Source organism: Eriocheir sinensis, chromosome 50, assembly GCF_024679095.1.
Source record: "Eriocheir sinensis breed Jianghai 21 chromosome 50, ASM2467909v1, whole genome shotgun sequence".
Taxonomy (NCBI): Eukaryota; Metazoa; Arthropoda; class Malacostraca; order Decapoda; family Varunidae; genus Eriocheir; species Eriocheir sinensis.
Genome location: NC_066558.1, coordinates 9,282,915 through 9,427,093, shown reverse-complemented (window position 1 = coordinate 9,427,093; position 144,179 = coordinate 9,282,915).

Here is a 144,179-nt window from a genome sequence, read left to right as displayed (position 1 = left end):
ATATTTTTATAAGAAATGCGCTATTTAATGGGAATTTTGCATCTTTATTTTCATACAAATCTACATTATTTTATTAATATTCGGTGTATTTATTTTGATACGATTTCACATTATTCTATTTGTTTTTTGTATATATTTTTTTTATACATATTTACATTATTTAATGTGTATATTGCATATATATTTCATACAAATTTATTATCTATTATTTATTTTCATACAAATACACAATCTTTTCATGATATTTTGTTTATTTATTTTGACACGAATTTACCTAGATATGTATTTTGTATATATATTTTTATACGTATTTACATAATTTCATGTGTATTTTGTATATATATATTTCTATAGAAATCTACGTTATTTTATGTGTATTCGTATATATATTTTGAAACAAATTTACTTTGTTTTATATGTATTTTTGAATATCTCTTTCAATACATATTTACCTTACTGTATATGCATTTTGTATATTTATTTCAATACAAATTCAAATATTTTATGTGTATTTTGGTATATATATTTTTATAAAAAATGCGCTTTTTTATGGGAATTTTGCATCTTTCTTTTCATAGAAATTTACATTATTATATTGATATTCTGTGTATTTATATTGATAGGATTTTACATTATTCTATTTTTTTTTGTATATATTTTTTTTATACACATTTACATTATTTAATGTGTATCTTGCATATATATTTATACAAAGTTACGTTATTTTAAGTGTATTTTATATATTTTCATTCAAATTTACATTATTTTATGTGTATTTTGTATATGTATTTCAATACAAATTTACCTAATTTTATGAGTATTTTGTATATTTCTTTTCATACAAATTTTAAGTATTTTTTATTTTATGTACGCATTTACATTATTTATGGTGTGGTTTGAATATATATATTGTTATGCACATTTACTTTATTTTATTTGCTTTTTGTACATATCTTTGTTAGAAATTTGCGTTATTTTATGTGTATTTGTATATGTTTTCTCATACAAATTTACATTATTTTATTGCTATTTTGTTTATTTATTTTCATACTAATGAAAATAGATATACAAAATATACATAAAATAAACTAAATTTGTATTGAAATATATATACAAAATACATAAAATAATGTAAATTTGTATGAAAATATTTTAACAGATGCGCATAAAATAACGTAAATTTGTTTTAAAACATACAAAATACACATTAAATAATGTAAATATGAATAAAAAAATATATACAAAACACAAATAGAATAATGTAAAATCGTATCAAAATAAATACACAGAATATTAATAAAACAATGTAAATTTGTATGAAAATAAAGATGCAATATACCCATTAAATAACGCATTTTTTATAAAAATATATATACCAAAATACACATTAAAAAATTATTTTTGTATTAAAATAAATATACAAAATACACATACAATAATTTAAATCTGTATTGAAATAGATATGCAAAATACATATAAAACAATGTAAATTTGTTTCAAAATATATATACGAATACACTTAAAATAACGTAGATTTGTATAAAAATATATATACAAAATACACATAAAATGAAGTAAATACGTATAAGAAAATGTATACAAAATACACATAAAATAATGTAAATTCGTATCAAAATAAATAAACAAAATACCAATAAAAGAATGTGTATTTGTATAAATATAAATACACAAAATACACATAAAATAACGTAAATTTGTATAAAACTATATACAAAAATACACAGAAGTAATTAAATTCGTATGAAAATAGATATACAAAATATAGATAAAATAAGCTAAATTTGAATTGAAATGTATATACAAAATACATAAAATAATGTAAATTTGTATCAAAATATTTATAAAAATACATATAATAACGTAAAATTGTAAATCAAATAAATAAACAAAATATATACAATAAAATAATGTAAATTTGTATAAAAAAATATACAAAAATACACAAAAATAATTTAAATTTGTATGAAAAGAAATATACAAAATACACATAAAATTAGGTTAATTTGTATTGAAATACATATACAAAATACACATGAAATAATGTAAATTTGAAAGAAAATATATAAACAAATACACATATAATAACGTAAATTTGTATGAAATATATATTCAAAATACACATTAAATAATGTAAATATGTATAAAAAAATATATACAAAACAAATAGAATAATGTAAAATCGTATCAAAATATATACACAGAATATTAATAAAATAATGTAAATTTGTATGAAAATTAAGATGCAAAATACCTATAAAATAACGCATTTTTTATAAAATTATTTCATAGGTATATACAAAAATACACAAAAATAATTTAAATTTGTTTGAAAATAGATATGCAAAATACACATAAAGTTAGGCAAATTTGTATTGAAATACATATACAAAACTCACATAAAATAATGTAAATTTGTATGAAAATTAAGATGCAAAATACCTATAAAAGTATATATAAACAAATACATATAAAATCACGTAAATTTGGATATAATATATATATATATATATATATATATATATATATATATATATATATATATATATATATATATATATATATATATATATATATATATATATATATATATATATATATATATATATATATATAATATATATATACAAAATATACATTAAATATTTTAAATATGTATAAAAATATATTATATTATATATATTTTTATTGATATTTGCGTTATTTATGTGTATTTTTAAATGTTTCCTCATATAAATTTACATTATTTTATTGGTATTTTGTCTATTTATTTTGATACGAATTACATGATTATTTCTGTATTTTTTTACATTTTTTTATAAGTATTTACATTATTTAATGTGTATTTTGTTTATATATTTTTATACAAATTTACGTTATTATGTGTATTTGTATAGGTATTTTGATACAAATTTACATTATTATATGTATTTTGTATATATATTTCAATTCAAATTTAGCTTATTTTATGTGTATTTTGTATATCTATTTATTTTAATACAAAATCAAATATTTTATGTTTTTTCGTATATATATTTAAAAAAAAAACGTTATTTTATGGGTATTTTGCATCTTAATTTTCATACAAATTTACATTATTTTATTAATATTTTCTGTATTTATTTTGATACGATTTTATATTATTTTATTTGTGTTTTGTATATATTTTTTTATACATATTTACATTATTTAATGTATTTGATATATTTGATACAAATTTACGTTATTTTAAGTCTATATGTTTATATTTTCATTCAAATTTACATTATTTTATGTGTATTTTGTATATGTATTTCAATACAAATTTACCTATTTTTATATGTTTTTAGTATATTTATTTTCATACAAGTTTAAATTATTTTTGTGTATTTTTGTATATAGTTTTATACAAATTTAGGTTATTTTATGTGTATTTTGTATATCTATTTTCATACAAATACCCATTCTTTTCATGATATTTTGTTTATTTATTTTGACACGAATTAACATTATTTAATGTGTATTTTGTATATATATTTTTATACGTATTTACATTATTTCAAGTGTATTTTGTATACATATTTCTATAGAAATCTGCTTTATTTTATGTGTATTCGTATATATATTTTGAAACAAATTTACATTGTTTTATGTGTATTTTGCATATTTTTTCAATACAAATCTACCTTATTGTATGTGCATTTTGTATATTAATTTTAATACAAATTTGATTAATCTATGTGTATTTTTGTATATGTATTTTTATAAAAATATGCTTTATTTTATGGGTATTTATCATCTTTATTTTCATACAAATTTACATTATTTTATTGATATTCTGTGTATTTATTTTGATATGATTTTACATTATTCTATGTGTATTTTGTATATATATTTTATATAAAATGTATTTGTTTTCATTTCATACAAATCTACATTATTTTATGTGTTTTTTGTACATGTATTTAAATACAAATTTAACTATTTATATGTGTATTTTGTATATCTATTTTGTATGTATATTTTCATAGAAATTTACTCTATTTTATGAGTATTCGTATATATTTTGATACAAATTTACATTATTGATGTGTATTTTGCATATCTATTTCAATACAAATTTACTTTATTGTACGTGCATTTTGTATATTTATTTTAATACATATTTAACTATTTTATATGTATTTTTGTATATATATTTTTATGCAAATATGCGTTATTATATGGATATTTTGCATCTTTATTTTCATACAAATTTACATTATTTTATTGATATTCTCTTTATTTATTTTGATACGATTTAACATTATTCTATGTGTATTTTGTATATTTTTTTTATACATATTTACATTATTTAATATTCATTTTGTATATATATTTTATCCAAATTTACATTATTTTATGTGTATTTGTTTATATATTTTCATACAAATTTACATTATTTTATGTGTTTTTTGTACATATATTTTTCTACGTATTTAAATTATTTTATGTGTATTTTGTATATACATTTTCATAAAAAAATTACGTTATTTTATTGAGTGTATAAGTATATATTTTGATACAAATTGTATACAAATTCATGTTATTTAATGTGTATTTGTATATAAATTTTCATACAAATTTATATTATTTTATGTGTATTTTTTCATATATTTCATTACAATTTACCTTATTTTATGTTTATTTTGTATATTTATTTCATTCAATTTTAAATTATTTTGTGTATATTTGTATTTGTATTTAGGTTATTTTTTGTGTATTTTGTATATATATTTTCATCCAAAATTACATTATTTTATTGATATTTTCTTAATTTAATTCGATACGAATTTAGATTATTTCATAGGTATTTTGTATACATATTTTTATACTCATTTACATTATCTAAAGTGTGTTTTGTATATATATTTTTATGCAAATTTATTTTTTCATTTTTGTACATATATTTTTATAGAAATTTGCGTTATTTTATGTGCATTTTGTATATTTATATTTATACAAATACACATTCTTTTATTGGTATATTGTTTATTTACATTAAACGAATTTACATTATTTTATGTGTATTTTGTATACATTTTTTTATACGTATTTACTTAATATTATGTGTATTTTGTATATGTATTTTTTTAGAAATCTACGTTATTTTATGTGTATTCGTATATATATTTTGAAACAAATTTACATTATTTTATATGTATATTGCATATATATTTCAATACAAATTTACATTATTGTATGTGCATTTTGTATATTTATTTTAATACAAATTCAAATATTTTATGTGTATTTTGTAATATAAAAAATGCGTTATTTTATAGTTATTTTGCATCTTAGTTTTCATACAAATGTATATTATTTTATTAATATTTTATATTATACAATTTGTGTTTTGTATATATTTTTTTATACATATTTTCATTATTTAATGTGTATTTTTTATATATATTTTATACAAATTAACGTTATTTTAAGTGTATTTGTTTATATAATTTCATTCAAATTTACATTATTTTAAGTGTATTTTCTATATGTATTTCAATACAAATTTACCTAATTTTATGTGTATTTTGTATATTTATTTTCATACAAATTTAAATTATTTTTGTGTTTTTTTGTATATACATATAGAGTAAATTTCTATGAAAATATATATTCAAAATACATATAAAATTATGTAAATAAGTATAAAAATATATATATTAAATACACCTAAAAAAATGAAAATTCGTATCAAAATAAATAAACAAAATTCCGATAAAAGAACGTATATTTGTAGGAAAATAAATATACAAAATACACATAAAATTACGAAAATTTGAATAAAAATATCTACAAAAAACAAAAATATAAATTTCAATTTGTATGAAAAAAGATATACAAAATACACATATAATTAGTTAAATTTGTATTTAAATACATGTACAAAATACCCATAAAATAATGTAAATTTGTATGAAATGAAAACAAATTTACATAAAATAACGTACATTTGTATAAAATAGATATACAAAATATACATAGAATAATGTAAAATCGTATCAAAATAAATACACAGAATATCAATAAAATAATGTAATTTTGTATGAATATAAAGATGAAAATACCCATAAAATAAAGCATATTTTTTTTAAAAATACATATACAAAAATACACATAGAATAATTAAATTTGTATTAATATTAATATACAAAATGCACGTACAATAAGGTAGATTTGTATTGAAAAAATATACAAAATGCACATAAAAGTGTAAATTTGTTTAAAAATCTATATACGAATACACATAAAATAACGTAGATTTCTATAGAAATATATATACAAAATACACATGAAATGACGTAAATACGTATAAAAATATATATATATATATATATATATATATATATATATATATATATATATATATATATATATATATATATATATATATATATATATATATATATATATATATACAAAATACACATTAAATAATTTAAATTCTCGTCAAAATAAATAAACAAAATATCAATAAAAGAATGTGTATTTGTATGAAAATAGATATACAAAATACTCATAAAATAACCTAATTTTGTATAAAACTATATAAAAAATTCACAAAAATAATTTAAATTTGTATGAAAATAAATATACAAAATACACATAAAATTAGGTAAATTTGTATTGAAATACATATACAAAATACACATAAAATAATGGAAATTTGAATGAAAATATATAAACATAAACACTTAAAATAACGTAAATTTGTATCAAATATATATACAAAATACACATTAAATAATGTAAATATGTATAAAAAAATATATACAAAACACAAATAGAATAATGTAAAATCGTATCAAAAATAAATACACAGAATATTAATAAAATAATGTAAATTTGTAAGAAAATAAAGATGCAAAATAGCCATAAAATAACGCATTTTTTATAAAAATATATACAACAAAATACACATAAAATATTAAAATATAAAAATATAAAAAATCCACATACTATAAGGTAGATTTGTATTGAAATAGATATGCAAAATACATATAAAACAATGTAAATTTGTTTCAAAATATATATACGAATACACATAAGATAACGTAGATTTCTATAAAAATATATACAAAATACACATAAAATGAAGTAAATACGTATAAAAAAATGAATACAAAATACACATAAAAATCGTATCAAAATAAATAAACAAAATACCAGTAAAAGAATGTGTATTTGTATAAATATAAATATACAAAATACATATAATATATCGTAAATTTGTATAAAACTATATACAAAAATACACAGAAATAATTAAATTTGTATGAAAATATATATACAAAATACAGCTAGAATAAGCTAAATTTGAATTGAAATGTACATACAAAATATATAAAATAATGTAAATCTGTATCAAAATATTTATACAAATACATATAATAACGTAGATTTGTTTAAAAATATATAAACAAAATACACATTAAGTAATGTAAATACGTATAAAAAATATGTACAAAATACACATATAATCATGTAATTCGTATCAAAATAAATAAACAAAATAGCAATAAAATAATGTAAATTTGTATGAGAAAACATATACAAATAACGCAAATTTCTATAAAAATGTGTACAAAAATGCACATAAAATAAAGTAAATTTGCATAAAAATATATATACAAAACACACACTAAATAATGTAAATGCGTACATAAAATAACCTAAATTTGTATAAAACTATATAAAATATTAAAATAATTTAAATTTGTTTGAAAAGAAATATACAAAATACACATAAAATTAGGTAAATTTGTATTGAAATACATATATAAAATACACATCAAATAATGTAAATTTGAATGAAAATATATAAACAAATACACTTAAAATAACGTAACTATTTGGGTTTTGTATATATTTTTTTTATACATATTTACATTACTTAATGTGTATTTTGTATATATATTTTATACAAATTTACGTTATTTTAATTGTATTTGTTTATGTATTTTCATTCAAATTTACATTATTTTATGTGTATTTTGTAAATGATTTCAATACAAATTTACCTAATTTTATGTGTATTTTGTATACTTATTTTCAAACAAATTTAAATTATTTTTGTTTATTTTTGTATATAGTTTTATACAAATTTACGTTATTTTATGTGCATTTTGTATATCTATTTTCATACAAATACACATTCTTTTATTGATATTTTGTTTATTTATTTTGACACGAATTTACATTATTTAATATCTATTTTGTATATATATTTTTTTACGTATTTACAGCATCTCAAGTGTATTTTGTATATATATTTCTATAGAAATCTGCGTTATTTTATGTGTATTCGTATACATATTTTGAAACAAATTTACATTGTTTTATGTGTATTTTGCATATTTTTTTAATAAAAATCTACCATATTCTATGTGCATTTTGTATATTAATTTTACTACAAATTTAATTATTGAATGTGTATTTCTGTATATGTATTTTTATAAAAATATGCTTTATTTTATTGATATTTTGCATCTTTATTTTCATACAAATTTACATTATTTTATTGATATTTTGTGTATTTATTTTGATACGATTTTACATTATTTTCTATGTGTATTTTGTATATATATTTAATACAAATGTACGTTGTTTTATGTGTATTTGTTTTCCTTTCATACAAATTTTCATTATTTTATGTGTATTTTGTACATGTACAAATTTGTACAAATTTAACTAATTATATGTGTATTTTATATATCAATTTTCATAAAAATTGAAATTATTTTTGTTTTTTTTGTATATATTTTTATACAAATTTTTTTTACATATATTTTTATAGAAATTTATTTATTTTATGTGTATTTTGTATATGTTTTCTCATAAAAATTTACATTATTTTATTGGTATTTTGTTTATTTATTTTGATACGAATTACATGATTATATGTGTATTTTGTATATATTTTTTATACGTAATTACATTATTTAATGTGTATTTTGTTTATATATTTTTATATAAAATTTACGTAATTATATGTGTATTTGTAAAAAATATTTTGATACAGATTTACTTTATTTTATGTATTTTGTACATATATTTCAATTCAAATTAAGCTTACTTTGTGTGTATTTTGTATATCTATTTTCATACAAATTTCATTACTTTTGTGTATCTTTGTATATTGTTTTATATAAATTTACCTTATTTTATGTGCATTTTGTATATTTATATTTATACAAATATGCAAAATATATATAAAACAATGTAAATTTCTTTCAAAATATATATACGAATACCCATAAAATAACGTAGATTTCTATAAAAATATATATACAAAATACATATAAAATGAAGTAAATACGTATAAGAAAATGTATACAAAATACACATAAAATAATGTAAATTCGTATCAAAATAAATAAACAAAATGCCAATAAAAGAATGTGTACTTGTATAAATATAAATATAGAAAATACACATAAAATAGCGTAAAATTGTATAAAACTATATACAAAAATAAACAAAAATAATTAAATTTGTATGAAAATAGACACATAAAAAAGACACATAAAATAAGCTAAATTAGAATTGAAATAAATATAGAAAATACATAAAATAATGCAAATTTGTATCAAAATATATATTCAAATACACATATAATAACGTAAATTTGTATAAAAATATATAAACAAAATACACATTAAATAATGTAAATACGTATAACAGATATATATATATATATATATATATATATATATATATATATATATATATATATATATATATATATATATATATATATATATATATATATATATATATATATATATATATATATATATATATATATATATATATATATATATATGTGTGTGTGTGTGTGTATTTTGTATACATATTTTTAGACATATTTACATTATTTAATGTATATTTTGTACATATATTTCATGGAAATTTACGTTATCTTATGTGTATTTGTTTATATAGTTTCATACAAAATTATATTATTTAATGTATATTTTGTATATGTATTTCAATAAAAATTTGCCTAATTTCATGTGTATTTTGCATATCTATTTTCAAACAAATTAAAAAAAATTTGTGTATTTTTGTATATATTTTTATACAAATTTTTGTTATTTTATTTGTATTTTGTATATATATTTTCCTACAAATATACATTCTTTTAGAGGAAATTTTGTTTTTTTATTTTGATACGAATTTACATTATTTTATGTGTATTTTGTATATATATTTTTCTATGTATTTACATTATTTAATGTGTATTTTGTATATATATTTTCATAAACATTTTCGTTATTTTATTGTGTGTATTCGTATATATTCTGATACAAATTTACTTTATTTTATGTGTTTTTTGCATATCTATTTCAATAAAAATCTACCTAATTGTATGTGTATTTTGTATATTTATTTTAATACAAATTTAATTATTTTATGTGTATTTTTGTATATATTTTTTTTTAAATATGAGTTATTTTATGGGTATATTGCATCTTTAATTTTAAAAAAATTTACATTACGTACATATCTTTTATACGTATTTACATTATTTAATGTGTATTTTGTTTATATATTTTTATACAAATTTTCGTTATTATATGTGTATTTGAATATATATTTTGATACAAATTTACATTATTTTATGTATTTTCATTATTTATCTCAATTCAAATTTAGTTTATTTTATGTGTCTTTTGTATATCTATTTTCACACAAATTTATTTTTTTTGTTTATTTTTGTATATAGTTTTATACAATTTTACGTTATTTTATGTGTATTTTGTATATTTATATTTATACAAGTGCACATTCTTTTATTGGCATTTAGTTTATTTATTTTGATACGAATTTACATTATTTTATGTGTATACAAAATACACATAAAATAAATAAACAAAATACCAATAAAAGAATGTGTATTTGGATAAATATAAATATACAAAATACACATACAACATAAATATAAAATAATACACATAAAATAATGTAAATTTATATGAAAATATATATACAAATACACAAAAAATACCATGAATTTGTATAAAAATATATATTCAAAATAAATATAAAATAATGTAAAAGCGTATAAAAATATATATACAAAGTACATAAAAAATAATGTAAATTCGTATGAATATAAATCAACAAAACACCAATAAAATAATATATATTTGAATGAAAATAAATTTACAAAATACACATAACATAACTAAAATTTGTATTAAAATATATACAAAAATACATAGAAATAATTTGAGTTTGTATGAAAATAGATATACAAAATACATATAAAACTAGGTAAATTTCTTTTGAAATGTATATACAAAATAGCCATAAAATATTGTAAATTTGTGTCAAAATACATAAACAAATACACATAAAATAACGTAAATTTGTATGAAAAAAATATACAAAATACACATAGAATAATGTCAATTCGTATCAAAATGAATGAGCAGAATATCAATAAAATAATGTAAATTTGCATGAAAATAAAGATGCAAAATACCCAAAAAATAAAGCATATGTTTATAAAAATACAGATACAAAAATACACATCGAATAATTAAATTTGTATTAAAATTAATATACAAAATGCGTATATAATAATGTAAATTTGTATTGAAAAAATATGCAACATACACGTTTACTCATACAAATTTATATTATTTTATTGGTATTTTGTTTATTTATTTTGATACGAATTACATGATTATATGTGTATTTTGTACATATTTTTTTATACGTGTTTACATTATTTAATGTGTATTTTGTTTATATATTTTCATACAAATTTACGTTAATATATTTGTATTTGTATAAATATTTTTATACAAATTTACTTTATTTCATGTATTTTGTATATATATTTCAATTCAAATTTAGCTTATTTTGTGTGTATTTTGTATATATTTTCATACAAATTTAATTACTTCTGTGTATTTTTGTATATAGTTTTATATAAATTTACGTTATTTTATGTGTATTTTGTATATTTATATTTATACAAATACACATTCTTTTATTGGTATTTTGTTTATTAATTTTGAAACGAATTTACATTATTTTATGTGTATTTTGTATACATTTTTTTATACGTATTTACTTCATTTTATGTGTATTTTGTATATATATTTTTATAGAAATCTACGTTATTTTATGTGTATTCGTATATATATTTTGAAAGAAATTTACATTGTTTTATATGTATTTTGCATATCTATTTCAATACAAATTTACCTTATTGTATGTTCATTTTGTATATCTATTGTAATACAAATTTAAATTTTTTGATGTGTATTTTGGTATGTATATTTTCATAAAAAAATGCGTTGTTTTATGGGTATTTTGCATCTTTATTTTCATACAAATTTACATTATTTTTTTAATATTCTGTGTATTTATTTTGATACTATTTTACATTATTCTATTTGTCTTTTGTATATATTTTTTCATACATATTTACATTATTTAATGTGTATTTTATATATATATTTCATACAAATTTACGTTTTTTTAAGTTTATTTGTTTATATATTTTCATTCAAATTTACATTATTTTATGTGTATTTTGTATATGTATTTCAATACAAATTTACCTAATTTTATGTGTATTTTGTATATTAATTTTCATACAAATTTAAATTATTTTTTGTGAATTTTTGTATAGAGTTTTATACAAATTTACAATATTTAATGTGTATTTTGTATATCTATTTTCATACAAATACACATTCTTTTATTGATATTTTGTTTATTTATTTTGACATGAATTTACATTATTTAATGTGTATTGTGTATATATATTTTTATACGTATTTACGTCATTTCATCTATTTTTTGTATATATATATTTCTATAGAAATCTACGTTATTTTATGTGTATTCGTATATATATTTTGAAACAAATATACATTGTTTTATGTGTATTTTGCATATTCTTTCAATACAAATTTAACTTATTGTATGTATATATATATATATATACATACATATATATATATATATATATATATATATATATATATATATATATATATATATATATATATATATATATATATATATATATATATATATATATATATATATATATAGAGATATATATATATATATATATATATATATATAGATATATATTCCTTCAAATATACATTTTTTTATTGGAATTTTGTTTATTTATTTTGATACGAATTTACATTATTTTATGTGTATTTTGTATATGTATATTTCTACGTATTTACATTATTTTATGTGTATTTTGTATACATTTTCATAAAATTTACGTTATTTTATTGTGTGTATTTGTATCTATTTTGATACAAATTTACATTATTTTATGTGTATTTTGCATTACTATTTCAATACAAATTTACCTTATAGTATGTGTATTTTGTATATTTATTTTAAAACAAATTTAATTATTTTATGTGTATTTTTGTATATATTTTTTTTAAATATGAGTTATTTTATGTGTATTTTGTATATCTATTTTCATACAAATTTAATTACTTTTGTGTATTTTTGTATATACTTTTATATCAATTTACGTTATTTTATGTGTATTTTGTGTATTTATATTTATACAAATACACTTTCTTTTATTAGTATTTTCTTTATTTATTTCGATACGGGTTTACATTATTTTATGTGTATTTTGTACACATTTTTTTTATACGTATTTACTTCATTTTATGTGTATTTTGTTTATATATCTTTATAGAAATCTGCGTTATTTTATGTGTTTTCGTATATATATTTTGAAACAAATTTACATTGTTTTATATGTATTTTGCAAATCTATTTCAATACAAATTTACCTTATTGTGTGTGCATTTCGTATATTTATTTTAATACAAATTCAAATATTTTATGTGTGGTTTGGTATATATATTTTTTAAAAAAATGCGTTATTTTATGGGTATTTTGCATCTTTATTTTCATGCAAATTTATATTATTTTATTAATATTCTGTGTATTTATTTTGATACGATTTTACATTATTCTATTAGTGTTTTGTATATATTTTTTTATACATATTTATATTATTTAATGTGTATTTTATATATATATTTCATACAATTTTACGTTATTTTAAGTGTATTTGTTTTATATTTTCTTTCAAACTTACATTATTTTATGTGTATTTTGTATATGTATTTCAATACAAATTTGCCTAATTTTATGTGTATTCTGCATATCTATTTTCAAACAAATTTAAATAATTTTTGTGTGTTTTTGTATATATTTTTATCCAAATTTTAGTTATTTTATTTGTATTTTCTATATATATTTCCCTACAAATATACATTCTTTTATTGGAATTTTATCTATTTATTCTGATACGAATTTACTTTATTTTATGTGTATTTTGTATATATATTTTTCTACGTATTTACATTATTTTATGTGTATTTTGTATATATATTTTCATAAAAATTTACTTTATTTTATTGTGTGTATTCGTATATAATTTTATACAAATTTTATACAAATTCATGTTATTTTATGTGTATTTGTATATATATTTTCAGACAAATCTACATTATTTTATGTGCATTTTTACATATATTTCATTACAAATTTACCTTATTTTATGTTTATTTTGAATATTTATTTCCTTCAATTTTAAATTATTTTATGTGTATATATGTATTTGTATTTAGGTTATTTTATGTGTATTTTCTATATATATTTTCATCAAAAATTACATTATTTTATTGGTATTTTGTTAGTTTAACTCGATACGAATTTAGATTATTTCATAGGTATTTTGTATACATATTTTTATACGCATTTACATTATTTAATGTGTGTTTTGTATATTTATTTTTATGCAAATTTGCTTTATTTTATGTGTATTTGTATAAATATAAATATACATAATACACATAAAATAAGGTAAATTTATGTAAAACAATATATAAAGATACATAAAAGTAATTAAATTTGTATGAAAATAGATATAAAAAATACACACAAAATAAGATTAATTTGAATTGAGATATATGTACAAAATACATAAAATAAAGTAAATTTGTATCAAAATATTTTTACAAATACACATATAATTACGTAAATTTTATATAAAAATATATTAAGAAAATACACATTAAATAATGTAATTACGTATAAAAAAATATATACAAAATACACATATAATCATGTAATTCGTATCAAAATAAATAAACAAAATACCAATAAAATAATGTAAATTTTTATGAGAAAACATATACAAAATACACATAAAATAAATAAATTTCTATAAAAATATATGTACAAAAATGGACATAAAATAAATTTGCATTAAAAAATATATAAAAAACACACATTACATAATGTAAATGAGTATAAACATATGTAAACAAAATACCTATGAAAAAATCTAAATTCGTATCGAGTTAAATAAAGAAAATACCAATAAAATAATGTAATTTTTGATGAAAATATATATAGAAAATACACATAAAATTACGTAAATACAAATACAAATATACACATAAAATAATTTAAAATTGAATGAAATAAATATACAAAATAATCATAAAATAAGGTAAATTTGTAATGAAAAATATGTAAAAATACCCGTAAAATAATATAAATTTGTATGAAAATATATATACAAATACACATAAAATAACATGAATTTGTACAAAATTTTTATCAAAATAAATAGGAATACACACAATAAAATAATGTAAATTTTTATTAAAATATATATACAAAATACACATAAAATAATGTAAATACGTAGAAAAATATCTATACAAAATACACATAAAATAATGTAAACTCGTATCAAAATAAATAAACAAAATTATAATAAAAGATTGTATATTTGTAGGAAAATATATATATACAAAATACAAATAAAATAACTAAAATTTGTATAAAAATAAATACAAATATACACAAAAATAATTTAAATTTGTTTGAAAATAGATATGCAAAATACACATAAAGTTAGGCAAATTTGTATTGAAATACATATACAAAATACACATAAAATAATGTAAATTTGTATGAAAATATATAAACAAATACACATAAAATACCGTAAATTTGGATAAAATATATATACAAAATATACATTAAATAATGTAAATATGTATAAAAATAGTTATACAAAATACACATAGAATAATGTTAAATCGTATCAAAATAAATAAACAGAATATCAATAAAATAATTTAAATTTGTATGAAAATAAAGATGCAAAATATATATACAAAAATACACATGAAATAATTAAATTTGTATTGAAATAAATATTCAAAATGCATATACAATAAAGTAAATTTGTATTGAAATACATATGCAAAATACACATGAATAATGTAAATTTGTATCAAAATATATATACGAATACACATAAAATAGAGTAAATTTCTATGAAAATATACATACAAAATACATATAAAATGATGTAAATAGTATAAAAATATATATACCAAATACACCTAAAATAATGTAAATTCGTATCAAAATAAACAAACAAAATTCCGTTAAAGAACGTATATTTGTAGGAAAATAAATATACAAAATACACATAAAATAACGAAAATTTGTATAAAAATATATACAAAAAAAAAATCAATTTTTATGAAAATTGATATACAAAACACACATATAATTAGTTAAATATGTACAAATTTGTACATGTACAAAATACACATAAAATAATAAAAATTTGTATGAAATGAAAACAAATACACATAAAATAACGTACATTTGTATTAAATATATATACAAAATACACATAGAAAATAATGTAAAATCGTATCAAAATAAATACACAAAAATCTTTATTTTCATACAAATTTACATTATTTTATTGATATTCTGCTCATTCATTTTGATACGAATTGACATTATTCTATGTGTATTTTGTATATATTTTTCATACAAATTTACGTTATTTTATGTGTATTTGTTTATATATTTTGACACAAATTTACAATATTTTATGGCTATTTTGTATATACATTTCAAAAGAAATTTACCTAGTTTTATGTGTATTTTGTATATCTGTTTTCATACAAACTCAAATTATTTCTATGTATTTTTGTATATATTTTAATACAAATTTTAGTTATGTGTATTTTGTAAATTTATTTTCATTCAAATATATATTATTTTATTGGTGTTTTGTTGATTTATATTGATACGAATTTACATTATTTTATATGTACTTTGTATATATATTTTTATACGCTTTTACATTATTTAATATTTATTTTGAATATATTTTTATACAAATTCATGGTATTTTATGTGTATTTGTATATATATTTTCATATAAATTTACATTATTTTATGTGTATTTTGTACATATATTTTATTACAAATCTACCTTATCTTATGTTTATTTTGTATATGTATTTTGTATATTTATATTTATCCAAATACACATTCTTTTATTGGTATTTTGTTTATTTATTTTAAATCGAATTTACATTATTTTATGTGTATTTTGAATACATTTTTTTATACGTATTTACTTAATTTTATGTGTATTTTGTATATATATTTTTATAGAAATCTACGTTTTTTATTTGTATTCGTATATATATTTTGAAACAAATTTACATTGTTTTATATGTATTTTTGCATATCTCTTTCAATACAAATTTACCTTATTGTATGTGCATTTTGTATATTTATTTCAATACAAATTTAAATATTTTATGTGTATTTTCGTATATATATTTTTATAAGAAATGCGCTATATTATGGGAATTTTGCATCTTTATTTTCATACAAATTTACATTATTTTATTAATATTCGGTGTATTTATTTTGATACGATTTTACATTATTCTATTTGTTTTTTGTATATACTTTTTTATACATATTTACATTATTTAATGTGTATCTTGCATATATATTTTATACAAATTTATTATCTATTATCTATTTTCATACAAATACACATTCTTTTCATGATATTTTGTTTATTTATTTTGACACGAATTTACATTATTTGATATGTATTTTGTATATATATTTTATACGTATTTACATAATTTCATATGTATTTTGTATATATATTTCTATAGAAATCTACTTTATTTTATGTGTATTCGTATATATATTTTGAAACAAATTTACATTGTTTTATATGTATTTTTGAATATCTCTTTTAATACAAATTTACCTTACTGTATATGCATTTTGTATATTTATTTCAATACAAATTTAAATATTTTATGTGTATTTTGGTATATATATTTTTATAAAAAATGCGATAATTTTTGGGAATTTTGCATCTTTATTTTCATACAAATTTACATTATTTTATTGATATTCTGTGTATTTATTTTGATACGATTTTACATTTTTCTATTTGTTTTTTGTATATATTTTTTTATACACATTTACATTATTTAATGTGTATCTTGCATATATATTTTATACAAATTTACGTTATTTTAAGTGTATTTGTTTATATGTTTTCATTCAAATTTACATTTATTTTAATTCGAAATTACATTATTTTATGTGTATTCTGTATATTTTTGTATATATTTTAATACAAATTTTAGTTATGTTATGTGTATTTTGTAAATTTATTTTCATTGAAGTATATATTATTTTATTGGTGTTTTCTTGATTTATATTGATACGAATTTACATTATTTTATATATACTTTGTATATATATTTTTATACGCTTTTACATTATTTAATATTTATTTTGAATATATATTTTTATACAAATTCATGGTATTTTATGTGTATTTGTATATAAATTTTTATATAAATTTACATAAATTTACATTATTTTATGTGTATTTGTACATATATTTTTTTACAAATCTACCTTATTTTATGTTTATTTTGTATGTGTATTTTGTATATTTATATTTATCCAAATACACATTCTTTTATTGGTATTTTGTTTATTTATTTTAATTCGAATTTACATTATTTTATGTGTATTTTGTATACATTTTTTTATACGTATTTACTTAATTTTATGTGTATTTTGTATATATATTTTTATAGAAATCTACGTTTTTTTATTTGTATTCGTATATATATTTTGAAACAAATTTACATTGTTTTATATGTATTTTTGCATATCTCTCTCAATACAAATTTACCTTATTGTATGTGCATTTTGTATATTTATTTCAATGCAAATTTAAATATTTTATGTGTATTTTGGTATATATATTTTTATAAGATTACGAAAATTTGAATAAAAATATATACAAAAAAACAAAAAAATAATTTTCACTTTGTATGAAAATAGATATACAAAATACACATATAATTAGTTAAATTTGTATTTAAATACATGTACAAAATACACATAAAATAATGTAAATTTGTATGAAATGAAAACAAATTCACATAAAAATCAAGTCAAAATAAATAAACAAAATATCAATAAAAGAATGTGTATTTGTATGAAAATAGATATAAAAAATACACATAAAATAACCAAAATTTGTATCAAACTATATACAAAAATACACAAAAATATTTAAAATTTGTATGAAAATAAATATACAAAATACACATAAAATTAGGTAAATTTGTATCGAAATAGATACACAAAATACACATGAAATAATGTAAATTTGAATGAAAATACATAAACAAATACACTTAAAATAACGTAAATTTGTATAAAAAAAATATGTACAAAACACAAATAGAATAATGTAAAATCATATCAAAATAAATACACAGAATATTAATAAAATAATGTAAATTTGTATGAAAATAAAGAAGCAAAATACCCATAAAATAACGCATTTTTTTTATTTATAAAAATATATACCAAAATACATAAAAAATTAAATTTGTATTAAAATAAATATACAAAAACACATACAATAAGGTAAATTTGTATTGAAATAGATATGCAAAATACATATAAAACAATGTAAATTTGTTTCAAAATATATATACGAATACACATAAAATAACGTAGATTTCTATAAAAATATATATACAAAATACACATAAAATGAAATAAATACGTATAAAAAAATGTATACAAAATACACATAAAATAATGTAAATTCGTATCAAAATAAATAAACAAAATACCAATAAAAGAATGTGTATTTGTATAAATATAAATATACAAAATACACATAAAATAACGTAAATTTATATAAAACTATATACAAAAATACACAGAAGTAATTAAATTTGTATGAAAATATATACAAAATACACACAAAATAAGCTAAATTTGAATTGAAATATATATACAAAATACATGAAATAAAGTAAATTTGTATCAAAATATTTATACAAATACAAATATAATAACTTAAATTTGTATGAAAATATATAAACAAAATACACATTAAATAATGTAAATACGTATAAAAAAATATGTACAAAATACACATATAATCATGTAATTCGTATCAAAATAAATAAACAAAATACCAATAAAATAATATAAATTTGTATAAGTAAACGTGTATGTTGCATATTTTTTCAATACAAATTTACATTATTATATACGCATTTTGTACATTAATTTTAATACAAATTTAATTATTCGATGTGTATTTTTGTATCTGTATTTTTATAAACATATGCTTTATTTTTTGGGTATTTTGCATCTCTATTTTCATACAAATTTACTTTATTTTATTGATGTTCTGCTCATTCATTTTGATACGAATTGACATTATTCTATGTGTATTTTGTATATATTTTTCGTACAAATTTACGTTATTTTATGTGTATTTGTTTATATATTTTGACACAAATTTACAATATTTTATGGCTATTTTGTATATACATTTCAAAAGAAATTTACCTAGTTTTATGTGTATTTTGTATATCTATTTTCATACAAACTCAAATTATTTCTATGTATTTTTGTATATATTTTAATACAAATTTTAGTTATGTTATGTGTATTTTGTAAATTTATTTTCATTCAAATATATATTATTTTATTGGTGTTTTGTTGATTTATATTGATACGAATTTACATTATTTTATATGTACTTTGTATATATATATTTTTATACGCTTTTATACGCTTTTATAAATATAAATATACAAAATACACAAAAATATCGTAAATTTGTATAAAACTATATACAAAAATACACAGAAGTAATTAAATTTGTATGAAAATATATATACAAAATACAGCTAAAATAAGTTAAATTTGAATTGAAATGTACATACAAAATACATAAAATAATGTAAATCTGTATCAAAATATTTATACAAATACATATAATAACGTAGATTTGTTTAAAAATATATAAACAAAATACACATTAAGTAATGTAAATACGTATAAAAAAATATACAAAATACACAAATAATCATGTAATTCGTATCAAAATAAATAGACAAAATACCAATAAAATAATGTAAATTTCTATGAGAAAACATACAAAATACACATAAATAACGCAAATATCAATAAAAATATATATAATATAATATATTTTTATACATATTTAAAATATTTAATGTATATTTTGTATATATATTTTATCCAAATTTACGTTATTTTATATGTATTTGTTTATATATTTTCATACAAATTTACATTATTTTATGTGAGTTTTGTATATGTATTTCAATACAAATTTGCCTAACTTTATGTGTAGTTTGCATATCTATTTTCAAAAAATTTTAAATTATTTTTGTGTATTTTTGTATATATTTTTATACAAATTTTAGTTATTTTATTTGTTTTTTGTATATATATTTTCCTACAAATATACATTCTTTTATTGGAATTTTGTGTATTTAATTTTTTACGAGTTTACATTATTTTATGTGTATTTTGTATATATATTTTTCTACGTACTTAAATTATTTTATGTGTATTTTATATATACATTTTCATAAAAATTTACGTTATTTTATTGTGTGTATTCGTATATATTTTGAAACAAATTTTATACAAATTCATGTTATTTTATGTGTATTTGTATATATATTTTCATACAAATTTATATTATTTTATGTGTATTCTTACATATATTTTATTACAAATTTACCTTATTTTATGTTTATTTTGTATATTCATTTCATTCAATTTTAAATTATTTAATGTGTATTTTTGTATTTGTATTTAGGTTATTTTTGTGTGTTTTCTATATATATTTTCATCCAAAATTTGCATATAGTTTTATATAAATTTACGTTATTTTATTTGTATTTTTTATATTTATATTTATACAATACACATTCTTTTATTAGTATTTTGTTTATTTATTTTGATACGAGTTTACATTATTTTATGTGTATTTTGTATACATTTTTTTATACGTATTTACTTCATTTTATGTGTATTTTGTATATATATTTTTATAGAAATCTACGTTATTTTATGTGTATTCGTATATATATTTTGAAACAAATTTACATTGTTTTATATGTATTTTGCATATCTATTTCAATACAAATTTACCTTATTGTATGTGTTTTTTATATATTTATTTTAATACAATTTTTTTTTTATGTGTATTTTGGTATATATGGTAAGGTAAATTTGTATTGAAAGAGATATTCAAAAATACATATAAAACAATGTAAATTTGATTCAAAATATATATACGAATACACATAAAATAACGTAGATTTCTATAAAAATATATACAAAATACACATAAAATGAAGTAAATACGTATAAAAAAATGAATACAAAATAGACATAAAAATCGTATCAAAATAAATAAACAAAATACTAGTAAAAGAATGTGTATTTGTATAATTATAAATATACAAAATACACAAAAAATATCGTAAATTTGTATAAAACTATATACAAAAATACACAGAAGTAATTAAATTTGTATGAAAATATATATACAAAATACAGCTAAAATAAGCTAAATTTCAATTGAAATGTACATACAAAATACATAAAATAATGTAAATCTGTATCAAAATATTTATACAAATACATATTATAACGTAGATTTGTTTAAAAATATATAAACAAAATACACATTAAGTAATGTAAATACGTATAAAAAATATGTACAAAATACACATATAATCATGTAATTCGTATCAAAATAAATAAACAAAATAGCAATAAAATAATGTAAATTTGTATGAGAAAACATATACAAATAACGCAAATTTCTATAAAACTATATGTACAAAAATGCACATAAAATAAAGTAAATTTGCATAAAAATATATATACAAAACACACACTAAATAATGTAAATCCGTACATAAAATAACCTAAATTTGTATAAAACTATATACAAAAATACACAAAAATAATTTAAATTTGTTTGAAAAGAAATATACAAAATACACATAAAATTAGGTAAATTTGTATTGAAATACATATACAAAATACACATCAAATAATGTAAATTTGAATGAAAATATATAAACAAATACACTTAAAATAAAGTAAATTTGTATAAAATATATATGCAAGATACACATTAAATAATGTAAATGTGTATAAAAAAATACATACAAAAAACAAATAGAATAATGTAAAATCGTATCAAAATAAATACACAGAATATCAATAAAATAAAGTAAATTTGTTTGAAAATAAAGATGCAAAATTCCCAAAAATTATCGCATTTTTTATAAAAATATATTTACGAAAATACACATAAAATATTTAAATTTGTATTGAAATAAATATACAAAAAAATATACAGTAAGGTAAATTTGTATTGAAAGAGATATTCAAAAATACATATAAAACAATGTAAATTTGTTTCAAAATATATATACGAATACACATTAAATAAAGTAGATTTCTATAGAAATATATATACAAAATACATATGAAATTATGTAAATACGTATAAAAATATATATACAAAATACATATCAAATAATGTAGATTCGTGTCAAAATAAATAAACAAAATATCATGAAAAGAATGTGTATTTGTATGAAAATAGATAATAGATAATAAATTTGTATAAAATATATATGCAAGATACTCATTAAATAATGTAAATATGTATAAAAAAGTATATACAAAAAACAAATAAAATAATGTAACATCGTATCAAAATAAATACACCGAATATTAATAAAATAATGTAAATTTGTATGAAAATAAAGATGCAAAATTCCCATAATATAGCACATTTCTTATAAAAATATATATACCAAAATACACATAAAATATTTAAATTTGCATTGAAATAAATATACAAAATGCACATACAATAAGGTAAATTTGTATTGAAAGAGATATGCAAAAATACATATAAAACAATGTAAATTTGTTTCAAAATATATATACGAATACAAATAAAAAAACGTAGATTTCTATAAAAATATATATACAAAATACACATAAAATTAAGTAAATACGTATAAAAAAATGTATACAAAATACACATAAAATAAAGTAAATTCGAATTAAAATAAATAAACAAAATACCAATAAAAGAATGTGTATTTGGATAAATATAAATATACAAAATACACATACAAAATAAACATAAAATAAGGTAGATTTGTAATAAAATATATGTACAAAATACACATAAAATAATGTAAATTTATATGAAAATATATATACAAATACACATAAAATACCATGAATTTGTATGAAAATATATATTCAAAATAAATATTAAATAATGTAAAAGCGTATAAAAATATATATATACAAAGTACATATAAAATAATGTAAATTCGTATCAATATAAATCAACAAAACACCAATAAAATAATATATATTTGAATGAAAATAAATTTACAAAATACACATAACATAACTAATAAAATTTGTATAAAATATATACAAAATACATATAAATAATTTGAGTTTGTATGAAAATAGATATACAAAATACACTAGGTAAATTTCTTTTGAAATGTATATACAAAATAGCATAAAATATTGTAAATTTGTGTCAAAATATATAAACAAATACATAAAATAACGTAAATTTGTACGAAAAATATATACAAAATACACATAGAATAATGTCAATTCGTAAAAAAAATGAATGGCAGAACATCAATAAATAAAAAATATTTGTATGTAGAAAATGGATGCAAAATACCCAAAAATAAAGCATATGTTTATAAAATACAGATACAAAAATACACATCGAATAATTAAATTTGTATTAAATTAATGTACAAAATGCGTATATAATAATGTAAATTTGTATTGAAAAAAATATATACATACGTTTACTTATACAAATTTATATTATTTTATTGGTATTTTGTTTATTTATTTTGATACGAATTACATGATTATATGTGTATTTTGTACATATTTTTATACGTATTTACATTATTTAATGTGTATTTTGTTTATATATTTTCATACAAATTTACGTTATTATATGTGAATTTTTATAAATATTTTGATACAAATTTATTTATTTTCATGTATTTTGTCTATATTTCAATTCAAATTTAGCTTATTTTGTGTGTATTTTGTATATATTTTCATACAAATTTAATTACTTGTGTATTTTTGTATATAGTTTTATATAAATTTACGTTATTTTATGTGTATTTTGTATATTTATATTTATACAAATACACATTCTTTTATTGGTATTTTGTTTATTTATTTTGATACGAATTTACATTATTTTATGTGTATTTTGTATACATTTTTTTATACGTATTTACTTCATTTTATGTGTATTTTGTATATATATTTTTATAGAAATCTACGTTATTTTATGTGTATTCGTATATATATTTTGAAACAAATTTACATTGTTTTATATGTATTTTGCATATCTATTTCAATACAAATTTACCTTATTGTATGTGTTTTTTGTATATTTATTTTAATACAAATTTAATTTTTTGATGTGTATTTTGGTATATATTTTTATAAATAAAAAAAATGCGTTATTTTATGGGTATTTTGCTTCTTTATTTTCATACAAATTTACATTATTTTATTAATATTCTGTGTATTTATTTTGATACGATTTTACATTATTCTATGTGTGTTTTGTACATATTTTTTTTTTAACAAATTTACGTTATTTTAAGTGTATTTGTTTATGTATTTTCATTCAAATTTACATTATTTTATATGTATTTTGTGTATGTATTTCAATACAAATTTACCTAATTTTATGTGTATTTTGTATATTTATTTCCATACAAATTTAAAATATTTTTGTGTATTTTTGTATATAGTCTGATACAAATTTAGGTTATTTTATGTGTATTTTGTATCTATTTTCATACAAATACACATTCTTTTATTGATATTTTGTTTATTTATTTTGACACGAATTTACATTATTTAATGTGTATTTTGTATATATATTTTTATACGTATTTACATCATTTCAAGTGTATTTTGTATAGTTTTAAACAAATTTATATTATTTAATGTGTATTTTGTATATATATATTTATACAAATACACATTCTTTTATTGGTATTTTGTTTATTTATTTTGATACTAGTTTACATTATTTTATGTGTATTTTGTATACATTTTTTATACGTATTTACTTAATTTTATGTGTATTTTGTATATATATATTGTTATAGAAATCTACCTTATTTCATGTGTATTCGTATATATATTTTGAAACAAATTTACATTCTTTATATGTATTTTGCATATCTATTTTTGTGTATTCTGTATTTATTTTTGTTATACATAGAATAATGTAAAATCAATAAAATAATTTAAATTTGTATGAAAATAAAGATGCAAAATACCCATAAAATAAAGCATATTTTTTTTAAAAATACATATACAAAAATACACATAGAATAATTAAATTTGTATTAAAATTAATATACAAAATGCACATACAATAAGGTAAGTTTGTATTGAAAAAAAAACGCAAAATACACATAAAACAGTGTAAATTTGTTTCAAAATATATATACGAATACACATAAAATAACGTTGATTTCTATAGGAATATATATACAAAATACACATGAAATGATGTAAATACGTATAAAAATATATATACAAAATACACATTAAATACTGTAAATTCGCGTCAAAATAAATAAACAAAATATCAATAAAAGAATGTGTATTTGTATGAAAATAGATATACAAAATACACATAAAATAACCTAAATTTATATCAAACTATATACAAAAATACACAAAAATATTTTAAATTTGTATGAAAATAAATATACAAAATACACATAAAATTAGGTAAATTTGTATTGAAATACATATACAAAATACACATAAAATAATGTAAATTTGAATGAAAAGACAAACAAATATACTTAAAATAACGTAAATTTGTACAAAAAAATATATACAAAACAAATAGAATAATGTAAAATCGTATCAAAATAAATACACAGAATATTAATAAAATAATGTAAATTTGTATGAAAATAAAGAGGCAAAATACCCGTAAAATAACGCTTTTTTTTTTATTTATAAAAATATATATACCAAAATACACATAAAAAAATTAAATTTGAATTAAAATAAATATATAAAAAACACATACAATAAGGTAAATTTGTATTGAAATAGACGTGCAAAATACATATAAAACAATGTAAATTTGTTTCAAAATATATATACGAATACACATAAAATAACGTAGATTTCTATAAAAATATATATACAAAATACATATCAAATGAAGTAAATACGTATAAAAAAAATGTATACAAAATATACACAAAATAATGTAAATTCGTATCAAAATAAATATACAAAATACCAATAAAAGAATGTGTATTTGTATAAAAATTAAATACACATAAAATAGCGTAAATTTATATAACCCTATATACAAAAATACACAGAAGTATTTTAATTTGTATGAAAATAGATATACAAAATAAGGAAAATTCGTTTCAAATTCAATAAACAAAATTCAGTTAAAAGAACGTATATTTGTAGAAAATATAAATATACAAAATACTCATAAAATAACGAAAATTTGTATGAAAATATATAAAAAAATAAACAAAAATAATTTCAATTTGTATGAAAATATATATACAAAATACACATGTATTTTGTATATCTATTTTCACAAATTTAATTACTTTTGTATTTTGCATATAGTTTTATATAAATTTACGTTATTTTATTTGTATTTTGTATATTTATATTTATACAATACACATTCTTTTATTAGTATTTTGTTTATTTATTTTGATACGAGTTTACATTATTTTATGTGTATTTTGTATACCTTTTTTTATACGTATTTACTTCATTTGATGTGTATTTTGTATATTTATTTTCATAGAAATCTACGTTATTTTATGAGTATTCGTATATATATTTTGAAAAAAATTTACATGGTTTTATATGTATTTTGCATATCTATTTCAATACAAATTTACTTTATTGTATGTGTTTTTTATATATTTATTTTAATTCAAACTACATTTTTTTATGTGTATTTTGGTATATATATTTTTATAAATAAAAAAAAATGCGTTAATTTATGGGTATTCTGTCTCTTTATTTTCATTGTGCATTTTGTATATTTATTTTAATACAAATTCAAATATTTTATGTGTCTTGGTATAAATTTTTTTTTATAAAATGCGTTATTTTATGGGTATTTTGCATCTTAATTTTCATACAAATTTACATTATTTTATTAATATTCTGTGTATTTATTTTGATACGATTTTATATTATTCTATTTGTGTTTTGTATATATTTTTTTTATACATATTTACATTATTTAATGTGTATTTTTTATATATATTTTATACAAATTTGCGTTATTTTAAGTGTATTTGTTTATATATTTTCATTCAAATTTACATTATTTTATGTGTATTTTGTAAATACATATCAATACAAATTTAACTAATTCTATGTGTATTTTGTATATTTATTTTCATACAAATTAAAATTATTTTTGTGTATTTTTGTATATAGTTTTATACAAATTTAGGTGATTTTATGTGTATATTTTATATCTATTTTCATACAAATACACATTCTTTTATTGATATTTTGTTTATTTATTTTGACGCGAATTTACATTATTTAATGTGTATTTTATATATATATTTTTATACGTGTTTACATCATTTGATGTGTATTTTGTATATATATTTCTATAGAAATCTACGTTGATTTATGAGTATTCGTATATAGATTTTGAAATAAATTTACACTGTTTTATGTGTATTTTGCTTATTTTTTCAATACAAATTTACCTTATTGTATATGCATTTTGTATATTAATTTTAATACAAATTTAATTATGCTATGTGTATTTTTGTATATGTATTTTTATAAAAAATATGCTTTATTTTAGGGGTATTTTGCATTTTTATTTTCATACAAATTTACATTATTTTATTTATATTCTGTTTATTTTTTTTTTGAACAATTTTACATTATTCTATGTGTATTTTGTATATCTATTTTTTATACGTATTTACTTAATTTTATGTGTATTTTGTATATATATTTTTATAGAAATCTACGTTATTTTATGTGTATTCGTATATATATATATTTTGAAACAAATTTACATTGCTTTATATGTATTTTTGCATATCTCTTTCGATACAAGTTTACCTTATTGTATGTGCATTTTGTATATTTATTTCAATACAAATTTAAATATTTTATGTGTATTTTGGTATATATATTTTTATAAGAAATGCGCTATTTGATGGGAATTTTGCATCTTTATTTTCATACAAATTTACATTATTTTATTAATATTCGGTGTATTTATTTTGATACGATTTCACATTATTCTATTTGTTTTTTGTATATATTTTTTTTATACATATTTACATTATTTAATGTGTATCTTGCATATATATTTCATACAAATTTATTATCTATTATTTATTTTCATACAAATACACATTCTTTTCATGATATTTTGTTTCTTTATTTTGACACGAATTTACATTATTTGATATGTATTTTGTATATATATTTTTATACGTATTCACATAATTTCATATGTATTTTGTATATATATTTCTAAAGAAATCTACTTTATTTTATGTGCATTTACATTGTTTTATATGTATTTTTGAATATCTCTTTCAATACAAATTTACCTTACTGTATATGCATTTTGTATATTTATTTCAATACAAATTTAAATATTTTATGTGTATTTTGGTATATATATTTTTATAAAAAATGCGATAATTTCTGGTAATTTTGCATCTTTATTTTCATACAAATTTCCATTATTTTATTGATATTCTGTGTATTTATTTTGATACGATTTTACATTATTCTATTTGTTTTTTGTATATATATTTTTTTATACACATTTACATTATTTAATGTGTATCTTGCATATATATTTTATACAAATTTACGTTATTTTAAGTGTATTTGTTTATATATTTTCATTCAAATTTACATTATTTGATGAGTATTTTGTATATGTATTTCAATACAAATTTACCTAATTTTATGTGTATTTTGTATATTTCTTTTCAAACAAATTTAAATTATTTTTCTGTATTTTTGTATATAGTTTTATACAAATTTAGGTTATTTTATGTACGCATTTAAATTATTTAGTGTGTGTTTTGTATATATATTTTTATGCAGATTTACTTTATTTTATGTGCATTTTTGTACATATATTTTTATAGAAATTTGCGTTATTTGTATGTTTTCTCATACAAATTTACATTATTTTATTGCTATTTTGTTTATTTATTTTGATACGAATTACATGATTATATGTGTATTTTGTACATATTTTTTATACGTATTTACATTACTTAATGTGTATTTTGTTTATATATTTTTTAAACAAATCTACGTTATTATATGTATTTGTATAAATATTTTGATACAGATTTACATTATTTTATGTATTTTGTATGTACATTTCAATTCAAATTTAGCTTATTTTAGCTGTATTTTGTATATATATTTTCATACAAATTTAATTACTTTTGTGTATTTTTGTATATAGTTTTATACAAATTTACGATATTTTATGTGTATTTTGTATATTTATATTGATACAAATACACATTCTTTTACTGGTATTTAGTTTACTTATTTTGATACGATTTTTGTGTATTTTGTATTCATTTTTTTATACGTATTTACTTCATTTTATGTGTATTTTGTATATATTTTTATAGAAATCTACGTTATTTTATGTGTTAAATGCGTACATAAAATAACCTAAATTTGTATAAAACTATATACAAAAATACACAAAAATATATATACAAAAAACAAATAGAATAATGTAAAATTGTATCAAAATAAATACAGCGAATATTAATAAAATAATGTAAATTTGTATGAAAATAAAGATGCAAAATTCCCATCAAATAGCGCATTTCTTATAAAAATATATATACCAAAATACACATAAAATATTTAAATTTGTATTGAAATAAATATACAAAATGCACATACAATAAGGTAAACTTCTATTGAAAGAGATATGCAAAAATACATATAAGACAATGTAAATTTGTTTCAAAATATATATACGAATACACATAAAATAACGTAGATTTCTATAAAAATATATTTACAAAATACACATAAAATTAAGTAAATACGTATAAAAAAATGTAAACAAAATACACATAAAATAATGTAAATTCGAAACAAAATAAATAAACAAAATACCAATAAAAAAATGTGTATTTGTATAAATATAAATGTACAAAATACACATACAAATAAACATAAAATAAGGTAAATTTGTAATGAAATATATGTACAAAATACACATAAAATAATGTAAATTTATATGAAAATATATATACAAATACACATAAAATACCATGAATTTGTATAAAATTATATATTCAAAATAAATATTAAATAATGTAAATGCGTATAAAAATATATATACAAAGTACATATAAAATAATGTAAATTCGAATCAATATAAATCAACAAAATACCAATAAAATATTTGAATGAAAATAGATTTACAAAATACACATAACATAACTAAAATTTGTATTGAAATATATAAAAAAATACATAAAAATAATTTGAGTTTGTATGAAAATAGATATTCAAAATACACATAAAACTAGGTAAATTTCTTTTGAAATATATATACAAAATACCCATGAAATATTGTAAATTTGTGTCAAAATATATAAACAAATACACATAAAATAACTTAAAATATCAAATATGTATACAAAAAACTCATTAAATAATGTAAATATGTATAAAAAAATATTTTATAAACATATGCTTTATTTTTTGGGTATTTTGCATCTTTATTTTCATACAAATTAAATTATTTTATTGATATTCTGCTCATTCATTTTGATACGAATTGACATTATTCTATGTGTATTTTGTATATATTTTTCATATAAATTTACGTTATTTTATGTGTATTTGTTTATATATTTTGACACAAATTTACAATATTTTATGGCTATTTTGTATATACATTTCAAAAGAAATTTACCTAGTTTTATGTGTATTTTGTATATCTATTTTCATACAAACTCAAATTATTTCTATGTATTTTTGTATATATTTTAATACAAATTTTAGTTATGTGATGTGTATTTTGTAAATTTATTTTCATTCAAATATATATTATTTTATTGGTGTTTTGTTGATTTATATTGATACGAATTTACATTATTTTATATGTACTTTGTATATATATTTTTATACGCTTTTACATTATTTAATATTTATTTTGAATATATATTTTTATACAAATTCATGGTATTTTATGTGTATTTGTATATATATTTTCATATAAATTTACATTATTTTATGTGTATTTTGTACATATATTTTATTACAAATCTACCTTATTTTATGTTTATTTTGTATGTGTATTTTGTATATTTATATTTATCCAAATACACATTCTTTTAATGGTATTTTGTTTATTTATTTTAATTCGAATTTACATTATTTTATGTGTATTTTGTATACACATAAAATAATGTAAATTCGTATCAAAATAAATAAACTAAATGCCAATAAAAGAATGTGCACTTGTATAAATATAAATATACAAAATACACATAAAATAACGTAAAATTGTATAAAACTATATTCAAAAATAAACAAAAAAAAATAAATTTGTGTGAAAATAGATATACAAAAGACATAAAATAAGCTAAATTTGAATTGAGATAAATAATGAAAATACATAAAATAGTGTAAATTTGTATCAAAATATATATTCAAATACACATATAATAACGAAAATTTGTATAAAAATATATAAACAAAATACACATTAAATAATGTAAATACGTATAAAAGATATGTACGTAATGTAAAAATTTATAAAATTAAAGATGCAATATACCCATAAAATAACATATTTAAAAATCAATATATACAAAAATACACATAAAATAATTAAATTTGTATTAAAATAAATATACAAAATACACATACAATAAGGTAGATTTTTATTGAAATAGATATGCAAAAAACACATAAAATAAAGTAAATTTGTATCAAAATATATACGAATACACACAATAAAATAACGAAAATTTTTATGAAAATATATATACAAAATACACATTAAATAATGTAAATACATAGAAAAATATATATACAAAATACACATAAAATAATGTAAATTCGTATCAAAATAAATAAACAAAATTTCCTCTAAAAGAATGTATATTTGTAGGAAAATATATATACAAAATACAAATAAAATAACAAAAATTTGTATAAAAATATATACAAAAATACACAAATTTTTTTTAATTTGTTTGAAAATAGATATGCAAAATACACATGAAATTAGGCAAATTTTTATTGAAATACATATACAAAATACACATAAAATAATATAAATTTGTATGAAACTATATAAACAAATACACATAAGATAACGTAAATTTCCATAAAATATATGTACAAAATATACATTAAATAATGTAAATATGTCTAAAAATATATATATATATATATATATATATATATATATATATATATATATATATATATATATATATATATATATATATATATATATATATATATATATATATATATTTTATACGTATTTACATTATTTAATGTGTATTCTGTTTATATATTTTTATACAAATTTACGTTATTATATGTGTATTTGAATATATATTTTGATATAAATTTGCATTATTTTATGTATTTTCTATATATATTTCAATTCTAATTTAGCTTATTTTATGTGTCTCTTGTATATCTATTTTCATACATATTTAATTATTTTTGTTTATTTTTGTATATAGTTTTATACAATTTTACGTTATTTTATGTATATTTTGTATATTTATATTTATACGAGTACACATTCTTTTATTGGCATTTTGGTTAGTTATTTTGATTCGCATTTACATTATTTTATGTGTATTTTGTATACATTTTCTTATACGTATTTACTTCATTTTATGTGTATTTTGTATATATATTTTTATAGAAATCTACGTTATTTTATGTGTATTCGTATATATATTTTGAAAGAAATTTACATTGTTTTATATGTATTTTGCATATTTGTATAAATATAAATATACAAAATGCACATAAAATAAGGTAAATTTATATAAAACAATATACAAAGATACACTAAAGTAATTAAATTTGTATGAAAATAGATATACAAAATACACACAAAGTAAGCTTAATTTGAATTGAAATATATGTACAAATTACATAAAATAAAGTAAATTTGTATCAAAATATTTTTTACAAATACACATATAATTACGTAAATTTTATATAAAAATATATAAACAAAATACACATTAAATAATGTAATTACGTATAAAAAATATATACAAAATACACATATAATCATGTAATTCGTATCAAAATAAATAAACAAAATATCAATAAAATAATTGAAATTTTTATGAGAAAACATATACAAAATACACATAAAATAAATAAATTTCTATAAAAATATATGTAAAAAAAATTTGTTTAAAAATATATACAAAAAAAACAAAAATAATTTCAATTTTTGTGAAAATTGATATATAAAATACACATATAATTAGTTAAACTTGTACAAATTTGTACATGTACAAAATACACATAAAATAATGAAAATTTGTATGAAAGGAAAACAAATACACATAAAATAACGTACATTTGTATTAAATATATATACAAAATACACATAGAAAATAATGTAAAATCGTATCAAAATAAATACACAAAATATCAATAAAATAATGTAAATTTGTATGAAAATAAAGATGCAAAATATCAATAAAATAAAGCATATTTTTATAAAAATACATATACATAAATACACATTCAATAATTAAATTTGTAGTAAAATAAATATACAAAATGCACATAGAATATGGTAAATTTTTATTAAAAAAATGCAAAATACACATAAAACAATGTAAATTTGTTTCAAAATATGTATACGAATACACATAAAATAACGCAGATTTCTATAGAAATATATATACAAAATACACTTGAGGTGCTGTAAATACGTAAAAAAAATATATATACAAAATAGATATTAAATAATGTAAATTCGTGTCAAAATAAATAAACAAAATATCAATAAAAGAATGTGTATTTGTATGAAAATAGATATACAAAATGCACATAAAATAACGTAAATTTGAATAAAACTATATACAAAAATAAACAAAAATAATTTAAATTTGTTTGAAAATAAGTATACAAAATACACATAAAATTAGGTAAATTTGTATTGAAATACATTTACAAAATAGACATAAGATAATGTAAATTTGAATGAAAATACATAAACAAATACACTTAAAATAACGTAAATTTGTATAAAATATATATACAAAATACACATTAAGTAATGTAAATATGTATAAAAAAAATATATACAAAACCCAAATAGTTACGTTATTTTAAGTGTATTTGTTTATATATTTTCATTCAAATTTACATTATTTGATGTGTATTTTGTATATGTATTTCAATACAATTTTACCTAATTTTATGTGTATTTTGTATATTTCTTTTCAAACAAATTTAAATTATTTTTGTGTATTTTTGTATATAGTTTTATACAAATTTAGGTTATTTTATGTACGCATTTACATTATTTAGTGTGTGTTTTGTATATATATTTTTATGCAAATTTACTTTATTTTATATGCATTTTTGTACATATATATTTATAGAAATTTGCGTTATTTGTATATGTTTTCTCATACAAATTTACATTATTTTATTGCTATTTTCTTTATTTATTTTGATACGAATTACATGATTATATGTGTATTTTGTACATATTTTTTATACGTATTTACATTACTTAATGTGTATTTTGTTTATATATTTTTAAACAAATCTACGTTATTATATGTATTTGTATAAATATTTTGATACAGATTTACATTATTTTATGTATTTTGTATGTACATTTCAATTCAAATTTAGCTTATTTTAGCTGTATTTTGTATATATATTTTCATACAAATTTAATTACTTCTGTGTATTTTTGTATATAGTTTTATACAAATTTACGATATATTATGTGTATTTCGTATATTTATATTTATACAAATACACATTCTTTTACTGGTATTTTGTTTATTTATTTTGATACGATTTTTATGTGTATTTTGTATTCATTTTTTTATACGTATTTTATGTGAATTTATTATATATTTTTATAGAAATCTACGTTATTTTATGTGTATTCGTATATATATTTTGAAACAAATTTACATTGTTTTATATATATTTTGCATATCTATTTCAATACAAATCTACCTTATAGTATGTGCATTTTTTATATTTATTTTAATACAAATTTTAATATTTTATGTGTATTTTGGTATATATATTTTTTATAAAAAATGAGTTATTTTATGGCTATTTTGCATCTTTATTTTCATACAAATTTACATTACTTTATTAATATTCTGTGTATTTATTTTTGATACGATTTTACATTATTCTATTTGTGTTTTGTATATATTTTTTTTATACATATTTACATTATTTAATGTGTATTTTGTATATGTATTTCAATACAAATTTACCTAATTTTATGTGTATTTTGTATATTTATTTTCATACAAATTTAAATTATTTTTGTGTATTTTCGTATATAGTTTTATACAAACTAAGGTTATTTTATGAGTATTTTGTATATCTATTTTCATACAAATACACATTCTTTTATTGATATTTTGTTTATTTATTTTGACGAGAATTTAAATTATTTAATGTGTATTTTGTATATATATATTTTTATACGTATTTACGTCATTTCATGTGTATTTTGTATATATATTTCTATAGAAATCTACGTTATTTTATGTGTATTCGTATATAGATTTTTAAACAAATTTACACTTTTATGTGCATTTTGTATATTTTTTCAATACAAATCTACCTTATTGTACGTGCATTTTGTATATTAATATTAATACAAATTTAATTATTCTATGTGTATTTTTGTATATGTATTTTTTAAAAAATATGCTTTATTTTATGGGTATTTTGCATCTTTATTTTCATACAAAATTACATTATTTTATTGATATTTTGTGTATTTATTTTGATACGATTTTACATTATTCTTTGTATATTTTGTATATCTATTTTATACAAATGTACGTTATTTTATGTGAATTTGTTTTCATTTCATACAAATTTACATTATTTTATGTGTATTTTGTACATGTATTTAAATACAAATTTAACTAATTATATGTGTATTTTGTATATCTATTTTCATACAAATTGAAATTTATTTTTTTGTTTTTTGTATATATTTTTATTCAAATTTTCGTAATTTTATGTGTATTTTGTATATTTATTTTCCTACAAATATACGTTCTTTTATCGGAATTTTGTTTATTTATTTTGATACGAATTTTCATTTTTTTAGGTGTATTTGATATATATTTTTATACTTATTTACATAATTTTATATGTATTTTGAATATATATTTTCATAGAAATTTACTCTATATGTATATACAAAAAAACACATATATAATTAAAATTTGTATGAAAATAAATATACAAAATACACATAAAATTAGGTAAAATTGTATTGAAATACATATAGAAAATACACTTAAAATAATGTAAATTTGAATGAAATTATATAAACAAATACTCTTAAAATAACATTAAAATATATATAAAAAAAAACACATTAAATAATGAAAATATGTATAAAAAAATATATACAAAACACAAATAGTATAATATAAAATCGTATCAAAATATATACACAGAATATTAATAAAATAATGTACATTTGTATGAAAACTAAGATGCAAAATACCTATAAAATAACGCATTTTTTATAAAATTATATATACCAAAATACACATAAAATATTTGAATTTGTATTAAAATAAATATACAAAATGCACATACAATAAGGTAAATTTGTATTGAAATAGATATGCAAAATACATATAAAATAATGTAAATTTGTTTCAAAATATATATACGAATACACATAAAATAACGTAGATTTTTAAAAAAATACATATACAAAATACACATAATATTAAGTAAATACGTATAAAAAATGTATACAAAATACACATAAAATAATGTAAATTCGTATAAATGTAAATAAACAATATACCAATAAAAGAATTTGTATTTGTATAAATATAAATATACAAAATACACATAAAATAACGGAAATTTATATAAAACTATATACATAAAATAACGCAAATTTCTATAAAACTATATGTACAAAAATGAACATTAAATAAATTTGCATAAAAATATATATACAAAACACACATTAGCTAATGTAAATGAGTATAAAAATATGTATACAAAATACCTATGAAATAATCTAAATTCGTATCGAATCAAATTAAGAAATACCAATAAAATAATGTAATTTTGGATGAAAACATATATACAAAATACACATAAAATAACCTAAATACAAATTCATATATACACATAAAATAATTTAAAACTGAATGAAATAAATATACAAAATAAACATAAAATAAGGTAAATTTGTAATGAAATATATGAAAAAATACACATAAAATAATATAAATTTGTATGAAAATATATATAGAAATACATATTAAATAACATGAATTTGTATAAAATTTGTATCAAAATATATACTTATACACACAATAAAATAACGTAATTTTTTTTATGAAAATGTATATACAAAATACACATAAAATAATTTAAATACGTAGAAAAATATATATATAGAAAAAACACATAAAATAATGTAAATATGTATGAAAATATATAAACAAATACACATAAAATAATGTAAATTTGGATAAAATATATATACAAAATGAACATTAAATAATGTAAATAAGTATAAAAAATATATATAAAATTGTTTAAAAAAAATAAACAGAATATAAATAAAATAATGTAAATTTGTATGAAAATAAAAATGCAAAATACCCATTATATAAAGCATATTTTTATACAAATACATATACAAAAATACACATAGCATTATTAAATTTGTATTAAAATTAATATACAAAATGCATATACAATAAGGTAAATTTGTATTGAAAAAATATGCAAAATACACATAAAACAGTGTAAATTTATTTCAAAATCTATATACGAATACTCATAAATCAACATAGATTTCTATAGAAATATATATACAAAATACACATCAAATGATCTAAACACGTATAAAAAAATATATATATAAAATACACATTAAATAATGAAAATTCGCGTCAAAAAAAAAATCAATAAAAGAATGTGTATTTGTATGAAAATAGATATACAATATACACATAAAATCACCTAAATTTGTATAAAACTATATACAAAAATATACAAAAACAATTTTAATTTGTATGAAAATAAATATACAAAATACACATAAAATTAGGTAAATTTGTATTGAAATACATTTACAAAATACACATAAAATAATGTAAATTTGAATGAAAATATATAAACAAATACACTTAAAATAACGTAAATTTGTATAAAATATATATAAAAAAATACTCATTAAATAATGTAAATATGTATAAAAAATATATACAAAACACAAACAGAATAATATAAAATCGTATCAAAAAAAAATACACAGAATATTAATAAAATAATGTAAATTTGTATGAAAATTAAGATGCAAAATACCCATAAAATAACGCATCTTTTTTTAAAATATATATACCAAAACACACATAAATATTTGAATTTGGATTAAAATAAATATACAAAATGCACATACAATAAGGTGAATTTGTATTGAAATAGATATGCAAAATACATATAGAACAATGTAAATTTCTTTCAAAATATATATACGAATACACATAAAATAACGTAGATTTCTATGAAAATAAATATACAAAATACACATCAAATGAAGTAAATACGTATAAAAAAAGGTATACAAAATACACATAAAATAATGTAAACTCGTATCAAAATAAATAAACAAAATATTAATAAAAGAATGTGTATTGTATAAATATAAATATACAAAATACAAATAAAATAACGTAAATTTATTTAATACTATATGCAAAAATACACAAAAGTAATTAAATTTGTGTGAAAATAGATATACAAAATACATGTGTATTTTGTATATTTATTCATAAATTGAAATTATTTTATATATTTTCATACAAATTTTCGTTATTTTATGTGTATTTTGTATATTTATTTTTTCTACAAATATACGTTCTTTTATCTGAATTTTGTTTATTGAATTTGAAACGAATTTACCTTATTTTGTATATCTATTTTCATACAAATTAAAATACTTCTTTGTATTTTTGTATATAGTTTTATATAAATTTACGTTATTTTATGTGTATTTTGTATATTTATATTTATACAAATACACATTCTTTTATTGATATTTTGTATATTTATTTTGATACGAATTTACATTATTTTATGTGTATTTTGTATACATTTTTTTATACGTATCTAATTCATTCTATGTGTATTTTGTATATATATTTTTATAGAAATCTACGTTATTTTATGTGTATTCGTGTATATATTTTGAAACAAATTTACATTGTTTTATATGTATTTTGCATATCTATTTCAATACAAATTTACCTTATTGTATGTGTTTTTTATATATTTATTTTAATTCAAATTTAATTTTTTTATGTGTATTTTGGTATATATATTGTTATTAATAAAAAAAAAATGCGTTGTTTTATGGGTATTTTGCCTCTTTATTTTCATACAAATTTACATTATTTTATTAATATTCTGTGTATTTATTTTGATACGATTTTACATTATTCTATTTGTGTTTTGTATATATTTTTTTATTCAAATTTACGTTATTTTAAGTGTATTTGTTTATCTCTTTTCATTCAAATTTACATTATTATATGTGTATTTTGTATATGTATTTCAATACAAATTTACCTAATTTTATGTGTATTTTGTATATTTATTTTCATACAAATTTAAAATATTTTTATGTATTTTTGTATATAGTTTGATACAAATTTAGGTTTTTTATGTGTATTTTGTATATCTATTTTCATACAAATACACATTCTTTTATTGATATTTTGTTTATTTATTTTGACGCGAATTTACATTATTTAATGTTTATTTTGTATATATATTTTTATACGTATTTACATCATTTCATGTGTATTTTGTATAGTTTTAAGCAAATTTATATTATTTAATGTGTATTTTGCATATATATATATATATATATATATATATATATATATATATATATATATATATATATATATATATATATATATATATATATATATATATATATATATATATATATATATATATATATTTATACAAATACACATTCTTTTATTGGTATTTTGTTTATTTATATTGATACTAATTTACATTCTTTTATGTGTATTTTGTAAACATTTTTTATACGTATTTACTTAATTTTATGTGTATTTTGTATATATATTTTTTATAGAAATCTACCTTATTTCATGTGTATTCGTATATATATTTTGAAACAAATTTACATTGTTTATATGTATAATTAAATTTGTATTAAAATTAATATACAAAATGCGTATATAATAAGGTAAATTTGTATTGAAAAAATATGCAACATACACGTTTACTCATACAAATTTATATTATTTTATTGGTATTTTGTTTATTTATTTTGATACGAATTACATGATTATATGTGTATTTTGTACATATTTTTTTATACGTATTTACATTATTTAATGTGTATTTTGTTTATATATTTTCATACAAATTTACGTTATTATATGTGTATTTGTATAAATATTTTCATACAAATTTACTTTATTTCATGTATTTTGTATATATATTTCAATTCAAATTTAGCTTATTTTGTGTGTATTTTGTATATATTTTCATACAAATTTAATTACTTCTGTGTAATTTTGTATATAGTTTTATATAAATTTACGCTATTTTATGTGTATTTTGTATATTTATATTTATACAAATACACATTCTTTTATTGGTATTTTGTTTATTTATTTTTATACGAATTTACATTATTTTATGTGTATTTTGTATACATTTTTTTATACGTATATACTTCATTTTATGTGTATTTTTTATATATATTTTTATAGAAATCTACGTTATTTTATGTGTATTCGTATATATATTTTGAAACAAATTTACATTGTTTTATATGTATTTTGCATATATATTTCAATACAAATTTACCTTATTTTATGTGTTTTTTGTATATTTATTTTAATACAAATTTAATTTTTTGATGTGTATTTTGGTATATATATTTTTATAAAAAAAATGCGTTATTTTATGGGTATTTTGCTTCTTTATTTTCATACAAATTTACATTTTTTTATTAATATTCTGTGTATTTATTTTGATACGATTTTACATTATTCTATTTGTGTTTTGTACATATTTTTTTATTCAAATTTACGTTATTTTAAGTGTATTTGTTTATGTATTTTCATTCAAATTTACATTATTTTATGTGTATTTTGTGTATGTATTTCAATACAAATTTACCTAATTTTATGTGTATTTTGTATATTTATTTTCATACAAATTTAAAATATTTTTGTGTATTTTTGTATATAGTTTGATACAAATTTAGGTTATTTTATGTGTATTTTGTATATATATTTTCATACAAGTACACATTCTTTTATTGATATTTTGTTTATTTATTTTGACGCGAATTTACATTATTTAATGTGTATTTTGTATATATATTTTTATACGTATTTACATCATTTCATGTGTATTTTGTATAGTTTTAAACAAATTTATATTATTTAATGTGTATTTTGTATATATATATTTATACAAATACACATTCTTTATTATTTTGTTTATTTATTTTGATACTAATTTACATTATTTTATGTGTATTTTGTATACATTTTTTATACGTATTTACTTAATTTTATGTGTATTTTGTATATATATTTTTATAGAAATCTACCTTATTTCATGTGTATTCGTACATATATTTTGAAACAAATTTACATTGTTTGTGTATTCTGTATTTATTTTTGTTATACATAGAATAATGTAAAATCGTATCAAAATAAGTACACAGAATATCAATAAAATAATGTAAATTTGTATGAAAATAAAGATGCAAAATTCCCAAAAATTATCGCATTTTTTATAAAAATATATTTACCAAAATACACATAAAATATTTAAATTTGTATTGAAATAAATATACAAAATGCATATACAGTAAGGTAAATTTGTTTCAAAATATATATACGAATACACATAAAATAAAGTAGATTTCTATAGAAATATATATACAAAATACATATGAAATTATGTAAATACGTATAAAAATATATATACAAAATACATATCAAATAATGTAAATTCGTGTCAAAATAAATAAACAAAATATCATGAAAAGAATGTGTATTTGTATGAAAATAGATAATAGATAATAAATTTGTATAAAATATATATGCAAGATACACATTAAATAATGTAAATATGTATAAAAAAAGTATATACAAAAAACAAATTGAAAAATGTAACATCGTATCAAAATAAATACACCGAATATTAATAAAATAATGTAAATTTGTATGAAAATAAAGATGCAAACTTCCAATAAAATAGCGCATTTCTTATAAAAATATATATAACAAAATACACATAAATATTTAAATTTGCATTGAAATAAATATACAAAATGCACATACAATAAGGTAAATTTGTATTGAAAGAGATATGCAAAAATACATATAAAACAATGTAAATTTGTTTCAAAATATATATACGAATACAAATAAAAAAAAGTAGATTTCTATAAAAATATATATACAAAATACACATAAAATTAAGTAAATACGTAAAAAAAATGTATACAAAATACACATAAAATAATGTAAATTCGAATTAAAATAAATAAACAAAATACCAATAAAAGAAGGTGGATTTGGATAAATATAAATATACAAAATACACATACAAAATAAACATAAAATAAGGTAGATTTGTAATAAAATATATGTACAAAATACACATAAAATAATGTAAATTTATATGAAAATATATATACAAATACACATAAAATACCATGAATTTGTATAAAAATATATATTCAAAATAAATATTAAATAATGTAAAAGCGTATAAAAATATATATACAAAGTACATATAAAATAATGTAAATTCGTATCAATATAAATCAACAAAACACCAATAAAATAATACATATTTGAATGAAAATAAATTTACAAAATACACATAACATAACTAAAATTTGTATTAAAATATATACAAAAATACATAGAAATAATTTGAGTTTGTATGAAAATAGATATACAAAATACACATAAAACTAGGTAAATTTCTTTTGAAATGTATATACAAAATACCCATAAAATATTGTAAATTTGTGTCAAAATATATAAACAAATACACATAAAATAACGTAAATTTGTATGAAAAATATATACAAAATACACATAGAATAATGTCAATTCGTATCAAAATGAATGAGCAGAATATCAATAAAATAATGTAAATTTGTATGAAAATAAAGATGCAAAATGCCCAAAAAATTAAGCATATGTTTATAAAAATACAGATACAAAAATACACATCGAATAATTAAATTTGTATTAAAATTAATATACAAAATGCTTATATAATAAGGTAAATTTGTATTGAAAAAATATGCAACATACACGTTTACTCATACAAATTTATATTATATTATTGGTATTTTGTTTATTTATTTTGATACGAATTACATGATTATATGTGTATTTAGTACATATTTTTTTATAAGTATTTACATTATTTAATGTGTATTTTGTTTATATATTTTCATACAAATTTACGTTATTATATGTGTATTTGTATAAATATTTTGATACAAATTTACTTTATTTCATGTATTTTGTATATATATTTCAATTCAAATTTAGCTTATTTTGTGTGTATTTTGTATATATTTTCATACAAATTTAATTACTTCTGTGTATTTTTGTATATAGTTTTATATAAATTTACGTTATTTTATGTGTATTTTGTATATTTATATTTATACAAATACACATTCTTTTATTGGTATTTTGTTTATTTATTTTGATATGAATTTACATTATTTTATGTGTATTTTGTATACATTTTTTTATACGTATTTACTTCATTTTATGTGTATTTTGTATATATTTTTATAGAAATCTACGTTATTTTATGTGTATTCGTATATATATTTTGAAACAAATTTACATTGTTTTATATGTATTTTGCATATCTATTTCAATACAAATTTACCTTATTGTATGTGTTTTTTGTATATTTATTTTAATAAAATTTAATTTTTTGATGTGTATTTTGGTATATATATTTTTATAAATAAAAAAATGCGTTATTTTATGGGTATTTTGCTTCTTTATTTTCATACAAATTTACATTATTTTATTAATATTCTGTGTATTTATTTTGATACGATTTTACATTATTCTATTTGTGTTTTGTACATATTTTTTATTTAAATTTACGTTATTTTAAGTGTATTTGTTTATGTATTTCATTCAAATTTACATTATTTTATGTGTATTTTGTGTATGTATTTCAATACAAATTTACCTAATTTTATGTGTATTTTGTATATTTATTTTCATACAAATTTAAAATATTTTTGTGTATTTTGTATATAGTTTGATACAAATTTAGGTTATTTTTTGTGTATTTTGCATCTATATTTTCATAAATACACATTCTTTTATTGATATTTTGTTTATTTATTTTGACGCGAATTTACATTATTTAATGTGTATTTTTATATATATTTTATACGTATTTACATCATTTCATGTATTTTGTATAGTTTTAAACAAATTTATATTATTTAATGTGTATTTTGTATATATATATTTATACAAATACACATTCTTTTATTATTTTGTTTATTTATTTTGATACTAATTTACATTATTTTATGTGTATTTTGTATACATTTTTATACGTATTTACTTAATTTTATGTATTTTGTATATATATTTTATAGAAATCTACCTTATTTCATGTGTATTCGTATATATATTTTGAAACAAATTTACATTGTTTATATGTATTTTGCATATCTATTTTGTGTATTCTGTATTTATTTTGTTATACATAGAATAATGTAAAATCGTATCAAAATAAGTACACAGAATATCAATAAAATAATTTAAATTTGTATGAAAATAACAGATAAAATTCCCAAAGCATATTTTTATAAAAATACATATACAAAAATACACATAGAATAATTAAATTTGTATTAAAATTAATATACTAAATACACATACAATACGGTAAATTTGTTTCAAAATATATATACGAATACACATAAAATAACGTATATTTTTATAGAAATATATATACAAAATACACATGAAATGATGTAAATACGTATAAAAATATATATATATATATATATATATATATATATATATATATATATATATATATATATATATATATATATATATATATATATATATATATATATATAAAATACATATTAAGTAATGTAAATTCGTTTCAAAATAAATAAACAAAATATCATGAAAAGAATGTGTATTTGTATGAAAATAAATAATAGAGAATAAATTTGTATGAAATATATATGCAAGATACACATTAAATAATGTAAATATGTATAAAAAATATATATATACAAAAAACAAATAGAATAATGTAAAATCGTATCAAAATAAATACACCGAATATTAATAAAATAATGTAAATTTGTATGAAAATAAAGATGCAAAATTCCCATCAAATAGCGCATTTCTTATAAAAATATATATACCAAAATACACATAAAATATTTAAATTTGTATCAAAATAAATAAACAAAATACCAATAAAATAATATAAATTTGTATGAGTAAACGTGTATAAATATAAATGTACAAAATACACATACAAAATAAACATAAAATAAGGTAAATTTGTAATGAAATATATGTAGAAAATACACAAAAAATAATGTAAATTTATATGAAAATATATATACAAATACACATAAAATACCATGAATTTGTATAAAATTATATATTCAAAATAAATATTAAATAATGTAAATGCGTATAAAAATATATATAAAAAGTACATATAAAATAATGTAAATTCGTATCAATATAAATCAACAAAATACCAATAAAATAATATATATTTGAATGAAAATAGATTTACAAAATACACATAACCTAACTAAAGTTTGTATTGAAATATATACAAAAATACATATAAATAATTTGAGTTTGTATGAAAATAGATATTCAAAATGCACATAAAACTAGGTAAATTTCTTTTGAAATATATATACAAAATACCCATAAAATATTGTAAATTTGTGTCAAAATATATAAACAAATACACATAAAATAACGTAAATTTGTATGAAAAATATATACAAAATACACATAGAAAAATGTCAAATCGTATCAATATGAATGAGAAGAATATCAATAAAATAACGTAAATTTGTATGAAAATAAAGATGCAAAATACCCATAAAATAAAGCATATTTTTATAAAAATACATATAGAAAAATACACATAGAATAATTAAATTTGTATTAAAATTAATATACAAAATGCATATACAATAAATTTAAATTTGATTATATTAAATGAAATAAATATACAAAATAAACATAAAATAAAGTAAATTTGTAATAAAATATATGTAAGAATACACATAGAATAATATCAATTTGTATGAAAATATATATACAAATACACATAAAATAACATGAATTTGTATAAAATTTGTTTTAAAATATATACGAATACACATAATAAAATAACGTAAATTTTGATGAAAATGTATATATAAAATACACATAAAATAATTTAAATACGTAGCAAAATATATATACAAAATACACATAAAATAAGTAAATTCGTAAAAAATTAAATACACAAAATTCCAATAAAAGAATGTATATTTGTAGGAAAATATATATACAAAAAAACAAATAAAATAACTAAAATTTGTATAAAAATATATACAAAAATACACAAAAATAATTTAAATTTGTTTGAAAATAGATATGCAAAATACACATAAAGTTAAGCAAATTTGTATTGAAATACATATACAAAACTCACATAAAATAATGTAAATTTGTATGAAAATATATAAACAAATACATATAAAATAACGTAAATTTGGATACAATATATATACAAAATATACATTAAATATTTTAAATATGTATAAAAATATATTATATTATATATATTTTTATTGATATTTGCGTTATTTATGTGTATTTTGTATATGTTTTCTCATAGAAATTTACATTATTTTATTGGTATTTTGTCTATTTATTTTGATACGAATTACATGATTATTTTGTGTATTTTGTACATTTATTTTATACGTATTTACATTATCTAATGTGCAGTTTGTTTATATATTTTTATACAAATTTACGTTATTATATGTGTATTTGTATAAGTATTTTGATACAAATTTACATTAATTTATGTATTTTGTATATATATTTCAATTCAAATTTAGCTTATTTTATGTGTATTTTGTATATCTATTTATTTTAATACAAAATCAAATATTTTATGTTTTTTCGTATATATATTTTTATAAAAAATGCGTTATTTTATGGGTATTTTGCATCTTAATTTTCATACAAATTTACGTTATTTTATTAATATTTTCTGTATTTATTTTGATACGATTTTACATTATTTTATTTGTGTTTTGTATATATTTTTTTTATACATATTTACATTATTTAATGTGTTTTTTGTATATATATTTGATACAAATATACATTAGTTTAAGTCTATATGTTTATATATTTTCATTCAAATTTACATTATTTTATGTGTATTTTGTATATGTATTTCAATAAAAATTTACCTAATTTTATATGTTATTTGTAAATTTATTTTCATACAAGTTTAAATTATTTTTGTGTATTTTTATTTATAGTTTTATACAAATTCAGGTTATTTTATGTGTATTTTGTATATCTATTTTCATACAAATACACATTCTTTTCATGATATTTTATTTATTTATTTTGACACGAATTAACATTATTTAATGTGTATTTTGTATATATATTTTTATACGTATTTAGATTATTTCAAGTGTATTTTGTATATATATTTCTATAGAAATCTGCGTTATTTTATGTGTATTCGTATATATATTTTGAAACAAATTTACATTGTTTTATGTGTATTTTGCATATTTTTTCAATACAAATTTACCTTATTGTATGTGCATTTTGTATATTAATTTTAATACAAATTTGATTAATATATGTGTATTTTTGTATATGTATTTTTATAAAAATATGCATTATTTTATGGGTATTTTGCATCTTTATTTTCATACAAATTTACATTATTTTATTGATATTCTGTGTATTTATTTTGATATGATTTTACATTATTCTATGTGTATTTTGTATATATATTTTATATAAAATGTATTTGTTTTCATTTCATACAAATCTACATTATTTTATGTGTTTTTTGTACATGTATTTAAATACAAATTTAACTAGTTATATGTGTATTTTGTATATCTATTTTGTATGTATATTTTCATAGAAACTTACACTATTTTATGAGTATTCGTATATATATTTTGATACAAATTTACATTATTAATGTGTATTTTGCATATCTATTTCAATACAATTTTACTTTATTGTACGTGCATTTTGTATATTTATTTTAATACAAATTTAATTATTTTATATGTATTTTTGTATATATATTTTTATGCAAATATTCGTTATTATATGGATATTTTGCATCTTTATTTTCATACAAATTTACATTATTTTATTGATATTCTCTTTATTTATTTTTATCCGATTTAACATTACTCTATGTGTTTTTTGTATATATTTTTTTTTATACATATTTACATTATTTAATGTTCATTTTGTATATATATTTTATCCAAATTTACATTATTTTATGTGTATTTGTTTATATATTTTCATACATATTTACATTATTTTATGTGTTTTTTTATTATATATTTTTCTACGTATTTAAATTATTTTATGTGTATTTTGTATATACATTTTCAAAAAAAAACTTCGTTATTTTATTGTGTGTATAAGTATATATTTTGATACAAATTTTATACAAATTCATGTTATTTAATGTGTATTTGAATATATATTTTCATACAAATTTATATTATTTTATGTGTATTTTTTCATATATTTCATTACAAATTTACCTTATTTTATGTTTATTTTGTATATTTATTTCATTCAATTTTAAATTATTTTATGTGTATATTTGTATTTGTATTTAGGTTATTTTATGTGTATTTTGTATATATATTTTCATCCAAAATTACATTATTTTATTGGTATTTCTTAATTTAATTCGATACGAATTTAGATTATTTCATAGGTATTTTGTATACATATTTTTATACTCATTTACATTATCTAATGTGTGTTTTGTATATATATTTTTATGCAAATTTATTTAATGTTCATTTTTGTACATATATTTTTATAGAAATTTGCGTTATTTTATTTATCCAAATACATATTCTCTTATTGGTATTTTGTTTATTTATTTTAAATCGAATTTACATTATTTTATGTGTATTTTGTATACATTTTTTTATACGTATTTACTTAATTTTATGTGTATTTTGTATATATATTTTTATAGAAATCAACGTTATTTTATGTGTATTCGTATATATATTTTGAAACAAATTTACATTGTTTTATATGCATTTTGCATATCTATTTCAATACAAATTTACCTTACAGTATGTGCATTTTTTTATATTTATTTTAATACAAATTTTAATATTTTATGTGTATTTTGGTATATATATTTTTATAAAAAATGCGTTATTTTATGGCTATTTTGCATCTTTATTTTCATACAAATTTACTACATTTTATTAATATTCTGTGTATTTATTTTGATATGATTTTACATTATTCTATTTGTGTTTTGTATATATTTTTTTTTATATATATTTACATTATTTAATTAGTATTTTGTATATATATTTGATACAAATTTACGTTATTTTAAGTGTATATGTTTATATATTTTCATTCAAACTTCCATTATTTTATGTGTATTTTGTATATGTATTTCAATACAAATTTACCTAATTTTATGTGTATTTTGTATATTTATTTTCATACAAATTTAATTTTTTTTGTGTATTTTTGTATATAGTTTTATACAAACTTAGGTTATTTTATGAGTATTTTGTGTATCTATTTTCATATCAATACACATTCTTTTATTGATATTTTGTTTATTTATTTTGACGAGAATTTAAATTATTTAATGTGTATTTTGTATATATATTTACATGTATTTACATCATTTCATGTGTATTTTGTATATATATTTATAGAGAAATCAACGTTATATTATGTGTATTCGTATATAGATTTTTAAACAAATTTACACTTTTATGTGTATTTTGCATATTTTTTCAATACAAATTTACATTATTGTATATGCATTTTGTATATTAATTTTAATACAAATTTAATTATTCTATGTGTATTTTTATATATGTATTTTTATAAAAATATGCTTTATTTTATGGGTATTTTGCATCTTTATTTTCATACAAATTTACGTTATTTTATTGATATTCTGCTCATTCATTTTCATACGATTTGACATTATTCTATGTGTATTTTGTATATATTTTTCATACAAATTTACGTTATTTTATGTGTATTTGTTTATATATTTTGACACAAATTTACAATATTTTATGGGTATTTTGTATATATATTTCAAAAGAAATTTACCTAGTTTTATGTGTATTTTGAATATCTATTTTCATACAAACTCAAATTATTTTTATGTATTTTTGTATATTTTTCAATACAAATTTTAGTTATGTTATGTGTATTTTGTAAATCTATTTTCATTCAAATATATATTATTTTATTGGTATTTTGTTGATTTATATTGATACGAATTTACATTATTTTATATGTACTTTTTATATATATTTTTATACGCATTTACATTATTTAATATTTATTTTGAATATATAATTTTATACAAATTCATGGTATTTTATGTGTATTTGTATATATATTTTCATATAAATTTACATTATTTTATGTGTATTTTGTACATATATTTCATTACAAATTTACCTTATTTTATGTTTATTTTGTATGTGTATTTAGTACATTTATATTTATACAAATACACATTCTTTTATTGATATTTTGTTTATTTATTTTGTTTCGAATTTATATTATTTTATGTGTATTTTGTTTACATCTTTTTATACGTATTTACCTAATTTTATGTGTATTTTGTATATATATTTTTATAGAAATCTACGTTATTTTATGTGTATTCGTATATATATTTTGAAACAAATTTACATTGTTTTATATGTATTTTTGCATATCTCTTTCAATAGAAGTTTACCTTATTGTATGTGCATTTTGTATATTTATTTCAATACAAATTTAAATATTTTATGTGTATTTTGGTATATATATTTTTATAAGAAATGCGCTATTTGATGGGAATTTTGCATCTTTATTTTCATACAAATTTACATTATTTTATTAATATTCGTTGTATTTATTTTGATACGATTTTACATTATTCTATTTGTTTTTTGTATATATTTTTTTAATACATATTTACATTACTTAATGTGTATCTTGCATATATATTTCATACAAATTTATTATCTATTATTTATTTTCATACAAATACACATTCTTTTCATGATATTTTGTTTATTTATTTTGACACGAATTTACATTACTTAATATGTATTTTATATATATATATATATTTTTATACGTATTTACATAATTTCATGTGTATTTTGTATATATATTTCTATAGAAATCTACGTTATTTTATGTGTATTCGTATATATATTTTGAAACAAATTTACACTGTTTTATTTGTATTTTGCGTTTTTTTTTCAATACAAATTTACCTTATTGTATGTGTGCATTTTGTATATTAATTTTAATACAAATTTAATTATTCTATGTGTATTTTTGTATATGTATTTAAAAAAAATATGCTTTATCTTATGGGTATTTTGCATCTTTATTTTCATACAAATTTAAATTATTTTATTGATATTCTGTGTACTTATTTTGATACGATTTTACATTATTCTATGTATAACAAAAATAAATACAGAATACACAAAAATAGATATGCAAAATACATATAAACAATGTAAATTTGTTTCAAAATATATATACGAATACACATGAAATAAGGTAGATTTCTATAAAAATATATATAGAAAATACACATAAAATTAAGAAAATACGTATAAAAAATGTATACAAAATACACATAAAATAATGTAAATTAGTATCAAAATAAATAAAAAAAAATACCAATAAAAGAATGTGTATTTGAATAAATATATATATACAAAATACACATTAAATAATAAAAATTTGTTTAAAACTATACAAAATACACATGAAATGATGTAAATACGTATAAAAATATATATAAAAAATACACAATAAATAATGTAAATTCGCGTCAGAATAAATAAACAAAATATCAATAAAAGAATGTGTGTTTGTATGAAAATAGATATACAAAATACACATAAAATAACCTAAATTTGTAACAAACTATATACAAAAATACACATAAATATTTTAAATTTGTATGAAAATAAATATACAAAATACACATAAAATTAGGTAAATTTGTATTGAAATACATACACAAAATACACATAAAATAATGTAAATTTGAATGAAAATACATAAACAAATACACTTAAAATAACGTAAATTTGTATAAAAAAATATGTACAAAACACAAATAGAATAATGTAAAATCGTATCAAAATAAATACACAGAATATTAATAAAATAATGTAAATTTGTATGAAAATAAAGAAGCAAAATACCCATAAAATAACGCATTTTTTTTTATAAAAATATATATACCAAAATACATCAAAAAATAAAATTTGTATTAAAATAAATATACAAAAAACACATACAATAAGGTAAATTTGTATTGAAATAGATATGCAAAATACATATAAAACAATGTAAATTTGTTTCAAAATATATATACGAATACACATAAAATAACGTATTTTGTTTATTTATTTTGATACGATTTTTATGTGTATTTTGTATTCATTTTTTAATACATATTTACTTCATTTTATGTGTATTTTGTATATATTTTTTTAGAAATCTACGTTATTTTATGTGTATTCGTATATATATTTTGAAACAAATTTACATTGTTTTATATGTATTTTGCATATCTATTTCAATACAAATTTACCTTATAGTATGTGCATTTTTTATATTTATTTTAATACAAATTTTAATATTATGTGTATTTTGGTATATATATTTTTATAAAAAATGCGTTATTTTATGGCCATTTTGCATCTTTATTTTCATACAAATTTACATTATTTTATTAATATTCTGTGTATTTATTTTTGATACGATTTTACATTATTCTATTTGTGTTTTGTATATATTTTTTATACATATTTACATTATTTAATGTGTATTTTGTATATATATTTGATACAAATTTACGTTATTTTAAGTGTATATGTTTATATATTTTCATTCAAATTTCCATTATTTTATGTGTATTTTGTATATGTATTTCAATACAAATTTACCTAATTTTATGTGTATTTTGTATATTTATTTTCATACAAATTTAAACTATTTTTGTGTATTTTTGTATATAGTTTTATACAAACTTAGGTTATTTTATGAGTATTTTGTATATCTATTTTCATACAAATACACATTCTTTTATTGATATTTTGTTTATTTATTTTGACGAGAATTTAAATTATTTAATGTGTATTTTGTATATATATATTTTTATACGTATTTACATAATTTCATTTGTATTTTGTATATATATTTCTATAGAAATATACGTTATTTTATGTGTATTCGTATATAGATTTTTAAACAAATTTACACTTTTATGTGCATTTTGTATATTTTTTAAATACAAATTTACCTTATTGTACGTGCATTTTGTATATTAATTTTAATACAAATTTAATTATTCTATGTGTATTTTTGTATATGTATTTTTAAAAAAATATGTTTTATTTTTGGGTATTTTGCATCTTTATTTTCATACAAAATTACATTATTTTATTGATATTCTGTGTATTTATTTTGATACGATTTTACATTATTCTATGTATATTTTGTATATCTATTTTATACAAATGTACGTTATTTTATGTGAATTTGTTTTCATTTCATACAAATTTACATTATTTTATGTGTATTTTGTACATGTATTTAAATACAAATTTAACTAATTATATGTGTATTTTGTATATCTATTTTCATACAAATTAAAATTTATTTTTTTGTTTTTTTTTTGTATATATTTTTATTCAAATTTTCGTAATTTTATGTGTATTTTGTATATTTATTTTCCTACAAATATACGTTCTTTTATCGGAGTTTTGTTTATTTATTTTGATACGAATTTTCATTTTTTTGGGTGTATTTGATATATATGTATTTTTATACTTATTTACATAATTTTATATGTATTTTGAATATATATTTTCATAGAAATTTACTCTATATGTTTATACAAAAAAACACAAAAATAATTTAAATTTGAATGAAAATAAATATACAAAATACACATAAAATTAGGTAAATTTGTATTAAAATACATATACAAAATACACTTAAAATAATGTAAATTTGAATGAAAATATATAAACAAATACACTTAAAATAACGTTAATTTGTATAAAATATCTATAAAAAATACACATTAAATAATGAAAATATGTATAAAAAAATATATACAAAACACAAATAGTATAATATAAAATCGTATCAAAATATATACACAGAATATTAATAAAATAATGTACATTTGTATGAAAACTAAGATGCAAAATACCTATAAAATAACGCATTTTTTTAAAATTATATATACCAAAATACACATAAAATATTTGAATTTGTATTAAAATAAATATACAAAATGCACATACAATAAGGTAAATTTGTATTGAAATGGATATGCAAAATACATATAAAACAATGTAAATTTGTTTCAAAATATATATACGAATACACATAAAATAACGTAGATTTCTATAAATATATATATACAAAATACAAATAAAATTAAGTAAATACGAATCAAAAATGTATACAAAATACACATAAAATAATGTAAATTCGTATAAATATAAGTAAAAAAAATATCAATAAGAGATACGAATACACATAAAATAACGTATATTTCTATAGAAATATATATACAAAATACACATGAAATGACGTAAATACCTATAAAAATATATATACACAGTACACATTAAATAATGTAAATTCGCATCAAAATAAATAAACAAAATATCAATAAAAGAATGTGTATTTGTATGAAAATAGATATACAAAATACACATAAAATATTGTAAATTTGTATAAAACTCTATTCAAAAAATACACAAAAATAATTTAAATTTGTATAAAAATATATATACAAAATACACATAAAACTAGTTAAATTTCTATTGAAATACATATACAAAATACACATAAAATAATGTAAATTTGAATGAAAATATATAAACAAATACACTTAAAATAACTTAAATTTGTATGAAATATATATAGAAAATCCACATTAAATAATGTAAATATGTGTAAAAAAATATATACAAAACACAAATAGAATAATGTAAAATAGTATCAAAATAAATAAACAGAATATTAATAAAATAATGTAAATTTGTATGAAAATAAAGATGCAAAATACCCATAAAACAACGCATTTCTTATGAAAATGTATAAAATATTTAAATTTGTATTACAATAAATATACAAAATGCACATACAATAAGGTAAATTTGTATTGAAATAGATATGCAAAATACACATAAAACAATGTAAATTTGTTTCAAAATATATATACGAATACACATAAAATAACGTAGATTTCTATAAAAATATATATACAAAATACACATAAAATGAAGTAAATACATATAAGAAAATGTATACAAAATACACATAAAATAATGTAAATTCGTATCAAAATAAATAAACTAAATGCCAATAAAAGAATGTTTACTTGTATAAATATAAATATACAAAATACACATAAAATAACGTAAAATTGTATAAAACTATATACAAAAATAAACAAAAATAATTAAATTTGTATGAAAATAGATATACAAAAGACACATAAAATAAGCTAAATTTGAATTGAAATAGATATAGAAAATACATAAAATAATGTAAATTTGTATCAAAATATATATTCAAATACACATATAATAACGTAAATTTGTATAAAAATATATAAACAAAATACACATTAAATAATGTAAATACGTATAAAAGATATGTACGTAATGTAAATATTTATAAAATTAAAGATGCAAAATACCCATAAAATAACTCATATTTAAAAAAAAATATATACAAAAATACACATTAAATAATTGAATTTGTGTTAAAATAAATATACAAAATAGACATACAATAAGGCAGATTTTTATTGAAATAGATATGCAAAAACATAAAATAATGAAATTTTTTATCAAAATATATACGAATACACACAATAAAATTACGTACATTTTTATGAAAATATATATACAAAATACACATAAAATAATGTAAATACATAGAAAAATATATATACAAAATACACATAAAATAATGTAAATTCGTATCAAAATAAATAAACAAAATTTCCTCTAAAAGAATGTATATTTGAAGGAAAATATATATACAAAATACAAATAAAATAACAAAAATTTGTATAAAGATATATACAAAAATACACAAAAATAGTTTAAATTTGTTTGAAAATAGATATGCAAAATACACATAAAATTAACCAAATTTTTATTGAAATACATATACAAAATACACATAAAATAATGTAAATTTGTATGAAAATATATAAACAAATACACATAAGATAACGTAAATTTCCATAAAATATATGTACAAAATATACATTAAATAATGTAAATATGTCTAAAAATATATATACAAAATACACAGAATAACGTAAAATCGTATCAAAATAAATAAACAGACTATCAATAAAATAATGTAAATTTGTATGAAAATAAAGATGCAAAATACCCATATAAACATATTTGTTTAAAAATATATATACAAAAATACACATAAAATAATTAAATTTGTATCAAAATAAATATACAAAAGGCACATACAATAAAGAAAATTTGTATTGAAATAGATATGCGAAATACACATAAATAATGTAAATTTTTATCAAAATATATATACGAATACACATAAAATAGAGTAAATTTCTATGAAAATATATATTCAAAATACATATAAAATTATGTAAATAAGTATAAAAATATATATATCACATACACCTAAAATAATGAAAATTCGTATCAAAATAAATAAACAAAATTCCGATAAAAGAACGTATATTTGTAAGAAAATAAATATACAAAATACACATAAAATTACGAAAATTTGAATAAAAATATATACTAAAATACACAAAATTAATTTCGATTTGTATGAAAATAGATATACATAATACACATATAATTAGTTAAATTTGCATTTAAATACATGTACAAAATACACATGAAATAATGTAAATTTGTATGAAATGAAAACAAATTCACATAAAATAACGTTCATTTGTATGAAATATATATACAAAATATACATAGAATAATGTAAAATCGTATCAAAATAAATACACAGAATATCAATAAAATAATGTAAATTTGTATGAAAATAAAGATGCAAAATACTCATAAAATAAAGCAAATATATATACAAAATACACATTAAATAATGTAAATTCGCGTCAAAATAAATAAACAAAATATCAATAAAAGAATGTGTATTTGTATGAAAATAGATATACAAAATACACATAAAATAACCTAAATTTGTATCAAACTATATACAAAAATACACAAAAATATTTTAAATTTGTATGAAAATAAATATACAAAATACACATAAAATTAGTTAAATTTGTATTGAAATACATATACAAAATACACATAAAATAATGTAAATTTGAATGAAAAGACATAAACAAATACACTTAAAATAACGTAAATTTGTATAAAAAATATATACAAAACACAAATAGAATAATGTAAAATCGTATCAAAATAAATACACAGAATATTAATAAAATAATGTAAATTTGTATGAAAATAAAGAGGCAAAATACCCATAAAATAACGCTTTTTTTATATAAAAATATATATACCAAAATACATATAAAAAATTAAATTTGTATTAAAATAAATATATAAAAAACACATACAATAAGGTAAATTTGTATTGAAATAGATATGCAAAATACATAAAAAACAATGAAAATTTGTTTCAAAACATATATACGAATACACATAAAATAACGTAGATTTCTATAAAAATATATATACAAAATACACATAAAATGAAATAAATACGTATAAAAAATGTATACAAAATACACATAAAATAATGTAAATTCGTGTCAAAATAAATAAAAAAGTACCAATAAAAGAATGTGTATTTGTATCAATATAAATATACAAAAAACACATAAAATAACGTAAATTTATATAAAACTATACACAAAAATACACAGAAGTATTTTAATTTGTATGAAAATAGATATACAAAATAAGGCAGACTCGTTTCAAATGCAATAAAAAAATTTCAGATAAAAGAACGTATATTTGTAGAAAAAATAAATATACAAAATACACATAAGATAACGAAAATTTGTATGAAAATATATAAAAAAATAAAGAAAAAGAGTTTCAATTTGTATGAAAATAAATAAACAAAATACACATGTATTTTGTATATCTATTTTCACACAAATTTAATTACTTTTGTGTATTTTTGCATATAGTTTTATATAAATTTACGTTATTTTATTTGTATTTTGTATATTTATATTTATATTTTATTAGTATTTTCTTTATTTATTTTCATACGAGTTTACATTATTTTATGTGTATTTTGTATACCTTTTTTTATACGTATTTACTTCATTTTATGTGTATTTTGTATATATATTTATATAGAAATGTACGTTATTTTATGTGTATTCGTATATATATTTTGAAAGAAATTTACATAGTTCTATATGTATTTTGCATATCTATTTCAATACAAATTCACCTTATTGTATGTACATTTTGTATATTTATTTTAATCCAAATTCAAATATTTATGTGTGTTTTGGTATATATATTTAAAAAAAAGATGCGTTATTTTATGGGTATTTTGCATCTTAATTTTCATACAAATTTACATTATTTTATTAATATTCTGTGTATTTATTTTGATACGATTTTTTATCATTCTATTTGTGTTTAGAATATATTTTTTATACATTTTTACATTATTTAATGTGTATTTTGTATATATATTTTATACAAATTTACGTTATTTTAAGTGTATTTGTTTATATATTTTCATTCAAATTTACATTATTTTATGAGAATTTTGTAAATGTATTTCAATACAAATTTACCTAATTTTATGTGTATTTTGTATATTTATTTTTACAAATTTAAATTATTTTGTGTATTTTGTATATACTTTTATACAAATTTAGGTGATTTTATGTGTATATTGTATATCTATTTTCATACAAATATACATTCTTTTATTGATATTTTGTTTATTTATTTTGACGCGAATTTACATTATTTAATGTGTATTTTATATATATTTTATATATATATATATTATATATATTTTGTATATATATATATATATATATATATATTTATATATATTTTATATATATATTTTCATATAAATATACATATTTTATATATTTTGTATATTTATTTTATACAAATTTACATTATTTTATATGTATTTTTATATATATTTTTCTTTATATTTACATTATTTATGTGTATTTTGTATATATATTTTCATAGAAATTTACATTATTTTATGTGTATTTTGTATATATACTTTTGTACGTATTTACATTATTTTCTATGTATTTTGTATATATATTTTCAATACAAATTTACCTTATTGTATGTGTATTTTGTATATTTATTTTAATACAAATTTAATTATGTTATATGTATTTTTGTATATATATATATTTTTTAATATGAGTTATTTTATATTTATATTGCATCTTTATTTTTACAAATTTTTACATTATGTATATATCTTTTATATTTACATTATTTTATGTGTATTTTGTATATATATTTTATACAAATTTACGCTATTATATGTATTTGTATATATATTTTGATACAAATTTACATTATTTTATGTATTTTCGGTATTTATTTCAATACAAATTTCACATTATTTTATGTGTATTTTGTATATATATTTTTATACAAATTTATTCAATTTTGGTATATATTTTTATATAATTTTACACAATTTTATTATCTATTATTTATTTTCATACAAATACACATTCTTTTCATGATATTTTGTTTATTTATTTTGACGCGAATTTACCTAGATATGTATTTTGTATATATATTTTTATACGTATTTACATAATTTCATGTGTATTTTGTATATATATTTCCATAGAAATCTACGTTATTTTATGTGTATTCGTATATATATTTTGAAACAAATTTACTTTGTTTTATATGTATTTTTGAATATCTCTTTCAATACATATTTACCTTACTGTATATGCATTTTGTATATTTATTTCAATACAAATTTAAATATTTTATGTGTATTTTGTATATATATTTTTATAAAAAATGCGCTATTTTATGGGAATTTTGCATCTTTCTTTTCATACAAATTTACATTATTTTAATGATATTCTGTGTATTTATATTGATACGATTTTACATTATTCTATTTCTTTTTTGTATATATTTTTTTATACACATTTACATTATTTAATGTGTATCTTGCATATATATTTTATACAAATTTACGTTATTTTAAGTGTATTTGTTTATATATTTTCATTCAAATTTACATTATTTTGTGTATTTTGTATATGTATTTCAATACAAATTTACCTAATTTTATGAGTATTTTGTATATTTCTTTTCATTCAAATTTTAAATTTTTGTGTACTTTTGTATATAGTTTTATACAAATTTAGGTTATTTAATGTACGCATTTACATTATTTAATGTGTGTTTTGTATATATATTTTTATGCAAATTTACTTTATTTTATGTGCATTTTTGTACATATATTTTTTTAGAAATTTGCGTTATTTTATGTGTATTTGTATATATTTTCTCATACAAATTTACATTATTTTATTGCTATTTTGTTTATTTATTTTGATACGAATGAAAATAGATATACAAAATATACATAAAAAAAACTAAATTTGTATTGAAATATATATACAAAATACATAAAATAATGTAAATTTTTATCAAAATATTTTAACAGATGCGTATAAAATAACGTAAATTTGTTTTAAAATATACAAAATACACATTAAATAATGTAAATATGTATAAAAAATATATACAAAACACTAATAGAATAATGTAAAATCGTATCAAAATATATACACAGAATATTAATAAAACAATGTAAATTTGTATGAAAATAAATAAGCAACATACCCATTAAATAACGCATTTTTTATAAAAGTATATTTACCTAAATACACATGAAAAAAGTAATTTGAATTAAAATAAATATACAATATACACATACAATAAGGTAAATATGTATTGAAATAGATATGCAAAATACACATAAAACAATGTATATTTGTTTCAAAATATATATACGAATAGCCTACACATAAAATAACGCAGATTTGTATAAAAATATATATACAAAATACACATAAAATGAAGTAAATACGTATAAGAAAATGTATACAAAATACACATAAAATAATGTAAATTCGTATCAAAATAAATAAACAAAATACCAATAAAAGAATGTGTATTTGCATAAATATAAATATACAAAATACACATAAAATAACGTAAATTTGTATAAAACTATATACAAAAATACAAAGAAGTAATTAAATTCGTATGAAAATAGATATACAAAATACAGATAAAACAAGCTAAATTTGAATTGAAATGTATATACAAAATACATAAAATAATGTAAATTTGTATCGAAATATTTATAAAAATACATATAATAACGTAAATTTGTTTAAAAATATATAAACAAAATACAGATTATGTAATGTAAATACGTATTAAAAATATGTAAAAAATACACATGTAATCATGTAATTCGTATCAAACTAAATAAACAAAATTTCAATAAAATAATGTAAATTTGTATGAGAAAACATATACAAATACATATAAAATAACGCTAATTTCTATAAAAATTTGTCCAAAAATGAACGTAAAATAAAGTAACTTAGGATAAAAATATATATACAAAACACACATTAAATAATGTAAATGCGTACATAAGATAACCTAAATTTGTATAAAACTATATACAAAAATACATAAAAATAATTTAAATTTGTATGAAAAGAAATATATAAAATACACATAAAATTATGTTAATTTGTATTGAAATACATATATAAAATTCACATAAAATAATGTAAATTTGAAAGAAAATATATAAACAAATATACATATAATACCGTAAATTTGTATGAAATATATATTCAAAATACACATTAAATAATGTAAATATGTATAAAAAAATATATACAAAACACCAATAGAATAATGTAAAATCGTATCAAAATATATATACAGAATGTTAATAAAATAATGTAAATTTGTATGAAAATTAAGATGCAAAATACCTATAGAATAACGCATTTTTTATAAAATTATTGATACCTAAATGCACATAAAATATTTGAATTTGTATTAAAATAAATACACAAAATGCACATACAATAAGGTAAATTTGTATTGAAATAGATATGCAAAATACATATAAAATAATGTAACTTTGTTTCAAAATATATATACGAATACACATAAAATAACGTAGATTTCTATAAAAATACATATACAAAATACACATAATAGTAAGTAAATACGAATAAAAAAATGTATACAAAATACACATAAAATAATGTAAATTCGTATAAATGTAAATAAAAAATATACCAATAAAAGAATGTGTATTTGTATAAATATAAATATACAAAATGCACATAAAATAACGTAAATTTATATAAAACTATATACATAAAATAACGCAAATTTCTATAAAAATATATGTACAAAAATGAACATAAAATAAATTTGCATAAAAATATATACAAAACACACTTTAGATAATGTAAATGAGTATAAAAATATGTATACAAAATACCTATGAAATAATCTAAATTCGTATCGAATTAAATTAAGAAAATACCAATAAAATAATGTAATTTTGGATGAAAACATATACAAAATACACATAAAATAACCTAAATACAAATACAAATATACACATAAAATAATTTAAAATTAAATGAAATAAATATACAAAATAAACATAAAATAAGGTAACCTAAAGATAACCTAAGATAACCTAAATACAAATACAAAAATACACATTAAATAATTTAAAATTGAATGAAATAAATATACAAAATAAAAATAAAATAAGGTAAATTTGTAATAAAATATATGTAAGAATACACATAAAATAATATAAATTTGTATGAAAATATATATGCAAATACACAAAAAATAACATGAATTTGTATAAAATTTGTTTCAAAATATATACGAATACACACAATAAAATAACGTAAATTTTTATGAAAATGTATATATAAAATACACATAAAATAATTTAAATACGTAGAAAAATATATATACAAAATACACATAAAATAATGTAAATTCGTAAAAAATTAAATACACAAAATTCCAATAAAAGAATGTATATTTGTAGGAAAATATATATACAAAAAACAAATAAAATAACTAAAATTTGTATAAAAATATATACAAAAATACACATAAGAATTTAAATTTGTTTGAAAATAGATATGCAAAATACACATAAAGTTAGGCAAATTTGTATTGAAATACATATACAAAACTCACAAAAAATAATGTAAATTTGTATGAAAATATATAAACAAATACATATAAAATAACGTAAATTTGGATAAATATATATACAAAATATACATTAAATATTTTAAATATGTATAAAAATATATTATATTATATATATTTTTATTGATATTTGCGTTATTTATGTGTATTTTGTATATGTTTTCTCATAGAAATTTACATTATTTTATTGGTATTTTGTCTATTTATTTTGATAGGAATTACATGATTATTTGTGTATTTTGAACAATTTTTTTATACGTATTTATATTATTTAATGTGTATTTTGTTTACATATTTTTATACAAATTTACGTTATTATATGTGTATTTGTATAACTATTTTGATACAAATTTACATTATTTTATGTATTTTGTATTTATATTTCAATTCAAATTTAGCTTATTTTATGTGTATTTTGTATATCTATTTATTTTAATACAAAATCATATATTTTATGTTTTTTCGTATATATATTTTTATAAAAAATGCGTTATTTTATGGGTATTTTGCATCTTAATTTTCATACAAATTTACATTATTTTATTAATATTTTCTGTATTTATTTTGATATGATTTTACATTATTTTATTTGTGTTTTGTATATATTTTTTTATACATATTAACATTATTTAATGTGTTTTTTGTATATATATTTGATACATATTTACGTTATTTTAAGTTATTTTATGTGTATTTGTTTATATATTTTGACACAAATTTACATTATTTCATGGGTATTTTGTATATATATTTCAAAAGAAATTTACCTAGTTTTATGTGTATTTTGAATATCTATTTTCATACAAACTCAAATTATTTTTATGCATTTTTGTATATATTTCAATACAAATTTTAGTTATGCTATGTGTATTTTGTTAATCTATTTTCATTCAAATATTTTATTGGTATTTTGTTGATTTATATTGATACGAATTTACATTATTTTATATGTACTTTGTATATATATTTTTATACGCATTTACATTATTTAATATTTATTTTGAATATATAATTTTATACAAATTCATGGTATTTTATGTGTATTTGTATATATATTTTCATATAAATTTACAATTTTTTATGTGTATTTTGTACATATATTTCATTACAAATGTACCTTATTTAATGTTTATTTGTATGTGTATTTTGTACATTTATATTTATACAAATACACATTCTTTTATTGGTATTTTGTTTATTTATTTTGTTTCGAATTTACATTATTTAATGTGTATTTTGTTTACATTTTTTTATTCGTATTTACTTAATTTTATGTGTATTTTGTATATATATTTTTATAGAAATCTACGTTATTTTATGTGTATTCGTATATATATTTTGAAACAAATTTACATTGTTTTATATGTATTTTTGCATATCTCTTTCAATAGAGGTTTACCTTATTGTATGTGCATTTTGTATATTTATTTCAATACAAATTTAAATATTTTATGTGTATTTTGGTACATATATTTGTATGAGAAATGCGCTATTTGATGGGAATTTTGCATCTTTATTTTCATACAAATTCACATTATTTTATTAATATTCGGTGTATTTATTTTGATACAATTTTACATTATTTTATTTGTTTTTTGTATATATATTTTTGTGTATTTTTGTATATAGTTTTATACAAATTTAGATTATTTTATGTACGCATTAAACACATAAAATAACGTAGATTTCTATAAAAATATATAAAAAATACACATAAAATGAAGTAAATACGTATAAAAAAATGAATACAAAATACACATAAAAATCGTATTAGAATAAGTAAACTAAATACCAGTAAAAGAATGTGTATTTGTATCAATATAGATATACAAAATAGACATAAAATATCGTAAATTTGTATAAAACTATATAAAAAAACCCACAGAAGTAATTAAATTTGTATGAAAATATATATACAAAATACAGCTAAAATAAGCTAAATTTGAATTGAAATGTACATACAAAATACATAAAATAATGTAAATCTGTATCAAAATATTTATACAAATACATATAATAACGAAGATTTGTTTAAAAAATATATAAACAAAATACACATTAAGTAATGTAAATACGTATAAAAATATGTACAAAATACATATAATCATGTAACTCGTATCAAAATAAATAAACAAAATAGCAAAAAAATAATGTAAATTTGTATGAGAAAACATATACAAATAACGCAAATTTCTATTAAAATATATGTACAAAAATGCACATAAAATAAAGTAAATTTGCATAAAAATATATATACAAAAAACACACAAAATAATGAAAATCCGTACATAAAATAACCTAAATTTGTATAAAACTATATACAAAAATACACAAAAATAATTTAAATTTGTTTGAAAAGAAATATACAAAATACACATAAAATTAGGTAAATTTGTATTGAAATACATATACAAAATACACATCAAATAATGTAAATTTGAATGAAAATATATAAACAAATACACTTAAAATAACGTAAATTTGTATAAAATATATATGCAAGATACACATTAAATAATGTAAATGTGTATAAAAAATATATACAAAATCAAATAGAATAATGTAAAATCGTATCAAAATAAATACACAGAATATCAATAAAATAATGTAAATTTGTATGAAAATAAAGATGCAAAATTCCCAAAAATTATCGCATTTTTTTAAAATATATATACCAAAATACACATAAAATATTTAAATTTGTATTGAAATAAATATACAAAATGCATATACAGTAAGGTAAATTTGTATTAAAAGAGATATTCAAAAATACATATAAAACAATGTAAATTTGTTTCAAAATATATATACGAATACACATAAAATAAAATAGATTTCTGTAGAAATATATATACAAAATACATATGAAATTATGTAAATACGTATAAAAATATATATACAAAATACATATCAAATAATGTAAATTCGTGTCAAAATAAATAAACAAAATATCATGAAAAGAATGTGTATTTGTATGAAAATAGATAATAGATAATAAATTTGTATAAAATATATATGCAAGATACACATTAAATAATGTAAATATGTATAAAAAAGTATATACAAAAAACAAATAGAATAATGTAAAATCGTATCAAAATAAATACACCGAATATTAATAAAATAATGTAAATTTGTATAAAAATAAAGATGCAAAATTCCCATAAAATAGCGCATTTCTTATAAAAATATATGTACCAAAATACACATAAAATATTTAAATTTGTATTGAAATAAATATACAAAATGCACATACAATAAGGTAAATTTGTATTGAAAGAGATATGCAACAATACATATAAAACAACGTAAATTTGTTTCAAAATATATATACGAATTCAAATAAAAAAACGTAGATTTCTATAAAAATATATATACAAAATACACATAAAATTAAGTAAATACGTATAAAAAAGTGTAAACAAAATACACATAAAATAATGTAAATTCGATTTAAAATAAATAAACAAAATACCAATAAAAGAATGTGTATTTGGATAAATATAAATATACAAAATACATATACAAAATAAACATAAAATAAGGTAGATTTGTAATAAAATATATGTACAAAATACACATAAAATAATTTAAATTTATATAAAAATATATATACAAATACCCATAAAATACCATGAATTTGTATAAAAATATATACTCAAAATAAATATTAAATAATGTAAAAGCGTATAAAAATATATATACAAAGTACATATAAAATAATGTAAATTCGTATCAATATAATTCAACAAAACACCAATAAAATAATATATATCTGAATGAAAATAAATTTACAAAATACACATAACATAACTAAAATTTGTATTAAAATATATACAAAAATACATAGAAATAATTTGAGTTTGTATGAAAATAGATATACAAAATACACATAAAACTAGGTAAATTTCTTTTGAAATGTATATACAAAATAGCCATAAAATATTGTAAATTTGTGTCAAAATATATAAACAAATACACATAAAATAACGTAAATTCGTATGAAAAATATATACAAAATACACATAGAATAATGTCAATTCGTATTAAAATGAATAAGCAGAATATCAATAAAATAAAGTAAATTTGTATGAAAAAAAAGATGCAAAATACGCAAAAAATAAAGCATATGTTTATAAAAATACAGATACAAAAATACACATCGAAAAATTAAATTTGTATTAAAATTAATATACAAAATGCGTATATAATAAGATAAATTTGTATTGAAAAAATATGCAATATACACGTTTATTCATACAAATTTATATTATTTTATTGGTATTTTGTTTATTTATTTTGATACGAATTACATGATTATATGTGTATTTTGTACACATTTTTTTATACGTACTTACATTGTTTAATGTGTATTTTGTTTATATATTTTCATACGTTATTATATGTGTATTTGTATAAATATTTTGATACAAATTTACTATATTTCATGTATTTTGTATATATATTTCAATTCAAATTTAGCTTATTTTGTGTGTATTTTGAATATATTTTCATACAAATTTAATTACTTCTGTGTATATTTGTATGTAGTTTTATATAAATTTACGTTATTTTATGTGTATTTTTTATATTTATACAAATACACATTCTTTTAATTGTATTTTGTTTATTTATTTTGATACGAATTTACATTATTTTATGTGTATTTTGTATACATTTTTTTATACGTATTTACTTCATTTTATGTGTATTTTGTATATATATATATATATATATATATATATATATATATATATATATATATATATATATATATATATATATATATATTGAAATCTACGTTATTTTATGTGTATTCGTATACATATTTTTAAACAAATTTGCATTGCTTTATATGTATTTTGCATATCTATTTTAATACAAATTTACCTTATTGTATGTGTTTTTTATATATTTATTTTAATACAAATCTAATTTTTTTATGTGCATTTTGGTATATATATTTTTATAAATAAAAAAAATGCGTCATTTTATGGGTATTTTGCCTCTTTATTTTCATACAAATTTACATTATTATATTAATATTCTGTGTATTTATTTTGATACGATTTTGCATTATTCTATTTGTGTTTTGAATATATTTTTTTATACAAATTTACGTTATTTTAAGTGTATTTGTTTATGTATTTTCATTCAAATTTACATTATTTTATGTGTATTTTGTATATGTATTTCCATACAAATTTACCTAATTTTATGTGTATTTTGTATATTTATTTTCATACAAATTTAAAATATTTTTGTGTTTTTTTGTATATAGTTTGATACAAATTTAGGTTATTTTATGTGTATTTTGTATATCTATTTTCATACAAATAGACATTCTTTTATTGATATTTTGTTCATTTATTTTGACGCGAATTTTATGTGAATTTGTTTTCATTTCATGCAAATTTACATTATTTCATGTGTATTTTGTACATGTATTTAAATACAAATTTAACTAATTATATGTGTATTTTGTATATCTATTTTCATACAAATTGAAATTTATTTTTTTGTTTTTTTGTATATATTTTTATTCAAATTTTCGTAATCTTATAAAAATATATATACCAAAATACCCATGAAATATTTAAATTTGCATTGAAATAAATATACAAAATGCACATACAATAAGGTAAATTTGTATTGAGAGAGATATTTAAAAATACATACAAAACAATGTAAATTTGTTTCAAAATATATATACGAATACAAATAAAAAAAACGTAGATTTCTATAAAAATATATATACAAAATACACATAAAATTAAGTAAATACGTATAAAAAAATGTATACAAAATACACATAAAATAATGTAAATTCGAATTAAAATAATAAACAAAATACCAATAAAAGAATGTGTATTTGGATAAATATAAATATACAAAATACACACACAAAATAAACATAAAATAAGGTAGATTTGTAAAAAAATATATGTACAAAATACACATAAAATAATGTAAATTTATATAAAAATATATATACAAATACTCATAAAATACCATGAATTTGTATAAAAATATATATTCAAAATAAATATTAAATAATGTAAAAGCGTATAAAAATATATATACAAAGTACATATAAAATAATGTAAATTCGTATCAATATAAATCAACAAAACACCAATAAAATAATATATATTTAAAAGAAAATAAATTTACAAAATACACATAACATAACTAAAATTTGTATTAAAATATATACAAAAATATACAAAATACACATAAAATAAAGTAATTTTGAATTAAAATAAATGTAAATTTGAATGAAAATATATAAACAAATACTCTTAAAATAACGTAAATTTGTATAAAATATATATGCAAGATACACATTAAATAATATAAATGTGTATAAAAAAAATATACAAAAAACAAATAGAATAATGTAAAATCGTATCAAAATAAATACACAGAATATCAATAAAATAATGTAAATTTGTATGAAAATAAAGATGCAAAATTCCCAAAAATTATCGCATTTTTTATAAAAATATATATCCCAAAATACACATAAAATATTTAAATTTGTATTGAAATAAATATACAAAATGCATATACAGTAAGGTAAATTTGTATTAAAAGAGATATTCAAAAATACATATAAAACAATGTAAATTTGTTTCAAAATATATATACGAATACACATAAAATAAAGTAGATTTCTATAGAAATATATATACAAAATACATATGAAATTATGTAAATACGTATAAAAATATATATACAAAATACATATCAAATAATGTAAATTCGTGTCAAAATAAATAAACAAAATATCATGAAAAGAATGTGTATTTGTTTGAAAATAGATAATAGATAATAAATTTGTATAAAATATATATGCAAGATACACTTTAAATAATGTAAATATGTATAAAAAAGTATATACAAAAAACAAATAGAATAATGTAAAATCGTATCAAAATAAATACACCGAATATTAATAAAATAATGTAAATTTGTATGAAAATAAAGATGCAAAATTCCCATAAAATAGCGCATTTCTTATAAAAATATATATACCAAAATACACATAAAATATTTAAACTTGTATTGAAATAAATATACAAAATGGACATACAATAAGGTAAATTTGTATTGAAAGAGATATGCAAAAATACATATAAAACAATGTAAATTTGTTTCAAAATATATATACGAATACAAATAAAAAAACGTAGATTTCTATAAAAATATATATACAAAATACACATAAAATTAAGTAAATACGTATAAAAAAATGTATACAAAATACACATAAAATAATGTAAATTCGATTTAAAATAAATAAACAAAATACCAATAAAAGAATGTGTATTTGGATAAATATAAATATACAAAATACATATACAAAATAAACATAAAATAAGGTAGATTTGTAATAAAATATATGTACAAAATACACACAAAATATTTTAAATTTATATAAAAATATATATACAAATACACATAAAATACCATGAATTTGTATAAAAATATATACTCAAAATAAATATTAAATAATGTAAAAGCGTATAAAAATATATATACAAAGTACATATAAAATAATGTAAATTCGTATCAATATAATTCAACAAAACACCAATAAAATAATATATATTTGAATGAAAATAAATTTACAAAATACACATAACATAACTAAAATTTGTATTAAAATATATACAAAAATACATAGAAATAATTTGAGTTTGTATGAAAATAGATATACAAAATACACATAAAACTAGGTAAATTTCTTTTGAAATGTATATACAAAATAGCCATAAAATATTGTAAATTTGTGTCAAAATATATAAACAAATACACATAAAATAACGTAAATTCGTAAGAAAAATATATACAAAATACACATAGAATAATATCAATTCTTATTAAAATGAATGAGCAGAATATCAATAAAATAATGTAAATTTGTATGAAAATGAAGATGCAAAATACCCAAAAAATAAAGCATATGTTTATAAAAATACAGATACAAAAATACACATCGAATAACTAAATATGTATTATTTGTATTAACAAAATGCATATATAATAAGATAAATTTGTATTGAAAAAATATGCAACATACACGTTTACTCATACAAATTTATATTATTTTATTGGTATTTTGTTTATTTATTTTGATACGAATTACATGATTATATGTGTATTTTGTACACATTTTTTTTTTACGTATATACATTGTTTAATGTGTATTTTGTTTATATATTTTCATACAAATTTACGGTATTATATGTGTATTTGTATAAATATTTTGATACAAATTTACTTTATTTCATGTATTTTGTATATATATTTCAATTCAAATTTAGCTTATTTTGTGTGTATTTTGAATATATTTTCATACAAATTTAATTACTTCTGTGTATATTTGTATGTAGTTTTATATAAATTTACGTTATTTTATGTGTATTTTTTATATTTATATTTATACAAATACACATTCTTTTAATGGTATTTTGTTTATTTATTTTGATACGAATTTACATTATTTTATGTGTATTTTGTATACATTTTTTTATACGTATTTACTTCATTTTATGTGTATTTTGTATATATATATTTATTAAAATCTACGTTATTTTATGTGTATTCGTATACATATTTTTAAACAAATTTGCATTGCTTTATATGTATTTTGCATATCTATTTCAATACAAATTTACCTTATTGTATGTATTTTTTATATATTTATTTTAATACAAATCTAATTTTTTTTTATGTGTAATTTGGTAAATATATTTTTATAAATAAAAAAATGCGTCATTTTATGGGTATTTTGTCTCTTTATTTTCATACAAATTTACATTATTATATTAATATTCTGTGTATTTATTTTGATACGATTTTGCATTATTCTATTTGTGTTTTGTATATATTTTTTATACAAATTTACGTTATTTTAAGTGTATTTGTTTATGTATTTTCATTCAAATTTACATTATTTTATGTGTATTTTGTATATGTATTTCCATACAAATTTACCTAATTTTATGTGTATTTTTTCTATTTTTTACAAATTTAAAATATTTTTGTGTGTTTTTGTATATAGTTTGATACAAATTTAGGTTATTTTATGTGTATTTTGTATATCTATTTTCATACAAATAGACATTCTTTTATTGATATTTTGTTTATTTATTTTGACGCGAATTTTATGTGAATTTGTTTTCATTTCATGCAAATTTACATTATTTTATGTGTATTTTGTACATGTATTTAAATGCAAATTTAACTAATTATATGTGTATTTTGTATATCTATTTTCATACAAATTGAAATTTATTTTTTTGTTTTTTTGTATATATTTTTATTCAAATTTTCGTATAAAAATATATATACCAAAATACACATAAAATATTTAAATTTGCATTGAAATAAATATACAATATGCACATACAATAAGGTAAATTTGTATTGAGAGAGATATGCAAAAATACATACAAAACAATGTAAATTTGTTTCAAAATATATATACGAATACAAATTAAAAAAAACGTAGATTTCTATAAAAATATATATACAAAATACACATAAAATTAAGTAAATACGTATAAAAAAATGTATACAAAATAAACATAAAATAATGTAAATTCGAATTAAAATAAATAAACAAAATACCAATAAAAGAATGTGTATTTGGATAAATATAAATATACAAAATACACATACAAAATAAACATAAAATAAAGTAGATTTGTAAAAAAATATACGTACAAAATACACATAAAATAATGTAAATTTATATAAAAATATATATACAAATACACATAAAATACCATGAATTTGTTTAAAAATATATATTCAAAATAAATATCAAATAATGTAAAAGCGTATAAAAATATATATACAAAGTACATATAAAATAATGTAAATTCGTATCAATATAAATCAACAAAACACCAATAAAATAATATATATTTGAAAGAAAATAAATTTACAAAATACACATAACATAACTAAAATTTGTATTAAAATATATACAAAAATATACAAAATACACATAAAATAAAGTAATTTTGAATTAAAATAAATGTAAATTTGAATGAAAATATATAAACAAATACTCTTAAAATAACGTAAATTTGTATAAAATATATATGCAAAATACACATTAAATAATATATACATATAAAAATATATACAAAAAACAAATAGAATAATGTAAAATCGTATCAAAATAAATACACAGAATATCAATAAAATAATGTAAATTTGTATGAAAATAAAGATGCAAATTTCCCAAAAATTATCGCATTTTTTATAAAAATATATATATACCAAAATACACATAAAATATTTAAATTTGTATTGAAATAAATATACAAAATGCATATACAGTAAGGTAAATTTGTATTAAAAGAGATATTCAAAAATACATATAAAACAATGTAAATTTGTTTCAAAATATATATACGAATACACATAAAATAAAGTAGATTTCTATAGAAATATATATACAAAATACATATGAAATTATGTAAATACGTATGAAAATATATATACAAAATACATATCAAATAATGTAAATTCGTGTCAAAATAAATAAACAAAATATCATGAAAAGAATGTGTATTTGTATAAAAATAGATAATAGATAATAAATTTGTATAATATATATATGCAAAATACACATTAAATAATGTAAATATGTATAAAAAAAATATATACAAAAAACAAATAGAATAATGACAATCGTATCAAAATAAATACACCGAATATTAATAAAATAATGTAAATTTTTATGAAAATAAAGATGCAAAAATCCCATCAAATAGCGCATTTCTTATAAAAATATATATACCAAAATACACATAAAATATTTAAATTTGTATTGAAATAAATATACAAAATGCACATACAATAATGTAAACTTATATTGAAAGAGATATGCAAAAATACATATAAAACAATGTAAATTTGTTTCAAAATATATATACGAAAACACATAAAATAACATAGATTTCTATAATAATATATATACAAAATACACATAAAATTAGGTAAATACGTATAAAAAAATGTAAACAATATACACATGAAATAATATAAATTCGAAACAAAATAAATGAACAAAATACCAATAAAAGAATGTGTATTTGTTATGTGTATTTTTGTATATAGTTTTATACAAATTTACGATATTTTATGTGTAATTTGTATATTTATATTTATACAAGTACACATTCTTTTACTGGTATTTTGTTTATTTATTTTGATACGATTTTTATGTGTATTTTGTATTCATTTTTTTATGCGTATTTACTTCATTTTATGTGTATTTTGTATATATTTTATAGAAATCAACGTTATTTTATGTGTATTCGTATATATATTTTGAAACAAATTTACATTGTTTTATATGTATTTTGCATATCTATTTCATTACAAATTTACCTTACAGTATGTGCATTTTTATATTTATTTTAACACAAATTTTAATATTTTATGTGTATTTTGGTATATATAATTTTTATAAAAGATGCGTTATTTTATGGCTATTTTGCATCTTTACTTTCATACAAATTTACATTATTTAATTAATATTCTGTGTATTTATTTTGATACGATTTTACATTATTCTATTTGTGTTTTGTATATATTTTTTATACATATTTACGTTATTTAATTAGTATTTTGTAGATATATTTGATACAAATTTACGTTATTTTAGGTGTATATGTTTATATATTTTCATTCAAATTTCCATTATTTTATGTGTATTTTTTATATGTATTTCAATACAAATTTACCTAATTTTATGTGTATTTTGTATATTTATTTTCATACAAATTTAAATTATTTTTGTGTATTTTTGTATATAGTTTTATACAAACAGGTTATTTTATGAGTATTTTGTATATCTATTTTCATACAAATACACATTCTTTTATTGATATTTTGTTTATTTATTTTGACGAGAATTGAAATTATTTAATGTGTATTTTGTATATATATTTTTATACGTATTTACATCATTTCATGTGTATTTTGTATATATATTTCTATAGAAATCTACGTTATATTATGTGTATTCGTATATAGATTTTTAAACAAATTTACATTTTTATGTGTATTTTGCATATTTTTTTAATAAAAATTTACCTTATTGTATATGCATTTTGTATATTAATTTTAATACAAATTTAATTATTCTTTGTGTATTTTTGTATATGTATTTTTAAAAAAAATATGCTTTATTTTATGGGTATTTTGCATCTTTATTTTCATACAAATTTACGTTATTTTATTGATATTCTGCTCATTCATTTTGATACGATTTGACATTATTCTATGTGTATTTTGTATATATTTTTCATTCAAATTTACATTATTTTATGTGTATTTGTTTATATATTTTGACACAAATTTACAATATTTTATGGGTTTTTTGTATATATATTTCAAAAGAAATTTACCTAGTTTTATGTGTATTTTGAATATCTATTTTCATACAAACTCAAAATATTTATATGTATTTTTGTATATATTTCAATACAAATTTTAGTTATGTTATGTGTATTTTGTAAATGTTTTTTCATTTAAATATATATTATTTTATTGGTATTTTGTTGATTTATATTGATACGAATTTACATTATTTTATATGTACTTTTTATATATATTTTTATACGCATTTACATTATTTAATATTTATTTTGAATATATAATTTTATTCAAATTCATGGTATTTTATGTGTATTTGTATATATATTTTCATATAAATTTACATTATTTTTTGTGTATTTTGTACATATATTTCATTACAAATTTACCTTATTTTATGTTTATTTTGTATGTGTATTTTGTACATTTATATTTATACACGTTTACTCATACAAATTTATATTATTTTATTCGTATTTTGTTTATTTATTTTGATACGAATTACATGATTATATGTGTATTTTGTACACATTTTTTATACGTATTTACATTATTTAATGTGTATTTTGTTTATATATTTTCATACAAATTTACATTATTATATGTGTATTTGTACAAATATTTTGATACAAATTTACTTTATTTCATGTATTTTGTATATATATTTCAATTCAAATTTAGCTTATTTTGTGTGTATTTTGTATGTATTTTCATACAAATTTAATTACTTCTGTGTATTTTTGTATATAGTTTTATATAAATTTACGTTATTTTATGTGTATTTTGTATATTTATATTTATACAAATACACATTCTTTTATTGGTATTTTGTTTATTTATTTTGATACGAATTTACATTATTTTATGTGTATTTTGTATACATTTTTTTATACGTATTTACTTCATTTTATGTGTATTTTGTATATATATTTTTATAGAAATCTACGTTATTTTATGTGTATTCGTATATATATTTTGAAACAAATTTACATTGTTTTATATGTATTTTGCAAATCTATTTCAATACAAATTTACCTTATTGTATGTGTTTTTTGTATATTTATTTTAATGCAAATTTAATTTTTTGATGTGTATTTTGGTATATATATATATATATACACATTCTTTTATTGATATTTTGTTTATTTATTTTGACGCGAATTTACAGTATTTAATGTGTATTTTGTATATATATTTTTATACGTATTTACATCATTCGCGTCAAAATAAATAAACAAAATATCAATAAAAGAATGTGTATTTGTATGAAAATAGATATACAAAATACACATAAAATAACCTAAATTTGTATCAAACTATATACAAAAATACACAAAAATATTTTAGATTTGTATGGAAATAAATATACAAAATACACATAAAATTAGGTAAATTTGTATTGAGATACATACACAAAATATACATAAAATAATGTAAATTTGAATGAAAATACATAAACAAATACACTTAAAATAACGTAAATTTGTATAAAAAAATATGTACAAAACACAAATAGAAAAATGTAAAATCGTATCAAAATAAATACACAGAATATTAATAAAATAATGTAAATTTGTATGAAAATAAAGAGGCAAAATACCCATAAAATAACGCATTTTTTTTTATTTATAAAAATATATATACCAAAACCACATAAAAAAATTAAATTTGAATTAAAATAAATATATAAAAAACACATACAATAAGGTAAATTTGTATTGAAATAGATATGCAAAATACATATAGAGCAATGTAAATTTGTTTCAAAATATATATACGAATACACACAAAATAACGTAGATTTCTATAGAAATATATATACAAAATAAACATGAAATGATGTAAATACGTATAAAAATATATATACAAAATACATATTAAATAATGTAAATTCGTGTCAAAGTAAATAAGGAAAATATCAATAAAAGAATGTGTATTTGTATGAAGATACATATACAAAATACACATAAAATAACGTAAATTTGTATAAAACTATATATATAAATACACAAAAATAAATTAAATTTGCATGAAAATAAATATACAAAATACACATAAAATTACGTAAATTTGTATAGAAATACATATATAAAATACACATAAAATAATGTAGATTTGAATGAAAATATATAAACAAATACACTTAAATTAACGTAAATTTGTATAAAATATATATACAAAATACTCATTAAATAATGTAAATATGTATAAAAAATATATATACAAAACACAAATAGAATAATGTAAAATCGTATCATAATAAATACACAGAATGTAAATAAAATTATGTCAATTTGCATGAAAATAAAGATGAAAAATACCCATAAAATAACGCATTTTTTATTAATATACAAAATACACATGAAAGGATGTACATACGTATAAATATATATATACAAAATACAAATTAAATAATGTAAACTCGCGTCAAAATAAATAAACAAAATATCAATAAAAAAATGTGTATTTGTATGAAAATAAATACACAAAATACACTTAAGATAACATAAATTTGTATAAAACTATATACAAAAATACACAAAAATAATTTAAATTTGTATGAAAATAAATATACAAAATACACATAAAATTAGGTAAATTTGTATTGAAATACATATACAAAATACACATAAAATAATGTGAATTTGAATGAAAATACATATACAAATACACGTAAAATAACGTAAATGTGTATAAAAAAATATATACAAAACACAAATAGAATAATGTAAAATCGTATCAAAATAAATACACAGAATATTAATAAAATAATGTAAATTTGTATGAAAATGAAGAAGCAAAATACCCATAAAATAACGCATTTTTTTATAAAAATATATATACCAAAATACACATAAATAAAAAATTTGTATTAAAATAAATATACAAAATATAGATACAATAAGGTAAATCTGTATTGAAATAGATATGCAAAATATATATAAAACAATGTAAATTTGTTTCAAAATATATATACACATAAAATATTTGAATTTGTATTAAAATAAATATTCAAAATGCACATACAATAAGGTAAATTTGTATTGAAATAGATATGGAAAATACATATAAAACCATGTAAGTTTTTTTCAAAATATATATACGAATACACATAAAATAACGTATATTTCTATGAAAATAGATATACAAAATACACATAAAATGAAGTCAATACGTATAAAAAAAGGTATACAAAATACACATAAAATAAAGTAAACTCGTATCAAAATAAATAAACAAAATACTAATAAAAGAATGTGTATTGTATAAATATAAATATACAAAATACAAATAAAATAACGTAAATTTATATAAAACTATATGCAAAAATACACAAAAGTAAATAAATTTGTGTGAAAATAGATATTCAAATTACATGTGTATTTTGTATATTTATTTTCATACAAATTGAAATTATTTTTGTTTATTTTTTTATATATTTTCATACAAATTTTCGTTATTTTATGTGTATTTTGTATATTTTTTTTTTCTTCAGATATACGTTCTTTTATCTGAATTTTGTGTATTGAATTTGAAACGAATTTACCTTATTTTGTATATCTATTTTCATACAAATTGAAATTATTTTTGTTTATTTTTTTATATATTTTCATACAAATTTACGTTATTTTATGTGTATTTTGTATATTTATATATATACAAATACACATTCTTTTATTGGTATTTTGTATATTCATTTTGATACGAATTTACATTATTTTATGTGTAATTTGTATACATTTTTTATACGTATTTACTTCATTTTATGTGTATTTTGTATATATATTTTTATAGAAATCTACGTTATTTTATGTGTATTCGTATATATATTTTGAAACAAATTTACATTGTTTTATATGTATTTTGCATATCTATTTCAATACAATTTTACCTTATTGTATGTGTTTTTTATATATTTATTTTAATACAAATTAATTTTTTTTATGTGTATTTGGTATATATATTTTTATAAATAAAAAAATGCGTTATTTTATGGGTATTTTGCCACTTTATTTTCATACAAATTTACATTATTTTATTAATATTCTGTGTATTTATTTTGATCCAATTTATATTATTCTATTTGTTTTGTATATATTTTTTTTATACAAATATACGTTATTTAAAGTGTATTTGTTTATGTCTTTTCATTCAAATTTACATTATTTTATGTGTATTTTGTATATGTATTTCAATACAAATTTACCTAATTTTATGTGTATTTTGTGTATTTATTTTCATACAGATTTAAAATATTTTTGTGTATTTTTGTCTATAGTTTGAGACAAATTTAGGTTATTTTATGTGTATTTTGTATATCTATTTTCATACAAATACACATTCTTTTATTGATATTTTGTTTATTTATTTTGACACGAATTTACAGTATTTAATGTGTATTTTGTATATATATTTTTATACGTATTTACATCATTTCATGTGTATTTTGTATATATATTCCTATATAAATCAACCTTATTTTATGTGTATTCGTATACATATTTTGAAACAAATTTACACTGTTTTATGTGTATTTTGCGTTTTTTTTGCAATACAAATTTACCTTATTGTATGTGCATTTTGTACAAATTTACGTTATTTTCTGTGTATTTTGTATATTTATATTTATACAAATACACATTCTTTTATTGGTATTTTGTTTATTTATTTTGATACGAATTTACATTATTTTATGTGTATTTTGTATATTTTCTTATACGTATTTACTTCATTTTATGTGTATTTTGTATATATATTTTTATACAAATCTACGTTATTTTATGTGTATTCGTATATATATTTTGAAACAAATTTACATTGTTTTATATGTATTTCGCATATCTATTTTAATACAGATTTACCTTATTGTAAGTGTATTTTGTATATTTATTTTAATACAAAATAATTTTTTCATGTGTATTTTGGTATATATATTTTTATAAAAAATGCGTTATTTAATGGGTATTTTGCATCTTTATTTTCATACAAATTTACATTGTTTTATTAATATTCTGTGTATTTATTTTGATACGATTTTACATTATTCTATTTGTGTTTTGTATATATTTTTTTATACATATTTACATTATTTAATGTGTATTTTGTATATTTTAAAACAAATTTACGTTATTTTATACGCATCTGTTAAAATATTTTGATACAAATTTACATTATTTTTTGTATTTTGTATATATATTTCAATACAAATTTAGTTCATTTTATGTATATTTTGTATATCTATTTTCATTCGTATCAAAATAAATAAACAAAATAGCAATAAAATAATGTAAATTTGTATGAGAAAACATATACAAATACACATAAAATAACGCAAATTTCTAAAAAAATATATGTACAAAAATGCACATAAAATAAAGTAGATTTGCATAAAAATATATATACAAAACACTCATTAAATAATGTAAATGCGTACATAAAATAACCTAAATTTGTATAAAACTATATACTATATAAAAAACTATATACCCACAAAAAATATTTAAAATTTGTATGAAAAGAAATATACAAAATACACATAAAATTAGGTAAATTTGTATTGAAATACATATACAAAATACACATAGAATAATGAAAATTTGAATGAAAATATATAAACAAATACACTTAAAATAACGTAAATTTGTATAAAATATATATGCAAGATACACATTAAATAATGTAAATGTGTATAAAAAAATATATACAAAAAAGAAATAGAATAATGTAAAATCCTATCAATATAAATACTCAGAATATCAATAAAATAATAATACACATAAACATATATATACCAAAATACACATAAAATATTTAAATTTGTATTGAAATAAATATACAAAATGCATATACAGTAAAGTAAATATGTATTGAAAGAGATATTCAAAAATACATATAAAACAAAGTAAATTTATTTCAAAATATATATACGAATACACATAAAATAACGTAGATTTCTTTAGAAATATATATACAAAATACACATGAAATTATGTAAATACGTATAAAAATATATATACAAAATACATATCTTGGTAAATTCGTGTCAAAATAAATAAACAAAATATCATGAAAAGAATGTGTATTTGTATGAAAATAAATAATAGATAATAAATTTGTATGAAATATATATGCAAGATACACATTAAATAATGTAAATATGTTTAAAAAATATATATACAAAAAACAAATATAATAATGTGAAATCGTATCAAAATAAATACACCGAATATTAATAAAATAATGTAAATTTGTATGAAAATAAAGATGCAAAATTCCCATCAAATAGCGCATTTCTTATAAATATATATATACCAAAATACACATAAAATATTTAAATTTGTATTGAAATAAATATACAAAATGCACATACAATAAGGTAAACTTGTATTGAAAGAGATATGCAAAAATACATATAAAACAATGTAAATTTGTTTCAAAATATATATAACAATACACATAAAATAACGTAGATTTCTATAAAAATATATTTACAAAATACACATAGAATAATGTAAAATTGTTTAAAAAAAATAGACAAAATATAAATAAAAAAAAAGTAAATTTGTATGAAAATAAAAATGCAAAATACCCATAAAATAAAACATATTTTTATAAAAATACATATACAAAAATACACATAGCGTAATTAAATTTGTATTAAAATTAATATACAAAATGCATATACAATAAGGTAAATTTGTATTGAAAAAATATGCAAAATACACATCAAACAGTGTAAATTTATTTCAAAATCTATATACGAATACTCATAAATCAACGTAGATTTCTATAGAAATATATATATACAAAACACACATCAAATCATGAAAACACGTATAAAAATATATATATAAAATACACATTAAATAATGTAAATTCGCGTCAAAATAAATAAACAAAATATCAATAAATGAATGTGTATTTGTATGAAAATAGATATACAATATACACATAAAATCACCTAAATTTGTATAAAACTATATACAAAAATACACAAAAATAATTTTAATTTGTATGAAAATAAATATACAAAATACACATAAAATTAGGTAAATTTGTATTGAAATACATTTACAAAATACACATGAAAAAATGTAAATTTGAATGAAAATATATAAATAAATACACTTAAAATAACGTAAATTTGTATAAAATATATATAAAAAATACACATTAAATAATGTAAATATGTATAAAAAAATATATACAAAACACAAATAGAATAATATAAAATCGTATCAAAATAAATACACAGAATATTAATAAAATAATGTAAATTTGTATGAAAATTAAGATGCAAAACACCCATAAAATAACGCATTTTTTATAAAAATATTTATACCAAGACACATAAAATATTTGAATTTGTATTAAAAAAAATATACAAAATGAACATACAATAAGGTAAATTTGTATTGAAATAGATATGCAAAATACATATAAAACCATGTAATTTTTTTTCAAAATATATATACGAATACAAATAAAATAACGTAGATTTCTATGAAAATAAATATACAAAATACACATAAAATGAAGTAAATACGTATAAAAAAAAGGTATACAAAATACACATAAAATAATGTAAACTCGTATCAAAATAAATAAACAAAATACTAATAAAAGAATGTGTATTGTATAAATATAAATATACAAAATATAAATAAAATAACGTAAATTTATATAAAACTATATGCAAAAATACACAAAAGTAATTAAATTTGTGTGAAAATAGATATTTATTTTCATACAAATTGAAATTATTTTTGTTTATTTTTTTATATATTTTCATACAAATTTTCGTTATTTTATGTGTATTTTGTATATTTATTTTTTCTACAAATATACGTTCTTTTATCTGAATTTTGTTTATTGAATTTGAAATGAATTTACCTTATTTTGAATATCTATTTTCATACAAATTAAAATACTTCTGTGTATTTTTGTATATAGTTTTATATAGATTTACGTTATTTTATGTGTATTTTGTATATTTATATTTATACAAATACACATTTTTTATTGGTATTTTGTATATTTATTTTGATACGAATTTACATTATTTTATGTGTATTTTGTATACATTTTTTTATACGTATTTACTTCATTTTATGTGTATTTTGTATATATATTTATATAGAAATCTACGTTATTTTATGTGTATTCGTATATATATTTTGAAACAAATTTACATTGTTTTATATGTATTTTGCATATCTATTTCAATACAAATTTACCTTATTGTATGTGTTTTTTATATATTTATTTTAATTAAAATTTAATTTTTTTATGTGTATTTTGGTATATATATTTTTATAAATAAAAAAAAATGCGTTATTTTATGGGTATTTTGCCTCTTTATTTTCATACAAATTTACATTATTTTATTAATATTCAGTATATTTATTTTGATACTATTTTACATTATTCTATTTGTGTTTTGTATATATTTTTTTTATACAAATTTACGTTATTTAAAGTGTATTTGTTTATGTCTTTTCATTCAAATTTACATTATTTTATGTGTATTTTGTATATGTATTTCAATACAAATTTACCTAATTTTATGTGTATTTTGTATATTTATTTTCATACAAATTTAAAATATTTTTGTGTATTTTTGGATATAGTTTGATACAAATTTAGTTTTTTTTATGTGTATTTTCTATATCTATTTTCATACAAATACACATTCTTTTATTGATTTTTCGTTTATTTATTTTGTATTTAATGTATATTTTGTATATATTTTTATACGTATTTACATCATTTCATGTGTATTTTGTATATATATTCCTATAGAAATCAACGTTATGTTATGTGTATTCGTATATATATTTTGAAACAAATTTTTTTCAATACAAATTTACTTTAATACAAATTTAATTATTCTATGTGTAATTTTGTATATGTATTTAAAAAAAAAATATGCTTTATTTTATGGATATTTTGCATCTTTATTTTCATACAAATTTAAATTATTTTATTGATATTCTGTGTACTTATTTTGATACGATTTTACATTATTCTATGTATAAAAAATAAATACAGAATAAATACATATAAACAATGTAAATTTGTTTCAAAATATATAAATAATTTTGTTTATTGATTTTGATACGAATTTTCATTAATATATATATATATATATATATATATATATATATATATATATATATATATATATATATATATATATATATATATATATATATATATATATATATATATATATATATATATATATATATATATATTATATGTATTTTTAATATATATTTTTATAGAAATTTACATTATTTTATGTGTATTCGTATATATATTTTGATTCAATACAAATTTTACTTATTGTATATGCCTTTTGTATATTCATTTTGATACAAGTTTAATTATTTTATGTGTATTTTTGTATACATATGTTTAGACATATTTACATTATTTAATGTATATTTTGTACATATATTTTATGGAAATTTACGTTATCTTATGTGTATTTGTTTATATAGTTTCATACAAATTTACATTATTTTATGTGTATTTTGTATATGTTTTTCAATAAAAATTTGCCTAATTTCATGTGTATTTTGCATATCTATTTTCAAACAAATTTTAAAAAAATTTTGTGTATTTTTGTATATATTTTTATACAAATTTTGTTATTTTATTTGTATTTTGTATATATATTTTCCTACAAATATACATTCTTTTAGAGGAAATTTTTATTTATTTATTTTGATACGAATTTACATTATTTTATGTGTATTTTGTATATATATTTTTCTTTGTATTTACATTATTTAATGTGTATTTTGTATATATATTTTCATAAAATTTACGTTATTTTATTGTGTGTATTCGTATATATTTTGATACAAATTTACTTTATTTTATGTTTTTTGCATATCTATTTCAATAAAAATCTACCATATTGTATGTGTATTTTGTATATTTATTTTAATACAAATTTAATTATTTGATGTGTATTTTTGTATATATATATTTTTTTAATATGAGTTATTTTAAATTTATATTGCATCTTTAATTTTAGAAATTTTTACATTACGTACATATCTTTTATACGTATTTACATTATTTAATGTGTATTTTGTTTATATATTTTTATACAAATTTACGTTATTATATGTGTATTTGAATATATATTTTGATACAAATTTACATTATTTTATGTATTTTCTATATTTATTTCAATTCAAATTTAACTTAGTTTATGTGTCTTTTGTATATCTATTTTCATACAAATTTATTCAATTTTTTTTTATATAGTTTTATATAATTTTACGCTATCTTATGTGGATTTTGTATACTTATATTTATACAAGTGCACATTCTTTTATTGGCATTTAGTTTATTTATTTTGATACGAATTTACATTATTTTATGTGTATTTTGTATACATTTTCTGATACGTATTTACTTCATTTTATGTGTATTTTGTATATATATTTTTATAGAAATCTACGTTATTTTATGTGTAATCGTATATATATTTTGAAGGAAATTTACATTGTTTTATATGTATTTTGCATATGTCTTTCAATACAAATTTACTTTATTGTATGTTCATTTTGTATATCTATTGTAATACAAATTTAAATATTTTATGTGTATTTTGGTATATATATTTTTATAAAAAATGCGCTATTTTATGGGAATTTTGCATCTTTCTTTTCATACAAATTTACATTATTTTAATGATATTCTGTGTATTTATATTGATACGATTTTACATTATTCTATTTCTTTTTTGTATATATTTTTTTATACACATTTACATTATTTAATGTGTATCTTGCATATATATTTTATACAAATTTACGTTATTTTAAGTGTATTTGTTTATATATTTTCATTCAAATTTACATTATTTTGTGTATTTTGTATATGTATTTCAATACAAATTTACCTAATTTTATGAGTATTTTGTATATTTCTTTTCATTCAAATTTTAAATTTTTGTGTACTTTTGTATATAGTTTTATACAAATTTAGGTTATTTTATGTACGCATTTACATTATTTAATGTGTGTTTTGTATATATATTTTATGCAAATTTACTTTATTATATGTGCATTTTTGTACATATATTTTTTTAGAAATTTGCGTTATTTTATGTGTATTTGTATATATTTTCTCATACAAATTTACATTATTTTATTGCTATTTTGTTTATTTATTTTGATACGAATGAAAATAGATATACAAAATATACATAAAATAAACTAAATTTGTATTGAAATATATATACAAAATACATAACATAATGTAAATTTTTATCAAAATATTTTAACAGATGCGTATAAAATAACGTAAATTTGTTTTAAAATATACAAAATACACATTAAATAATGTAAATATGTATAAAAAATATATACAAAACACAAATAGAATAATGTAAAATCGTATCAAAATATATACACAGAATATTAATAAAGCAATGTAAATATATTTTTTATAAAAATATATTTACCTAAATACACATGAAAAAATTAATTTGAATTAAAATAAATATACAATATACGCATACAATAAGGTAAATATGTATTGAAATAGATATGCAAAATACACATAAAACAATGTAAATTTGTTTCAAAATATATATACGAATAGCCTACACATAAAATAACGCAGATTTGTATAAAAATATATATACAAAATACACATAAAATGAAGTAAATACGTATAAGAAAATGTATACAAAATACACATAAAATAATGTAAATTCGTATCAAAATAAATAAACAAAATACCAATAAAAGAATGTGTATTTGCATAAATATAAATATACAAAATACACATAAAATAACGTAAATTTGTATAAAACTATATACAAAAATACAAAGAAGTAATTAAATTCGTATGAAAATAGATATACAAAATACAGATAAAACAAGCTAAATTTGAATTGAAATGTATATACAAAATACATAAAATAATGTAAATTTGTATCGAAATATTTATAAAAATACATATAATAACGTAAATTTGTTTAAAAATATATAAACAAAATACAGATTATGTAATGTAAATACGTATTAAAAATATGTAAAAAATACACATGTAATCATGTAATTCGTATCAAACTAAATAAACAAAATTTCAATAAAATAATGTAAATTTGTATGAGAAAACATATACAAATACATATAAAATAACGCTAATTTCTATAAAAATTTGTCCAAAAATGAACGTAAAATAAAGTAACTTAGGATAAAAATATATATACAAAACACACATTAAATAATGTAAATGCGTACATAAGATAACCTAAATTTGTATAAAACTATATACAAAAATACATAAAAATAATTTAAATTTGAAAAGAAATATATAAAAACACATAAAATTATGTTAATTTGTATTGAAATACATATATAAAATTTCACATAAAATAATGTAAATTTGAAAGAAAATATATAAACAAATATACATATAATACCGTAAATTTATGAAATATATATTCAAATACATATTAAATAATGTAAATATGTATAAAAAAATATATACAAAACACCAATAGAATAATGTAAAATCGTATCAAAATATATATACAGAATGTTAATAAAATAATGTAAATTTGTATGAAAATTAAGATGCAAAATACCTATAGAATAACGCATTTTTTATAAAATTATTGATACCTAAATGCACATAAAATATTTGAATTTGTATTAAAATAAATACACAAAATGCACATACAATAAGGTAAATTTGTATTGAAATAGATATGCAAAATACATATAAAATAATGTAACTTTGTTTCAAAATATATATACGAATACACAGAAAATAACGTAGATTTCTATAAAATACATATACAAAAATACATAATAGTAAGTAAATACTTATAAAAAATGTATACAAAATACACATAAAATAATGTAAATTCGTATAAATGTAAATAAAAAATATACCAATAAAAGAATGTGTATTTGTATAAATATAAATATACAAAATGCACATAAAATAACGTAAATTTATATAAAACTATATACATAAAATAACGCAAATTTCTATAAAATATATGTACAAAATGAACATAAAATAAATTTGCATAAAATATATATACAAAACACACTTTAGATAATGTAAATGAGTATAAAATATGTATACAAAATACCTATGAAATAATCTAAATTCGTATCGAATTAAATTAAGAAAATACCAATAAAATAATGTAATTTTGGATGAAAACATATACAAAATACACATAAAATAACCTAAATACAAATACAAATATACACATAAAATAATTTAAAATTAAATGAAATAAATATACAAAATAAACATAAAATAAGGTAACCTAAAGATAACCTAAGATAACCTAAATACAAATACAAAAATACACATTAAATAATTTAAAATTGAATGAAATAAATATACAAAATAAAAATAAAATAAGGTAAATTTGTAATAAAATATATGTAAGAATACACATAAAATAATATAAATTTGTATGAAAATATATATGCAAATACACAAAAAATAACATGAATTTGTATAAAATTTGTTTCAAAATATATACGAATACACACAATAAAATAACGTAAATTTTTATGAAAATGTATATATAAAATACACATAAAATAATTTAAATACGTAGAAAATATATATACAAAATACATAAAATAATTTAAATTCGTTTAAAATTAAAGACAAAAAATTCCAAAAAACGAATGTAAATTTGTTGGAAAATTAATATAAAAAAAAAAAAGAACTAAAATTTGTATAAAAATATATACAAAAATACACATAAGAATTTAAATTTGTTTGAAAATAGATATGCAAAATACTCATAAAGTTAGGCAAATTTGTATTGAAATACATATAAAACTCACAAAAAATAATGTAAATTTGTATGAAAATATATAAACAAATACATATAAAATAACGTAAATTTGGATAAATATATATACAAAATATACATTAAATATTTTAAATATGTATAAAAATATATTATATTATATATATTTTTATTGATATTTGCGTTATTTATGTGTATTTTGTATATGTTTTCTCATAGAAATTTACATTATTTTATTGGTATTTTGTCTATTTATTTTGATAGGAATTACATGATTATTTGTGTATTTTGAACAATTTTTTTTATACGTATTTATATTATTTAATGTGTATTTTGTTTACATATTTTTATACAAATTTACGTTATTATATGTGTATTTGTATAACTATTTTGATACAAATTTACATTATTTTATGTATTTTGTATTTATATTTCAATTCAAATTTAGCTTATTTTATGTGTATTTTGTATATTTATTTATTTTAATACAAAATCATATATTTTATGTTTTTTCGTATATATATTTTTATAAAAAATGCGTTATTTTATGGGTATTTTGCATCTTAATTTTCATACAAATTTACATTATTTTATTAATATTTTCTGTATTTATTTTGATATGATTTTACATTATTTTATTTGTGTTTTGTATATATTTTTTTATACATATTAACATTATTTAATGTGTTTTTTGTATATATATTTGATACATATTTACGTTATTTTAAGTTATTTTATGTGTATTTGTTTATATATTTTGACACAAATTTACATTATTTCATGGGTATTTTGTATATATATTTCAAAAGAAATTTACCTAGTTTTATGTGTATTTTGAATATCTATTTTCATACAAACTCAAATTATTTTTATGCATTTTTGTATATATTTCAATACAAATTTTAGTTATGCTATATGTATTTTGTTAATCTATTTTCATTCAAATATTTTATTGGTATTTTGTTGATTTATATTGATACGAATTTACATTATTTTATATGTACTTTGTATATATATTTTTATACGCATTTACATTATTTAATATTTATTTTGAATATATAATTTTATACAAATTCATGGTATTTTATGTGTATTTGTATATATATTTTCATATAAATTTACAATTTTTTATGTGTATTTTGTACATATATTTCATTACAAATTTACCTTATTTAATGTTTATTTGTATGTGTATTTTGTACATTTATATTTATACAAATACACATTCTTTTATTGGTATTTTGTTTATTTATTTTGTTTCGAATTTACATTATTTAATGTGTATTTTGTTTACATTTTTTATTCGTATTTACTTAATTTTATGTGTATTTTGTATATATATTTTTATAGAAATCTACGTTATTTTATGTGTATTCGTATATATATTTTGAAACAAATTTACATTGTTTTATATGTATTTTTGCATATCTCTTTCAATAGAGGTTTACCTTATTGTATGTGCATTTTGTATATTTATTTCAATACAAATTTAAATATTTTATGTGTATTTTGGTACATATATTTGTATGAGAAATGCGCTATTTGATGGGAATTTTGCATCTTTATTTTCATACAAATTCACATTATTTTATTAATATTCGGTGTATTTATTTTGATACAATTTTACATTATTTTATTTGTTTTTTGTATATATATTTTTGTGTATTTTTGTATATAGTTTTATACAAATTTAGATTATTTTATGTACGCATTAAACACATAAAATAACGTAGATTTCTATAAAAATATATAAAAAATACACATAAAATGAAGTAAATACGTATAAAAAAATGAATACAAAATACACATAAAAATCGTATTAGAATAAGTAAACTAAATACCAGTAAAAGAATGTGTATTTGTATCAATATAGATATACAAAATAGACATAAAATATCGTAAATTTGTATAAAACTATATAAAAAAACCCACAGAAGTAATTAAATTTGTATGAAAATATATATACAAAATACAGCTAAAATAAGCTAAATTTGAATTGAAATGTACATACAAAATACATAAAATAATGTAAATCTGTATCAAAATATTTATACAAATACATATAATAACGAAGATTTGTTTAAAAAATATATAAACAAAATACACATTAAGTAATGTAAATACGTATAAAAAATATGTACAAAATACACATATAATCATGTAACTCGTATCAAAATAAATAAACAAAATAGCAAAAAAATAATGTAAATTTGTATGAGAAAACATATACAAATAACGCAAATTTCTATTAAAATATATGTACAAAAATGCACATAAAATAAAGTAAATTTGCATAAAAATATATATACAAAAAACACACTAAATAATGTAAATCCGTACATAAAATAACCTAAATTTGTATAAAACTATATACAAAAATACACAAAAATAATTTAAATTTGTTTGAAAAGAAATATACAAAATACACATAAAATTAGGTAAATTTGTATTGAAATACATATACAAAATACACATCAAATAATGTAAATTTGAATGAAAATATATAAACAAATACACTTAAAATAACGTAAATTTGTATAAAATATATATGCAAGATACACATTAAATAATGTAAATGTGTATAAAAAATATATACAAAAAACAAATAGAATAATGTAAAATCGTATCAAAATAAATACACAGAATATCAATAAAATAATGTAAATTTGTATGAAAATAAAGATGCAAAATTCCCAAAAATTATCGCATTTTTTATAAAAATATATATACCAAAATACACATAAAATATTTAAATTTGTATTGAAATAAATATACAAAATGCATATACAGTAAGGTAAATTTGTATTAAAAGAGATATTCAAAAATACATATAAAACAATGTAAATTTGTTTCAAAATATATATACGAATACACATAAAATAAAATAGATTTCTGTAGAAATATATATACAAAATACATATGAAATTATGTAAATACGTATAAAAATATATATACAAAATACATATCAAATAATGTAAATTCGTGTCAAAATAAATAAACAAAATATCATGAAAAGAATGTGTATTTGTATGAAAATAGATAATAGATAATAAATTTGTATAAAATATATATGCAAGATACACATTAAATAATGTAAATATGTATAGAAAAATATATACAAAAAAACAAATAGAATAATGTAAAATCGTATCAAAATAAATACACCGAATATTAATAAAATAATGTAAATTTGTATAAAAATAAAGATGCAAAATTCCCATAAAATAGCGCATTTCTTATAAAAATATATGTACCAAAATACACATAAAATATTTAAATTTGTATTGAAATAAATATACAAAATGCACATACAATAAGGTAAATTTGTATTGAAAGAGATATGCAACAATACATATAAAACAACGTAAATTTGTTTCAAAATATATATACGAATTCAAATAAAAAAACGTAGATTTCTATAAAAATATATATACAAAATACACATAAAATTAAGTAAATACGTATAAAAAAGTGTAAACAAAATACACATAAAATAATGTAAATTCGATTTAAAATAAATAAACAAAATACCAATAAAAGAATGTGTATTTGGATAAATATAAATATACAAAATACATATACAAAATAAACATAAAATAAGGTAGATTTGTAATAAAATATATGTACAAAATACACATAAAATAATTTAAATTTATATAAAAATATATATACAAATACACATAAAATACCATGAATTTGTATAAAAATATATACTCAAAATAAATATTAAATAATGTAAAAGCGTATAAAAATATATATACAAAGTACATATAAAATAATGTAAATTCGTATCAATATAATTCAACAAAACACCAATAAAATAATATATATCTGAATGAAAATAAATTTACAAAATACACATAACATAACTAAAATTTGTATTAAAATATATACAAAAATACATAGAAATAATTTGAGTTTGTATGAAAATAGATATACAAAATACACATAAAACTAGGTAAATTTCTTTTGAAATGTATATACAAAATAGCCATAAAATATTGTAAATTTGTGTCAAAATATATAAACAAATACACATAAAATAACGTAAATTCGTATGAAAAATATATACAAAATACACATAGAATAATGTCAATTCGTATTAAAATGAATAAGCAGACTATCAATAAAATAATGTAAATTTGTATGAAAAAAAAGATGCAAAATACGCAAAAAATAAAGCATATGTTTGTAAAAATACAGATACAAAAATACACATCGAAAAATTAAATTTGTATTAAAATTAATATACAAAATGCGTATATAATAAGATAAATTTGTATTGAAAAAATATGCAACATACACGTTTACTCATACAAATTTATATTATTTTATTGGTATTTTGTTTATTTATTTTGATACGAATTACATGATTATATGTGTATTTTGTACACATTTTTTTATACGTACTTACATTGTTTAATGTTTATTTTGTTTATATATTTTCATACGTTATTATATGCGTATTTGTATAAATATTTTGATACAAATTTACTATATTTCATGTATTTTGTATATATATATTTCAATTCAAATTTAGCTTATTTTGTGTGTATTTTGAATATATTTTCATACAAATTTAATTACTTCTGTGTATATTTGTATGTAGTTTTATATAAATTTACGTTATTTTATGTGTATTTTTTATATTTATACAAATACACATTCTTTTAATGGTATTTTGTTTATTTATTTCGATACGAATTTACATTATTTTATGTGTATTTTGTATACATTTTTTTATACGTATTTACTTCATTTTATGTGTATATAAATATATATATATATATATATATATATATATATATATATATATATATATATATATATATATATATATATATATATATATATATATTGAAATCTACGTTATTTTATGTGTATTCGTGTACATATTTTTAAACAAATTTGCATTGCTTTATATGTATTTTGCATATCTATTTTAATACAAATTTACCTTATTGTATGTGTTTTTTATATATTTATTTTAATACAAATCTAATTTTTTTATGTGCATTTTGGTATATATATTTTTATAAATAAAAAAAATGCGTCATTTTATGGGTATTTTGCCTCTTTATTTTCATACAAATTTACATTATTATATTAATATTCTGTGTATTTATTTTGATACGATTTTGCATTATTCTATTTGTGTTTTGAATATATTTTTTTATACAAATTTACGTTATTTTAAGTGTATTTGTTTATGTATTTTCATTCAAATTTACATTATTTTATGTGTATTTTGTATATGTATTTCCATACAAATTTACCTAATTTTATGTGTATTTTGTATATTTATTTTCATACAAATTTAAAATATTTTTGTGTTTTTTTGTATATAGTTTGATACAAATTTAGGTTATTTTATGTGTATTTTGTATATCTATTTTCATACAAATAGACATTCTTTTATTGATATTTTGTTCATTTATTTTGACGCGAATTTTATGTGAATTTGTTTTCATTTCATGCAAATTTACATTATTTCATGTGTATTTTGTACATGTATTTAAATACAAATTTAACTAATTATATGTGTATTTTGTATATCTATTTTCATACAAATTGAAATTTATTTTTTTGTTTTTTTGTATATATTTTTATTCAAATTTTCGTAATCTTATAAAAATATATATACCAAAATACCCATGAAATATTTAAATTTGCATTGAAATAAATATACAAAATGCACATACAATAAGGTAAATTTGTATTGAGAGAGATATTTAAAAATACATACAAAACAATGTAAATTTGTTTCAAAATATATATACGAATACAAATAAAAAAAACGTAGATTTCTATAAAAATATATATACAAAATACACATAAAATTAAGTAAATACGTATAAAAAAATGTATACAAAATACACATAAAATAATGTAAATTCGAATTAAAATAATAAACAAAATACCAATAAAAGAATGTGTATTTGGATAAATATAAATATACAAAATACACACACAAAATAAACATAAAATAAGGTAGATTTGTAAAAAAATATATGTACAAAATACACATAAAATAATGTAAATTTATATAAAAATATATATACAAATACTCATAAAATACCATGAATTTGTAAAAAAATATATATTCAAAATAAATATTAAATAATGTAAAAGCGTATAAAAATATATATACAATGTACATATAAAATAATGTAAATTCGTATCAATATAAATCAACAAAACACCAATAAAATAATATATATTTAAAAGAAAATAAATTTACAAAATACACATAACATAACTAAAATTTGTATTAAAATATATACAAAAATATACAAAATACACATAAAATAAAGTAATTTTGAATTAAAATAAATGTAAATTTGAATGAAAATATATAAACAAATACTCTTAAAATAACGAAAATTTGTATAAAATATATATGCAAGATACACATTAAATAATATAAATGTGTATAAAAAAAATATACAAAAAACAAATAGAATAATGTAAAATCGTATCAAAATAAATACACAGAATATCAATAAAATAATGTAAATTTGTATGAAAATAAAGATGCAAAATTCCCAAAAATTATCGCATTTTTTATAAAAATATATATCCCAAAATACACATAAAATATTTAAATTTGTATTGAAATAAATATACAAAATGCATATACAGTAAGGTAAATTTGTATTAAAAGAGATATTCAAAAATACATATAAAACAATGTAAATTTGTTTCAAAATATATATACGAATACACATAAAATAAAGTAGATTTCTATAGAAATATATATACAAAATACATATGAAATTATGTAAATACGTATAAAAATATATATACAAAATACATATCAAATAATATAAATTAGTGTCAAAATAAATAAACAAAATATCATGAAAAGAATGTGTATTTGTTTGAAAATAGATAATAGATAATAAATTTGTATAAAATATATATGCAAGATACACTTTAAATAATGTAAATATGTATAAAAAAGTATATACAAAAAACAAATAGAATAATGTAAAATCGTATCAAAATAAATACACGGAATATTAATAAAATAATGTAAATTTGTATTAAAATAAAAATGCAAAATTAGTATAAAAAAGCGCATTTCTTATAAAAATATATATACCAAAATACACATAAAATATTTAAATTTGTATTGAAATAAATATACAAAATGGACATACAATAAGGTAAATTTGTATTGAAAGAGATATGCAAAAATACATATAAAACAATGTAAATTTGTTTCAAAATATATATACGAATACAAATAAAAAAACGTAGATTTTTATAAAAATATATATACAAAATACACATAAAATTAAGTAAATACGTATAAAAAAATGTATACAAAATACACATAAAATAATGTAAATTCGAATTAAAATAAATAAACAAAATACCAATAAAAGAATGTGTATTTGGATAAATATAAATATACAAAATACATATACAAAATAAACATAAAATAAGGTAGATTTGTAATAAAATATATGTACAAAATACACACAAAATATTTTAAATTTATATAAAAATATATATACAAATACACATAAAATACCATGAATTTGTATAAAAATATATACTCAAAATAAATATTAAATAATGTAAAAGCGTATAAAAATATATATACAAAGTACATATAAAATAATGTAAATTCGTATCAATATAATTCAACAAAACACCAATAAAATAATATATATTTGAATGAAAATAAATTTACAAAATACACATAACATAACTAAAATTTGTATTAAAATATATACAAAAATACATAGAAATAATTTGAGTTTGTATGAAAATAGATATACAAAATACACATAAAACTAGGTAAATTTCTTTTGAAATGTATATACAAAATAGCCATAAAATATTGTAAATTTGTGTCAAAATATATAAACAAATACACATAAAATAACGTAAATTCGTAAGAAAAATATATACAAAATACACATAGAATAATATCAATTCTTATTAAAATGAATGAGCAGAATATCAATAAAATAATGTAAATTTGTATGAAAATGAAGATGCAAAATACCCAAAAAATAAAGCATATGTTTATAAAAATACAGATACAAAAATACACATCGAATAACTAAATTTGTATTATTTGTATTAACAAAATGCATATATAATAAGATAAATTTGTATTGAAAAAATATGCAACATACACGTTTACTCATACAAATTTATATTATTTTATTGGTATTTTTTTTATTTATTTTGATACGAATTACATGATTATATGTGTATTTTGTACACATTTTTTTTTTACGTATATACATTGTTTAATGTGTATTTTGTTTATATATTTTCATACAAATTTACGGTATTATATGTGTATTTGTATAAATATTTTGATACAAATTTACTTTATTTCATGTATTTTGTATATATATTTCAATTCAAATATAGCTTATTTTGTGTGTATTTTGAATATATTTTCATACAAATTTAATTACTTCTGTGTATATTTGTATGTAGTTTTATATAAATTTACGTTATTTTATGTGTATTTTTTATATTTATATTTATACAAATACACATTCTTTTAATGGTATTTTGTTTATTTATTTTGATACGAATTTACATTATTTTATGTGTATTTTGTATACATTTTTTTATACGTATTTACTTCATTTTATGTGTATTTTGTATATATATATTTATTAAAATCTACGTTATTTTATGTGTATTCGTATACATATTTTTAAACAAATTTGCATTGCTTTATATGTATTTTGCATATCTATTTCAATACAAATTTACCTTATTGTATGTATTTTTTATATATTTATTTTAATACAAATCTAATTTTTTTTTATGTGTAACTTGGTATATATATTTTTATAAATAAAAAAATGCGTCATTTTATGGGTATTTTGTCTCTTTATTTTCATACAAATTTACATTATTATATTAATATTCTGTGTATTTATTTTGATACGATTTTGCATTATTCTGTTTGTGTTTTGTATATATTTTTTTTATACAAATTTACGTTATTTTAAGTGTATTTGTTTATGTATTTTCATTCAAATTTACATTATTTTATGTGTATTTTGTATATGTATTTCCATACAAATTTACCTAATTTTATGTGTATTTTGTATATTTATTTTCATACAAATTTAAAATATTTTTGTGTGTTTTTGTATATAGTTTGATACAAATTTAGGTTATTTTATGTGTATTTTGTATATCTATTTTCATACAAATAGACATTCTTTTATTGATATTTTGTTTATTTATTTTGACGCGAATTTTATGTGAATTTGTTTTCATTTCATGCAAATTTACATTATTTTATGTGTATTTTGTACATGTATTTAAATACAAATTTAACTAATTATATGTGTATTTTGTATATCTATTTTCATACAAATTGAAATTTATTTTTTTGTTTTTTTGTATATATTTTTATTCAAATTTTCGTATAAAAATATATATACCAAAATACACATAAAATATTTAAATTTGCATTGAAATAAATATACAATATGCACATACAATAAGGTAAATTTGTATTGAGAGAGATATGCAAAAATACATACAAAACAATGTAAATTTGTTTCAAAATATATATACGAATACAAATAAAAAAAACGTAGATTTCTATAAAAATATATATACAAAATACACATAAAATTAAGTAAATACGTATAAAAAAAATGTATACAAAATACACATAAAATAATGTAAATTCGAATTAAAATAAATAAACAAAATACCAATAAAAGAATGTGTATTTGGATAAATATAAATATACAAAATACACATACAAAATAAACATAAAATAAAGTAGATTTGTAAAAAAATATACGTACAAAATACACATAAAATAATGTAAATTTATATAAAAATATATATACAAATACACATAAAATACCATGAATTTGTATAAAAATATATATTCAAAATAAATATCAAATAATGTAAAAGCGTATAAAAATATATATACAAAGTACATATAAAATAATGTAAATTCGTATCAATATAAATCAACAAAACACCAATAAAATAATATATATTTGAAAGAAAATAAATTTACAAAATACACATAACATAACTAAAATTTGTATTAAAATATATACAAAAATATACAAAATACACATAAAATAAAGTAATTTTGAATTAAAATAAATGTAAATTTGAATGAAAATATATAAACAAATACTCTTAAAATAACGTAAATTTGTATAAAATATATATGCAAGATACACATTAAATAATGTAAATGTGTATAAAAAAATATATACAAAAAACAAATAGAATAATGTAAAATCGTATCAAAATAAATACACAGAATATCAATAAAATAATGTAAATTTGTATGAAAATAAAGATGCAAAATTCCCAAAAATTATCGCATTTTTTATAAAAATATATATATACCAAAATACACATAAAATATTTAAATTTGTATTGAAATAAATATACAAAATGCATATACAGTAAGGTAAATTTGTATTAAAAGAGATATTCAAAAATACATATAAAACAATGTAAATTTGTTTCAAAATATATATACGAATACACATAAAATAAAGTAGATTTCTATAGAAATATATATACAAAATACATATGAAATTATGTAAATACGTATGAAAATATATATACAAAATACATATCAAATAATGTAAATTCGTGTCAAAATAAATAAACAAAATATCATGAAAAGAATGTGTATTTGTATGAAAATAGATAATAGATAATAAATTTGTATAAAATATATATGCAAAATACACATTAAATAATGTAAATATGTATAAAAAAAATATATACAAAAAACAAATAGAATAATGAAAATCGTATCAAAATAAATACACCGAATATTAATAAAATAATGTAAATTTTTATGAAAATAAAGATGCAAAAATCCCATCAAATAGCGCATTTCTTATAAAAATATATATACCAAAATACACATAAAATATTTAAATTTGTATTGAAATAAATATACAAAATGCACATACAATAATGTAAACTTATATTGAAAGAGATATGCAAAAATACATATAAAACAATGTAAATTTGTTTCAAAATATATATACGAAAACACATAAAATAACGTAGATTTCTATAATAATATATATACAAAATACACATAAAATTAGGTAAATACGTATAAAAAAATGTAAACAATATACACATGAAATAATATAAATTCGAAACAAAATAAATAAACAAAATACCAATAAAAGAATGTGTATTTGTTATGTGTATTTTTGTATATAGTTTTATACAAATTTACGATATTTTATGTGTAATTTGTATATTTATATTTATACAAGTACACATTCTTTTACTGGTATTTTGTTTATTTATTTTGATACGATTTTTATGTGTATTTTGTACTCATTTTTTTATACGTATTTACTTCATTTTATGTGTATTTTGTATATATTTTATAGAAATCAACGTTATTTTATGTGTATTCGTATATATATTTTGAAACAAATTTACATTGTTTTATATGAATTTTGCATATCTATTTCATTACAAATTTACCTTACAGTATGTGCATTTTTATATTTATTTTAACACAAATTTTAATATTTTATGTGTATTTTGGTATATATATTTTTTATAAAAGATGCGTTATTTTATGGCTATTTTGCATCTTTACTTTCATACAAATTTACATTATTTGATTAATATTCTGTGTATTTATTTTGATACGATTTTACATTATTCTATTTGTGTTTTGTATATATTTTTTATACATATTTACATTATTTAATTAGTATTTTGTAGATATATTTGATACAAATTTACGTTATTTTAGGTGTATATGTTTATATATTTTCATTCAAATTTCCATTATTTTATGTGTATTTTTTATTTGTATTTCAATACAAATTTACCTAATTTTATGTGTATTTTGTATATTTATTTTCATACAAATTTAAATTATTTAATGTGTATTTTGTATAGTTTTATACAAACAGGTTATTTTATGAGTATTTTGTATATCTATTTTCATACAAATACACATTCTTTTATTGATATTTTGTTTATTTATTTTGACGAGAATTGAAATTATTTAATGTGTATTTTGTATATATATTTTTATACGTATTTACATCATTTCATGTGTATTTTGTATATATATTTCTATAGAAATCTACGTTATATTATGTGTATTCGTATATAGATTTTTAAACAAATTTACATTTTTATGTGTATTTTGCATATTTTTTTAATACAAATTTACCTTATTGTATATGCATTTTGTATATTAATTTTAATACAAATTTAATTATTCTTTGTGTATTTTTGTATATGTATTTTTAAAAAAATATGCTTTATTTTATGGGTATTTTGCATCTTTATTTTCATACAAATTTACGTTATTTTATTGATATTCTGCTCATTCATTTTGATACGATTTGACATTATTCTATGTGTATTTTGTATATATTTTTCATTCAAATTTACATTATTTTATGTGTATTTGTTTATATATTTTGACACAAATTTACAATATTTTATGGGTTTTTTGTATATATATTTCAAAAGAAATTTACCTAGTTTTATGTGTATTTTGAATATCTATTTTCATACAAACTCAAAATATTTATATGTATTTTTGTATATATTTCAATACAAATTTTAGTTATGTTATGTGTATTTTGTAAATGTTTTTTCATTTAAAGATATATTATTTTATTAGTATTCTGTTGATTTATATTGATACGAATTTACATTATTTTATATGTACTTTTTATATATATTTTTATACGCATTTACATTATTTAATATTTATTTTGAATATATAATTTTATTCAAATTCATGGTATTTTATGTGTATTTGTATATATATTTTCATATAAATTTACATTATTTTATGTGTATTTTGTACATATATTTCATTACAAATTTACCTTATTTTATGTTTATTTTGTATGTGTATTTTGTACATTTATATTTATACACGTTTACTCATACAAATTTATATTATTTTATTGGTATTTTGTTTATTTATTTTGATACGAATTACATGATTATATGTGTATTTTGTACACATTTTTTATACGTATTTACATTATTTAATGTGTATTTTGTTTATATATTTTCATACAAATTTACATTATTATATGTGTATTTGTACAAATATTTTGATACAAATTTACTTTATTTCATGTATTTTGTATATATATTTCAATTCAAATTTAGCTTATTTTGTGTGTATTTTGTATATATTTTTGTATATAGTTTTATATAAATTTACGTTATTTTATGTGTATTTTGTATATTTATATTTATACAAATACACATTCTTTTATTGGTATTTTGTTTATTTATTTTGATACGAATTTACATTATTTTATGTGTATTTTGTATACATTTTTTATACGTATTTACTTCATTTTATGTGTATTTTGTATATATATTTTTATAGAAATCTACGTTATTTTATGTGTATTCGTATATATATTTTGAAACAAATTTACATTGTTTTATATGTATTTTGCAAATCTATTTCAATACAAATTTACCTTATTGTATGTGTTTTTTGTATATTTATTTTAATACAAATTTAATTTTTTGATGTGTATTTTGGTATATATATACACATTCTTTTATTGATATTTCGTTTATTTATTTTGACGCGAATTTACAGTATTTAATGTGTATTTTGTATATATATTTTTATACGTATTTACATCATTCGCGTCAAAATAAATAAACAAAATATCAATAAAAGAATGTGTATTTGTATGAAAATAGATATACAAAATACACATAAAATAACCTAAATTTGTATCAAACTATATACAAAAATACACAAAAATATTTTAGATTTGTATGGAAATAAATATACAAAATACACATAAAATTAGGTAAATTTGTATTGAGATACATACACAAAATATACATAAAATAATGTAAATTTGAATGAAAATACATAAACAAATACACTTAAAATAACGTAAATTTGTATAAAAAAATATGTACAAAACACAAATAGAAAAATGTAAAATCGTATCAAAATAAATACACAAAATATTAATAAAATAATGTAAATTTGTATGAAAATAAAGAGGCAAAATACCCATAAAATAACGCATTTTTTTTTATTTATAAAAATATATATACCAAAACCACATAAAAAAATTAAATTTGAATTAAAATAAATATATAAAAAACACATACAATAAGGTAAATTTGTATTGAAATATATATATGCAAAATACATATAGAGCAATGTAAATTTGTTTCAAAATATATACGAATACACAAAATAACGTAGATTTCTATAGAAATATATATACAAAATAAACATGAAATGATGTAAATACGTATAAAAATATATATACAAAATACATATTAAATAATGTAAATTCGTGTCAAAGTAAATAAGGAAAATATCAATAAAAGAATGTGTATTTGTATGAAGATACATATACAAAATACACATAAAATAACGTAAATTTGTATAAAACTATATATATAAATACACAAAAATAAATTAAATTTGCATGAAAATAAATATACAAAATACACATAAAATTACGTAAATTTGTATAGAAATACATATACAAAATACACATAAAATAATGTAGATTTGAATGAAAATATATAAACAAATACACTTAAATTAACGTAAATTTGTATAAAATATATATACAAAATACTCATTAAATAATGTAAATATGTATAAAAAATATATATACAAAACACAAATAGAATAATGTAAAATCGTATCATAATAAATACACAGAATGTAAATAAAATTATGTCAATTTGCATGAAAATAAAGATGAAAAATACCCATAAAATAACGCATTTTTTATAAATATACAAAATACACATGAAAGGATGTACATACGTATAAATATATATATACAAAATACAAATTAAATAATGTAAATTCGCGTCAAAATAAATAAACAAAATATCAATAAAAGAATGTGTATTTGTATGAAAATAAATACACAAAATACACTTAAGATAACATAAATTTGTATAAAACTATATACAAAAATACACAAAAATAATTTAAATTTGTATGAAAATAAATATACAAAATACACATAAAATTAGGTAAATTTGTATTGAAATACATATACAAAATACACATAAAATAATGTGAATTTGAATGAAAATACATATACAAATACACGTAAAATAACGTAAATGTGTATAAAAAAATATATACAAAACACAAATAGAATAATGTAAAATCGTATCAAAATAAATACACAGAATATTAATAAAATAATGTAAATTTGTATGAAAATAAAGAAGCAAAATACCCATAAAATAACGCATTTTTTTATAAAAATATATATACCAAAATACACATAAATAAAAAATTTGTATTAAAATAAATATACAAAATATAGATACAATAAGGTAAATCTGTATTGAAATAGATATGCAAAATATATATAAAACAATGTAAATTTGTTTCAAAATATATATACACATAAAATATTTGAATTTGTATTAAAATAAATATTCAAAATGCACATACAATAAGGTAAATTTGTATTGAAATAGATATGGAAAATACATATAAAACCATGTAAGTTTTTTTCAAAATATATATACGAATACACATAAAATAACGTAGATTTCTATGAAAATAGATATACAAAATACACATAAAATGAAGTCAATACGTATAAAAAAAGGTATACAAAATACACATAAAATAAAGTAAACTCGTATCAAAATAAATAAACAAAATACTAATAAAAGAATGTGTATTGTATAAATATAAATATACAAAATACAAATAAAATAACGTAAATTTATATAAAACTATATGCAAAAATACACAAAAGTAAATAAATTTGTGTGAAAATAGATATTCAAATTACATGTGTATTTTGTATATTTATTTTCATACAAATTGAAATTATTTTTGTTTATTTTTTTATATATTTTCATACAAATTTTCGTTATTTTATGTGTATTTTGTATATTTATTTTTTCTACAGATATACGTTCTTTTATCTGAATTTTGTGTATTGAATTTGAAACGAATTTACCTTATTTTGTATATCTATTTTCATACAAATTGAAATTATTTTTGTTTATTTTTTTATATATTTTCATACAAATTTACGTTATTTTATATGTATTTTGTATATTTATATATATACAAATACACATTCTTTTATTGGTATTTTGTATATTTATTTTGATACGAATTTACATTATTTTATGTGTAATTTGTATACATTTTTTATACGTATTTACTTCATTTTATGTGTATTTTGTATATATATTTTTATAGAAATCTACGTTATTTTATGTGTATTCGTATATATATTTTGAAACAAATTTACATTGTTTTATATGTATTTTGCATATCTATTTCAATACAATTTTACCTTATTGTATGTGTTTTTTATATATTTATTTTAATACAAATTAAAATTTTTTATGTGTATTTGGTATATATATTTTTATAAATAAAAAAAATGCGTTATTTTATGGGTATTTTGCCTCTTTATTTTCATACAAATTTACATTATTTTATTAATATTCTGTGTATTTATTTTGATCCAATTTATATTATTCTATTTGTTTTGTATATATTTTTTTATACAAATATACGTTATTTTAAGTGTATTTGTTTATGTCTTTTCATTCAAATTTACATTATTTTATGTGTATTTTGTATATGTATTTCAATACAAATTTACCTAATTTTATGTGTATTTTGTGTATTTATTTTCATACAAATTTAAAATATTTTTGTGTAATTTTGTATATAGTTTGAGACAAATTTAGGTTATTTTATGTGTATTTTGTATATCTATTTTTATACAAATACACATTCTTTTATTGATATTTTGTTTATTTATTTTGACACGAATTTACAGTATTTAATGTGTATTTTGTATATATATTTTTATACGTATTTACATCATTTCATGTGTATTTTGTATATATATTCCTATATAAATCAACCTTATTTTATGTGTATTCGTATACATATTTTGAAACAAATTTACACTGTTTTATGTGTATTTTGCGTTTTTTTTGCAATACAAATTTACCTTATTGTATGTGCATTTTGTACAAATTTACGTTATTTTCTGTGTATTTTGTATATTTATATTTATACAAATACACATTCTTTTATTGGTATTTTGTTTATTTATTTTGATACGAATTTACATTATTTTATGTGTATTTTGTATATTTTCTTATACGTATTTACTTCATTTTATGTGTATTTTGTATATATATTTTTATACAAATCTACGTTATTTTATGTGTATTCGTATATATATTTTGAAACAAATTTACATTGTTTTATATGTATTTCGCATATCTATTTTAATACAGATTTACCTTATTGTAAGTGTATTTTGTATATTTATTTTAATACAAAATAATTTTTTCATGTGTATTTTGGTATATATATTTTTATAAAAAATGCGTTATTTAATGGGTATTTTGCATCTTTATTTTCATACAAATTTACATTGTTTTATTAATATTCTGTGTATTTATTTTGATACGATTTTACATTATTCTATTTGTGTTTTGTATATATTTTTTTATACATATTTACATTATTTAATGTGTATTTTGTATATTTTAAAACAAATTTACGTTATTTTATACGCATCTGTTAAAATATTTTGATACAAATTTACATTATTTTTTGTATTTTGTATATATATTTCAATACAAATTTAGTTCATTTTATGTATATTTTGTATATCTATTTTCATTCGTATCAAAATAAATAAACAAAATAGCAATAAAATAATGTAAATTTGTATGAGAAAACATATACAAATACACACAAATTAACGCAAATTTCTAAAAAAATATATGTACAAAAATGCACATAAAATAAAGTAAATTTGCATAAAAATATATATACAAAACACCCATTAAATAATGTAAATGCGTACATAAAATAACCTAAATTTGTATAAAACTATATACAAAAATACACAAAAATATTTAAAATTTGTATGAAAAGAAATATACAAAATACACATAAAATTAGGTAAATTTGTATTGAAATACATATACAAAATACACATAGAATAATGAAAATTTGAATGAAAATATATAAACAAATACACTTAAAATAACGTAAATTTGTATAAAATATATATGCAAGATACACATTAAATAATGTAAATGTGTATAAAAAAATATATACAAAAAAGAAATAGAATAATGTAAAATCCTATCAATATAAATACTCAGAATATCAATAAAATAATAATACACATAAACATATATATACCAAAATACACATAAAATATTTAAATTTGTATTGAAATAAATATACAAAATGCATATACAGTAAAGTAAATATGTATTGAAAGAGATATTCAAAAATACATATAAAACAAAGTAAATTTATTTCAAAATATATATACGAATACACATAAAATAACGTAGATTTCTTTAGAAATATATATACAAAATACACATGAAATTATGTAAATACGTATAAAAATATATATACAAAATACATATCTTGGTAAATTCGTGTCAAAATAAATAAACAAAATATCATGAAAAGAATGTGTATTTGTATGAAAATAAATAATAGATAATAAATTTGTATGAAATATATATGCAAGATACACATTAAATAATGTAAATATGTTTAAAAAATATATATACAAAAAACAAATATAATAATGTGAAATCGTATCAAAATAAATACACCGAATATTAATAAAATAATGTAAATTTGTATGAAAATAAAGATGCAAAATTCCCATCAAATGGCGCATTTCTTATAAATATATATATACCAAAATACACATAAAATATTTAAATTTGTATTGAAATAAATATACAAAATGCACATACAATAAGGTAAACTTGTATTGAAAGAGATATGCAAAAATACATATAAAACAATGTAAATTTGTTTCAAAATATATATAACAATACACATAAAATAACGTAGATTTCTATAAAAATATATATACAAAATACACATAGAATAATGTAAAATTGTTTAAAAAAAATAGACAAAATATAAATAAAAAAATGTAAATTTGTATGAAAATAAAAATGCAAAATACCCATAAAATAAAACATATTTTTATAAAAATACATATACAAAAATACACATAGCGTAATTAAATTTGTATTAAAATTAATATACAAAATGCATATACAATAAGGTAAATTTGTATTGAAAAAATATGCAAAATACACATCAAACAGTGTAAATTTATTTCAAAATCTATATACGAATACTCATAAATCAACGTAGATTTCTATAGAAATATATATATACAAAACACACATCAAATCATGAAAACACGTATAAAAATATATATATAAAATACACATTAAATAATGTAAATTCGCGTCAAAATAAATAAACAAAATATCAATAAAAGAATGTGTATTTGTATGAAAATAGATATACAATATACACATAAAATCACCTAAATTTGTATAAAACTATATACAAAAATACACAAAAATAATTTTAATTTGTATGAAAATAAATATACAAAATACACATAAAATTAGGTAAATTTGTATTGAAATACATTTACAAAATACACATGAAATAATGTAAATTTGAATGAAAATATATAAACAAATACACTTAAAATAACGTAAATTTGTATAAAATATATAAAAAATACACATTAAATAATGTAAATATGTATAAAAAAATATATACAAAACACAAATAGAATAATATAAAATCGTATCAAAATAAATACACAGAATATTAATAAATAATGTAAATTTGTATGAAAATTAAGATGCAAAATACCCATAAAATAACGCATTTTTTATAAAAATATTTATACCAAGACACATAAAATATTTGAATTTGTATTAAAACAAATATACAAAATGAACATACAATAAGGTAAATTTGTATTGAAATAGATATGCTAAATACATATAAAACCATGTAAGTTTTTTCAAAATATATATACGAATACAAATAAAATAACGTAGATTTCTATGAAAATAAATATACAAAATACACATAAAATGAAGTAAATACGTATAAAAAAAGGTATACAAAATACACATAAAATAATGTAAACTCGTATCAAAATAAATAAACAAAATACTAATAAAAGAATGAGTATTGTATAAATAAATATAAAATACAAATAAATAACGTAAATTTATATAAAACTATATGCAAAAATACACAAAGTAATTAATTTGTGTGAAAATAGATATTCAAAATACATGTATTTTGTATATTTATTTTCATACAAACTGAAATTATTTTTGTTTATTTTTTATATATTTTCATACAAATTTTCGTTATTTTATGTATTTTGTATATTTATTTTTTCTACAAATATACGTTCTTTTATCTGAATTTTGTTTATTGAATTTGAAATGAATTTACCTTATTTTGAATATCTATTTTCATACAAATTAAAATACTTCTGTGTATTTTTGTATATAGTTTTATATAGATTTACGTTATTTTATGTGTATTTTGTATATTTATATTTATACAAATACGCATTTTTTATTGGTATTTTGTATATTTATTTTGATACGAATTTATATTATTTTATGTGTATTTTGTATACATTTTTTTATACGTATTTACTTCATTTTATGTGTATTTTGTATATATATTTATATAAATAAAATTTATTTTATGTGTATTCGTATATATATTTTGAAACAAATTTACATTGTTTTATATGTATTTTGCATATCTATTTCAATACAAATTTACCTTATTGTATGTGTTTTTTATATATTTATTTTAATTCAAATTTAATTTTTTTATGTGTATTTTGGTATATATATTTTTATAAATAAAAAAAATGCGTTATTTTATGGGTATTTTGCCTCTTTATTTTCATACAAATTTACATTATTTTATTAATATTCAGTATATTTATTTTGATACTATTTTACATTATTCTATTTGTGTTTTGTATATATTTTTTTATACAAATTTACGTTATTTAAAGTGTATTTGTTTATGTCTTTTCATTCAAATTTACATTATTTTATGTGTATTTTGTATATGTATTTCAATACAAATTTACCTAATTTTATGTGTATTTTGTATATTTATTTTCATACAAATTTAAAATATTTTTGTGTATTTTTGGATATAGTTTGATACAAATTTAGGGTTTTTTTATGTGTATTTTCTATATCTATTTTCATACAAATACACATTCTTTTATTGATATTTCGTTTATTTATTTTGACGCGAATTTACAGTATTTAATGTATATTTTGTATATATATTTTTATACGTATTTACATCATTTCATGTGTATTTTGTATATATATTCCTATAGAAATCAACGTTATGTTATGTGTATTCGTATATATATTTTGAAACAAATTTACACTGTTATATGTGTATTTTGCAGTTTTTTTCAATACAAATTTACCTTATTGTATGTGCATTTTGTATAATAATTTTAATACAAATTTAATTATTCTATGTGTACTTTTGTATATGTATTTTTAAAAAAAATATGCTTTATTTTATGGATATTTTGCATCTTTATTTTCATACAAATTTAAATTATTTTATTGATATTCTGTGTACTTATTTTGATACGATTTTACATTATTCTATGTATAACAAAAATAAATACAGAATACACAAAAATAGATATGCAAAATACATATAAACAATGTAAATTTGTTTCAAAATATATAAATACATGAACAAAATACACATAAAATAATGTAAATTTGTACGTTCTTTTCTCGGAATTTTGTTTATTGATTTTGATACGAATTTTCATTATTTTAGGTGTATTTGATATATATATATATATATATATATATATATATATATATATATATATATATATATATATATATATATATATATATATATATATATATATATATATATATATATATATATATATATATATATATATATATATATATATATATATATATATATTTATACTTATTTACATAATTTTATATGTATTTTTAATATATATTTTTATAGAAATTTACATTATTTTATGTGTATTCGTATATATATTTTGATTCAATACAAATTTTATTTATTGTATGTGCCTTTTGTATATTTATTTTGATACAAGTTTAATTATTTTATGTGTATTTTTGTATACATATTTTTAGACATATTTACATTATTTAATGTATATTTTGTACATATATTTTATGGAAATTTACGTTATCTTATGTGTGTTTGTTTATATAGTTTCATACAAATTTACATTATTTTATGTGTATTTTGTATATGTTTTTCAATAAAAATTTGCCTAATTTCATGTGTATTTTGCATATCTATTTTCAAAAAATAAAAAAAAAATTTGTGTATTTTTGTATATATTTTTATACAAATTTTGTTATTTTATTTGTATTTTGTATATATATTTTCCTACAAATATACATTCTTTTAGAGGAAATTTTTATTTATTTATTTTGATACGAATTTACATTATTTTATGTGTATTTTGTATATATATTTTTCTTTGTATTTACATTATTTAATGTGTATTTTGTATATATATTTTCATAAAATTTACGTTATTTTATTGTGTGTATTCGTATATATTTTGATACAAATTTACTTTATTTTATGTTTTTTGCATATCTATTTCAATAAAAATCTACCATATTGTATGTGTATTTTGTATATTTATTTTAATACAAATTTAATTATTTGATGTGTATTTTTGTATATATATATTTTTTTAATATGAGTTATTTTAAATTTATATTGCATCTTTAATTTTAGAAATTTTTACATTACGTACATATCTTTTATACGTATTTACATTATTTAATGTGTATTTTGTTTATATATTTTTATACAAATTTACGTTATTATATGTGTATTTGAATATATATTTTGATACAAATTTACATTATTTTATGTATTTTCTATATTTATTTCAATTCAAATTTAACTTATTTTATGTGTCTTTTGTATATCTATTTTCATACAAATTTATTCAATTTTTTTTTATATAGTTTTATATAATTTTACGCTATTTTATGTGGATTTTGTATACTTATATTTATACAAGTGCACATTCTTTTATTGGCATTTAGTTTATTTATTTTGATACGAATTTACATTATTTTATGTGTATTTTGTATACATTTTCTGATACGTATTTACTTCATTTTATGTGTATTTTGTATATATATTTTTATAGAAATCTACGTTATTTTATGTGTAATCGTATATATATTTTGAAGGAAATTTACATTGTTTTATATGTATTTTGCATATGTCTTTCAATACAAATTTACCTTATTGTATGTTCATTTTGTATATCTATTGTAATACAAATTTAAATATTTTATGTGTGTTTTGGTATATATATTTTCATAAAAAATGCGTTGTTTTATGGGTATTATGCATCTTTATTTTCATACAAATTTACATTATTTTATTAATATTCTGTGTATTTATTTTGATACTATTTTACATTATTCTATTTGTCTTTTGTATGTTTTTTTTATACATATTTACATTATTTAATGTGTATTTTATATATATATTTCAATACAAATTTACCTAATTTTATGTGTATTTTGTATACAATTAGGTAAATTTATATTGAAATAGATATGCAAAATACATATAAAGCAATGTAAAATTTGTTTCAAAATATATATACGAATACACATAAAATAACGTAGATTTTTATAAAAATATATATACAAAATACACATAAAATGAAGTAAATACGTATAAAAAATGTATACAAAATACACATAAAATAATGTAAATTCGTATCAAAATAAATAAACAAAATACCAATAAAAAATGTGTATTTTATAAAAATAAATATACAAAATACACATAAAATTTCGTAAATTTATATAAAACTATATACAAAAATACACAAAAGTAGTTAAAATTTTATGAAAATAGATATACAAAATACACATAAAAAGTGTGTATTTTTGTAAATACTTTTATATCAATTTACGTTATTTTATGTGTATTTTGTATATTTATATTTATACAAATACACATTCTTGTATTAGTATTTTGTTTATTTATTTCGATACGAGTTTACATTATTTTATGTGTAATTTGTACACATTTTTTTATACGTACTTACTTCATTTTATGTGTATTTTGTATATATATCTTTATAAAATATGCGTTATTTTATGTGTATTTGTATATATATTTTGAAACAAATTTACATTGTTTTATATGTATTTTGCATATCTATTTCAATACAAATTTACCTTATTGTGTGTGCATTTCGTATATTTATTTTAATACAAATTCAAATATTTTATGTGTGTTTTGGTATATATATTTTTTTTAAAAATGCGCTATTTTGGGGATATTTTGCATCTTGATTTTCATCCAAATTTACATTATTTTATTAATATTCTGTTTATTTATTTTGATACGATTTTACATTATTCTATTTGTGTTTTGTATATATTTTTGTATACATATTTACATTATTTAAAGTGATTTCATATATATATTTTATACAAATTTACGTTAATTTAAGTGTATTTGTATATATATTTTAATTCAAATTTACACTATTTGATGTGTATTTTGTAAATGTATTTAAATACATTGTTTATATATTTTCATATAGATTTACATTATTTTATGAGTGTTTTGTAGATGTATTTCAATCCAAATTTGCCTAATTTTATGTGTATTTTGCCTATCTATTTTCAAACAAATTTAAATAATTTTTGCGTATTTTTGTATAAATTTTTATACAAATTTTAGTTATTTTATTTGTATTTTGTATATATATTTTCCTACATATATACATTCTATTACTGCAATTTTGTTTATTTATTTTGATACGAATTTCCATTACTTTATGTGTATTTTGTATATATATGTTTCTACGTATTTACATTATTTTGTGTATTTTGGATATATATTTTCATAAAAATTTACGCTATTTTATTGTGTGATCTCGTATATATTTTGATACAAATCTTATACAAATTCATGTTATTTTATGTGTTTTTGAATACATATTTTCATACAAATTTATATTATTTTATGTGTATTTTTACATATATTTCATTATAAATTTACCTTATTTTATGTTTGTTTCATATATTCATGTAATGCAATTTTAAATTATTTTATGTGTATATTTGTATTTGTATTTAGGTTATTTTATTTGTATTTTCTATATACATTTTCATCCAAAACTACATTATTTTATTGGTATTTTGTTAATTTAATTCGATACGAATTTAGATTATTTCAAAGGTATTTTTTATACATTTTTTTATACGCATTTACATTATTTAATGTCTGTTTTGTATATATATTTTGATGCAAATTTACTTTATTTGATGTGCATTTTTGTACATATATTTTTAAAGAAATTAGCGTTATTTTATATGTATTTTGTATATGTTTTCTCATAAAAATTTACATTATATTATTGGTATTTTGTGTATTTATTTTGATACGATTTACATGATTATAAGTGTATTTTCTACATATTTTTTATACGTATTTACATTATTTAATGTGTATTTTGTTTATGTGTATTTATGCGAATTTACGTTATTATATGTGTATTTGTATAAATATTTTGATACAAATTTACATTATTTGATGTATTTTGTAAATATATATATATATATATATATATATATATATATATATATATATATATATATATATATATATATATATATATATATATATATATATATATATATATATATATATATATATATATATATATATATATATATTTCAATTCAAATTTAGTTTATTTTATGTGTATTTTGTATATCTATTTTCATACAAATTTAACTACTTTTGTGTATTTTTGTATATAGTTTTATATAAATTTACGATATTTTATGTGTATTTTGTATATTTATTTTTATACAAATACACATTTTTTTATTGGTATTTTGTTTATTTATTTTGATACGAATTTACATTATTTTATGTGTATTTTGTGTACATTTTTTTATACGTATTTACTTCATTTTATGTGTATTTTGTATATACATTTTTATAGAAATCTACGTTATTTTATGTGTATTCGTATATATATTTTGAAACAAATTTTACATTGTTTTATATGTATTTTGCATATCAATATAAATTTACCTTATTGTATGTGCATTTTGTATATTTATTTTAATACAAATTTTAATTTTTTATATGTCTTTTGGTATATATATTAAAAAAAATGCGTTATTTTATGGATATTTTGCTCCTTTATTTTCATACAAATTTACATTATTTTATTAATATTCTGTGTATTTATTTTGTTACGATTTTACATTATTCTATTTGGGTTTTGTATATATTTTTTTATACATATTTACATTACTTAATGTGTATTTTGTATATATATTTTATACAAATTTACGTTATTTTAAGTTTATTTGTTTATATATTTTAATTCAAATTTACATTATTTTATGTGTTTTTTTGTAAATGTATTTCAATACAAATTTACCTAGTTTTATGTGTATTTTATATACTTATTTTCAAACAAATATAAATTATTTTTGTGTATTTTTGTATATGGTTTTATACAAATTAATGTTATTTTATGTGTATTTTGTATATCTATTTTCATACAAATACAAATTCTTTTATTGATATTTTTTTTATTTATTTTGACACGAAGTTACATTATTTAATGTCTATTTTGTATATATATTTTTACACGTATTTACAGCATCTCAAGTGTATTTTGTATATATATTTCTATAGAAATCTACGTTATTTTATGGGTATTCGTATATATATTTTGAAACAAATTTACATTGTTTTATGTGTATTTTGCATATTTTTTTTAATAAAAATTTACTTTATTGTATGTGCATTTTGTATATGTATATGTATTTTTATAAAAATATGCTTTATTTTATTGGTATTTTGCATCTTTATTTTCATACAAATTTACAATATTTTATTGATATTTTGTGTATTTACTTTGATACGATTTTACATTATTTTCTATGTGTATTTTGTATATATATTTAATACAAATGTACGCTATTTTATGTGTATTTGTTTTCATTTCATACAAATTTTCATTATTATATGTGTATTTTGTATATCAATTTTCATAAAAATTGAAATAATTGTTGTTGTTTTTTGTATATATTTTTATACAAATTTTCGTTATTTTATGTGTATTTTGTATATTTATTTTCCTACAAATATACGTTCTTTAACGGAATTTTGTTTGTTTATTTTGATACGAATTTACATTATTTTAGGTGTATTTGGTATATATATTTTTATACTATTTACATCATTTTATATGTTTTTGTATGTATATTTTCATAGAAATTTACTCTATTTTATGTGTATTCGTATATATATTTTGATAAAAATTTACATTATTGATGTGTATTTTGCATATCTATTTCAATACAAATTTACTTTACTGTATGTGCATTTTGTATATTTATTTCAATACAATTTTAATTATTTCATGAGTATTTTTGTATATATATTTCTATGTAAATATGCGTTATTATATGGGTATTTTGCATCTTTATTTTCATACAAATATAAATTATTTTATTGATATTCTGTTAATTTATTTTTATACGATTTAACATTATTCTATATGTATTTTGTATATATATTTTTATACATATTTACTTTATTTACTGTATATTTTGTATATATATTTTATCCAAATTTACGTTATTTTATGTGTATTTGTTTATATATTTTCATACAAATTTACATTATTTTATATGTATTTTGTATATGTATTTCAATACAAATTTGCCTAACTTTATGTGTATTTTGCATATCTATTTTCAAACAAATTTAAATTATTTTTGTGTATTTTTGTATTTATTTTTATACAAATTTTAGTTATTTTATTTTTATTTTGTATATATATTTTCCTACAAATATACAATCTTTTATTATAATTTTGTTTATTTATTTTGATTCGAGTTTACATTATTTTATGTGTATTTTGTATATATATTTTTCTACGTATTTACATTATTTTATGTGTATTTTGTATATATATTTTAATAAAAGTTTACATTCTTTTATTGTGTGTATTCCTATTTATTTTGATAAAAATTTTATACAAATTCATGTTATTTTATGTGAATTTGTATATATATTTTCATACAAATTTATATTATTTTACGTGTATTTTTACATATTTTTCATTACAAATTTACCTTATTTTATGATTATTTTGTATATTTATTTCATTCAATTTTAAATTATTTTATGTGTATATTTGTATTTGTATTTACGTAGTTTTATGTGTATTTTCTATATATATATTTTCATCCAAAATTACATTATTTTATTGGTATTTCTTAATTTAATTCGATACGAATTTATATTATTTCATAGGTATTTTGTATACATATTTTTATACTCATTTACATTATCTAATATGTGTTTTGTATATATAGTTTTATGCAAATTTATCTAATGTTAATTTTTGTACATATATTTTTATAGAAATTTGCGTTATTTTATGTATATATTTTTATATAAATTTACGTTATTTTATGTGCATTTTGTATATTTATATTTATACAAATACACATTCTTTTATTGGAATATTGTTTATTTACATTTATACGAATTTACATTATTTTATGTGTATTTTGTATACATTTTTTTTATACGTATTTACTTAATTTTATGTGTATTTTGTATATGTATTTTTATAGAAATCTACGTTATTTTATGTGTATTCGTATATATTTTGAAACAAATTTACATTATTTTATATGTATTTTGCATATCTATTTCAATACAAATTTACCTTATTGTATGTGCATTTTGTATATTTATTTTAATACAAGTTCAAATATTTTATGTGTATTTTGGTATCAATAATTTTATAAAAAATGCGTTATTTTATAGGTATTTTGCATCTTAATTTTCATTTTATATGTACTTTGTATATATATTTTTATACGCTCTTACATTATTTAATATTTATTTTGAATATATATTTTTATACAAATTCATGGTATTTTATGTGTATTTGTATATATATTTTCATATAAATTTACATTATTGTATGTGTATTTTGTACATATATTTTATAACAAATCTACTTTATTTTATGTTTATTTTGTATGTGTATTTTGTATATTTATATTTATCCAAATACACATTCTTTTATTGGTATTTTGTTTATTTTTTTAATTCGAATTTACATTATTATATGTGTATTTTGTATACATTTTTTTTATACGTATATACTTAATTTTGTGTATTTTGTATATATATTTTTTTAGAAATCTACGTTTCTTTATTTGTATTCGTATATATTTTGAAACAAATTTACATTGTTTTATATGTGTTTTTGCATATCTCTTTCAATACAAATTTACCTTATTGTATGTGCATTTTGTATATTTATTTCAATACAAATTTAAAAATTTTATGTGTATTTTGGTATATATATTTTTATAAGAAATGCGCTATTTTATGGGAATTTTGCATCTTTATTTTCATACAAATTTACATTATTTTATTAATATTCTGTGTATTTATTTTGATACGATTTTACATTATTCTATTTGTTTTTTGTATATACTTTTTTATACATATTTACATTATTTAATGTGTATCTTGCATATATATTTTATACAAATTTATTATCTATTATCTATTTTCATACAAATACACATTCTTTTCATGATATTTTGTTTATTTATTTTGACACGAATTTACATTATTTGATATGTATTTTGTATATATATTTTTATACGTATTTACATAATTTCATATGTATTTTGTATATATATTTCTATAGAAATCTACTTTATTTTATGTGTATTCGTATATATATTTTGAAACAAATTTACATTGTTTTATATGTATTTTTGAATATCTCTTTCAATACAAATTTACCTTACTGTATATGCATTTTGTATATTTATTTCAATACAAATTTAAATATTTTATGTGTATTTTGGTATATATATTTTTAAAAAAATCCGATAATTTTGGGGAATTTTGCATCTTTATTTTCATACAAATTTACATTATTTTATTGATGTTCTGTGTATTTATTTTGATACGATTTTACATTATTCTATTTGTTTTTTATATATATTTTTTTATAAACATTTACATTATTTAATCTGTATCTTGCATATATATTTTATACAAATTTACGTTATTTTAAGTGTATTTATTTATATATTTTCATTCAAATTTACATTATTTGATGTGTATTTTGTATATGTATTTCAGTACATATTTGCCTAATTTCATGTGTATTTTGCATATCTGTTTTCAAACAAATTTTTGTATATATTTTTATACAAATTTTGTTATTTTATTTGTATTTTGTATATATATTTTCCTACAAATATACATTCTTTTAGAGGAAATTTTTATTTATTTATTTTGATACGAATTTACATTATTTTATGTGTATTTTGTATATGTATTTCAGTACAAATTTACCTAGTTTATGTGTATTTTGTATATCTTTATTTAACTCGATACGAATTTAGATTTTTTCATAGGTATTTTGAATAAATATGTTTAAGTGTATTTATTTATATATTTTCATTCAAATTTACATTATTTGATGTGTATTTTGTATATGTATTTCAGTACAAATTTACCTATTTTTATGTGTATTTTGTATATCTTTATTTAACTCGATGCGAATTTAGATTTTTTCATAGGTATTTTGAATAAATATGTTTATACTCATTTACATTATGTAATGAGTGTTTTGTATATATTTTTTAATGCAAATTTATTTTATGTCCATTTTTGTAGATATATTTTTATAGAAATTTATTTATTTTATATGTATTTTGTATATGTTTTCTCATAAAAATTTACATTATTTTATTGGTATTTTGTTTATTTATTTTGATACGAATTACATGATTATATGTGTATTTTGTATATATTTTTTATACGTAATTACATTATTTAATGTGTGTTTTATTTATATATTTTTATATAAAATTTACGTAATTATATGTGTATTTGTAAAAATATTTTGATACAAATTTACTATATTTTATGTATTTTGTACATATATTTCAATTCAAATTAAGCTTATTTTGTGTGTATTTTGTATATCTATTTTCATACAAATTTAATTACTTTTGTGTATCTTTAATTTATTGTTTTATATATATTTACCTTATTTTATGTCCATTTTGTATATTTATATTTATACAAATACACATAAAATGAAGTAAATTTGCATAAAAATAAATATACAAAACACACATTAAATGATGTAAATGCGTATAAAAATATGTATACAAAATACCTATGAAATAATCTAAATTCGTATCGAATTAAACTAACAAAATACCAATTAAATATTGTAATTTTTGATGAAAATATATATAGAAAATACACATAAAATAACCTAAATACAAATACATATATACACATAAAATAATTTAAAATTGAAGGAAATAAATATTCAAAATAAACATAAAATAAGGTAAATTTGTAATGAAATATATGTAAAAATGCACATAAAATAATGTAGATTTGTATGAAAATATATATACAAATACACATAAAATAACATGAATTTGTATAAAATTTGTATCAAATTATATACGAATACACACAATAAAATAAAGTAAATTTTTATGAAAATATATATACAAAATAAACATAAAATAATGTAAATACGTAGAAAAATATATATTCAAAATACACATAAAATAAAGTAAACTCGTATCAGAATAAATAGATAAAATTCCAATAAAAGAATGTATATTTGTAGGAAAATATATATAGAAAATACAAATAAAATAGCTAAAATTTGCATAAAAATATATACAAAAACACACAAAAATTATTTAAATTTGTTTGAAAATAGATATGCAAAATACACATAAAATTAGGCAAATTTGTATTGAAATACATATATAAAATACACAAAATAATGTAAATTTGAAAGAAAATATATAAACAAATATACTTAAAATAACGTAAAATTGTATGAAATATATATACAAAATACACATTAAATAATGTAAATATGTATAAAAAAATATATACAAAACACAAATAGAATTATGTAAAATCGTATCAAAATAAATACACAGAATATTAATAAAATAATATAATTTTGCATGAAAATAAAGATACAAAATACCCATAAAATAACGCATTTTTTTTTTAAATATATACCAAAACACACATAAAATATTTGAATTTGTATTAAAATAAATATACGAAATGCACACACAATAAGGTAAATTTGTATTGAAATAGATGCGCAAATTACATATAAAACAAAGTTAATATGTTTCAAAATATATATACGAAAACACATAAAATAACGCAGATTTCTATAAAGATATATATACAAAATACACATAAAATGAAGTAAATAGGTATTAAAAAATATGTTTACAAAATACACATAAAATAATGTAAACTCGTATCGAAATAAATAAAGAAAATACTAATAAAAGAATGTGTATTTGTATAAATATAAATATACAAAATACACAAAATAACGTAAATTGATATAAAAGTATATACAAAAATACACAAAAGTAATTAAATTTGTATGAAAATAGATATACAAAATACACATAAAATATCTCATATTTAAAAAAAATATATACAAAAATACACATAAAATAATTAAATTTGTATTAAAATAAATATACAAAATACATATACTATAAGGTAAATTTGTTTTGAAATAGAAATGCAAAATACACATGAAATAATGAAAAAATACACACAATAAAATAAAGTAAATTTTTATGAAAATATATATACAAAATACACATAAAATAATGTAAATACGTAGAAAAAAACATATACAAAATACACTTAAAATAATGTAAATTCGTATCAAAATAAATAAACAAAATTCCAATTAAAAAAATGCATATTTGTTGGAATATATATATATATATATATATATATATATATATATATATATATATATATATATATATATATATATATATATATATATATATATATATATATATATATATATATATATATATATATATATATATATATATATATATATATATATATATATATATATATATATATATATATATATATATATATATATATATATATATATATATATATATATATATTTGTATAGAAAATATATATACAAAAATACACAAAAAATAATTTAAATTTGTATAAAAATATATATACAAAATACACATAAAATTAGGTAGATTTGTATTGAAAAAATATGCAAAATGCACATAAAATAATGTAAACTTGAATGAAAATATATAAACAAATACACTTAAAATAACGTAAATTTGTATGAAATATATATAGAAAATACACATTAAATAATGTAAATATGTATAAAAAATATATACAAAGACAAATAGAATAATGTAAATATCAAAATAAATCCATAGAATATTAATAAAATAATGTAAATTTGTATGAAAATAAAGATGCAAAATACCCATAAAACAACGCATTTTTTATGAAAAATATATATCAAAATACACATAAAATATTTAAATTTGTATTACAATAGATATACAAAATGAACATACAATATGGTAAATTTGTATTGAAATAGATATGCAAAATACATATAAAACAATGTAAATTTCTTTCAAAATATATATACGAATACACATAAAATAACGTAGATTTCTATAAAAATATATATACAAAATACACATAAAATGAAGTAAATACGTATAAGAAAATGTATACAAAATACACATAAAATAATGTAAATTCGTATCAAAATAAATAAACTAAATGCCAATAAAAGAATGTGAACTTGTATAAATATAAATATACAAAATACACATAAAATAACGTAAAATTGTAAATAACTATATACAAAAATAAACAAAAAAAAAAAAATTCATATGAAAATAGATATACAAAAGACACATAAAATAAGCTAAATTTGAATTGAAATAAATATAGAAAATACATAAAATAATGTAAATTTGTATCAAAATATATATTCAAATACACATATAATAACGTAAGTTTGTATAAAAATATATAAACAAAATACACATTAAATAATGTAAATACGTATAAAAGATATGTACGTAATGTAAAAATTTACAGAATTAAAGATGCGATATACCCATAAAATAACTCATATTTAAAAAAAAATTATATACAAAAATACACATCAAATAATTAAATTTGTATTAAAATAAATATACAAAACACACATACAATAAGGTAGATTTTTATTGAAATAGATATGCAAAAAACACATAAAATAAAGTAAATTTGTATCAAAATATATACGAATACACACAATAAAATAACGAAAATTTTTATGAAAATATATATACAAAATACACATTAAATAATGTAAATACATAGAAAAATATATATACAAAATACACATAAAATAATGTAAACAAAATTTCCTCTAAAAGAATGTATATTTGTAGGAAAATATATATACAAAATACAAATAAAATAACAAAAATTTGTATAAAAATATATACAAAAATACACAATTTTTTTTTAATTTGTTTGAAAATAGATATGCAAAATACACATGAAATTAGGCAAATTTTTATTGAAATACATATACAAAATACACATAAAATAATATAAATTTGTATGAAACTATATAAACAAATACACATAAGATAACGTAAATTTCCATAAAATATATGTACAAAATATACATTAAATAATGTAAATATGTCTAAAAATATGTATACAAAATACACACACATATATATATATATATATATATATATATATATATATATATATATATATATATATATATATATATATATATATATATATATATATATATATATATATATATATATATATATATATACAAAATACAAATATATTTAAATATGAATAATATGTATACAAATACACATTTAATGTAAATGTAAATTGTATATATATATATTTGAAACAATTTACATTGTTTTATATGTATTTTGCATATTTGTATAAATATAAATATACAAAATGCACATAAAATAAGGTAAATTTATATAAAACAATATACAAAAATACACAGAAGTAATTAAATTTGTATGAAAATAGATATACAAAATACACACAAAGTAAGCTTAATTTGAATTGAAATATATGTACAAAATACATAAAATAAAGTAAATTTGTATCAAAATATTTTTTACAAATACACATATAATTACGTAAATTTGTTATAAAAATATATAAACAAAATACACATTAAATAATGTAATTACGTATGCAAAAATATATACAAAATACACATATAATCATGTAATTCGTATCAAAATAAATAAACAAAAACCAATAAAATAATGTAAATTTTTATGAGAACACATAAAAAATTATACAAAATACACATAAAATAAATAAATTTGTATAAAATATATGTAAAAAACTGCACATAAAATAAATTTGCATTAAAAAATATATACAAAACACACATTACATACTGTAAATGACTATAAACATATGTATACAAAATACCTATGAGAAAATCTAAATTCGTATCGATTTGAAAATACCAATAAAATAATGTAATTTTGGATGAAAATATATATAAAAAATACACATAAAATTACGTAAATAGAAATACAAATATACACATCAAATAATTTAAAATTGAATAAAATAAATATACAAAATAATCATAAAATTAGGTAAATTTGCAATGAAAAATATGTAAAAATACACGTACAATAATATAAATTTTTATGAAAATATATATACAAATACACATAAAATAACATGAATTTGTATAAAATTTGTATCAAAATAAACAGGAAAACACACAATAAAATAATGTAAATTTTTATTAAAATATATATACAAAAGACACATAAAATAATGTAAAATTGTATAAAACTATATACAAAAATAAAATAATGTAAATTGTATGAAAATAAATACACAATAGACACATAAAAGATTGTATATTTAGAAAATATATATACAAAACAAATAAAATAACTAAAATTTATAAAATATATACAAATACACAAAAATAATTTTAATTTGTTTAAAAATATATATACAAAATACACATAAAATTGAGCAAATTTGTATTGAAATAAATATACAAAACTCACATAAAATAATGTAAATTTGTAGAAAATATATAAACAAATACATATAAAATAACTTAAATTTGTATAAATATATATACAAAATATACATTAAATATTTTAAATATGTATAAAATATTTTGCGTTATTTATATGTATTTTGTATAAGTTTTCTCAAGAAATTTACATTATTTTATTGGTATTTTGTCTATTTATTTTGATACGAATTATATGATTATTTGTGTATTTTCTTTTTTATACGTTTTTACATTATTAATGTGTATTTTGTTTATATATTTTATGCAAATTTACGTTATTATATGTGTATTTATATATTTTGATAAATTTACATTATTTTATGTATTTTGTATATATATTTCAATTCAAATTTAGCTTATTTTATGTGTATGTATATCTATCTATTTTAATACAAAATCAAATATTTTATGTTTTTTTCGTATATATATTTTTATAAAAATGCGTTATTTTATGGGTATTTTGCATCTTAATTTTCATACAAATTTACTTTATTTTATTAATATTTTCTGCATTTATTTTGATACAGATTTACATTATTTTATTTGTGTTTTATATATATTTTTTATACATATTTACATTATTTAATGAGTTTTTGTATATATTTTGATACAAATTTACGTTATTTTAGGTCTATATGTTTATATATTTTCATTCAAATTTACATTATTTAGTGTATTTTATATGTATTTCAATACAATTTACCTATTTTATATGTTTTTGTATATTTATTTTCATACAAGTTTAAAATTATTTTGTGTATTTTGTATATAGTTTTATACAAACTTAGGTTATTTTATGTGTATTTTGTATATCTATTTTCATACAAATACACATTCTCTTCATAATATTTTGTTTATTTATTTTGACACGAATTAACATTATTTAATGTGTATTTTGTATATATATTTTTATACGTATTTACATTATTTTAAGTGTATTTTGTATATATATTTCTATAGAAATCTATATTTATTTTATGTGTATTCATATATATTTTGAAACAAATTTACATTGTTTTTATGTATTTTGCATTTTTTCAATACAAATTTACCTTATTGTATTTGCATATTGTATATTAATTTTAATACAAATTTGATTAATCTATGTATTTTTTTGTATACGTATTTTTATAAAATATGCTTATTTATGGGTATTTTGCATCTTTATTTTCATACAAATTTACATTATTTTATTGATATTCTGTGTATTTATTTTGATATGATTTTACATTATTTTATGTGTATTTTGTATATATATATTTGATATAAAATGTATTTGTTTTCATTTCATACAAATCTACATTATTTTATGTGTTTTTTGTACATGTATTTAAATACAAATTTAACTAGTTATATGTGTATTTTGTATATATATTTAGTATGTATATTTTCATAGAAATTTACTCTATTTTATGAGTATTCGTATATATATTTTGATACAAATTTACATTATTGATGTGTATTTTGCATATCTATTTCAATACAAATTTACTTTATTGTACGCGCATTTTGTATATTTATTTTGATACAAATTTAATTATTTTATATATATTTTTGTATATATATTTTTATGCAAATATGCGTTATTATATGGATATTTTGCATCTTTATTTTCATACAAATTTACATTATTTTATTGATATTCTCTTTATTTATTTTGATACGATTTAACATTATTCTATGTGTATTTACTAGGGGAGGCGGTGGCTGAATCGACAGAGTAACACCACCGCGTTCAGGAGGACGCGAGTTCAATCCCCGCCCGGTGCCTCCAAGCTGGGATTTTTCAGCCGCCGCCGAGTGGCTTAAAACTACCCACATGCTGTCCAGAAGACCACCTATCAACCCGGACTCTAGATTCTAGGATTAAAGATGAGCTCCGGAGGGCAGCATGAGCCATTGCAGGATGGCGCCACTATAAACACTCGCCTGCGCCAGAACGGGCTGGGGCGACCATCAGGACCCACTGGGAAGAAGTCTTGGACCGACCAGGCCCCACTGAAAAGTTCACCGCGCTATGGGCCACGACGTAAAAAAAAAAAAAAAAAATTGTATTACATTATTTAATGTTCATTTTGTATATATATATATATATATATATATATATATATATATATATATATATATATATATATATATATATATATATATATATATATATGTATATATATATATATATATATATATATATATATATTTACATTATTTTATGTGTATTTGTTTATATATTTTCATACAAATTTACACTATTTTATGTGTTTTGTATATATATTTTCTACGTATTTGAATTATTTTATATGTATTTTGTATATACATTTTCAAAAAATTATTATTTTATTGTGTGTATAAGTATATATTTTAATACAAATTTTATACAAATTATGTTATTTAATGTGTATTTGTATATACATATACATTACGTACATATAAAATAATAAAATTTAATTATTCTATGTGTATTTTGTATATGTATTTTCATAAAATGCTTTATTTTATTAGTATTTTGCATCTTTATTTTCATACAAATTTACATTATTTTATTGATATTGTATTTATTTGATACGATTTTACATTATTCTATGTATATTTTGTATATATATTTCATACAAATGAACGTTATTTTATGTGAATTTGTTTTCATTTCACAAATCTACCTTATTGTATGTGTATTTTGTATATTTATTTTAAATGCAAATTTAACTAATTATATGTGTATTATGTATATCTATTTTCATACAAATCGAAATTAATTTTGTGTATTTTAGTATATATTTTTATTCAAATTTTCGTAATTTTATTTGTATTTTGTATATTTTTCCTACAAATATACGTTCTTTTATCGAATTTTGTTTATTTATTTTGTTAATATTTTTCATTATTTTATGTGTATTTGTTATATATATTTTCATACTTATTTACATAATTTTATATGTATTTTGAATATATATTTTCATAGAAATTTCCTCTATATGTATATACAACAAAACAAAAATAATTTAAATTTGTATGAAAATAAATATACAAAATACACAAAATTAGGTAAATTGTAATAAAATACATATACAAAATACACTTAAAATAATGTAAATTTGAATGTAATTATATAAACAAATACACTTAAAATAACGTTAATTTATATAAAATATATATAAAAAAACATTAAATAATGAAAATATGTATAAAAAAATATATACAAAACACAAATAGTATAATATAAAATCGTATCAAAATATATACACAGAATATTAATAAAATAATGTACATTTGTATGAAAACTAAGATGCAAAATAATTATAAAATAACGCATTTTATAAAATATATATACCAAAATACACATAAAATATTTGAATTTGTATTAAAATAAATATACAAATGCACATACAATAAAGTAAAGGTATTGAAATAGATATGCAAAATACATATAAAACAATGTAAATTTGTTTCAAAATATATAAACGAATACACATAAAATAACGCAGATTTCTATAAATATATATATACAAAATACAAATAAAATTAAGTTAATACGAATCGAAAATATATATATATATATATATATTTTGAAACAAATTTACATTGTTTTATATGTATTTTGCATATCTATTTCAATACATATTTACCTTATTGTATGTGTATTTTGTATATTTATTTTAATACAAATTAATTTTTTTATGTGTATTTTGGTATATATATTTTTATAAAAAATGTGTTATTTAATGGGTATTTTGCATCTTTATTTTCATACAAATTTACATTGTTTTATTAATATTCTGGTATTTATTTTGATACGATTTTACATTATTCTATTTGTGTTTTGTATATATTTTTTTCTACATATTTACATTATTTAATGTTTATTTTGTATATTTTAAAACAAATTTACGTTATTTTATGCGCATCTGTTAAAATATTTTGATACAAATTTACATTATTTTATGTATTTTTTATATATATTTCAATACAAATTTAGTTTATTTTATGTATATTTTGTATATCTATTTTCATTCGTATCAAAATAAATAAACAAAATAGCAATAAAATAATGTAAATTTGTATCAGAAAACATATACAAATACACATAAATTAACGCAAATTTCAAAAAAAAATATATGTACAAAAATGCACATAAAAGAAAGTAAATTTGCATAAAAATATATATACAAAACACACATTAAATAATGTAAATGCGTACATAAAATAACCTAAATACACAAAAATATTTAAAATTTGTATGAAAAGAAATATACAAAATACACATAAAATTAGGTAAATTTGTATTGAAATACTTAGACAAAATACACATAGAATAATGTAAATTTGAATGAAAATATATAAACAAATACACTTCAAATAACGTAAATTTGTATAAAATATATATGCAAGATACACATTAAATAATGTAAATGTGTATAAAAATATATACAAAAAATAAATAGAATAATGTAAAATCCTATCAATATAAATACACAGAATATCAATAAAATAATGTAAATTTGTATGAAAGAAAGATGCAAATTCCATAAAATAGCGCATTTTTTATAAAATATATATACCAAAATACTCATAAAATATTTAAATTTGTATTGAAATAAATATACAAAATGCATATACAGTAAGATAAATATGTATTGAAAGAGATATTCAAAATACATATAAAACAAAGTAAATTTGTTTCAAAATATATATACGAATACACATAAATAACGTAGATTTCTAAAGAAATATATATAAAATACATGAAATTATGTAAATAACTATAAAAATATATATACAAAATACATATCTAGGTAAATTTGTGTCAAAATAAATAAACAAAACATCATGAAAAGAATGTGTATTTGTATGAAATAAATAGATAATAAATTTGTATGAAATATATATGCAAGATATACATTAAATAATGTGAATATGTATAAAAAAACATATACAAAAAACAAATAGAATAATGTGAAATCGTATCAAAATAAATACACCGAATATTAATAAAATAATGTAAATTTGTATGAAAATAAAGATGCATAATTCCCATCAAATAGCGCATTTCTATAAAATATATACACCAAAATACACATAAAATATTTAAATTTGTATTGAAATAAATATACAAAATGCACATACAATAAGGTAAACTTGTATTGAAAGAGATATGCAAAAATACATATAAAACAATGTAAATTTGTTTCAAAATATATATACGAATACACATAAAATAACGTAGGTTTCTATAAAATATATATAAAAATACATAAAATTAAGTAAATACCTATAAAATAGATATACAAAATACAGAATAATGTAAAATTGTTTAAAAAAATAAACTGAATATAAATAAAATAATGTAAATTTGTATGAAAATAAAATGCAAATACCCAAAATAAAGCATATTTTTTAAAATACATATAAAAATACACATAGTATAATTAAATTTGTATTAAAATTAATATACAAAATGCATATACAATAACGTAAATTTGTATTGAAAAAATATGCAAAATACACATAAAACAGTGTAAATTTATTTCAAAATCTATATACGAATACTCATAAATCAACGTAGATTTCTATAGAAATATATATATATACAAAATACACATCAAATGATGTAAACACGTATAAAAATATATATATATATATATACATTAAATAATGTAAATTAGCGTCAATAAATAAACAAAATATCAATAAAGAATGTGTATTTGTATGAAAATAGATATACAATATACACATAAAATCACCTAAATTTGTATAAAATAATTACAAAATACACAAAATAATTTTAATTTGTATGAAAATAAATATACAAAATATACATAAATTAAATTTGTATATTTATAAATATTACACATAAAATAATGTAAATAATAATGAAAAAATATAACAAATACTTAAAATAACGTAAATTTGTATAAAATATATCTAAAAAATACACATTAAATAATGTAAATATGTATAAAAAAATATATACAAAACACAAATAGAATAATATAAAATCGTATCAAAATAAATACACAGAATATTAATTAAATAATGTAAATTTGTATGAAAATTAAGATGCAAAATACCCATAAAATAACGCATTTTTTATAAAAATATTTATACCAAAACACACATAAAATATTTGAATTTGTATTAAAATAAATATACAAAATGCACATACAATAAGGTAAATTTGTATTGAAATAGATATGCAAAATACATAAAAAAACATTTAAATTTTTTTCAAAATATATATACATAAAATAACGAAAATTTGTATGAAAATATATAAAAAAATAAACAAAAATAATTTAAATTTGTATGAAAATAAATATACAAAATACACATGTATTTTGTATATCTATTTTCACACAAATTTAATTACTTTTGTGTATTTTTGCATATAGTTTTATATAAATTTACGTTATTTTATTTGTATTTTGTATATTTATATTTATACAAATACACATTCTTTTATTGGTATTTTGTATATTTATTTTGATACGAATTTACATTATTTTATGTGTATTTTGTATATATATTTTTTATATGTATTTACTTCATTTATGTGTATTTTATATATATTTCTATAGAAATCTACGTTATTTTATGTCTATTCGTATATATATTTTGAAACAAATTTACATTGTTTTATATGTATTTTGCATATCTATTTCAATACAAATTTACCTTATTGTATGTGTTTTTAATATATTTATTTTAATTCAAATTTAATTTTTTTATGTGTATTTTGGTATATATTTTTTTATAAATAAAAAAAATGCGTTATTTTATGGGTATTTTGCCTCTTTATTTTCATACAAATTTACATTATTTTATTAATATTCTGTGTATTTATTTTGATACGATTTTACATTATTCTATTTGTGTTTTGTATATATATTTTTTTATACAAATTTACGTTATTTTAAGTGTATTTGTTTATGTCTTTTCATTCAAATTTACATTATTTTATGTGTATTTTGTATATGTATTTCAATACAAATTTACCTAATTTTATGTGTATTTTGTATATTTATTTTCATACAAATTTAAAATATTTTTTGTGTATTTTTGTATATAGTTTGATACAAATTTAGGTTATTTTATGTGTATTTTGTATGTCTATTTTCATACAAATACACATTCTTTTATTGATATTTTGTTTATTTATTTTGACGCGAATTTACAGTATTTAATGTGTATTTTGTATATTTATTTTTATACGTATTTACATCATTTCATGTGTATTTTGTATATATATTCCTATAGAAATCAACGTTATTTTATGTGTATTCGTATGTATATGTTTACAAATTTACACTGTTTTATGTGTATTTTGCGTTTTTTTTTCAATACAAACTTACCTTATTGTATGTGCATTTTGTATATTAATTTAAATACAAATTTAATTATTCTATGTGTATTTTTGTATATGTATTTTTAAAAAAAATATGCTTTTTTTTATGGGTATTTTGCATCTTTATTTTCATACAAATTTAAATTATTTTATTGATATTCTGTGTACTTATTTTGATACGATTTTACATTTTTCTATGTATAACAAAAATAAATACAGAATACACAAAAATAGATATGCACAATACATATAAACAATGTAAATTTGTTTCAAAATATATATACGAATACACATGAAATAAGGTAGATTTCTATGAAAATATATATACAAAATACACATAAAATTAAGTAAATACGTATAAAAAATGTATACAAAATACACATAATATAATGTAAATTAGTATCAAAATAAATAAACAAAATACCAATAAAAGAATGTGTATTTGTATAAATATATCTATTTTCATAGAAATTTAATTACTTCTGTGTATTTTTGTATATAGTTTTATACAAATTTACGTTATTTTATGTGCATTTTGTATATTTATATTTATACAAATACACATTCTCTTATTGGTATTTTGTTTATTTATATTTATACGAATTTACATTTTTTTATTTGTATTTTGTATACATTTTTGATTCGTATTTACTTAATTTTATTTGTATTTTTTATATATATATTTATAGAAATCTACGTTATTTTATGTTTATTCGTATATATATTTTGAAACAAATTTACATTGTTTTATATGTATTTTGCATATTTATTTCAATACAAATTTACCTTATTGTATGTGCATTTTGTATTTTTATTTTAATACAAATTCAAATATTTTATGTGTATTTTGGTATATATAATTTTATAAAAAAATGCGTTATTTTATAGGTATTTTGCATCTTAGTTTTCATACAAATGTACATTATTTTATTAATATTCTGTGTATATATTTTGATACGATTTTATATTATACTATTTGTGTTTTGTATATATTTTTTTATACATATTTTCATTATTTAATGTGTATTTTTATATATATTTTATACAAATTAACGTTATTTTAAGTGTATTTGTTTATATAATTTTATTCAAATTTACATTATTTTAAGTGTATTTTGTATATGTATTTAAATACAAATTTACCTAATGTTATGTGTATTTTGTATGTTTATTATCATACAAATTTAAATTATTTTTGTGTTTTTGTGTATATACATATACAGTAGATTTCTATGAAAATATATTCAAAATACATATAAAATTATGTAAATAAGTATATAAATATATATATCAAATACACCTAAAAAAAATAAAATTCGTATCAAAATAAATAAACAAAATTCCGATAAAAGAACGTATATTTGTAGGAAAATAAATATTCAAAATACATAAAATTATGAAAATTTGAATAAAATATATACAAAAACAAAAAATAAATTTCAATTTGTATGAAAATAGATATACAAAATACACATATAATTAGTTAAATTTGTATTTAAATACATGTACAAAATACACATAAAATAATGTAAATTTGTACGTTCTTTTATCGGAATTTTGTTTATTGATTTTGATACGAATTTTCATTATTTTAGGTGTATTTGATATATATATATTTTTATACTTATTTACATAATTTTATATGTATTTTAATATATATTTTACAGAAATTTACTCTATTTTATGTGTAATCGTATATATATTTTGATACAAATTTACATTATTTATGTGTATTTCGCATATCTATTTCAATACAAATTTTCTTTATTGTATGTGCCTATTGTATATTTATTTTGATCCAAATTTAATTATTTTATGTGTATATATATATATATATTTTATGTGTATATATATATCTATATATATATATATATATATATATATATATATATATATATATATATATATATATATATTAAACAAATATGCGTTATTATATGTTTATTTTGCATCTTTATTTTCATAGAAATTTACATTATTTTATTGATAGTCTGTTTATTTATTTTGATACGATTTTACGTTATTCTGTGTATTTTGTATATATATTTTTAGACATATTTACATTATTTAATGTATATTTTGTACATATATTTTATGGAAATTTACGTTATTTTATGTGTATTTGTTTATATAGTTTCATACAAATTTACATTATTTTATGTGTATTTTTTATATGTATTTCAATAAAAATTTGCCTAATTTCATGTGTATTTTGCATATCTATTTTCAAACAAATTTAAATTATTTTTGTGTATTTTTGAATATATTTTTATACAAATTTTTCTTATTTTATTTGTATTTTGAATATATATTTTCCTACAAATATACATTCTTTTAGAGGAAATTTTGTTTATTTATTTTGATACGAATTTACATTATTTTATGTGTATTTTGTATATACATTTTTCTATGTATTTACATTATTTAATGTGTATTTTGTATATATATTTTCATAAAAATTTACGTTATTTTATTGTGTGTATTCGTATATATTTTGATACAAATTTACTTTATTTTATGTGTTTCTTGCATATCTATTTCAAAAAAAATCTACCTTATTGTATGTGTATTTTGTATATTTATTTTAATACAAATTTAATTATTTTATGTGTATTTTTGTATATATATTTTTTTTAATTATGAGTTATTTTATGGGTATATTGCATCTTTAATTTTATAAATTTTTACATTACGTACATATCTTTTATACGTATTTACATTATTTAATGTGTATTTTGTTTATATATTTTTATACAAATTTACGTTATTATATGTGTATTTGAATATATATTTTGATACAGATTTACATTATTTTATGTATTTTCTATATTTATTTCAATTCAAATTTAGCTTATTTTATGTGTCTTTTGTATATCTATTTTCATAAAAAAAAATTTTTGTTTATTTTTGTATATAGTTTTATATAATTTTACGTTATTTTATGTGTATTTTGTATATTTATATTTATACAAGTACACATTCTTTTATTGGCATTTAGTTTATTTATTTTGATACGAATTTATATTATTTTATGTGTATTTTGTATACATTTTCTTATACGTATTTACTTCATTTTATGTGTATTTTGTATATATATTTTTATAGAAATCTACGTTATTTTATATGTATTCGTATATATATTTTGAAAGAAATTTACATTGTTTTATATGTATTTTGCATATCTATTTCAATACAAATTTACCTTATTGTATGTTCATTTTGTATATCTATTGTCATACAAATTTAAATATTTTATGTGTATTTTGGTATATATATATTTTCATAAAAAATGCGTTGTTTTATGGGTATTTTGCATCTTTATTTTCATACAAATTTACATTATTTTATTAATATTCTGTGTATTTATTTTGATACTATTTTACATTATTCTATTTGTCTTTTGTATATATTTTTTTATACATATTTACATTATTTAATGTGTATTTTATATATATATTTCATACAAATTTACGTTTTTTTAAGTGTATTTGTTTATATATTTTCATTCAAATTTACATTATTTTATGTGTATTTTGTATATGTATTTCAATACAAATTTACCTAATTTTATGTGTATTTTGTATATTAATTTTCATACAAATTTAAATTATTTTTTGTGTATTTTTGTATAGAGTTTTATACAAATTTACAATATTTAATGTGTATTTTGTATGTCTATTTTCATACAAATACACATTCTTTTATTGATATTTTGTTTATTTATTTTGACACGAATTTACATTATTTAATGTGTATTGTGTATATATATTTTATACGTATTTACGTCATTTCATCTATTTTTGTATATATATTTCAATAGAAATCTACATTATTTTATGTGTATTCGTATATATTTTGAAACAAATATACATTGTTTTATGTGTATTTTGCATATTCTTTCAATATATATATATATATATATATATATATATATATATATATATATATATATATATATATATATATATATATATATATATATATATATATATATATATATATATATATATATATATATATATATATATATATATATATATATATATATATATATATATGTTTTTTTTAAATGTGAGTTATTTCATATGTTTTTTGTATATCTATTTTCATACAAATTTAATTACTACATTTTATTTTCGTATATACTTTAATATCAATTTACGATATTTTAAGATTATTTTGTATATTTATATTTATACAAATACACATTCTTTTATTAGAATATTGTTTATTTATTTCGATACGAGTTTACATTATTTTATGTGTATTTTGTACACATTTTTTATACGTATTTAATTCATTTTATGTGTATTTTGTATATATATCTTTATAGAAATCTGCGTTATTTTATGTGTTTTCGTATATATATTTTGAAACAAATTTACATTGTTTTATATGTATTTTGCATATCTATTTCAATACAAATTTACCTTATTGTGTGTGCATTTCGTATATCTATTTTAATACAAATTCAAATATTTTATGTGTGTTTTGGTATATATATTTTTATAAAAAATGCGTTATTTTATGGGTATTTTGCATCTTTATTTTCATGCAAATGTAAATTATTTTATTAATATTCTGTGTATTTATTTTGATATGATTTTACATTATTCTATTTGTGTTTTGTATATATTTTTTTATACATATTTACATTATTTAATGTGTATTTTGTATATATATTTCATACAATTTTACGTTATTTTAAGCGTATTTGTTTATATATTTTCATTCAAACCTACATTATTTTATGTGTATTTTGTGTATGTATTTCAAAACAAATTTGCCTAATTTTATGTGTATTTTGCATATCTATTTTCAAACAAATTTAAATAATTTTTGAGTGTTTTTGTATATATTTTTATACAAATTTTAGTTATTTTATTTGTATTTTCTATATATATTTTCCTACAAATATATATTCTTTTATTGGAATTTTATCTATTTATTCTGATACGAATTTACTTTATTTTATGTGTATTTTGTATATATATTTTTCTACGTATTTACATTATTTTATATGTATTTTGTATATATATTTTCATAAAAATTTATTTTATTTTATTGTGAGAATTCGTATATAATTTGATACAAATTTTATACAAATTCATGTTATTTTATGTGTATTTGTATATATATTTTCATACAAATCTACATTATTTTATGTGCATTTTTACATATATTTCATTACAAATTTACCTTATTTTATGTTTATTTTGAATATTTATTTCCTTCAATTTTTAATTATTTTATGTGTATATATGTATTTGTATTTAGGTTATTTTATGTGTATTTTCTATATATATTTTCATCAAAAATTACATAATTTTATTGGTATTTTGTTAGTTTAATTCGATACGAATTTAGATTATTTCATAGGTATTTTGTATACATATTTTTATATTCATTTACATTATCTAAAGTGTGTTTTGTATATATATTTTTAGCAAATTTATTTTATGTTCATTTTTGTACATATATTTTTGTAGAAATTTGCGTTATTTTATGTATATAGTTTTATATAAATTTACGTTATTTCATGTGCATTTTGTATATTTATATTTATACAAATACACATTCTTTTAATGGTATATTGTTTATTTACATTTATACGAATTTACATTATGTTATGTGTATTTTGTATACATTTTTTTATTCGTATTTACTTAATATTATGTGTATTTTGTATATGTATTTTTATAGAAATCTACGTTTTTTATGTGTATTCGTATATATATTTTGAAACAAATTTACATTATCTTATATGTATTTTGCTTATCTATTTCAATAAAAATTTACCTTATTTTATGTGCATTTTGTATATTTATTTTAATACAAATTCAAATATTTTATGTGTATTTTGGTATCAATAATTTTATAAAAAATGCGTTATTTTATAGGTATTTTGCATCTTAATTTTCATACAAATTTACATTATTTTATTAATATTCTGTGTATATATTTTGATACGATTTTACATTATTCTCTTTGTGTTTTGTATATATTTTTTTATACATATTTACATTATTTAATGTGTATTTTGAATATATATTTCATACAAATTTACGTTATTATATGTGTATTTGTTTATATATTTTCTTTCAAATTTACATTATTTTATGTGTATTTTGTATATGTATTTCAATACAAATTAACATAATTTTATGTGTATTTTGTATATTTATTTTCATACAAATTCAAATTATTTTTGTGTATTTTTGTATATAGTTTTATACAAATTTAGGTTATTTTATGTATATTGTATATCTATTTTCACACAAATACATTCTTTTATTGATATTCTGTATATTTATTTTTTATTTATATGTATATATATATATATATATATATATATATATATATATATATATATATATATATATATATATATATATATATATATATATATATATATATATATATATATATATATATATATATATATATATATATATATATATATATATATATATATATATATATATATATATATATATATATATATGTGTGTGTGTGTGTGTGTGTGTGTGTGTTTACATCATTTGATGTGTATTTTGTATATATTTTTATAGAAATCTACATTGATTTATTTATATTCGTATATAGATTTTGAAATAAATTTACACTGTTTTATATTTATTTTGCATATTTTTTCAATACAATTTACCTTATTGTATATGCATTTTGTATATTAATTTTAATACAATTTAATTATGCTATGTGTATTTTGTATATGTATTTTATAAAATATGCTTTATTTTATGGGTATTTTGCATTTCTATTTTCATACAAATTTACATTATTTTATTTATATTCTGTTTATTTTTTTTTAAACAATTTTACATTATTTTATGCGTATTTTGTATATCTATTTTTATACGTATTTACTTAATTTTATGTTTATTTTGTATATATATTTTTATAAAAATCTACGTTATTTTATGTGTATTCGTATATATATTTTGAAACAAATTTACATTGTTTTATATGTATTTTTGCATATCTCTTTCAGTACAAGTTTACCTTATTGTATATGCATTTTGTATATTTATTTCAATACAAATTTAAATATTTTATGTGTATTTTGGTATATATATTTTTATAAGAAATGCGCTATTTGATGGGAATTTTGCATCTTTATTTTCATACAAATTTACATTATTTTATTTATATTCCGTGTATTTATTTTGATACGATTTCACATTATTCTATTTGTTTTTTGTATATATTTTTTTTATACATATTTACATTATTTAATGTTTATCATGCATATATATTTCATACAAATTTATTATCTATTATTTATTTTCATACAAATACTCATTCTTTTCATGATATTTTGTTTATTTATTTTGACACGAATTTACCAAGATATGTATTTTGTATATATATTTTTATACGTATTTACATAATTTCATGTGTATTTTGTATATATATTTCTATAGAAATCTACGTTATTTTATGTGTATTCGTATATATATTTTAAACAAATTTTGTTTTATATGTATTTTTGAATATCTCTTTCATTACATATTTATATAACTGTATATGCATTTTGTATATTTATTTCAATACAAATATAAATATTTTATTTGAATTTTGTTATATATTTTTATAAAAAATGCGCTATTTTATGGGAATTTTGCATCTTTCTTTTCATACAAATTTACATTATTTTATTGATATTCTGTGTATTTATATTGATAGGATTTTACACTATTCTATTTCTTTTTTTGTATATATTTTTTTATACAAATTCACATTATTTAATGTGTATCTTGCATATATATTTTATACAAATTTACGTTATTTTAAGTGTATTTGTTTATATATTTTCATTCAAATTTACATTATTTTATGTGTATTTTGTATATATATTTCAATACAAATTTACGTAATCTTATGTGTATTTTGTATATTTCTTTTCATACAAATTTTAAATATTTTTGTATTTTTGTATAGTTTTATACAAATTTAGGTTATTTTATGTACGCATTTACAATATTTAATGTGTGTTTTGTATATATATTTATGCAAATTTACTTTATTTTATGTGCATTTTTTTAAATATATTTTTTAGAAATTTGCTTTATTTTATGTGTATTTGTATATGTTTTCTCATACAAATTTACATTATTTTATTGCTATTTTGTTTATTTATTTTGATACGAATGAAAATAGATATACAAAATATACATAAAATAAACTAAATTTGTATTGAAATACATATAAAAAATACATAAAATAATGTAAATTTGTATCAAAATATTTTAACAGATAACGTAAATTTGCTTTAAAATATAAAAAATAAGCATTAAATAATGTAAATATGTATACAAAAATATATACAAAACAAATAGAATAATGTAAATCGTATCAAAATAAATACACAGAATATTAATAAAACAATGTAAATTTGTATGAAAATGAAGATGCAAAATAGCCATACAATAGGGCTTTATTTTTTAAATATATATACCAAAACACTTTTAAAATATTTGAATTTGTATTAAAATAAATACACGAAATGCACATACAATAAGGTAGATTTGTATTGAAATAGATATGCAAAATACATATAAAACAATGTAAACTAGTTTCAAAATATATATACGAATACACATAAAATAACGAAGATTTCTATAAAAATATATAAACAAAATACACATAAAATGAAGTAAATACGTATTAAAGAAAATTTTAGAATAAATAAATAAATAAAGAATGTTTAATAAATAAATATACAAAATACATATAAAATAACGTAAATTTATATACAAAATATACAGAAGTGATTAAATTTGTATAAAATAGATATACAAAATACAGATAAAGCTAAATTTGAATTGAAATGTATATACAAATACATAAATAATGTAAATTTGTATCAAAATATTTATAAAAATACATATAATAACGTAAATTTGTTTAAAATATATAAACAAAATACACATTAAGTAATGTAAATACGTATAAAAATTATGTAAAATACATATAATCATGTAATTGTATCAAACTAAATAAATAAAATATCAATAAAATAATGTAAATTTGTATGAGAAAACATATACAAATACATATAAAATAACGCTAATTTCTAAAAATATATGTCCAAAATGAACATAAATAAAGTAACTTTGGATAAAATATATACAAAACACACATTAAATAATGTAATGCGTACGTAAAATAACCTAA